The following is a 144,179-nucleotide window of genomic DNA, read 5'->3' as shown; positions in this document are numbered from 1 at the left end:
CTTTGTGTTTGAGTATAAGCTTGCAGTTCCTCAGATGGACAAGGAGGTTATGCATGTTTTTACTGAAGACTTGCAAAGCCAAGTGAAGATGACCTTATCCTCCTCCAAGAATTGGTAGATTCTACATAGATAATAAAGTTCCAGATGTGGGTTTACTGAGGAGCCAACATGGCTGTGATCTCCTTCATTGGTACAGACTGGTGCAGTGTGCATCCATCACCCTTCCGTGACTCTGTAATCTCACAGTGTCTTCATTTATACTGGGACAGCATTCCTCCCATGTGTCCTCTAACTTGGTTATTAACAATATGTAATAGGTATTTATGACTTATATTAAATTGAGAACCTTAATATAATGGCTATTATAATCATTAATGGTAGTACCATGAAAAAGCATTGTTATATGGCAATGTCTGCAACATGTGACATGAGGAAATGTGTACTCCTTGAACATCTGTGAAGTCAAATCAACCCTGCCTTCTCCACTCTCCACATGTTAAATATATGCCTAACTGCAGATGGATGATAGGAGAAAATCAAAATATATAGACTATTAAAATATTCTATCTGCTTTCTGCTGTCTTTCTTTCCTAATTATTGCGACTGAAATGTTCTGGGAAGAATCAAGTAATAGGAGAAAAAGAGAAGGTGATGGCCCTTGTGACATTTGGCATTATCAGAAAGCCATCAAATGACAGTGTTTCTCACAAGGAATAATACCCCCTGTACTTGCAAGCATTTTCAATACAGAGGTAAAAGACCAAGTCTTTTGCAGAGAAACAGCATCCTGGGGGTCAGAATTCAGGCAAGGTGCAAATGCTTTTACAGGCCAAATGTTTTAGCTATGCTAAACACTCCTGCAATCATGACTTGCAGCATTAGTTTTTTCCTTTAATTTGGCAAGATTGCTGCACAGGAATAACATTGCTTAGTCATGAGGTACACTTAAATGGGATCTAACTTTGTTATCTGCTCCGTTGAAAAGAGTCAGCTTTGGTTTTGTATGCAAAGAAATAATGCACTGAATTCCTGTGTACCCCCTTACATGCCCAGGAACAGTCAGTCAGACAAGTCACAGGGTTTCAAAAGAGGTTAAATGTCCTCTGCACAGTTATAATTCACCAAATATATCAGGCAATAAAATCCTGTGATAACTCACTTTTCATGACAAACCCTGTAATGAGAAGTGAAAATGGGAAAAATTCATCTATTCACTTGACATGGATTGTAACTAGAAAGAGAAAAACTATCCTGGAATTAACCCATTCTTGCAACAACCACACAGCTGCAAACAGATTTTTCTCCTTGGCTGTTTTCTTGAGTGGTGGTTCTTGATTTTATTTACCTTTTTTTCTCTTGAGTACCTCTCTAGCAGCATGAATAGAAAGCAGTAACTATAAATGAATAAAAAGAAACATTTGAAAGTGTCTCGCCCAGCTCATGCCTATTTCCATGGAACAGAAGAGCAATACAGACTTTCACTGAATCTAGATTAATAATTGAACCACTGCCTGACAGCTATTCCCCCTTTAAAGAAACCTGACTTCTTATTTTTGACTTTATAACTCACTAAATTCATATATGCTTAGCTGTCAAAAACAGATATCTTTTCCCCATTTTATGTAAACAGTAAAGGTACAGAACACATGATACATTTAATAGTGAACTGCACGGTAATAAGAAAATAGAGGAATGAATTACTCTCATTTTTCAAAAATATCGTGTCACAATCCAAGCATCTATAGCCGGATCCTATGATGGAAACCAGATGATGGAAATAAATAAGCTGGAAATCATAGACATGAATAATAAAAAATTCTCCATGTATTTGCAAAGAGTTATACAAGATATGGTTGAAACAAGGCTGATTCTGACACCTTTGCTGTATACAGCATTAAAAGACTTCTCATGAGGGCTCTCAAATGACTAGAAGGGTTTTTACACCTTGATCTTTATAAATGAGAAGGTCTAAATACCTTAGACATCTCATGAGAATGGAATGAAATAGTACACAGCATGTCATAAAAGTATGGGGATGAAGAGGTGGCTCAGCTACATAAAATTATATGACAACACAAAGCTTAAAATATACTACGGCATTGCTGGTGCATCCTAGAAAGCTACATCGTGTAGTATCAAAGTAACCTCTGCCCATCTTGTCACACCACATCAGCTTGTCTTTTGTTACTATGTCTACTGACAGCACATTCTGTGATGAGGCCTGACATAATGTGGAGGACAATAAGAAATGAAAAGCTAACCTTTTGTGACACATATTGCATTAAAACATCGATAATACAAGTAGCCGATAACGTTTCGATCTCCTTGGGGGGATTAGAATGAATGCCTTCCATTGTTATACGGGAACATGTGTTCACAGGTTTGAGTTAAAATGGCTTTTCAAGGAAATGGCCCAGTATCCTGTTATTCTGAATGAAAGTGAGATCCTCTTACGCTGAGGATTATTTTCTCTCACAATATATGTCATTCTGTTCTCTTGTATGGTGTCAGTACTGAGATCTACTCCCTGGCTGGTACCTTTTCAGGAGAGAATGGAATTGATTCGGTATCCACTGTGCTGTGTACAAGAAACTTCCAAAGAGAAGCCACAGGAAAAAGTCTTCCAATCTCTGCAGAGTTGGAGTTCTCAAAGGAGCAGAGCAATCCCCTCTGTGCCTTTCCTGTCCAGTTTCAATAGAATGTCCTTAGTTAGGAAGGTGTGTGGACATGATTAAAAAAAAAAAAAAAAAAGGCACAAGAAGGATGGGAATAAACAGCAATAAGGAGAATAAAAAGATATGAAAACTCATTAGTAAGAATGATGAAGAATGACAAAGGAGCATATGGTGGAGGTGGGAAACCAAGGGAAAATGTGCTTGGAAGCAGGCAGTTAAAAGAAAAAAATGATGTGAAAAATAAAGGTGGAAAAACAAGGGGAATCAGAAAGACTGGAATATTCAAAAGAGAAAAATGACTCTGGTTAAAGGAAAAGGACTCAAGCAGCCCAGAGGTTCATATTTCTACTGTTACTTGCACTTCATCACACCTCTGCAACAGCAAGTAATATATTATTTTTAATTTCTCTGTTTCTTGACTATGAAACAGAATACTGGGACAAAGTATTTGGTCATAAAATACTTCATTTATTACTAGATTTTTTTTGCTACATTTTCCTGATGCAATCCACCAGAAACCAGTAGTGTTTTTTTCTTTCTTTCCTCAGATACAGCTAGCTACCTTAAATTTCTGATCTTACACTACATACATTATTATTTATTATACCACCAACATTATATTTTTCTAATTCTGAGAATCTTGGAGTCTACATTTTTTCATGCATCTTAAATGACCTTAGAAACAGACATTTCTGAAGAGCGTGATCATTTGCTAAGGCAATGATACAGCTTCTACTATCTGATCTATGTTTGCATTTCTTGTTATAACAGTTAAGTTTATTAAATGTTGTTACAGACAGAAATTTATACAAACATGAGTGGTAGGAACAAGATGAATGAGAGAGATTGAAAGGATTCCTATGAGAAAATTTCACTGAGGACTAGTAAACACGCAAAATTCACTTCTAACTCAAGAAGCTGTTAGATCAGAGGCTGTCTGAAGCTTACAATATGTCCTGAAAAAACAAGGTCATTATCTGTTTTCCTGACCTCCTGGTTGGAGACTTAAGGCTGGCAGAGTGTGGTTTCCCTCACAAGGCCACATCATCTGGGTTCTATCACGAGCAGGAGCAACTGATGTTGCTTAATATTAAGGCATGTGTCTTGCAATGCAGAAACACCCATCACAGAGCCTTGGAGTTATCTCTTGAACTGGAAGCAGTATGGCTTCATCCACATGGTTCTGAGCACAGTGTAATTAAGCAAGATTAATTAGTGCTTTGAGCAGAAGAGACTAAACTGTTTTGGGTCTACAAACTATCTCTGTATTCCTCATCTGCACAATTTTTGTTTATCTTATGTGGGATCTGGGATCACTATATTATACCGTGGAGAGATACATACATACTCCTTCATAGTATCCTTCCTATGACATTTTTCTTATTTTTTTTCCACCAGCACTTAAAATAAATGAAGAAAGAATTCATTTAAAATTGTGTATCTATATATTTTACATTATATGTATCCTTAACATTATCTTGCGTATATTCTTCTTCAGGCAACTTTCCAAGCTGCATTAACTGAAACTGTCACCTTTTATATAAAACATTTTTCAGATGTTCTTTCATATTTGCAGTGTGAGTCAAACTATTCATCAAATCAAGAATGGATCCCTTTCATGTCAACAGAATTGGCATTCATTTCTTTTTAATGCACTGGCTGAGCAACCCATGTAATCATTTTTAGGAAATGGATTTTTTGTAAATTGTTTTCTACTAAGGTTCAGTTTCAGGTGATAGATTTATTCAAGTGATATTTTTTCTTTGCTGAAAGATTTTTTATTCATTAATTAATTATCATTTAGTTAATAATTAATATGACCAAGGCAGACATGCGCTAAAAATCATTGCTCCTCCAATTATGGAATTAGTATGATTTGAAAATATATTCACCTTTAATTTCTGGACTCCATAATTCTTCAAAAAGGAAACAAAGACATGCTGTTAAACTATAATAAACTCAGTCATGTCTTCTGCTAAGCTATAACTGTAGTTCTATAATTCTGTTTTTTGTTTTGTGAATCAATCTTCTCTATATGAATAAGTGATGGTGATAAAAGGACAAATATCAGTTCACTTAAAAAAATATACTACTGAGAAGCAGAGCACACTTTTGCTGTGACTTTCCCTTAAAGCAAAGATCCTTTATTTTGCATTTAAAAGCAAGATGATTTGGACTATTATAGCTTCTCACTTTGAAGAAAAAGGAAATAGTTCTGAATAGGAGGAGAAAAGAACATATTTATTCTATGTGAGTTCAACTCTCCTTACCACCATCATTTCTAAAGATATCCTGAGCTGTGTGGTAGATCTCCACTCTGTTTTTCCTTAAAAAGACAGACTTTCCTTGCAGCTCTCCTTTTCAAATTGAGGAATCATGACTTTAGTGGTGCTGGGTTCAACAGCTTTAATGTAATGGATTTATACTGACAGAGGGTAGGGTTAGATGAGATATTAGGAAGAAAATCTTTACTATGAGGGTGGTGAGGCCCTGCACATGTTACCCAGAGAAGGTGTGGCTGCCCCATCTCTGGAATTGTCCAAGACCAGGTTGGATGGGACTTGGAACAACCTGGAATAGTGGAAGGTGTCCCTGTCATGGCAGGGAGTTAGAATGAGAAGATCTTGAAGGTCTCTGCCAACATGAACCATTACAGGATTCTATGATAATTACCAGCTCTTTCTTAGCATGAACAAATTCACTCTGATGACTATTATGTTTTTACAAAATACACTGAGTTAAAAACATGCAGAAAGAAATAAATCCATGCTGAATGGAATAACTGGAGAACAGCCAATCTATCAAACTTTCAATAATGAAACAGCCCTGCAATAGCATTTTCTGGCCCCAGCCCAAGTCCAGATATTTTATTACACTAGACCCTTTAAGTACATGTAGTATGTTAAGCTCTGCACATTATTACAGTCCTTATTAAGTTGTCTAACACATGGTGAAATAAAGAACAATTATACATAAACCTAAATATGTCTGCTGCACAGGTGAGAAGGCAGAATTGAGACTATAACAACCCTCAACAGTTAATCAAAATATCTCAGTTTCACTGAACAGATTTTTGCATTAATACTTATCTCTGCTGCTTTTCCTCACCAAAGTCACTTTACAGCTTCTTCCTTTAAATATAGCAGGAATAGTTCCCTCTGCTTTTCTCTTCCTTCTTTCCTTCCCATTACAATAACAAAACAACATCATGGCTTGCCTCAAGCTGCAAAAGATGGGACTGATAGGGTAGGGATATACAGACCCTGTGGGCTCTGATTTTTGGAAACACAATTCAGTTCTGAGGCTCCCGTTTTGCATCGTTAAGAACTGGTGCTAGGATGGCATTATCTAATCAATGTCCCTGTCAACATTGTAATTTGTCTTATAACTGAACAAAGCAAACTCGAGTCATCATAAAAATCAATCATCCAAATCTCATTTTTGTGAAACTACAAAATAGGTGATTGTTTTTCTTCAATATGAAGAGTTTGGATAAACATTGGTAAGAGACTTTAGGTGCTTTCAGGAGCTCATTTAATTATTCTTTAAAAGAGACATTCCTCTTTTGTATATTTTAAAAATTAAGTGAAGATGAAAGCTGTCAGGTTGACAAGCCCAGAATCTGATTTTCCTCTTTCCATAATAATCTCCCATAAGCAGTCATTCCACCAAAGTCAGTGGAAGTGCTTCCATGAATTTCTGAGGGAAGAATCAAGGCCTTCACTTCTTGTGCCAGCATGGCATATCCAGTGAAATTTCCTCCTGTCACCTTAGGTCTTTGTGTTTCCGTGCTATAAGTTACTCAATGGGTTAGGCTGCTATAACTTTGCTGTCTATCCCTCTCTTTGTTTACAAATCTCTGGCCTTTTAGATTCTCGGAGGACAAGTGTACCTGAAAAGGTGATTTCTATACAGCAAAAGATGCTCTCTTACAACTTGGATGGTGCTATCATCCTGTTTCATGCTGGTTAGTGACACATAGTCAAATTTTTTTCTGTGGTATTACAGATTTCTGAAAACTTAAAGCATCCTATTCTATTTATTTATTTATTTGTTTATTTTTCTTCTGGTATGTAATTTCATTTTTTTAAACCCACTTTCCCTTTTGCTGCAGTTCCACACGGATACATGTATGCTGTTCATTACTTGTTTCTTTTTGATTTTGTTCCTCTCTCTCTCTCTCTCTGTCTCTCTCATTTTCATTACAGTGTTTCTTTTTATTATTGCTATTGTCATTATTTTTAATGTTAGTAGCAGTAGCATCCTCTAGTCTTATATTAATATTATTCATATTGTCATTTCAATTCTTGAATTGTTCTTATCTCAACCTGCAAGGTTTCACCTTTCCCTTACAATTCTCCTCTCTGTTGGGGTAGGAGGAGGGAGAGTGAATGAGTGGCTGTGGGATACTTAGCTGCTGGCTGGCATTAAACCAGGACAGTTACGTACAGTTATCAGCTCATCAAAATCGGTGAGATCTCATCTCACGTCCCCTGTATGTGGTGGAAATATTCCCAGTTACTGCAGCAGTTGATAAGCATAAATGTATTCATTAAAAAGAGCTACATAAATTAAAGATCTGTAAAAGGACACTACAGATTTCAGTCTAAACCTGAGATGGTGGAAAAAGCATCTAATCACAATAGGCTCTATAGATCATGGTATCATTAACTGATTGTTGTCACATCCTTGAGCTTGACTGTGAAGTTGTTTACTACCAGACACAGGGTATGATGAAAGTCAGTGGAATTCCTTTCATTTACTTTGATGAGCTCCCTGTCAAGTTCATAATATTTACAGCGTTTGAAATTGCATGATTCAGTGATAACTATAGCTGGCCAGAATATATTACTTTTGTTTCCAAACAAATTTCCAAAGCAATGTGGGTTTTTTTGATTAAAAGATATTAATGGAAAAATTTAGTTTCAAAAAGTGCTATAAATAGAATTATTTTCCCTTTCTTGATGGAAAATTTTGTAAGTGTCAATATTGTGAAAGGAAAAGAACAGTTTTTAAAAAGTTAGTTGAAACCTCAGTGGATGTAAAAAAAATCCAGCTCAATTAGAAATATTCTACACGTACCTGCCCATTGTAATAGGCAATAAACTAACAAATAAACATATTGGCAGAACATGGTCCCAGGTGAAATATTAATAGTCAGGGGAACATTATTTATGGGGTTAGATAGTATTTACAATGATCCCTGGGCTTTTTACTAATTCACTGGCCTACATCACATGAACTGGCAGTAGTTCTTCCCAACTGAACAGTGATTTTCTGCAAGTCATTCTCCATAAAAGTCCTTTTGTCTTAAAACACCTGCAGTTGCAAAGGGATCTATCCATGTGCCTGTGTAGATGCAAGGATAGCAGGAGTGGTTAATGGGATTTTCAATTTGCTATTCAATTTTTTGCTTTTTCTACCTTGGGAATTTAAATAATTGAAAAAGTTTTGTGAAGTACAAATCCCACCAAAGCCCCTGTATACAGTAATCATTTAATTATTCAAGTCTTTCTACTGTTATCATTGATGCAGTAATTGGAATTTCTTTTGCAATGTGTATGCTGATTACATTTCTGAAAGAAGAAAATCTCTTTATTTCCTATTTTTTGTGTTCTTTTCCATTATTCTTTTTTCTCAGAAGGAATAATAGTTGGAATCTGCCTGAAGATTTCACAACAGCTAGCCCATATCATTATCCATGAGGCAAAATGTCCAGCCTATTCATCCAAAGAACAGTTATTCAGATATATGGCAGGAGAAATGATGCTATTGCCTGCTTTCTGGGGATCAGGGAATGCAGTGTCCCAGAGTGGGGTTTTTGCACTAATATGCCTTTTTCAGTTGCTAAAAGTTGTCCAAATACGATAAAGAGTGAGAATGAAAGAGGTGGTATCCTCTGGGTCAGAGGACAAAGATTGTCAGTAAATGCTGGTGCTTCTCAGGAGGGTGTGCTTTCCCATCTTTCCAAAGATGTGTTGACCCTTAGACTTGACTCCACAGGAGGTCTGGAACAAGCAAACAACTACAAGTGAAAAAGGAACTCAAAAAGCACATTTGCAATGGATTATTCCATGAAACAATGAATGCATCCCACACTACTGAGCTCCCTGAATTGGCATCTTTATTAGCTACTCGTATTTATGCACAGTCATCTTCCATTATCATGGGAGTCCTGCAGCCACCAGTGAAGCAAAAGTTGGTTGTAAAATGAGCAAGACATAGGAAAGGCTATATATATATAACAGCACTTCTGCTATGGAGGTAGGCTGAGAGAGCTGGGGTTGTTTAGCCTGGAGAAGAAAAGTCTCTGAGAAGACTTTAGAACCCCTTCCAGTGCCCAAAGGAGCTCAAAGAGAGCTGGAGAGGGACTTTGGACCAGGGTATGTAGTGATAAGAAGGGGAGAATGGCTTCACAGTGACAGAGCACAGGTTTGAATGAGATTTTAGGAAGAAATTCTTTACTGTGAGGGGGGTGAGGCCCTGGCACAGGTTGCCCAGGGAAGCTGTGGCTGCCCCTTCCCAAAAGTGTTCAAGGTCAGATTGGACAGGGTTTGGAGCAACCTTGGTTAGTCCCTGTCCACGGCTGGAATGAGATGATCTTTGAAGTCTCTTCCAACCCAAAACCATTCTGTGATTCTATGATAAAAGAGAGGAGGTAAGGTGCTAATTTTATTACTGTTACACAGTGATATGAGCAACACTGTTCACGGAAAATTGTGGAAACATCTGCTGCATGCAGCAAACCCCTGAGTATAGTTACCTCCACGAAAAGGAGGAACAGTGGAGTTACATCCCCACGTTCTTTACCTGATTCAGTTGTCTCATTCTTTACCAACCAAGCAACAAACCTGCAAAACCCAGGTGGCTATCTGGGCCCAGTGCTGGACCAGGACTCTGGCTGTGCAAGCTTGAATTCCTGCACCAAGAGACTGTTGCCTGATGTTTCACCATTCGGTGAACATAGTTAGTGTGTTCAGGAAGAATTGTTCTATATTTAGAACAATAACATTCACAGTGGCCACACGAAGCATATAATCTTATTAAGACTGGCTAAATAAACATTAGTGGTTTTTAAAAAAAATGTTATTTTGCAAGAAATATTAACTTCATCAGCTGATAGAGGAAAGAGGGAAAGCTTTAAAATGAAACCCTATTTATAGGGTTGTCTGATAAAAAAATGAAACTATACTTGACATTTAAAAACAGTAAGTGCCCAACTGAGTGTTGAATATATTAGATTAAAACATCATGAGATTCTATTTATTTGTGAAAATTAAAACCCCATGAAAAAATAAGGAAATTACTTTGCCAGAAGTATATGACATGGTCTTGATCTCCCAGTTGGTTCTCCCTTCTTATGCAGATTATGGATACACAAACAAAAATCCCCTAGAGGTTTATATCATTAACTGTGATATGGAAGTAATAAGAATAATGAAATAACATGGCCCAGATACCAGCACAGAACCCTTATCCATGTAAGATTCTACCTGGTTTCTCTTTCTATAAGTTTTGATTCACGAACTTTTTATTTGTGAATTATTTTTATTTGTGAATCTATATGTCACCATTTTTTTTTTTATTTTTCAGTAAGATTTATCAGACTTTCCAAAAATTTGGCAACTCTCGGTAAAAACTTGTGAGACTATGACAAACCTTAAATATAGGTTATCGATTTCCCACATCTAGATGGGCCCAACAACGCCTTCAGCAGAGAAATTAATACCAACTCTTCAGATATAAAAAGTCAATTAAAAAAAACACTAAAGGACAACAATGACAACAAGAAATGCTAACTAAAAAGCAGTTACTCATTGTGGAATGAAAGCAGCTACAGAAGGTGCAAAATTCAGATTCTGAAATAATCAGAATGAGAAAAAAACAACTGTTTTCGTTTCTTAGGTGATTTGAGCAGAAAACTCAGCTGTGCTGGGGGCATGGGTCAGTTTTGGAGATTAGTTACTATTTGCTTTCCAAGATTGAAATGCGAAGAACATTAAAAGAAGAACATAAAATGAGGCCAGACACTGTACTGCAGCATTCTCCGTCTGGGAAAAACCTATAGTAACAAATTAAAAAAACAACATAACCACACTCTCATCACTGAATTATTGAGCCCAAAACTAAAACCTTTGAGAGTCTTAAACAATCTATCATGTTCTCAGCTTTCCTTAGAAGATTAGTTCATGATATATAATGATCTTCCCTATATATTTTAATTATTTTTAACTGTTTAAATAGAATTTGAGTAATGACTTCTTAATGTTCACTACAGAAGGTAACTACATATTTAATAGACTCCTGGTGCAACCAGTTTAATGCTGTAATTTAACTGAGGTTTATGCAAATAAAGGAAAAAGGAAACCAGAAAAGACACCATCATTTCTTAATATGTAAAATAGCTACTGTATTTTCACAGATTCACAGAATCTGGCAGCCTTGGTGCTGTGAACACTTCCTTGCAGAGCCTGTTCAGTGCCCAACCACCCTGGGAGGTAAGAATGCTTTCCTAATATCCAACCTAAACCTCCCCTGACACAGCTTCAGGCCATTCCCTTGGGTCTTGTCACCGGTCACACAGAGCAGAGATCAGTGCCTGTCCCTCCTGTTCCCCTCCCCAGGAAGTTGTAACTGCAATGAGGTCTCCTCTCAGTCTCCTCCAGTTGAACACACCAAGTGCCCTCAGCTGCTCCTCACATGCCTTCAAATCAAGGCTCTTCACCATCTTTGTTGCCCTCCTTTGGACACTGTCGAATGGCTCAATATCTTTCTTACATTGTGGTGTGGAAAACTGCCCCAATATTTGAGGTGAGTCCGCCCCAGGACAGAGCACAGCGGGACAATCCCCTCCCTCACCCAGCCAGCTTTTAGAGCCAGAACTCATGTTGCCACTTCATGCTTATGACGAAGTAAAACTCAGCACGAAGTCATCAATCATGTTCTGATATGTATGAGCTCTTCTTCGGCACAAATTGCGTTGGATCTGTTTTCTAGCAAATGGCATCACTTTGTCAGAGATCTCCACAATCTCTGATATTATACCCAAGGAGTCTAATGATCCAGATTTATAATTTCTGAAATAAGTCTGAATAAGGATTATGGTTGATAATTTCAAATCTCCAATGCAACAAGGATTTTTAAACCACCATTAAGCTTCTCTCCAAATACAACAAAGCTTATCCAAAGATTCCTCAGAGCCAACTCTAGGAATAACTTTTTTGAGGATCTAAAATTGAAATCTCTTGTTGCATTCCAAGACCAAGATTATTTTTCTTTAAACTACTTTTTCCAATATAAATATAAAGCAGAATGTATTTTAAAAATCAAATAAAACCAAACATTGACAAAACAAAACATTTAACTGATCATATATTGCTCCTCTTATGCTGAGAATGAGCCACATGTGACAGATGGTGAACATTTTGCTTATTGTACTGCAGGAAATCACTCAGACAATACATCGGTGAAAGTCATAAAAGTACATATTTGGAAAGGAATGAAATTAAATCACTTAATGGAATAAATAAGTAAATTATTATGGAAAAACCCCACATTTCCTATTATTATTGAAGAACATTCAATATTAATTCCTAAATAATTCCTTCAGATTCCTGAAATAGTTATTATGAGGCTTTTCCCAAGACTCGGAATATATCCTAGTGATAGACAAAATCCTGTAACCTTTTTGCTCCATAAAAACTGAGAGATTTTGAGGTCTTCTTCTGAATTAAGTATAAAAAGGAACCTGTATACAGATCATCCGTATTTCATACATTTACACTATGAGGACTACCAGCAACAAAGGACATAAGTGGAAGGTTGATACAACACTGATGACTCTGTACCTTGCACTTTTTGGAAGTGCTGTAAAACAGTTTTCACTTTGGTAGGAATGTCTATTTTGATATACACTTTTGATTGAATATAATCTTTAAAAAAAGTACTAGTTTGACATCATTCTAAATAATTGATTCACTTTCAATTTGGATGCTGAATAAAAAAACACCGTTGTTTCCTGCACAGCATCACAAACAGTTCAGAGAAGAGCAAACTGTTCCTCAGAATGGAGGTTTTACTGGTTAAAATCTTGTAATTAGAACTCCATGTAAACCCCAGACAGCTCAAGGGTCACTTTAAATATTAGCAGATGAACTTAATGTTTTTTCTGTTTGACCCACAAGATTTCCCAGTTCTATTACACAGCTTCCTCACTGTGGTTTTGAAGTTTTCACTGTATTTATGAAGTGCTTGTGATTCCCAAATGTAAGACTCAGTGAAAGTAAGCACTGTTATTATTGCCATTATTCACATTTGTGGAACTTTTCCTAAACACTAGTTATGTCTCCAGGTGATGATTGACTCTGCAAGGAAGTTACGCAGGAAGCAATTAATGAATAGCTTTTTCATCACTGTCCTTCTCAAACTGTAGGTGCACCTGAAATCAGCCACAAAGGATTTCCACTGTATTGTTTTATTATTTCTGATCCTGTTTAACAGATTGTTTCTCAGACTCGTTTAGAGCCTCTGTAATTTATCTCTGTCTATTAAAGGTGCACTTGAGTAAGCACCTATTGTGCTGTGCTCTTACAGTTTTTTCATTAAACACGCCACACATACCATATAAAAATACAAACACAAAACCTCATGAGGAATAATACAGCAGTTCCTACCTGTAGGCCCTGACAGATGGGCTGCTGTGAATTTCGTTTTCACTGGGATTTTGAATGGATATAGCCTAGCTTTTAAAAATAGATAAGATAGACAAGATTTTCAGTAGTTGAAGGGGGCCTGCGAGAAAGATGGGGACAAACTTATTAGCAGGACCTGTAGCAACAGGGAAAGAAGTAATGGTATAACAATGAGGGAGGATCCATTTTGATTATATATAAGGAAGAAGTTTTTTACAATGGGAATGGTAAAGCACCAGAATAGGCTGCCCGGAGAGGTGGTGGGTGCCCCAACCCTTGAAAGATTCAAGGTCGGGTTGGATGCAACTCTGAGCAACCTGATCTGTTTGAAGATGTGTCTGATCACTGTAGGGGAGTTGAACTAAATGGCTTTTGAAGGTTCCTTCTAACACAAAGTACTCTGTGATTCTATGATTTTCTACTGTGATAAAACATAATAATCTTACATCTGAGCTAGCCGTCTTTACTCCATTTTCTCTTTATCAGTGAAGAGAAATCAACATTTTCACATATAGCTCATTCAGAGTTCCCCTTTAGGGTGCCACTCTTCCTGCTAGAGAGCTCTACATTTTGGATTTCCAAAGAGAAGAGAGATTTGTCACAACCCTAATGATGCTAAGGGTTGTGAATTTAAGATCTGACCTTGTAGCACAGTATAAGGGATATGTCTGCTTAGGCAGACATCAGCTTCCTTCTGTGTGCTGCCAGAGACATATATTCAGGGAAGAATAAAGATTCACCTGAAATCCAAATACAGATGTTAACAGAGCAGGGCATGGTGTTTTATAAATGAAACCATACAATTTCCAGACAAGAGCTTTTACCTGGATATTTTGCAACTAGGCAAAGTCAGCTATGTTTGACTGAAACCATGCAGTTATCCATGGTGTCTAATTTGTTGATATTCAAAATAAAAGAGGGGAAATTCTTTTTAATAATAATTCAGGAAATAGTAGAAATTTCATTGCTTAATGCATGAATGAATAAATACGCTACTCTAGCTGATCACAACCTTACTTATTTTACTGCTATAGAAGATACGTAAAACAGAGGTTGGTGAGAGAAGGGTCAGACCCAGACCCCTCTTACTGAAAAAATGAATGTCTTTTGTGTCTGTGATAAAACCAAATGGTTCTTTGTTACAAATTTCCTGATGTAAGCACTAAAATATTAATTTCACTAACCTGAATTGAGTCTTATGTGGCAAACTGCTAGTTTTACTGAGATGAAAAGCTCTTCATCTGCAATATAGACTGCTGTATTTTCTTTATATTTTTCTTTCTTTGTTTTCATTCTTGAATGATATGCAAAGTGACTCTCCTTCTGGAGAAGAGCTATGTTCCTCTGAGCCTGTGTTAAATAGGATGCAGTTACAGGACTAATGGACTCTCTCTTCCGAGGTAATTGCAAAGCAATGAAACTATGTAGCCAGTGTTATTAGTTATTAATAACTAATTATTAAGTTATTAGTTATTTCACTGGATCACTTTCCAAATTCTATTTTTACTCTCCTAAAAAAGCCCTGTAGAATCTACACATTACTGAGCCAGAGACACATAGACGTCAATAGATGTCTTTAAAATATAAGTATTGATGTTGTCTGTATTGTATTAATCAGCAAGACAGAATTGTGTAGGAAAATTGGAAAGAGGAAAGAGGAAATTAAGAAATCCTTTCTGAATGTTTTTTCATCATTCTAGCAAAGTTATACTATCACTCTCACATGGTACAGAGTGAAAATAAAATTACTATATACAATATAAGCTACAGGTTCTTTGTAAAGATTTTGATTCAGACATATGTATGACTTGCCATTAAAAATGAAGCAATCAAAACCACTAAAAATGTGCAAAATATAGCCATGGACCTGCTTAGGATTCAATTCAGTACTCCAACACACACAGTCTAGATGGCTGATTATTATAGTTTATTATGGCAGCTTGGATCATTCCCATTCCAGTATACGAGTTTGAAAGCAGAGGAGAGAAAGAAGATTTGACATTAAAAGTCCAAGATCCTGTTTTCAGCTTCAATAGCCTTTTTGAAACACAGCTGTAATCCTGCTGGTTACATGGTGCTCTGTCCTGTTTCCTCACTGACACCACCTGCACATCAGAAACCTCCATGAATTGGGTCCAAACAGGCTGAGATGGTAAAAAGATCTACTACTAATTTTAGACTCTTTAAAGAGCTGGATAACTTGAAACATTGATCATAACATCGGATTTGGCATACGCCTCTTTAAAATACGATTTTATCTTGAAAATACCCTTAGCATCTTGACACAAGGTTTCCTCTTGGATAATTTCACATATAAAGGTGGCCTTACCTCTACAGACTTGCATGATCATCCCTGGACTGTGGCTGATGCTGGTTGCTGTCAAAGGACCCGATCCTGATCCTGGTTTTGGAGCTCTTACTCCTGGCTTCTTCTGAGATTTGCCTCAGCCCAGAGTCACCTAAGGATCTAGGCTCAGCAGCTCTGGTTCCCAGGGCAGGATGTGCTGTGCTCACCTCAGTCGGATGCAGCAGGACTACCTTGCATTGATATGCTGGTTTGGGACTGGGTACAGTCAATTTTCTTCACAGTGGCTGGTATGGGGCTGTGTTTTCAATTTGTGCTGAACAGTGTTGATAGCACAGAGATGTTTTTGTTGTTGCTGAGCAGGGTTTACACAGAACCAAGGCCTTTTTTAGTACTGCCATGCTGGGAAGGAGGCTGGGGGTGCATGGGAGGCTGGGAGGAGACACAGCTGGGACAGGTGACCCAAAGGGATATTCCACACCATATGACATCATGTTCAGTATATAAAGCTGGAAGGAAGAAGTATGAAGGGAGGATACTTGAAGTGATGGTGTTTGTCTTCCTGAGTAACCCTTACATGTGATGGGGCTCTGCTCTCCTGGGGATGGCTGAACACCTGCCTGCCCATGGGAAGCAGTGAATTAATTCCTTGTTTTGCTTTACCATGTGCTTTTACTTTCCATAATTAACTGTCTTTACTTCAGTTTATGAGTTTTCCAGCTTTTATTCTTAAGATTCCCTCTCCAGTCTTGCTGGTGGGGGAGTAAGTGCCTACGTAGGGCTTGGCTGCTAGCTGGGAAAGCCACTGCCTTAAGATAATGTACAGCTTCTGGCTCCTGATTCCTGTTTTCCCTGCCCTTACAGAGCATCCAGCCTTTCCTGCTCTCTCACAGTAACTAGCCCAGTGCTGGTTTTTACACTGAAGTCACTGATGTATGTAATGATCTTTCATTTACTGCAATAACAAGAATTCGTTCATGGGTGAATACTTTCCTTGCTTGTAGAAAACTTATTACCTGGATTCTCATCAGCTTAGAAAATGAGGGAAATTGGCTCTTAATCTCCACTGTGAGGCTTCTCAAAATGAGAGAGGAGCCTACCAGGACAGTATCTCCCTAGATCCCAGAAGTGAGGACATGCATGTCTGCTACTGCTGAGGCTTCTGCTTATGGGTCTCTAAATGGGGAAATAACAAGAAGCAGAACCAGAAACTTGTGAGTGATGCAATCCATTGAGAGGCATGAATTGCAAATAGGATGAGCCAGTATTCTTTGTAATAGTCTTGGAGCAAATTGATGAACAATCTCTAAAATAAACTGCATTCTTATCTTTGTGGAGATTTTGAATAATGAAGAGATTCATGCAAGGAAAAACGTGCTCGCCGATCAAGCACAATGAGAAAGAGGGATAAATTTGCTGAAATTTCTGTTGTTGATTAAAACTGTTTGGGAATGTTATTTGTTGTGAAAGTTCTATATAAAATAGTTTTACGTACAGAGATGAAGCAATAATTAAACTAGAAAGACAGGCTCTGTCAGTTGCTCTTGGGGGTGGGGCAGGGACCTCTGCAGAATTCTTCCTTTAGGAACCACCTTCTTTATGCAGATTTTCACCTAGCCAAACTGGGTTTTTTATTAAACATGTGTAATTTGCAGTACATACATTATTTTCAAATATCAGTCCCTCTGACATGTCCCAGGACAGACTTGTTTTGAATTCTATTTTATTTAGAAAAGCATTGCCAGTAGGTCACAAGAGGTGATCCACCCACTTTATTCAGCACTGAGGAGGCCTTTCCTGAAGTGCTGTGCCCTGTTCTGGGTTTCTCAGCACAAGAAGGACACAGAGCACCTGGAGGGGGTCCAGAGGAGGATAGTGAGGATAACTGGGGGACTGGATCACCTCTTATGAGGAAAGGCCGAGGGAGCTGGACCTGTTCAGCCTTGGGAAGAGACATTGAAAGGGGACTCCATCGGTGTGTCAGTGTCTGCAGGGACGTGTCAGAGGATGGACCAGGCTCCGCTCAGGGGTGCCGAGTAATAGGACAAGAGACAACAGGCAGGAACTGATACCCAGGAAGTTCCACTTGAACATGAGGAAGAACTTCTTTCCTGTGCAGGTGGCAGATTGCCCAGACATGGCTTGGAGTTTCCCTCACTGCTGATATTCCAGAACCACCTGGATGCAATCCTGTACCATGTGCTCTGGGATGACCCTGCTTGAGCTTGGAGGTTGGGCCAGATGATCCACTGTGGTCCCTTCCAACCTTACCCATTCTGGGCTTCTGCTATTTCATTTCCTCTGCACTGACTATGTTTGTCCTGTTCCCAAAACCATAAACCAGAACGAGAATTTGCTGAACCATTTCTCTATATCTGAATATCCAGTGTAGAGCAGCTACAGCTTGATGCAATCCAGATGTTCTTATCTGAAGAGCCTCATGAAGGAGACCTACTTCTAACTTATTTGAATCTTCTGTACTCAAGACTTTAGTATATATCAGTGCTGAAGCAGTTGGTTGACCTTTCTACCTCCTCAGACATTCAGTATTCCTTACAGACAGACATACTATGTGGTGTCTAAAAGCCCATAAGACTGAACCAGTCATAGACGTTTTATAATCACCAAAAGGAAACAGTCACTACATATAGGCATTTGCCACAGAGCAAGGAATGATTCTTAAAGAGGACAGATGACTTTGTGGTTGCACACAACATTTTTTGTTCTTGAACAGGAAGGGGATGGTGACAAGATCAAATTTAGACAACTAAATCGTAGCTTTCTTAGGTTAGGCAGATGAAGGGAGTCCTACCCAATGAGGATACTTTTTGTATTGGTGTTGATGTACTAACGTAACAAACTCCAACTCTCCTCCCACCAAATTTCAGTATGGTTGGAAATTTTCCTAGAGCCCACAGCTAAAAATAAGCTTGAATTCAAACCAGCTTGTGCATTAACTAAGTTTTCACTCAAGACTAGTGTCCAATTTGTGCTCAGAATATAATTATATCCATCCACTGCTTCTCTCTGGTAATTACTGGTTTGTAAAGATCATTTTTACAGTCATGTTCTTGCATTATGAGATACATGTAATACAAATTTGCTTAACATTACTTACACCATAAAATCCAGAATAAATGCAGGGAGTTAGTGTCGTTGTTTCTCACAATCTAGCAGCATTTTGCATTTCAATTTAGAATCAAATCCTAACTGCTTTTTCGAGGGACATGTTTTTTAACTGAAAAACAAATGACAATATTGTTTCAATGACAATGCAACAGCTAATATTCATCTATACTAAGGAAACTCCAGCCCAAATAATTTTGGTTTCAGCCAATCGTCTCTGTACTATTAGCCATAGGATAATTAGAATACAACCAATCTTAGTATTATAATTACCGGCAGCTTAATTCTCACATTGACCTGATATTGCACACCACTATGGCTCATTACACTTGTTTTATTAACGCAGTGTACCAAAAATTATGTTAACATTCTTGCTAGCTACAACATAATCTTCTAGTTCATCCACACACAAAATAGCCTCTATTAAAGGTGAAGTAATAAAAATAAAAATATCACAATAAAACTTAAATGCTTAGTTAGATTGTGATTTCCAGGAATCACAACAATTTACATAATTGTTCAGATATTTTTCACTGCATGTTCCTAACCAATCTATTTTGCTTAGAAAATTATATTTATAAATGCTTCTCCAACATTCAAAGATACTTTACTGTATGACAGTAGGAATTGAAATAAAATGGGTTCATAAAATCAGTGATGCCAATGTATTTGCAGTTTGTCCTCAATATTTTGCTATAATGGTTATCAAAACTGCATTAATCTTTCTTATTGAAAACCCTTTATACATCCCTAATCATCATTAAAATGTTATTTTGTCTTCAGCACAACAAATTAATCTTCTTTCCTATTAAAAAGAAGTAATCTGATTTTTTTTTTTTTACCAGCCTTTGCCTGTTAATGATGCTTCTGTGAAGCAAACACAAGGGAAAGCTCAAGAATTAAGAATTAATAGAAGAAATGAAAGGAAGAACTAGAAGGTGTTAATAGAAATTGCAGACAAGGTTTATAAGTTTCCACATTAATGGCCTATTGTTGCTGAAGGCTGTTTAAGCGTATCTTTTTCAGTGAAACACTCACAGATATTTGCTGATTCTTAATAAAATTGATTATCATGGAGACCACAAAAGAAAAACGTGTGGATCAGTCGTGGCAAAAGCCACACTACCCACATGTCTGAGTAAAACAGGACTCAGGCAACAGCTGTATTAAACTCAAAAGCCATTAAAATTCAAAGGTATTAGATTAGACTGATTTTTTAGGTCCAAGTCATTAATCTTGATCCAGATTTCCAGCCTTTTCTTCAAGAATGTAAAGCAAAGAATAATGAGATATAGTACATTCTAGTACATTATAATACATGATAGTACAACCTGTGAATACCTGAAATTATTTAGTATGACTAGCAACTTCAGTAATTTATACCGGATTTCAAAAACCAAATGAATGCTGTAATATATATATGGGGTTTTTCTGATAACAAATTTGCAGGATGGCAAATATTAGGAAAACAAAATGCATTAAAAAAGAAGGCAGTCAGAGTGGAAAAAGCATCTCAAATTTGCCTGAAATGTTACTATTTATTCAGTAAAAGTAGTTTGTTTTTAAAGATGCAGCTTTTTACATCAAGATGATGACTACAATCATACAAACTCCATCTGAACTATTGAATGCAGTGGTAGTTTTTGCAGTTTTGGAAAGTGAGAATGAAGTGGCGATTGCTAACCATCTCTAATATGTCTCTGCAGTTAAAAGGGCTCAAAGTCAATAAAACATTTGTGTCTTTTAATTGGGAAATTATGTACAGCCCACATCTACTGTGCATAATGAACATTCAGTTCTACTGATTTTATTCATTATACCTCCTGAATGAAGGAGCAAGAGTGTTGTAGCAAATCAGTTGAATAACTTCTGACTTAATGAAATCAGGGACCACAAAGCTCATCTCATTCCAAGCCCCTGCCATGGCCAGGAACACCTTCCACTAGATCAGGTTTCTCTGAGCTCCATCCAACCTGGGCTTGGACACTTCTAGGGATGGGGCAGCCACAGTTTCTCTGGACAACCTGTGCCAGGGCCTCACTGCCTCCATAGTCAAGAATTTCTTCCTAATACCTAATCTGAACCTCCCCTCCTTCAGTTTGAAGGCATTCTACGTTGTCCTGTCACTCCAGGCCCTTGTCCAAAGTCCCTCTCCAACACTCTTGGAGTCCCTTTAGGCACTGGAAGGTTCTGTAAATCCTCTCTGGATCCTTCTCCTCTCCAGATGAACAGCCACAGCTCTCCCAGCCTGTCTCCAGAGCAGAGGTTCTCCAGCTCTCAAGGCATCTCTGTGGCCTCCTCTGGACTGGCTCTAGCAGATTCTCATCCTTCTGATGTTGGAGAACCCAGAGCTGGATGCAACTCTTCAGATGGGGTCTGACCAGAGCAGAAGGGCAGAATCCCCTCCCTTGACCTGCTCCCCACACTGCTTTGGGTGCAGCCCAGGACATGGGGAATTTCTGGGCTACAAATTCACATTGGTGGGTCATGTGGAACTTCTCATCCACCAACACCCCCAAGTCCTTCTTTCCAGAGCTATTTTCAATCCACTGTCCACTCAACCTGTACCTGTGATTGGGGTTGCCCTGATCCAGCTGCAGGACCTGGCACTTGGCCTTGTTGAACTTCATGAGGTTCACACAGTGTCACCTCTCAAGCCTGTCCAGGTCCTTCTGGATGGCCCATCCCTTACCTCCAGATTGTCATCAGCAATCTTCCTGAGGGGTCACTCAGTCCCACTGTCCTTGTCACTGATAAAGATCCTCTTCCTGGGAGAAAGGTGAATGTAACTCAGAGAGCATAGGAAACATGCTTGACTTTTTATTCCTAGCATGTCAGACAACTGGGATAATAGCTCTGTCTATGCACCTATAATTTCTCCCACATTGCTATAAAGATCTCAGCTCTGTGTTACAGAAAACAAACACTTTTATGTTCCCCTATACTAGCCCTTAGATTCCAATTTGTCCCTTACTATCTTAGACAAATGGGGTCAGGCAAATCCTTTGCCTTCCATTTGACTAGTCTTAATTATTTATTTTCTGTCATTCGGCTTTATGACTATGCAATAAAAGACAGGTTTAATGGGCCAGTAGTCCAGGATGGGAAATCATCCAGCTAGTGAAGCATTGAGGACATCAAATTAGTGGCACTGCTGATCAGTTTTTCCCCAGCCTGACATCTGTTTGTAAGTACTCATAGCCAAAATTGTTTTGAAAGGCAATGTCAGCCTTAGGCTTTGGAGCTAGCATCAGTGAATCTGTCCACCCTTTACTACTTGCTATTTTCTGCTGTGAAATGATACAATGCATATAATCATGCGTGAGGGAGACAACATTATCTGGTGTTTGATCTGATGAGTAGAAGTCAGGGTTCCTGGGCTTTCTCCAACACCATTCCTGAGTCTCGTCTTAGATGCATATTTAACATGTACATTAAATTAGAGACCACCACCACACGTGTAGAAAAGGTTTCTGGAAACCACTAGTTTGAATGAAATTGGTGTCACTATCTAATGATTTCTATTATTTACTTTCCAGAAATTATTCTAGTAAATGTGACTACTGTTTAGAATCTCCCTGTAACCAAAGATAAAATAAAAGAGTATTAAAAGATTTACAGAGTTTAGAAAAGAAAGGACTCTTGGGACCATTGTTCTGGACTGCTTTACAGTGCAGACTGAACATCTGCTTCAATCTAACATTTGCTTGGAAAATAAAGTACCTGAGAAAAAGAAGTGAAGAAAACAAAGAGTCCCAGTGGAAACCAAATACCAACCATCATTAGCAGTAATTATCATATATCAATGATTATATAATAATCATATGATCATAACTACAGTGATTATACTAACATTATGTTAATACTGTTGTAAACATTAATGTATAATATATGAGTGCATGGGAATGTAAATATTTATGTAAATGAATGTTTTCAAGAGACTTCTATGTGTTTGCCCTATCAAAATTAGTTGCTGTGGTTCATTTTATAAACACATTGTCATGGTTTGAGAGCTTCAAAAATTTAATCCTCTATCTTCAAACCCTCTCCCACATTCAACCTAGTATAAGATTTGTTTTTCCAGACAACCACACGAGACTTAAAGTGGGGAAAGGGAATATATTACAATGACTGTACACATAAATATTATAAGACATTATACACACAATCTCAACTATCTCTACCATGACAAATCAGTATTTACAATGGACCAGATCTCTTCTCCCCTCCAAAAAAAAGTCCAGGAGGGAAGAAGGAAAGATCCTTTCCAGTCTCAGAGCAGCAGTTTCTCTAAGGCAGCAGTCATCTATCTTCTTCATGTGCAGCAGCTGATAGCTGGACTTCTGCCAGCACACACGAGGGGGGAATCCAAGCCCCTCGGTCACTCGTCTTTCAAACGAGGGTCTTCTTCCGTAGCCTGTGTTCACCAGGACAAGGGTCACTTCACTACATCATATCATGAAGCTCCGGGGTCTCCGTGGCAGTCCTTATCTTCAGGGGATTTAAGCCCCTTTGCAGAGCTCCTGTGCTCTGCCTCAAGCAGCAGGGGAGCCAAGGTCACCCCCCTCTGCATTCTCTTGGAGCTTTTCAGCTCCTCTCTCCCTGGTGCTGCATGTTGCATTTTAAGACTTCCATCCAGTAGGAGTCCACCACCTCAACTTAAGAGGGGTCTCAAAGGGGTTTTGGGGGGTCTGCTTCAGTTCTTACCCCCAAAACTCTGTGTAGAGTTTAGTCCTGCTCTCTCTCTCTCTCTTCATTAGACATCTCTGTGTCTCTCCTACTTGGCTGTAATGCCTCTGCCGCTTCTTATCTTTTCTGGCTCCCTGCCACCATTTCTGGATGCTGCTTCTGCCACTGCTCTGTCTCTACTCACTCACAGTGGAGAAGACTTTTTTAGCTTTGAGCCACAGGTACCTAGCCCAGCATTATGCTGTTCCAAGTCCCCACAGCCCCCACCCGGGGGGCTGGGGGGGCTCAGCCCTCCCAGTGGGGCTGCTGCTGTCTCTCCTCGTGGCTCCTACAACATGGCCACTTCTTCTACCACACTACAACTAGCCTTCTCTTCCGTTTGCTTGTGGTATGTTCATATTTTGCAGAAGCGCTCATTGGATAAAACTTCCAAACTTCCAGAGTCACCATCCCCTGGGGTTTTACCATTTTATAACTGCAGGGGGAAAACTGTTTTCCCACCACCACACACATGTTATAACAAACAGCAGTGACACTGAATAAATCAGCCCACAATTCTGTATCGTCCCCCCATGGTATCATCATCAGCAGCAACTTGATTAGGGACAGGACATGAAAGTGGTTGAAACAGAAAATGCTTCTGCTGTAACCTCACAGCTTTGGGGTATCTAAGGTTCCTTTCTTTCAAACTCTGTGCATACCTGGTTGAATTACTTTTTTAATCAAAAAAATAACAAACCCTTTACATTTGTAATTCCTACAGTAATTAGTCCCATAGTTTATTTATGCAGTGTGCAGCAGAGCATTTTCACTTTTTACCGTATAATCTGATCAGTTAATTCTCCCTCATTCTTGTATTTTTAGAAACAATGGATAATCTTTATTTATTCATGTTTTCCATTACTTTTTCTCACCATAAAAAAATTCTCCCAGTTCCCTAACTAAAACTTCAATATTTGGAAGCTGTTTAGTACCCTTGATTATCTTTGTCTACCTACTTTTACATTTTGAAATTCTTCTCTATCACATTTGAGAAGAATGGAGGATACCACCACTTGTCATGGGATTTAGGGAATGCTTAATGACATGCATCATTTGTCTTTTTCTGCTCTGTCTTTATTTCTCTCCTAGCATTCCAGTTTGCCGCCTTTGGCTCCTACAGAGCATTGAGCTGACAGAAATCAGCCAACAGTAATTCTCATGTGACTTTTTTTCAGTGGTGATAGCTTGTTTACATAACTTTGCCATGCATTTATTGTCATGTCTGTCCCTTTGATACTTTTCAATTTTCAGCATTGAATTTCATCTTAATATATTTAAAGCCTGTATGGCAACATCCAGGCTTGAAATATATTAAGAATTAATCTTAAACCTCATCAAGGTCATTTTTACTACCCAAAATAGTTGAATACCATTGAAAGTTTCTCGCTTTATTGTCCAGTTACTGATGGATCTATTTCAAAGAGGAATTTCTATATCTACCTGGAGTTACAAGGATAATTTCTCTTCATTTTTGATGATTTGCCTTTGTTTCTTCTCTCTTTTGATACTTATTAACATGTGATGTATCTTCCTTCAATTTTATTTTTGTTATTCGCATAAAACTCTTTGTAAATTTAAGAAGATTGTAATCAGAATGCTGTTCCTTGTATGTCTGTTGACTTAATCAAAGAAACTAAAAGATTTGCTAGGCATCACTAATGTCTCTGGAAACCTTGATGACGTTTTCCTGTAGAAACATCTTTATTTGTATTCTAGTTATTTCTGTTCTTATACTAGCTACGAATTTGCTCAGCAAAACTCAGATTTACTGGTCTGCAGCTCCCTGAACTGCTCTGAACTTGCCATCTTCCATTTCCCCAGTGCTGATTCCATTTTAAGCATAGTTAATAGTTCAGCAGTTTTATACTCGAACTCTTTTAGAACTCTTGGGTGAATACCATCTGTTCCTGGTGATTTGATACCACACATATTATAAGTTAGTTCTAAAACCTCTTATTTCTAGCATTTTTATAAGCAGCCCAAGTATTGAATTTAGACAGCCTACTAAAGAAGCTCTCAAACCTTAGGTCCTAATTCTAAATTTTGGGAAGCTTATGTTCTGACTGCAGATCTTTTGTACCAATCACTCCTATCCTGATGTAAATAATAACTAAACTTAATGTCAAAACCCCATTTTTCAGCTTTAGGTACCCACATGTCTATCATTCAAAATCACCTCAGCCTTCTCCATCTTTACCATGATTGTTCAGAATACAAATACCCCAAAATTCTATAATTTAGGTACATTAATCATCAAGATAAAGCCACAGATACGGAGGCAGGTAAAGGCAGAAGATGATTGACTTTTCTCAGACCTTAGAATTTCAATGGAAAACACAAACAGGAGGAAAAATTATTCAATATAAGCACTGCTGATACTTCCATCAATAGAGAAAAATTGAGATATCCTAAATTACCTGTCTGTTTTCAATCACTATCTAGACAAATAAACCAATACATTAGAGAAGCAGAAGGCTTAATACATTTTAATGGATAACAGCATTAAGGGGTTTCTAAGTAACAGTTCATTACTTAATTTCATGTAACATGAGAGGTCTTTTTCTTTACTGCAGTGTGTTAATTTTCTGTCTTAATATCACCTTTATTTTTCACAGAATTATTTTCTGCCAGAGATTTCAATACTATGAAACTTTTCTGCTGCTTTCTGTTTTCACTTTCTGAGGGGAAACAGACTATCCAATCCTATCTTGCTTTATTGACACACACTTCCAAAGAACAGCAGGCTTTTTAATCACACGGTTAAGGAATTTGCTGGTTATAAAAATGAAGAAGATTTCTCCACTACTGTGTAATTTTGGCATAACAATAAGCCTTTAAATTTAGTTCACAGGGAGAATGAAAAAAAAATCCCACTGGAACTATTCCATTGGTTTTTATGATTTTTTTTCATTAATTATCTCCTGTTTCCCTTATGGCCTTTTTACCTGTGCTCCATAAAAAGTAATTTTTCTTTTACGGACATTCCATATTGAAAATGTCAGGCAACTGGGACAAATATGAAACTATTTTCATGTGCCATGGTTCCAAAATTAGCAAAATCAGTATTTTGCATGTGTGCGTGTGTTAAATTTAAATGAAATAAAAGGGGCTAGGTTGAAAGCAGTAGAAAACGTAGCACTCTTTATGTTAACAGAACAATGGTACAAACAGCGGGAGATCTACTGAAAAATTAGTTCTGAAAAACTAATTGCACCTCAGATAGGCATATTTTGGCACAGAGAAAAATTCTTATTAACTCCTGTTAATAAGAATGCCAAGAAATATTTCCAGAAGAGCGTACAAGGGCACTTTCACCATTGCCCCATCCAGCCATGGCTTCATGGTCCAGGTTCCATGAAGATGGAAGAACAAAACAGCATCGAATACAACAAAATGCTTCCCCAGAAATTTACTGATTTTGACGGACAATTTTCATCTAGGAATTATCCTTACATACAATTGTCTGGGACTAGTTCCTTCCCAATAAAACACAAAGGACTGAGGCATATGCTTTAATCAAGGAAAAACAATAATTAATGAACTATGACCTATAAGTCCTCCCTATGTGTCACTTCTTTCTCCTCATAGTTGTTTATCAAATGAGTTACAGAACCCTAGCAGGAGTAAAGACATCAGATGTAGCAGTGAAGTACTGTTTGTTTCAAAACACAGAAGTATATTAATATTAAATTCTTTAAAATTCTTATATAACAATTAGTCGGGGATTCAAGAATGAAGTCTTTACAAACACCATCATGACTGAAGAGCTGTCTGATGTTTCCCAAAGGAGTTTCAGGCTTTGGTCTCACTGATCACAAAGTGTTGCCGACCCGTCTATGAACTCTTTAATTCTACCACTCTATTATTCCTCTTTTTTCTTTTTTTTTTTTTTCCCCTAACAGATGTCAGGGATTCTCCACATTGCAGATCTTCACAATCAAATCAAGCTATTCTCAAGTGCAACACTCCCATTTGGTTTTGAGAGCATTATAATCTTGAAAAGGTTAACTGGAATCACCAGTTATCTTGTAGTTACAGGCAATCATCAGAAAAATCACCTCATTCACTTCAGATAGGAAAGAAAATGGGATTAAAAGGGGATACAACTTCTCCATAAGGAGCACTTCTTCAGTGAGTCGCACTGGGAAGTGAGCTACACAGGTTCATATCCCAAATCAAGTCAGAGGCCACCAGGTCTCATGAGTGTTCAAGGCATATTTCACTCCAAGAAAAGCATAGATCATCTCTACTCTTTCTTCCAGCCTTCTCCTCTGAGTACACCAAACATGCAACCACCTGCAATCCCTTCCCAACCTACAACAAAGAACATATTAATAAAAACTATTAAGAAAAAAAAAACCTCTTTATATTTAAATAGAGAAAATCCCCACAACTTTCTTCATACAATATCTTAGAAAAGAAAGCAAAAGAAGTCAGGGGAATGACACACGAAGCCCACACTCCTGCATTTTTTCAGAATTAAGTGAAAGCGCCCAGATAATTCTGAGAATCTGAACATACTTGTCAGCCTGATCACCTGCACCCAGCATAATCCTTGTGTTTGACTTCAGCGGAAAACAGACTAGGACTCGGTGGCAGTAGCTGGTGTGTGGTTTCAATCAGTCATTAGGAAGGTTTGACACGATGATAGGAAGGTCACTAGGCTCCTTCTGCAGTTTAAGTGGGCTCAGACTAACCACATCTGGGGTAATATCTCTCAGATTTCAGAGCAGGGAAAAAAACCCAAACAAAACATATCTATATCATGCTTCCTCATATCTGAAAATCCAAGAAATTATGAGCTGCAGAAATGAATGGAGCCTAGGAAACAAGGGCAAGTTTCACTTTTTTAAAAATAAAAAGAGAAGATACAGAATTATCCCGTGGTTTGGCTAATGAAAACCATCATTAGATGTAAAGACTCTGCCTTCACCACCACCTCAGAGAAGATGTAAAGCAAATTCAAAATTTCGATGACTAACCATATATGACAGGAATACCCAAAGGGTGGCCTGTGGTGCTGATAAATATCCTACACTGAGCACAATGTTGGTGTTAGATTACGGTGTTAAGACATGGAGACAGACACAAGTACACACAAACCTCTGCATATTTGTGTCAGTCCTTCTACCGTATGACTTAAAAAATTTGACAAGACATATTATTTTTCTCCTTAATAACCTTTTTGAATTGCAGTAGGTGGTAAAAATGACATAGAGAGAAAGAACATTTCCTGAGTAACAGAGGAAATAAATGCGGCAATGGCAGAAGGGAAGACCACCCTTTTACTCTTTTAGAAACGACACCCATCAGGAGAAGGTGGATGAAGATACTAAACTGTATCAACTAAAATAAATATTAATTTCAAATGAACAACACACCGTACCCTAACTCCCAGACTGCTTGGGGGTTGATGAGTACAACTGTCTGATTAATAATGCAAATGACTAACACTGAAACTCTAATTTTGATATTTTGTAGACATTTAACATCTTGAATTTCAAGTGTCATAATGTGTTTTAATGTCATTTTATAACAGGTAATTTCCTGGATCTTCTTGAATTAACTATGTTATATCAAGTAATTTACTCAGAGATTTAGAAGCTGCCATTTTACACAGATTTTATACCATAAAATTTGGACACTATGGATGAGATATTGGAAGTTCCAGAATGGATACTATTAAATTACAGATATATTTTCCCATTTATTTACTTTTTTAGACTGTTTTTTTTTTTCTTCTTTGGTTGTCATGACTGTGCACCTTAAACAACACCACAGTGTGTGAAGATAACCTGCTGTATTCTTAGGCAAGTTGTTAGATCTGGTTAAAAACAAAACTCTCTAACTTCCTAATTCATTTGGAAAAAAAAAAGTGAGTCATTAAGACAAGAATATAAGCAAATCCTCAAAAAGCAAAGATGATTAAACTGATTAATCTTCTTTTCTTGAAATGCTAGGTCACACTCTTGTTATGAGTGACACCATAATGAGCTGTAATTAAATTCTGACAAAATTTCTACTTTCAAGTAATTTGAACCAGTAATGCAAAAACCCATAGGAAACTATCCTTGATATCAGGAATTCACATTTTTGTATAAACAACACACTCAGTAAATGTGGCTGCCTATATTAATCTGCTACTTTGCTAAGGTACTTTTATTTTTACAGAGTTACTCATTACTGTCTCACTTTCAGGACAGAATCTTCACTCAAGTGCAGATTAACATAAAGAGCATGCATTAGTTCCACTCTAATTAACCGTGTGCTTAAATAGTTTCCTGAACTGGAACTGTAGTAAATAATATATAAGAGTTAGGCTGAAATCTTGATCTTGCTGATGCAAAAATAGCAACATGTTTATAAAAAGATACCTTGCCATTGCATGCCATCCTCTTTCACATGTATGTGCACCTGTGAAGAAAATGCCAGAATAAATCTGGAGAGATGGAAGGTCATATTACTTCGGGCATGGATGGTGGAGAGGCAGGACTGTGCCCCAATTAGCACTGCCTGATGTGGTATGTTCATGACTCTTCCCTCTCTGCATTACAAGCAGGTTGATGTCTGGCTTGTACACAGTGTGCAAGAACAAGATTCACAGACAAGGTAAAGAGGATTTCAGCAAATAAACTCAAAATTAATAAAACGGAAGTTGCAATCAGTCTCTTGAAACTGGATCAGGGCAGCAACTGGAATGAGTCACACACAACTCCTTCTTTACACCTTTCCATGCCGGCGAAAAATGAGCTATGAAAGTCCTTCAGGGATAATTAGCTACCTTCAAGTTTTACTTTTGTCCTGGTTTAAGGTAGGATAATTTTCTTTTTAATAGCTGTTACAGTGCTGTGGTTTGGATCTAGTACGAAAAAGAATGTTGACAACACAGTGAAGTTTTGGTTGTCACTCAGCAGTGTTCACTCTAATCAAGGACTTTCCAGTGTACCATGCTCTGCCAGCGACCAGGTGCACAAGAAGTCAGGGGAAAGCATGGCCAGGAGAGCTGACTGGAACTGGTCAAAATGATACTCCACACCACAGAGTGGCATGCCCAGTATACAAACCGGGGGGAAGTTTCCTGGAACTGATTTCTGTTCGGGGACATGCTGGACATCTGTCAGTTGGTGTTGAACATCACTTGCTTCTCTTGGACTTTCTTCCTCCCTCTCTTCTATTTGTTTTTCAGCTTTCCTCTCCATTGTGGAGCAGAGGAGAGTGAGTGAGTGGCTGCATGGTATTTAGTTGTTGTCTGGGTTTAAACCACAACAGATATCCGCCTGTAGAAGCTACTAATGAAGCACTAGTCACCCAAAAAATTATACCACTGTGTTTTTCCCTGCAAGCTGTACCCCTTCGTGTGGTCATTCTGTAACCAAGGGGTTTCCCTATGAGCTACTCTAAGGAAAGCAGCAGCATCCTGAACTTGCTTGCAAACAAGCCCAGCACAAGGCTGTCCTGCAGCGGTTTTGTGTGGAAGTTTTACCACATTTCTCGCTTGCTTTAATTAAGAAGAAAGATCCTGCTGGCATGACTGTCAAATTAAAAGTCCTGGCCAGAGTTAATCTCTCAATTTACAGACCAAACAGAGAAATCTCAGTCCAAGTTCCCCTTGAGGAGCAATCTAGATCAAGAAGACAAGAGACAAGAGCACATCTCTGTCCCTTCACACCTCTCCCTGGAGGTGTTCTCCCACTGAAGTCACACATGGTCACACCAAGCCAGCATTCAGTACACAAAGAGGACAAAAATCTCTGAGGTGGATGGTGAAGATAAAGCAGGTAGAGATAAGAGCCTTTTACAACAATAAAAAGTATGCTGCTCTTTAATACCCCTAGTGCTGAAGTGACCTTGCAATACCATCCCCAGTGTATACCCCTGGCTACATGTCCTGTATTGTCTTCCTTTGGCTACAAGAAATTAGTTGTCTTTGGTTTTATCTCTGAATATACAGGTTTTGTGCTATAAAGATTTTATTATCTACAGTTCAGCTATTGTTTTGCTGTTGTTTCTTCTCTTTCAGAGCAGCCTGTTATCTGCATCTTAGTCCCCTTCAAATGTCTTCTGCTCCAAACTGAAGGGATTACAGGATTTACTGAATGTTCACTGGAGGTTAACACAATTAAAAATTAAATGAGCCAACAGTTTCCCTACAATTGTCTGTGTGTCTGATTCCATTTATTGCAGCTGTGGTTTGGGGAAGATTGTGGAAATACAAAAGCATTGTAATGACAAGGTGGTAAACTGTGTATAAATGAACATTTGCTAGAGAAGTTAAGTTGGTAATAATGGAATTTCCTTCTGAAAGACAACAACTCCCAAATTTGCTTCTACATTTGCATTGTCATAGGAAAACACACATTTTTTTGGTGGAGGGCAAACAATAAAAAGATTTTTTTAAAAACTATATGAGGAAGACTTCATAGGATAGTGAACTTTGTGAAATAAATGTTGAAAAATCAAAGCCAATTAAAATAAATAGAAAATAAAGGTACGGAGGAACATGACAGAATCCAGATATGCATTTTGATAATGTAAGAAAGTGATTATTCAAGGGTCTGATAGATTTCTAAGATAATAAAACATAATGACAACTTCAGTAGTTTTAGTTCCAAATATGCAGACAACTGTCATAGCTCCATCAAAACAGCAAAAGTGGCTTATATTGTTCAGAATTTGAAGAGCAAACAAAGACTACGATGTGATATCATGTGGGAAGACAATATGTAGGCAAGCGGATATAAATGATGGCAACTCCTTACAAATGTAATTTATTTTCATCAGATATTGATGCCAGCAAAATGGAACTGTCCATGGGAAATGAACAGCCAAGATGATATCAAAATGGTTGAATTAATTAATCTAAGAATTCATTAAAAATTGCGAATAAACAGAACCTTAGAATCATTAAGGTTGGAAAAATCCTCTAAGATCATCAAGTCCAACTGTTAAAGCAGCACTTCCAAGGCCACCACTAGCCTGTGTCCCCAAGTATCCCATCTACAAGGCTTTAAAATCCCTCGGGGGATAATGATTCCACCACTGCCCTGAGCAGCCTGTGACAGGGATGGATAACCCTTTACATAAAGGAATTTTTCCCTAATGTCCAACCTAAACCTCTCCTGGCGCAGCTTGAGGCCATTTCCTCTCATTCTGTCCCTTGTTCCCTGGGAGAAAAGCCCAAGCCCCTGCTGGCTCCACCCTCCTGTCAGGAAATTGTAAAAAGTGAGAAGGTCTCCACTGACCCTCCTTTTCTCCGGGATGATTCCCCCTAGCTCACTAAACTGTTCCTCATCAGACTTGTGACTCAGACTCTTCCCCAGCTCTCCTTCTCTGGATATGAAATAGTTTTGAAGAATTTGCTCTTCTGTGCCATATTCTCCTCTGGATTTTTTTTCAATAAATTTCCATTCCCACTGTGCTTTTTGTAGCTGTTATCTAGGGAAAGTCGGCCTGAATACATCTGAAATATTTTAAGATCACAGCTCATACTATTTTTAGAAGCGAGCACTACTTAAGAATGAAAATTTATTAGATTTTATTCATTCAAAAACTGAAGACGAGTGCACAGTTCAGAACTCTAGTCTGTAGTTAGCAGCAGCAATAACAGAATGAATCAGTAAGTTCAGATGCTAAGCTGAAAAGATGTCAGAAACAATTTTGTTAGTTTTCAGCTCACCCAAGCACCACTGTAAAAAGGCCAGAAAAGTAGTTGTCTGGGCTTCCCTCTGTTGTCAGCAGCAAGACAGACATCTTCACAGGCAGATATATCTCATTTTATGATATGTTTCTATCATATGTGATAAATCCTGGTTTTCTGCATGGATTTTATAGGCAATCTGGCCAAACCATTTAATTTAATCACTTTCCAATGTGTATAATTAACACAAATGTATACTGTTCTTTGTCAATAAACAGCAGAGAATGCAGTAAAAAAGTTCAGAAGAAAAAATGAAACCTTTCATTCCTTGTGTAGGCCACTGGCCTGAACAGTGGAAAACAAGTACAGACTCTTCCACCTAAATGTCTTTAAGAGAGAAAATGAAACTGCTGGTGTTACAGTACAGTTACAAATTTCAAAGCAGTTTTAATCCCAAAAGCAAAGAAATTCACCCTGATGGCAAGGTAAGAAATTCAGAATACTGCAATTTCATGATTCATAATATGAGTAAGAGAGCATCTAGTAAACAGTGCTTCATAGTCATGCACTGAAAAATACAAAAATAAAATATAGTATCACATTCAAGTATTTTCAGTGTCTCAACCAGTTACCAGAAGGTACAGACTGACAATGTTTGATACATACTGAGCAGTTATTCACACAAAAGAAACCAAACTAAACCAAGTTAAAAAAAAACCTAAACAAAAACAAAATAACAAACATTAGCTGTCTCAGACTCAACAGATACTTCAAGGTTTGAGGAGCATGAAAATAGAGCAACTGTCAAAATGAGAAATCTAATAGTTGGTAGTCACAGTGTCTGATAACCAGTCAGCTCATCTTGAGCAAATTCCAGAGTAAAACCTCATTGAAGTGAGAATATTCTGTGGCCAACTGGCTCTGATAATGAAAATTTACTGAACCACTCTAATCCTGGTTTGAAAATTATCTTATGGTATAATAAAACTTTAGGAAAAAATCTAATGAAGCCTCTGTAATATACTTGCACTTAAACTAATACATTTTCCATGTCAAATCATAGAATTACAGAACAATTTGGGTTGGAAGGGACCTTAAAGATTGCCTGGTTCCACCCCCTTGCCATGGGCAGGGACACCTTCCACTATCTCAGTTGCTTCAAGCTCCATCCAACCTGGCTGTGGACACTTCCAGGGACTGGGCAATCACAGCTTCTCTGAGCAACCTGTGCCAGGGCCTCCCCACCTTCATAGTAAAGATTTTCTTCCTAACATCTAATCTAAACCTACCCTCTTGCAGTTTGAAGACATTCCCTTTGTCCTGTCACTACAGCTCTGGATGGAAAAGACAGATTTCATGTTGATTTTTTATTTCCTACTGAAGGAGAAGCCTGTAAAGGGAAATGCTTTCAAAAGAGTTTCTGCTGCTCCTCTCAGATTTTTGCTTGAAGTGAATAATACAACTCCTGTGTGAAAGGGTAAACAACTACATAGTTCTTTTCAGGACCAAAACTGTACTGGAAAAACTAACAACTTCAATGACAGGCTTCCCAGAGAGGCCAGTCAGTAAGAAGCATGAGCTGCCCTCCTAACCTCGGACTGAATGGACATCAGCATGTTACCCATAGACATGGACATCAATTGAGCCCACAGCTTATTCCTCTGAGGTCAAACAAAACCGTAGAGGAAAAACTATGGCTATGAGGTTTTCTACACAGGTAGAATTTCCCAAAGGGGTTCTAACATTCACATTAAAATTTTGAAAAAAGCTGCTAGGAAGTATGTTTTACAGCTTAGACCCACAGTCCATTATTCAAAGGAGCTTGTGTAGTTAGTTCCCCTCTGAATTGCTCAATGCAATAAATATATCGCAATGATCCTTAGGAAAAGTCTTATGGATATTTTTTTAAATAATACTTCAATAATGCCACAGGTCCTACTTACAAAATATTTTAATATAAAGCTGCAATTTTAGGATTAGTATGAAATGAGGTCAAATAGGATCAGGTTTTTAAAGTATTTTTTAAAGATGAATGAGTCCTAATTAGATATTTATCTATCATACACGTTTTAAATTTCATTAAGAACCTAGTGTCCATCCGGAGTAAAGTGACAAGGCTTACCTGAAGAGAAAGTATCAGTGGTACTTTCAAACAGCTGGCCCTACATGCTTCTGAAAAACTGATGGTATTAAAAGACATACAAACATTATTAATGTAACAATTTGTTTTAAGAAGGACTACAGACAAACCCATTTCTTAAGATGTTAAAAATCACAGGCATATGTAAAGACTATCACTTCATTGAAACCATCATAAAATAAGAATATTATCTAAAAATAATAAGCTGTTGGTTTTGTTTTTCAGCAGTGTTTCTCCAAAGATATAATTTTAATTGTAGATTAGTTTTGTTCTTGTGGTCCTGTTGATGGATTTTAGGCAAGCAACATACATCATTAACTGTACTGTGTAGGGGATCACATTTCAAACAGAGCTTTGTCTGGCCAAGGTACTAAAGCCTGTCTGATTGTTGCAGAATTGTCATTAAATGGAAATGATGCCTGGGAATATTGAACTTAATGTTATGTTTTTAAATAACATGAATAACATTACAGTTGTTTTAATGAAATCCATAGGAGAAAAATGTCATTAAACAAAGCCACAATACTGGCCCTGGTGCCCTGGTCAAATTCCAGTCTGGCTGATTGTATTCTGACATTTACTATTTTTCAGTTTGAATTTGGTATGTTTGTGAACAATCCTTACTGTTTGTTCATTGATACATTAATGCCTAACATCATCAGCTTTTTGCTGTTTGTCACCCCAGAGTTAGTTAGCTGTCACTCTTGTCCATCCAAATGTCTTTAATGAAGCCATAACTACAGTGCATGACCTTGAAAAGATCCCTTTAAATCTACCTTCCCACAGTTCATTGAGTTACTTAGATATTTCTTAACCTAACAAGTGAGCATGCATGTAACTTATTTCAGTGTTTGTCAAACACACAGCACAGCCTCATGTCCCACTTCTGACAAAATGAGATGACACAGTCTAATACGTGCTTGAAGCTGGGCACAGAGGTGTCCTGCCACACACTGGTGCTTTAGTTGGGTTCAGGAAGGTACTCTGAGCAGTACCTATTCATCACATCCACTTAACCACGATTTGCTTTCAATTGTAATCTCTGAGAACATGACCTAAAACAGATGAACTTTAAGTCCAGGAGAACAACTTATTCACCTCAGCACCAGCTAATTATTGAGACAACAGACCTCGAGTAGAGAAAGTCCAAAGTTAAAAATAAATTCCCAAGGTGTGGACTTCAGAATAAACTGGTTTTTTCTACAGTTCTGCTCGTGTTGGTTCATATCACTAGCTTATGGATACATAGTCATATTCAAGTGCTTTATTCAAATGAGCAGATCTGCTTTGCATTATCTTACTGGTCTTTCACTTAAGAGTCAAAGTCTGAATTGAAGTATATTTGAGAAAGCCCTTCTAACATTGCTGAACTCTGTCGGTCTTAGAGGGCTTATGGGGGAAAATATTTTGAAGACCTAATTCCTGGCTCATTGAAAGGTTTAAAAAATGTAGGACAACAATTTTGAATTTCCTTGTTTAAACATTCAATCAGGAACTTCAGTGGTGATCTCATAAAGCAGCTTTTATTGTGCCTGTCACATCTCACAGTCATAATTTCTAATATCATTCCCAACTTCCCCCCTCCATACCCTTTAATCTTGAATGGTCAAATCCAATCCAGACATTCATGCACACAAATTTTATTGTTCATGAGATCAGACATGATCATCAAGGAGCATGTATAAGCATTTAAATCAGGCATATATACTTTTATATGCACTGACAATGATTAATATACAAAAGTTCAACAAAAAGTAAGGTCAGAAAGAAGTGCTGCCAAATATCAATGAAAGAGTATCTTTATATCACTCAGTGAATAAAGTATTCCAGAAAATCTCATCTATGAGTAGCTGTAGATAACCAGCCGTATCCTATTCCTGGTGGGGTCAGGTGCAGTGTCGTTTTCTCTCAACAGAACAACTGAATCTACATCCCTCCCAGTCTAGTGTATAAGCACAAGGCATTGCTGTTTGAAGCCTCAAGCTGAGCATTAAGCTGCAGCTGGATTGTCGCCATTAGGGTTTTGTCGTAGCCTAATTTAGGGAGGAAGTCAATGATCTGGAAAACAGATGTGAAGTTTTAAATGTACATAATCAGATCTTTAGGACTAATTTCAGGTTTGACGCTGCCTTGGATTTTCTGCCTTCAGGTAGAAGAAAGAAGACAAAGAAATGGGGAGAAGAGTGACAGGATAAGCGGAAAAAAGTAGACAGAATTGTGTGAACACAGACAGATATTAATGAACCTAAACCCACCATTTTATTTAACTGTTACTTATGTCTGCATAGGATTCAGGCATTTGAAAACAATCACAGTGTATATTAGGAGTGTCTTAAGATTTCCACATAGTGAAATATCTTTTTTTTTTTCTTCCTTTTCAAAGTTTCTGCTTAGGATTAAGGATATTTTCCTTTCAATACCAGGTCACAACCAAGCCATTCTAACATGGTCTCTCTCTAACTCACTCCCTTGCACATACACGCATCAATACAAACAGCAAGGCGAGAAGTAGAGAGGGAGAAAAAGGAAAAGGGTGAGCAAAGATTATTAAAGGCATTGAGAGACCCACAGTCATTGCCCTTGTAGTCAAAAAAATATGATGTTCTACGGGTATAGTAGCTGAAATCTTGTATACAAATCAAAGTGACTTCAAGTCCCAGTCTTACCTGAACATTTTAATAACATAGTCACTGCATCTTCAGGCAAAGATAATCTCATATATATTTCTTTATTTTAACTAATTGTGTGGGGTTTTTTTTCAGTTTGAGGTTGATAAGCCTTAATTAATCTAGTATGCTTAGGAAAAAAGAAAATCTTTAATGGCTGGTAACTTCCAAAGAAAATAGGGGATTTTTACCCTAAAGGTCCTGGCTGAAGCTTTTTCTGTGTTGAATACATATATATAACTTCCAACAAAAATTGAAAAACTTTTTCAAGTAAAAACAAAGAAGGTTTGCTTGTGATTTACCAAGGCTACTTTAAGTTCCACAACACATGGATGAAAAGCACAACAAAGACCTTAATTTATTATGAGTCCTAGTTTGCTGGTCTTTGATTAAACCTCACCTTGTATTAATAATTCTCAGTGATACTGTACAACATATGCTACAGAAACCCCTGAGGCAGGCAAGAAAAACCAAACCAAACACAGTGGAGAAGTCACTTACCTGTCTGAACTCTTCAAGATCTATTTTGTTTCCCACCAGCACCACAGGGATGTCATAGGTGTGCCGGACACGATAAATGAGCTCCTTAAACTCAGCAGCTTCTTGGAAGGATTGGCGGTCTGTGATGGAGTAGCAGATAATGAAACCTTCTCCACCTCGCATGTATTGGTCCCTCATGGCTGTGAATTCTGCCTGCAGAATAGGCAGAAAACATATACTAATTTGGCAAACAAAATTATCCATCTGTAAATAACAAACTTGCTGAAAACTTCCACGATTCCCCATGTAATTTCACACTGCTCGTTTTTTACTCTTTTGAATGCTGCTTACTGAAACTTGTGCATCCTTCTTGGTTCATCCACCCCAATAAAAAGGATTTCTCTGAGGACTTTTTTTTTTCCCTTTTCCTATCAAGGGAACTCTACCCTCTAAGAATATGAACTTACTATGCCAGTGCCTATATACAGAAAATACTGCCTCATGTATTACCAGAACCTTCTGCAGTACTGCCAGTACAAAGAGATGATGTGCATTTGAATGAGTATTAACAGGTGTAATAGAAAAGCTGTATTACTATCTAGGGATGAGAGACAGGTACAAATTCCTTATTATGCCCTCAATTCAAAAGCTCAGTATTATCAAAAAATATTCATTGTCTCTCACCGGCTTTGGAATAGTGCCTAGCAAAACAAGGGTACAATCTGCAAAAAGTTCTGCTCTTTTGAAGGCTCTTAGAAGAGCTAGGGGTTTCAGTTCAGTGTGGGATAATGCCATTAAATGACAATGAACAATTTTGAATAGTGAGAGAATTGGTCTAATTTTCTACTCCTGCATTTTTCTCTTTTTATGTGTGTATTTATTGTCACAGCAACACTTCTGGTTACTGGTATGCTTTTTTCAGAAGTACTTAACAACTGCCACATTGTACAAAAATTGAGATTTAGTTTTCAAAAACTAGTCTCAGGAACTGTGGCTTGAGAATATGTTTTAAAGCCAGTTTCTTTCTCAAGTTTGTTTGCTTTTCTTGATCACAGCTCAGAATAACCCAATACCATGGCAACAGTCGGTCAGGATCAGAATCCTCCTGACAGAATCAGTTCTCCAGAGATATTAAGATGCAGGGAGGTCTGATAAAAAAAGAGTACACATATCAACATTGAACCATTTCTATGAGAAGCAGGATGCAATATCAAATCCTGTATTTTTTAGTCTATTGAGAATTTATGCTAGGATTTTTTAAACAGTTTAGGTTACATATATATATCCTCAGTTGTTGCTGAAAATTAAAGGGAAATGGATTGCTTATGTTCCTTTAAAAGTCTCAGCCTTAAATCTCTCTCAATAGTCATTCATGTTGATTGACAATGCTTCCTGTGAATAGACTTTCATGTTGACCATTATCATTTATTTATGGTGTGTCTTTTACCCAAAGGCTTTATATATCATTCAAAATATTTCACCTGCTACAGGAAAAAGTTCATCGAACTAAGCTTTAAAATGGCAGACTAATAGGCAATTTAAGGGTAGGATTCTGCTTTGGGACTTACTCAGAATTTCAAAATCTCTACATTATCATCCCTGGCATCCCAGGAGAGTTTATTAACCACCAAGCTACAGCACAGAGTGGATCAAGTCATACTCTAGCCTACCCTTTTGAAACTGGATCTGCAAACAGTAGGGCAGTGGTGGGGAGAAACACTGCAGAGATCAAATAAAAAGTATTCCTACACTCTATGGTTTGGACGAGACACTGAACGGAGATGTGTCTCTGTTCCCAGGTCTTTCCTTGCCATCTACATTAGACAGCCACTAGAATAATAGACAATGCAATACCAAAGAGTTTCCAAGTTAAGAGCAGGGAGTGTTAATGACAAAACACAGTCATTGACTCCATTCCTTGCTCTCAAATTCCAGGCTTTTATGCCAGAACAAAGTCTCGTTGCAGCCCCCGTCCCTCGTGCCCCTGGTTTTCTCCTCTTTGCGTCAGTCACCCAGAACTGTTCTGCACCAGGAACTGAACTAGACTAGGATCTCTTCAAGCTTAGCAGACAATGGTAACCTTCTGTGAAGTTAACCTTGTGGATTAGGCTCCCGAATTTAGTTGTCTGTGTAGCTGCAGTCAGCTACCTGAGCCCTTGTTATAACAAATGGTGAGCTATTCAATGCAATTAGTGGACTACAGATTGCTTCTGCTGATGAAAAAATAGTTATCTCTTTAGTTGCCTAATTAATTATTTTTTTGTATCTATTATTTATTTTTAGAGCATTGGTAAAACAGAACAGAGACTCTAGTTAAAAGTACATGTTTTCATATGGAACATAAAGCCCAGCCCAGATGACCTGAATTCCTGAATAAGAAATTTCATAAGTCAACCATTGTAGCACTGTATAACTGCTCTGCACAGACTTTTACAGAGAATGAGCTCTGTTTAAGTGAGGTGATCCACCTTTAGGAAGTGCTCAGATCTTTGTACACTCCATTATAGCAGTTTATGGCAAACTGAGAAGGAATTAGGTCACAGGTCCCTGTTTAAGTTACTCACAGTAAGTGACGTTCTGCAGCACGAGCAGTCCCAGGATCACTCCTCAGGGATGCTTAATGGCTTTCCTTGACTGACAGGGGACCCTGGGTTCCTAATTTTACACGTTGAATCATTCCAAAGAGACAAAGTCCTCAGCTTTTAGAGACTGCCACTCTTGAGTCAGAATCATTTACCTACACGTTCTGGTTCATGTCGGGCATAGTTAAGGCTTCAAGGATATGAATGAATTACCTATGCAATTTTTTATTATAGCATATTATTGCTGTTGATATATTAGACTAAACAGACAAAATGCTTTAGTGCCATGTTTGCAGTGATCTATTTTCAGAGGCATTAAGTATTCTGTGCAAACTGGACTGGGGACATCCACTTGGCTTTCCGTTGTTAACTCACCTAGTCATTTCCATTCCAATTTTTTGATGTTGACTTTTACTTCTCAGTTTTTTCCCCTTGGCATGATTGCTCAGTACAGAGTCAAGGACTCCAAGGTCAAACCTAAACAAGCCTTTTATTTGATTTCAAAAGAAGTGGATTTTTTCTTTGTTCATGAGGAACCTCAACATAATAATACATAGCAAGAGAAAGACTTAATATAATATCAACAAACATAATATAACCCTTGCAACACTGTATGCATATTATATACAAGACAAAGGACTAACATGCAACTAAATATTTTTGTTCATTTTTTATTTCAAGTCCTACTCTATATTTCACATTTTTTCCTGTTTCTTTACAGCAAGAAAAAAACAAAACTTAAGTTCACCTGGATTTTGTGAATGTCCAGGGGTAGATAGAGAGAGATCCAAAGGTTTTGCAGATTTTTCAGTGGTTTTATTTTTATATTTTGCCTGGTTCTTTTATAAAATAAACAACAGTGTATCTGTGCAGCTGACACATTAATATCTTCTTTAATTGTTTCCTGATGTACAAGGGACCTTTTAAAAATTATTCAGAAATAATACTGGATATCAATTTCTACTCAATAAGGGAAAAATATGAAACATTCCCAAGTCAGTAAATACCAAAGGGAAGAGAGAGAAGGAAATCACACCCCCTCAAAAGGAAATCAATTCTGAGAATTAAAGTGAAGATTTGTCATGCTTACAGCACTTTGCAGCTTGACATCAGTCTCTAATACTCTCTTGTGTATAATGACTAAGACAACTGAAAAGTGTGGTAAAAACTCTTCTGAAACAAAATCATCATTCTTCTTAGGAGATATGATACTTGAGAACAAGCGTCAAGCCTGGATAGGAACAAAATAAAACTTTTCTAAAAGTTGAAAGAAGTCAACATAACTTTTTACTTTCCTTTTTCCATTGTAATTGGATGCAGCAAAAAACTGTTGCTAATCCTCATAGGACTGTATATGTCTACCTGTTGTTGAAGACTGTTGTCAAGTAAATCTCTCAATGGATAGGTTGCTCCTGAATAGATGTCACATTTGCCTTTCATCAGTTATCAGGCGTCTCCCATGATTTTTCAAAGGTATCAGAGTAGCCTCACAATAACACAGAGCAGCTCCCTCAACATGCTTGGATGTGTCTCATTGTGTTGTGCTGAACTGCACACACACACAGCTTGACTCACTTCACCCTTGTTTATCCCCCTCTACTCAGGGTGCTGTATGTCATTTAAACCTTCCTTGGAGGCACAAAGACCTGGGAGGCGTAAGAGCAGAGCTTGCCTCTCTGTCTGGGCCAGAGAGAGTCTGAAGTGTGTTAGTACTTCTCATGTTCCTCATTCCAGCAGCAGCCCCACATTTTTCCTGGTCTTCATGGAGTTGCCAGTGTACCTATAAGAAACCTATCTCATTGCCTTTTAACTTCTCAAAATGTTCAACTCCAGAAACAATTTGGCTTTCATAATCCGATTCATTCACAGCCAAGAAATACTTCCATACCTATCCTTGGGAAACTGTCCCTGTTTCCACATTTCATTTTTCTGAGTATGCTTTCTTTTTCTAGTAGCTTTTAATATAATAACTTAGAAAGGGAAAACGTCTAACGTCTCTTTTCTCTTCATCATCTTATCCTCTTTTATCCCACCTTTCATAATGAGCAAGAGAAATCTTTTCTCAAAGAGCAATATTGTTAATAAATTTTTAAATTCATACTGCTGTCATGGAAATATAAATAGAACTTGTATGTTGTTTGTTTTTTTTTTTTTCATTAGAGACTTCTTTCCAAATAAGATCAGTATCTTAATGCCTCCAGAAGAGGAAACAAAGACATAGAGCAGCAAAGTCAGACTACACTTAGATACGTAGATCTTTATGAAGACCTAGGTATGGTTTATGGGTTGCTATCAAACATAACAGCCTGGATTTCGTGTTCACCTCAGGACAATTCCACCTTGCTGACTGAAAGACTCTAGGAAAGTGTTTCACAAAGTTCCCCAAAGCCAAGCATTGTTTCTTTACTGTTTCCTAAATATTTCCTCCTGGACAGTGCTGGAGAAAGATTGCTGGACTGGAAAAGGTTTTATTCAACTAGGAATACAAGTTGTTTGGAAGCAATGTCATCCACATCACCATTTTACACCAGTAGAACTGTAAAGTGAAGCCAGTTCTCTCAGACCCCCATGTTATGCATTGCTAATAGAGAACCTTGTCAGCATCTAAAGGATAAAAGAGGGAGAAGAGAAGAACCAAAAAAGAAGAGACAAGACAATGAGCAGAGGGTCAGAATATCTATCCCTTCTTTTTCATTGAGTGGGGATGTGTTTGAGGAGTAAACATGATGCAATGCTCAGAAGTGCAGCGCCTCTCCACACTCCTCAGAAGTGTGGTGCCTAGAAATTTAGAGATGAGGCACCTCGGAAACAAAGGTGTCATGTTTTTCAAACTGCACACACATTCCACATATTTTGATGTCTGTTCTTTTTTTATGATCTTGGCTTGTATATCTGGAAGAGGTCAGAGTCTCCCCAGGGAGGCCAGCCTCACAGTCTGAAGAATGTCACTTTCTATATCTTCTTGTCTTATATTCTGCTTGACTTTAGAACCGGGAATCTGCTAACAGATGTTCTTAATCAAAACTGTCTCCCTGATTACCACAGGGGTCACTCTTATTATGAAGAGTGGGTTTTTTTTTTCAACATTTATAGCAAACGCTTGAGGGGTGGGATATGTTCCTGCAAACAGGCAAGATATTGTTCATCTACGACAATGAACAAACAAAGGTAAAATGAGCAGAAAGGACACAGGAAACTCAGTGGAGGGGGGAAAAAAAAAATCTTCAAACAGTGATAGAAGCAAAAGTAAAGGCAATAAAAGGAATACATGAAACTGCATTGTTCACTTGAAAAAAATCAGAATTTTTTATTTAAATAGGTTGAAAATTTCTTGACTCTCAGGAAAGTTTTTGGCAATGTGGTCAATGATTAATTTTTAGCAGCAAATATTTTTTAAAGCAAAAGTACAGCCCTCCCGTGTCTGTCTCAGTAAATTCTCTTACACAAACAAACATCACAGTTGACTTCACTGGGATTACATATCATCCACCTGGCACTGCTTGTCATATAGTGTGCTTTTCTTTTACCACTTGAAATAGATTTAGCAAAGAAAAGTACACTGGTGAGAAGTGCTGTGATCATTATATGGTTTTCACAAATTTTTTAGTCTTTTTTTGGGGAGGGGGAGGGATAAAAGCAAGTAGTTTTTGAGAGTTTATTTGTAATATCAAGCAGCAACAGATCTGCATCAATTATGTTTCAAATAAGAAAACATCCAAATAGGATGTTAGCTAGATAATATATTTTATAAACACTCTAATACCTGTACTAATCTTGATGCAGAAGATGGGCCTTGTTTCATCTGATTTCTGCCCCTGAAGAGGTAGTCATCTCTTCTACACTATAGAATTATAGATTTATTTAGTATTCAAGTCTCTCTCTCCCTCAATAGAGAGGGATGATTGGATCCAGAGAGTAATTAAGATATGAGGAGTGACTTACTTTCATACATCTCCCACTACCTCAACAGAGACTAAGCACCAATCCCAGCCTCTGAGATCCACAGTATCAGCCACAGCCTCTGCCCAGTCCTATCCTTCATGCATTTGGATGATAACTCTTGTCCTCCTCTTAATTTTAAACATTTCATTTGGCTTCTACAAGGCTGTTTTATTTCCAGTGGAGTTCAAAGGGTCAAGAGAATATAGCACCTAATGCCTACAGCCAACAGAGGATTTTTCCCTTCACAGCACTCAGCAGTGGGAAATGTTGTCCCCCAGCATGGGTTAAGTAACACTAGGCGATAATAAAGATACACTTTTTTCCATCACAGAAGCCAAAGCTCCAAGCCTGCTGCCTTTGCTCTCAGGATTCCAGCCTGCACCAGCTACAGGTACCCAGCAATGACACAACAGAAAACAAGAAAGCACAAAACAATATCAACATCAATTCACACTCTCTTCTTTTTTCTCTCCTATTTCCAGCCTCCCTTTGCAAACAGCCACAACAAAAGGAGTTACCTAGCAAAAGACAGTGAAAAATTTGCAGCAGGTGGTACTTCAGCCACCTGTGCCAGCCTAAACCATCTGCCACATCACTGTGAGGAAGGAAGAGAGCTGAGTAACAGCTCTGACACAGACCAGAGGAAATGCAGGGGCTCTGGCTTAAATATTGGAGGACAGGGATTGATTCTCTCTGTGTTGAGTCTCTACACTACTCTGGTTGTACATCAAATCTCTCTCTCACGACCCTTTTTGCCCGCTGTAGTAATGATCCAGGAGCAGTTCAAAATGGGACTAGTATAAATGAGAATTAGCCCATAAGCCTGAAGTGGAAGTGCATTATTATTACAATCAGTCTCTTGATTAATGATCAGTCAGTGTCTCATGCCTTATAATTACAGGAAAGAATCCTTGCTTCTGTTACAAAACAGCAATATCCCTTTCCTTCTGTGAATTTGTACCAGGGACAAACTACACGTCACTGATGATGGGAACAGTATGAAGATAACAAAAAAGATGTAGTCTATGTTCCGAGCAGACTAATGGCTTCTTGAACCTAATCTGACAGCCTTCCAAGGCAATATTATGAACTCCACACTGTACAAAATCAGTAGCTTTTTCTTAACTCTGTGAATGAACATGTAAAAAGGTAAGACAGGCCCGGAAATTAATCTGTAATTTAGAGGACAACCAGCAACCCTTTGTTTAAACTAATTTATTTACTTGGAAAGGGAAATTAAAGAAGAAAGAGAATATTCATAACAGGTGATCTTTGCTGGAAGACACAGGTATCCACTTCTGTGACAAATAGCAGCATTCCTTTTTAGCTGCCTATTTCCAAGGGTTTCCAGGTCAGCTCACCTAGGTAGGCTGATTAACAGGGAGCACATCAGGGTCTTGCCTATGGGCAAGAAGGTGGTCCAAGCTGAGTGAGTCAACTGAATGGATGGTTGGCAACTTAAAAAACACAATTAGAAACACACCAAATATGAAATTCAAGCATAGATTTACATCCCTAGTTTTCACAAAATTTTAGTTTCCACCTGACGCCCTTCCCCACACTTAGTTACTTCAGCATGAACCTGCTCACTCTAGAAACAGGTCTTCAGACTCAGAGAGGAGATGGTATTATACTAGTCCTCAGTTAAGGATTCTTTCTGAAGTGTAATATACTTGTGAGGAAAGAGATGGAGTCCTTCCCACTGGTTAATACATTTTCAAACTCCAACTACAGGAGAGGCTTCATGAAAACTAAAGTCCTGAATATAAAGAACAAATTAATTAAAAATAAATATGGTAATTTCTTAATATAAATTACTGTATCAGGTTAATTCATGATGACACAAGTCTCGTCTTCATCCAAATGAGTCTGAGACTTTGAACTGATACGTCTAAACTATCACCCTTTCTGCAAGTCACAAATTTGTGAGGTGTAGTTTAGTTGTTGACTTTAAATCTATATTAGAGACAATCTATTTTCATCATTACTGAAATCACGTTGTTTCCCACAAGTGGGTTTATAGATTCAGGTTCCCCTTCTCTTTTCAGCTATGATACTGCTTCCCATCATATCTGGTACTGCTCACAGTCACAGACCCTGCAGGATTAAGTCTCATGAAAATCAGGTGTAGATGTTCCTTCCCATCCTGAACACTGATGGATGACTATTTCACTGCCCCTTTACTAACTGCAGAGCATTTTATATGCGCTCACTATTCTGTATTCACATGTCTGCATCATGACTGGCTTATGCAGGAAGATTGAACTACACTAGCCTGATAGAAAAAAAAAAATAAGTAAAGATGAATTAATAAGGGAAACAAAAGACCGACAAGAGTAACTTCCAATAAAATAACTCAAGATTACAAAATATAGCATCATACAGTGACCCTTCTTTCTTACTGAGGAACTACTAAATAATCTGCACTGGCACTCAGACCCTCCCTTCTGATACAGCTTCTCTTCACTGAGATTCCCAGTGTTCCCACTCTAATTGCCCTCCTGCCTCCAGGTGATAATATATTTGCCAGTTTTCTGCAACTGTGCTTTTGTTAACTTTATTAATCCTACTCTTGCCAAGATGGTTTGTCATACATAATAATGAAATACACAGTCTGTCACCTGGGAGATGATATCTACTTTTCATTCACCCCAAAATATGGATGGAATCATCATATCAATTCTCCCCAATGCCAGTGAAAACGCCTTGGTGCTACACTCACTAACTCAGAGAACTGTCTTTTTCTTTCATATTAATGCTAATAGTCTCTCTCTTAGGGATAAACACCTAAGTAATTTTCTCCTAAATGCAGGCACTGAAGCAATCTTCATCGTTAACTGCTTCTAAAACCCCCAAATGCATTTGGTTTATCATGTGCCACATAATACTTTTTCCCCCTTCTCATTGATATGCAAGAAAGGATAAAGCCAGTTTTCACCTTTTATCACAAATGTATCATAAATGGTTAAAGGGAAAAAAATAACAGCTTGATAAGTACATTTTAGTAAACAGCAGAGATAGGGGAAAAAAAAAAAGAGAGAAACAACCCACTAGTAAAGAGGTAATGACTGCAGCTATGAACAAGGGCTTGCCAGGGATTCAAACGTGCTCTTGTCAGCTTACGTGGGCATCACAGGCTTCCACCTTTCCCAGCGAGGCCTGTGCAGCCTTGCAGAAGTAAACCAGGACACTCTGGAGTCAGACACCTCATTGCTCTGACAAATGACTGCAAATGATATTCTGGCTTGCATATATATTCTCTCATGATGACTTCCATAACAAGTGTGCTTACTTTAAAAATTCCACCACATTGTTATTTCCCTCCCTGCCCCTGCAGAGATATAATTTGAGCTAAGAATCTGAAAAGGGGGGGAAGGAAGAAGAAAACAACCTGCAGAGTGGCTATTTTTGACTTTTGTAGAATTTAATCAATAGTGAACACATTTCTGCAACTCAAATTTAGCTCAATGTTTAAATGAGGGATACGTTCCCTGAGGACTACATAAATCACCACCAAAAATGAATGTGAAATACCTGTGTTATAGCTGCATGGATTTTGTATTGCTTACAATACTAACATCCAGTGTGACTCCGTGACACGAAAGGACCAAGTTGTCATGTCCCCGTGACTTCCAGCACAAAGGAGATCCCAATGTTCTTTTTTTCTTTCCATTTGAGCAAATATTTCTGGAGCAACTGGGATGGTCAGGCAGCATTATATGGACAGTTATAGTCATTGGGCTGGCATCTATCTGTAGTCCTGGATCACTGCTCTCAGTGACATTCTAGGGACTTGTGGGAACAGAGACTATGCTGAGACATGGATGGTGTGTCACATCCACTGCGAGCAGCTCACAAAATGTCTAAGGTCCCTTCACCTGACATGCAGCTATCCAGCTTTAAGAGATTTCAATGGGACCAACTCTTCTCTGTCAAACTTTTTTAAGAATTTTAGCATCACTGCCTGAATTCAAAATACATTGAAGTTTAAATCCAGATCCATTATTATGAAATATTGGCCTTAAAGTAAATTAGGGATAGTTAAACTAAACCTAATTCACTTCTGGTGGGGGAGATGACACTTGTTTTCAGGTCCATAGCCTCTGTGCATGCCTATAAAACAGGGGTATATTTTCATTGCTTCAGGAAAAATGTTAAAAAGACAAAGGCAGAGCTCCAAAACTGTAAGTCATGAGGTACCTAAGTTAGATCAATAGATCCAGTTGAGAAAGAGAAGGCTCCAGGGAGACTTTAGAGCAGCTTCCAGCACCTAAAGGAGCTCCAAGAGAGCTGAAGAGGGACTTCAGACAAGGGCCTGGAGTGATAGCATAAGGAGGAATGGCTTTAAACTGACAGAAGGCAGGGTTAGATTGGATATTAAGAAGAAATTCTAGGCCCTGAGGGTGCAGAGGCTCTGGCACAGGTTGCCCAGATAAGCAGTGGCTGCCCCATCCCTGAAAGTGTCCAAGGCCAGGTTAGACAGGACTTGGAGAAACCCGGTCTAGTGGAAGGTGTCCCTGCCCATGGTAGAGGGTTCAGTCACTTCCAACCCAAAGCATTCTATGATTCTATGATCCTGAAAGATCACAGTCACTTCTGAGATACGCCAAAAGACAAGTCCAGAACTCATCTGCAAGTCCAAAAGAGCGCAGTCTGACTTCAGCTTACTTCCAGGTGTTACTCAGGTACCCCACTGATTTCTTACACGGGTGCAGTCAACGTAGTTACTGCTAAGCTTTTGAGGTTTTTTTTTTTTCTTTTTAAAAGAAAAGATTGTTCCCTGGCATGGTCCATATGACATCATCCTATGGTTCTGAAAACAACCTGGAACACCCATGGCAACAATTTACTCTCCTCATCCATTGGGCACAAAATAAAAGAAGGCACAAAAACCTTTCAAGCAATGCAAGCTATGCAAGCTTTCTCCTATGGAAGCGAGAAAATACGTATTCAAAATATAACATGTTGAGGGGAAAGAAAAATTAAAAAAAAAAAGAAAAAAACAGAAAATTTTTCATATTTTCACTATTTTATTCAATTCCCACTTTGCTCCTGAATTCCTTTCTGAAAAATTTATATCTTCTGAAAAGATTATAAAGGAGAGGTAACAAGAAATGGAGTTCAAGATGGTTCACTTTTTCTGTTTTGTTGGTGTTCTTGTTTTTGTTTTTGTGCTGGTTTTGGTTGTTAGTTTGCTTTTGTTTGGGTTTTTGTTTGTTTGTTTGTATTGGTTTGGTTTGGTTTGGTTTGGTTTGGTTTGGTTTGGTTTGGTTTGGTTTGGTTGGTTTGTTTGTTTTTTATAGTGGTGAATTTCACTTCCAGAGTTCTGGGGCAAAGATATTGAAACTTCAGCTGCAAAGACATCCTTTGTTTTTAGGTTTTTCCATTCCTCTCTTGGTACTGTGACATAAAAATGACATTTTTAGAAACTACTTGCAGCAGTTCTTCTCATGCAGTTTTGCAAGGTAAAGGTTTGATAACACCACACAACTTTTTGCTTCTATTCTCTTTGTCTGGAGACACCACCATTCAGTGTATTAGGTAAAGAATCCAGCAGGTACAGAATAGCATAAAAGGCACTTTTTGAAAATTCCAGTTCTTTGGGACAACCTACATTTCCTGAGAAGCTTTAACATCCTGTTCTGAAAAAGATCCTTCTCTTGGTCACTTGGTCAGGTGAAAAGGCACCATGTGGTGCTGTAATACGTGCTTGTATTCCCAGCATTCAAGCCAAATTTTTAGTCCTGGAAATACCTTTATGATGTCAGCTTCGTGAAAACTGATAGAGGGAAAAGACAGTCTTCTGCCCACTGGAGTCCCTGGTTAGTGTACATCTGCTTGATAACAAGCAGCTTTTGATAGCAAACCTCTGTAAAATGGAATTCCTAGTGAGACTATCTAGGATAGTCACATATACATAAAGAAATCAGGACACAGAGTATGTCCAGTGTCTGCTGGGTCATCAAAGTGCTTCAATGACATTCTACAGTGGAAAGAAAACATACAGAATAGTTTCTAATGCTGGAAGAAAAGGCAAATTTACATTATCACAATGTGATAATGTGGAGGACCTGGATAAAGTTTACTCATATGGGATGTGTTTATATAGGTGTTTTCCATACAATATACAGCAGAACAAAATAAACAAAAAAAACCCCCTCAAACCCCAAATAAATAAATAAAAAATAAAATTAAAGGTAATGATAATAATAAAGAACCAAAACACAAAGAAAAACCCCAAAACAACCAAAAAAACCAACAAGGAAATACTACAAGGAAAAATTTGGAAAGAAGAAAAAAAGATTTTGCTATTTTTATCAAAATTTATAATAACATATTTTCTGCTTTTAAATGTTTTCATTTTCTTAAAAAAATATAAATCAAGTAGCAACATCACTGTATATTTATCTGGTTTTTTTAAGTTGTTAGTTAGACAAAAAACAGTGAAAGAAAACATTTCAAGAAAAAACACAAAGAAGACTTTATTGAAAGAGAACAGAAAACACTGGAAAGTGTTCTTCCACCTGCAATACGGAACCTGCACCACTGACTTTTCTTAAGTGGAATGGTAGCAAGGGGCAGGAAATCAGTGCTGTCAGACTCAATCAGTGCTGATGTTCACCCTAAATCCTTGCCCCTCTCAACATGTTATTGCATCTGTTTCACAGAAAGATAAATGAAGACCTAGAAATACAAACGGATCAACCCTTTATTGCATCATGATTCACTCATTGCAGGGATAAAAAAGGAAACTGGGAATTTTGGCTGTTGCCAGTTGCCTGTTCCTTCTTCGCTAATATACTCTTTTTTCTTTTTGGCAGCATATGCCTAGATCTTTTCCTACTGAAGAATATTTTGCCCATAATTTGAAGGAAATTGGTGCCATGTCTGCAATTTCATCTGTGATTTATTGTAACAGTTTTGTTTTCTTTTTCACTCAGTATCTGTGCCTATTAAGTGTGTCTTCAAAATCTGTCCACTGCCGAATAAAATGACTGGGTCAAGGGAGAGATTTTAGTTCTTTCCAGAAAGTACAGAGCAATTTGTCTTGAGAATCCACATAATTTCCAGTGCTAGGGTTTGACTTTCTAAGTTTGTCATCAACAGCCTATGAAAAAAACAGCATACAAAGAAGATAAAACTAATGTTCTTCGCTTAATACAGTGTTAATGGTTGCTGCTTACTTCACTGCCCCTATGCTTTAAAAATAAAGTGGATTTCATTTACGCACTTCAGTACCTAGCAGAAAGCACACTCAAATTATTTTCCCCTCATAAGAACACGCTGTAAAGGCCCATTAAGACATAATTACTGCCAAAAAGGAATCTTACATTTCCTTGAGATAAGCTGCAGTAGTGTACTTTGATATTTGACTTCCATTGATTCGGGATTAGAGCAGCACGTTTAGATAATAAGCAGAAGGATCTTAGATAACAGCCTGAGTGAATCATCGGACCATAGTGTTTAGTCTGAGAAAGTGTGTTTATCTGAAGGGCTCTTGGGACTAATACAGATCCTCTTCAAAGCTTGAAGCAGGGGGTAAGAATCATAGTCCTGCAGGCTGGCAGGATAAACATGTCCTGTGATTTGCTAGCAATTTGAGAGATGGATTCCAGTATAGAGCGCACTGTTGCTGTCAGGTTGAAAAGTGTCTGCCTGGAAATGAATTCACGCGCACACAGCTCCAGACAAAGGAAAATCTCCCTGAAATGGCATGCCATCACATTTTAAGGCCAATTTTTCAAGTCTCTGACTCACACCTGGGAAATATACTGGTGCACTAAGTTTATCATAAAAAGCCCACATTTTAGCAGACAAAAATTGGTGCAATAATCTCGAAATGTACTGTCTCACTGACAGGTACGGAAATCCATATTCCTGTGGATTTGCCTGCTTTGTGTCTGAAAACAATTTTGCCTTTTTTAATAGAGTCACAGAGTCATCTCAGATTGGTTTTCAGTGAAGGGAACTCTGCTGCTTTTTTAGTGTTCGGCGTGAGGTTTGAACAGAGAGATTGGGTAATGTGTCATAGAGAGGAAAGCTGCGGCAGGAATAAAAGCTCCTGTGTCAGTCAACAGTTTATAAATACAGCAGGAGAGATAACTGCTGCGTGTGCTCCACGAGAAGCATACTTCTGGGCTCCAGAAGTAGCAACATATTTTTAAGTTAAAGGAGAGGCTGATAAAACACAAAGGAATGAACAGAAGGTTCCTACAACTCTGTGTGGAAGGTTTTTGTGCGCGGTTGGAGCAGCCGGGAGTTGTCGCTCTCTGAGAATAATTGTGAAGGGAACTGAATACAGAATAAAGAGCTTGAGGTCTGAATGCCCTTTCATTTGCACCCACAAGTTTCCCCGAAATCAAAGAGCTTATGTCAGTTTGAATCGAATGTATGTAAAAGTAGATTAGTTTTCCAACACTTTGGATAAGAAAGGAGAAATCCCAGAACCACCTCCCCAAACACCACTTCCAAACTCAACAGACAGAAGCACATGGGTGAATTTCAAGGGAGAGTTCCTCAACAAATGTCTCATGGATATGGGTGAACAAGGAAGTTCAAGCTATCTTTATAGATAATCATTTGTGCTTCCTGGTTTCCACTAAGATTTTCCAATATACATCACATGCCACATTGTACATAGCCTTGAGAGTTTTGAGAGTTAAAAGTTAGCAAAATAAACTTCCTCAGTTTTGTAAATGTGACCTCAATCTCACATTTACCCTCTGTTCAGTTTTATTTGCTTTTTTGGTTTGTTTTATTTGAAATGTAGATGCAAAAAGAAAACTTTTTGTTTAAGGAGATTACTTCTATTTAAAGAGCCAAAGGCATCACCGATAGCTAACTAAAGGAATTACTGATAGCTTCTTCTACATTCACTATGCCATTGAAAAAGAAAAAACAACATCATTTTTTTGTTCATTTTGTTGCTGCACAACAGGTTTTTGGTAGGAATTGCTCAAGAAAGGTCTGTTTATGGCAATACAGCTAAGAGGAGCTACATCAGCAATACCTGCTCTTGAAACTCTCTGAGGTAAACACAACCTTATTCTGTCTGAGGTTGATTGTGGTGAGCAAAGACAGGCTACCCAGCTGGCAGGTGTAGAGGGTGGTGAAAGCAGGTGCAGTGAGTTCGGTGAAGCTTAACTACTTACACTGGCCCTTACATTCATTAACAAAATGCCTCTTGTTTTACCTTCAGCGGAAAAAAAGTATTGGAATAGCACAAAAGGACAAATGAAGATGCATAAAACATGGATCCAGAGTTTATGGAACATCAGTTTGCTTCCTGAGAGAAGCAGTTGGTTGCATTTATTAGTGTCTATCTATATGCAAAAGAAGATAAAGATCAGTAACTAGATGAACCATACAAATAGTTTACTAATGTTCCTGTTTTTCACTTTGTTTGAATGTTTTTTAACTTCAGAAATTTGAGAACCATAAATGTATTCCTGAACCACCATCTGTCTTTTTAGTGCCTCAAACTGCATCTAACAGTTAAAATATCAAAGATTTTTATCTAGTGTCAGGTATGAATTCTCATGTGGATTTTTAGCTCTAGATTGTTAATAACAAAGTATATGAATTATTATTAATTAATTTGGTCAGCGTTGAAGTCTTCAATTACTGTATAGGTACAGTAAGGAAAGGAGAAGATATTTGTTGAAACATATCCTCAAGCACAACAACAAAGTACATTAACTTCAGTTGGTTTCTCTATTGACTTCCTGTGTTTCCCAAATAGGGATGAATTACAATTTTAGCTCCTTTATCTTCTGAAGTGATTAAAGTCATTATTCAAAGCTAATGATGAAGTATTTATAACTGCGAGGGCACCCAGAGAAATGAGATTTCCATTGCATGATTTAGAAGCTGTAACACCATCTCTAATTTAACACAAAACTTAGGTAAAAAAATTCAGCAAGGCAGCATCAGAGCACACACCATTGACAGCACAAGTGGGTGTCTTGGATTTTTACCCTGAGTCACCAAAGTCAGAGCAGAAATTCAGGATGAGCTTCAGTGAGAGCAACATTAAGTCCTCTGTGAAGAAAGAGGCTATTTCAGCTGTTGACTTCAATGGGAGTTGGATTAGGTCTTGATTTATTCTGGAACTGTGTAGTAGAGAGGCAACAAATCCAAAGACATCTGCAAAGACAAGCAGCTAAATCCAGGGCACTTAGAATGGACAGCCCCTGAAAAATAGCAGGGAAGGAAAGTGGGAAGAGCTTCCTAACACAGTGACACTGGGACGTGCTTCAGTGATGACAGTCGCCACTGGAACAACAGGGAAATTTAAAACAGAGATTTTCTCATATCAATTCAGCTCGGTGGAATCAATCCAACTGAAGTAGAATAGCTGTGGCCAGGCTGCACAGTGGCCTGGGATGATGTATCTGCAGAGTGTGGTGCTTCTGCCACAGCTCTCTGCTTGCTATGAAGAAGAGTGGCTGAGGGAACAGGGGAGGTTTAAATGGGATCTTAAGAAAAAATTTCTTCACTGAAAGGATTGTCGATCACTGGTGCAGGCCTCCCAGGGCAGTGGTGGAGTCACCATCCCTAGAGGGATTGAAAAGACATGTAGATGTGGCACTTGGGTACATGGTTTAGTGGTGGGTTTGGTAGGGCTGGGGAATAGTTGGACTCAATTATCTTAAAGATCTTTTCCAACCTTAAAAATTCTGATTCCAGGAAATACCTGTACTGCATTTTATTACTATCATTAGATGCCAAGGACCTCTAAAATTATGACTCCTTCTAGAAACAAATCTCAAAACTCTCTATCTTTACTATTGCTCTTAGCAGCTTTCACTGACTGCATTATTCTCATTTCATTTCTTACCTTACAATTGTCTGTTCTGTTAAAATTCTTAATCTGGGCAATCATATCCATACCCCATAAAGTAAGAATGAGGCTTAGTTCTAGTTTTTTTATATGATCAAAAATAAAACAAAAATGCAAAAATTATACAGTTTTATGGGGGATTTTTCCCAAAATTTGAACATGCCTGACAATAGATGAGTTTCCTTAAATTCCTGGCAGCAGACTGCATTCCCCACCATTTGCAGTGCCCAGATCAGGTACACCCAGACATCTGAGGAGTAGATATCAAGGCTTCCAGGCTTCTACTTCCTAAATCTTTGTTTGCTTATTTGTTTTAAGTACCTGTTCTCCTTGTTGGTTATCTTGTTCCTGTACAAGGTTCACACACATTATGGAAACTGGTAAAATTTTCGAAGCCTTCAGGCAGAACCTAAGACACACCTCAGGAAAAGATCAACAACTGGCAGCAAGTGTTTGCTTTGATTAAATAGTAAAAATATGTTAAGACTGAAAGAGAATGAACTGAGTCAGGTAGAAGAAATTCTTGTATTTAACTCTTTTGTCTTCATTATTGTACGTGAAAATTAGTTCCCTGAGTGATGTTCACATGAGCACATACATGTTGTCACAGAAATCACAGAAACAGAGAATGGCTTCTGTTGGAAGAGACCTTAAAGATTGTCTCGTTCCAACACCCTGCCATGGGCAGGGACACTTTCCACTAGATCAGGTTGCTCCAAGCCCCGTGAAATCCATCCTTGGACACTTCCAGGGATAGGGCAGCCACAGCTTCTCTAGGCAACCTGTATGTGTGCTACTTTTGGCATTAAGACCTTTTCCTTCTTGGTCAGCATTTGATATTTAAATATAGTGTGGGGAGGAGAAGAGGTGTAACAAGATACTTAATCTACAAGTAAGACCAGAAAATTCCTGAAGTATACACAGAAAAGCAGGAGTGAGAAAGACATAAGACAAACTAATAACAGCATTTATTCATTCCATTATTGTGATAGATATTCCTGTAAGAAAGAGAAAAAGAAACAAACAGCTTTTTGTCTTTTGCTTATTTAAACTTTGCTTATTTAAACCCTTCTCCTAAAATTTGGAAGTTAAACTATGCTATACTGCAGCACTGCTTTAATCTTCTCCTTTGTTAATTCCTCGGTGTTATTCTGCCACTGGTACTTTTATGTTTGAATAGGGAACCTCTTTTCTAGCTGTATGACCTGTAAATCTGAGGTTAAAATCTTTGAGTTTTTCTCTGATTGAATGATTCACATTGAAAAATTACTCACCTGCCCAGCAGTGTCTAGAATGTCCAAATAGGCTGGTTCATCATCGATTCGGACTTGAGTTTTATAGGCATCCTCTGAAAGACACGGTGCAGTTTGATTAAGCATATGAGTGGCTCAGAGAATGGAAAATGAAATAGTTTTGCCAGTTTGGAGTAGGCTTTTCAAAAGCTCTTCAGTCTGACCTAACTTTGCTTTACTTCAAGTCAAAAAGTCCCTTTTTGAAATCCTATCATCACTACAAACTATTAGTAAAAGAGAGTCCTTTCTATCACATACCTCAAAATATAAAAATTAAATTTATCTTTCTTTAAAAGGGTAGCACAGACCACAGGTGCTGTTTAAGTCACAAAGATTCAGTGATGTTGCGCTGGTACTATGCAGGAGAGAGGTTTTTGCTTACCACAATGATCCTTCCACAGAGCTTTTCTAGCACATAATTTCAATTTAAGAATTGTCTAAATTATTGGGATAGACTCCTTATGGCTGAAGGGGGCTCCTGCCTCAGGTATGTCAGAACAGTTATTTAAACTTCCGTATATCTCCAAGAGAGGCTGAGGATAGATTTTTTTTTTTGAATAAATTCTATAATCAGTGTCCTCACACTTTTCATTGCTGGGGGCGGAGAAGGAAAAACTCTCTTTCATGGGCTGTTCCCTTAGCTCATGATTTTGTCAACCTAAATTTAGAAGAAGAAAAACAAAGAAAAGGTGGATTCCTATTTATACAAGATGTTTTCCTCACATTTCAATTTCATTCCCCTCTCAACATTTGCATTTTCTTCATAAGATTAAAAGGAGCTTAGATACTGTTCCATGTTTATACTTGAAATAGTCTTGGAACTTATCTATGTTGTTTAATTAAACAATAATGTAGAGCAGTCTGAGTGGGTTTTGTGGCTGACATTATGCATTGGCTGTGCACTGAGGCATGAAGACAAGTGCTTTTGATGTGTCTGAGAGGTGTCATTAATCATCATCAGAATATAGCTAGGCCTATCCAAACAGTCAATCCTGCCAGAGACCCTCAGGACTGGGCTCTCAATAAATGTTGAGATAATATTGGGATTATAATATGGGATTATACTGTAGGTGGATGTAATTCTCAAGACATTACAGTTTGTGCCATAATATGTGTATTGCATCATATAGCACTTTATAAAAGCATGTGAAAACCTGCTTTCTACCTGCACAAGAGAAAAACTAAAGCATTTGGATGCAAATGGTTCTGGACAACCTTAACTCAGGACCCCTCATATGCAGCCAGAGAATTGCTATCTTTAATGACATTATCACATACAATATTTTCCACGACTCTCCTCTTTACTCTGGGCCTCAGCTCAGCAAATTAATAGGCATGTGCCTTGCTTTAAACAAATACCTAATCCACTTGATATTAGGATGGCTCAGAGACTTAATTAATTGCATGATACGTTGCCATGCTGAGAAAGCCAGACCAAGCCAACCAGCAGATGTTTTGGTTAATAGATCTTTTTGTAGGGATTGCTGAATAAGAAACTCTGTGCCAAAGGGAGGTCATATAGAAGGAACTGGCTACTTGCAGTTTAAGTAATCTGTTATCACAGTGGTATCTGCAGTAGATTTATTTTCTTCTTTCTTTTTTTATAATTTTCTTGTTAACTAAAAAGTGAAAACAAAATATGGAAATATGCAAAATCAATCATGGTATTTCCTTCATATGAAATCTATTAACACTATCAAGTATTATTGATATAATTCCATGCAGGTGGGTGCCCATTTGCATTACATTACTGTATATATAATTAACATATGACTTGCATAAACTTAACTTGCACTTTTGGCTCTGCAACTGGATTCTCTGAAGCCAATGGTCCTACTTCTCCCTTCAGTTAGACCAATGTGAATTTTAATACAGCAGCTTTAAAAAAGTTAATGCAGAGAGAAATTTGCCGACATAAATTCAGCTTGGATAAAAATGAATCTAAATAAATCCTGTCTTATTTGCCAAGGAAATGAATTGGGAATCCAGAGTTTGTTATAACTAGAAGACCCACTGGCCTCTGAATATAAGTTACAGCTTTCAGTAAGTAAATGTAAGAGATCTACCCTGCTGAGCTACTTCAGGTGTACCCTGATACCACGTCACTGTCGTCAGTGAACTGTCAACTGCTAAAATTGAAGCCGGACTGTATTTATAACCCTTTTCCCTTGCAGAGACAATGCTGAATGCACAAGCACATTTTGTCATTTTCATTTAGTTTGTTTTCCCAAACTACTGACCTTAAAGCATTTCCCAATGAAGTACCAGAATCACTGTCCCAGTTTGATCTTTGATATATGCTAATGTCTTCAGTTGGTGGTGGAGAAACATGTTGTGTTAAGCATTGACCAAGCACATGAATCTGAATGGTTTTCTAGGCAAATGAATTTGGAAAATGCTTTCCACTTACAGGATTTGCTTTTGCCCTGGGAAATGAAGAGATGAAACTGAGAGGAGTTATGAGTTTCCCTTGTAACATTCTCTCTCTGCATATGTGCAAAAAGCACGATAACACAGATAATATAGAAACGCTTAAGTATGTCCTTAGTTGGGGTGTGCTAAGCTGGGGGTATTCTCAAGCATTTGAATGGAAAACAGATGAGAGTTTTAACTCTTACTTAAAGCACATATAAGGGAAGTTCTAAAGCCCCCACTTACCAAAGAAATCACTATTTTGAGCCAACACCCTCATACCAGAGATCACATTGTAGCAGCCACTTATGAGCTGATACCTTCTTAATGCTCAAACCCAGTCACTCCTTTGAAGGACACTATCTTTACATTTATCCTGTGGATTCACTGATTTCTTGAGTTATTAGGATAATGTATACCTTCTAAGGCAGGAGGTAGAAGGAAGATGCATAAATTGAAAACTATGTTTCACATATCATGTGATATGGACCAAGACAAGCCAAGAGTGGAAGGGTACTATTTAGTCCTGTTCTACAATTAGTACTTTTAAACTGGGATTTAATCTCAGAAAGTAGTATAAATAGAGGTTCAGCTCTCTTTCCTGTCTGTTACACAGACAAACACCTTTATTTTATTTAGACTACGAGGCAGAGGCATCAACCCAGAAAGAAACCACCTTCCAGAGATCAAAAGTTGGGTGTGTTTGTATACTGGACCCAGTTAATATGTTTTTGGTTTATTCATAGCTATAATGTTAAGCACAAACCCTGGGTATCTTTGCATGTTTCCCACAGGATTTCAGAAGGGAATACTGTGTGCATAATCTTGTAATTTTAGACAGCACTGTACAAATTATGGTCACATTAAGGAAAGAGAAGCCCTGAGACCCTGCTGTAAAGAGCAGGAACATGCTGTTTGCCTGTGGACAGAGAAGTGAAGATGTTCCCCTGAAATAACATGTGAGTGTATATAAAAAAAAGAGCAGGAAAGTCTTCACCATGAATACTAACAAAATCACTCTCCAATATCCTCTCTTTAAAAATTATTCACATTATTACAAATGATGTCCTGTGTATTTACACTACTCACAATGTTTGAGTACTTTACATTTTCTTTCACCTAATTAATTTATAATATGAGTATAATGTTCCTTTTGAAGTTAATTTGGGGGCTACTAAGCCACTTTACATCCTACAGTTCTAAGGAGGGTTATTTATTAAAAGGCCAAAGTACAGCTGCTGCTTCAGTAAAGTATTAAGACAACATACAAAACAGACATCAGGCAATAAATCACACTATAACTATGTATTTCATATTAAGTTCAAGTCTTTTTCTGTGAGGCTAACTGTAAAGTCTCTATTTTTGGTTTAGGTAATATGTAGTAGAAAGATAGGACATTATAAGAAAAAGACTGTGAATGGAGTTTATTCATATTGCTGTAAAATCTAACAATGTTTCAAACACTGACTGAAACAATGGTCATTTTTTAGGATACTAAAGAAAAAAATGAAACAAAACTCCTCCATCCTTTCAATCTGAATAATATGTGAATATATGAACTGTATAGTTAAAGAGAATTTCTTTTTTATTTTTTTTCCACATGTAATATGGACTTTTTAAAAATCTTATTTCTTATGAAGAATAAAAATAAAAATGAAAATAGATAAAAAATTCATCACAAGGGACAATACCATTTGGATTCCATTATTACTGACCATTTACTGTTTTGCAGGGTGGGAGAAAACAAACAGAGCACCAATTGTTTTTGGAATGGCACTTGTTCCTTTTCCCCTATATCTCATTTAAACCATGAAAAAATGTTTTCTTCAAAGGTTTTTTTTCTAACTTCTGTTTCTTAATTGTTTGATTGCCTATTGTAGTACTACAGAAGAAAGGAAAAAAAATCTTTACAATTTTTAAGCTTTTTGATATCTGGCTTTGTGTGTGTGTGTGTGTGTGTGTGTGTGTGTGTAAAATTAATACATTCTCTTTTTTCAGCTTTCCTTTTCTTATAAGACATCATTCTGGAGACAGAGGTACAGTAATTAATTCAAAGCTGTGTTGCAATCAGTTATCTTAGCACTGGAGAAGCTGAATTCATAAAAAATATATCAAAGTATTTTTTCAGCTATGAGCAGGTAACTGCTTCATGACAAATAGATTTGGATGGTGTACAATTTAAAGGGGAGTTGGAACGGGCTTTTCATCTGCATTACAGACAAGTTCCAGTCCCTGAAATGTAGGTCAGCTGCTTCTTTCTTCCATTTGTTAATTCTGCCTACATGCCTTCTAAATAAATACTCTCTTCTGTCTTATACAATATTAATTGCAGTTAAAACCAATCAGATTCACATATGTAGATGAGCCAAAAGATTGTTTATTTGGCTGAGGAGGTATCAAACCAGCAGAAGGAATCCAAGCTCAGTCAGCCACACCTGGAATTCTGCCTTTTGTTGTTCTCACTGTGTGCCAAAGAAACAGCAGGAGATACAGCTCTTGTTGTGCTTAGATTATCTGCTACAAATGCATTTTAATTTAGCAATGCTCCTGAATTTAGGATGGTCATGAGTCTTTGGCTGGATGGGTGCTGTTTCTATTTACAGCAAGGAATTTTTGAATAGAAAGAGTGGATGAACAGAGATGTAAACCACTGTACCAAATACTACACATAAGCTCCTTCTATTTGAGATAAGAATATGCATGTCATAGGAATTACCCATCAAAATACATTGGTATTACAACCTCCCTTAGCACATAATTATTTTCCTGGAGTATTGGTGTTTTATAATTTGGGTGAACACTGCTATCAGCATTTTGCAGACAAGGACACCAAGTCACAGAAGGTGCCTTCCTATGAGCTATGCACACATGATAAGCAATGGATGGTTTAGAAGAGTAGAACTGACAGATTTGATTGCCTTGTATTCTGTAAATACTCTCATAGATAGCAGTATCCCTTAAAATAATGCAAGTAGGAATATTAGTACTTGACCAGAAACTGGGATATGTAAATATTCCAGTTCTGTTACATCATTCTACATTATATTTGCAATTAAGAACACTTCTTAAGAATATTCTTTCCAGGGATGCTGTTTTTCATTTCTCAGCATTGAACTGCATTTGCCTTTGTGCTGTCACTTCTGTAGCTTTGTCAGGTCTTTGCCAGATCCTTCAGGTTTTGCTCAGTTTTGTGTTAACAGCACAAATTGCCTTCTCCCACCTAAAAAAGCAATAGTGACAGACAACATCATCCCAGGCAGAAGAATCTTGGTGATGGTTTGCAGAAGATATTTGCCTTCCCAAACCCAAAGACAGAAACACTTCCTTCACTAAGCACTCACTTTGAACACCTCAGCTGTTTCTATGAAAGAGACACAGGTAAGTAATGCAGCATTTAATGCAGATATTACCTCTCTGCTAGACTATAAAAAAAGGCCTTGAGGAAATTAAAATAGTGTGAGAAAAAACAAAACATTATTCACGTTAAGTGCTTATCATAAAAGGAATTCATACATTTATTCATTACATATTCAGTTGCATGATGAAAAATACAGTACTTTCTATGTCTCAGTTTTCATTTTAGTATTCAAATTACCATAAACATATTTTCAGATAAGATACTAAACCAAGGTTTTGGCCACATATGTCTTCAGAAAATATTCTGTAATGATGTTTTCAAATGGCCTTGCTAAATTCAAATACATATCACTGTTGCACATTCCAGTTCTCCTTAATTCCAACAGAAGACACAATTCTTCGTTTCCTTTTTTTAGCCTTTGCTCATTTTCATGTCATGCTCTTAACTAAATACTGTGCTCTGTTTTAGAAATTCCTCTGTCTTCAATGGTGCATAAAAACTAATCCTTGAGTGCTCACTGGCAAAGTTGCCCAGAAAAGCTGTGGCTGCCCCATCCCTGAAGGTGTTCAATGTCTGGTTCGACAGGGCTTGGAGCAACCTGGGACAGTAGAAGGTGTCCCTGCCCATCTCAAGAGGATTGGAATGAGATGAGCTTTAAGGTCCCTTCCAATGAAAACCGTTCTATGATTCTGCAATTCATAAGATAATTGATGATTTCAAGGAGTAAAGATGTAAATAGAAGGAGAAAAAAAAACCTACTGTTCTCTAAGGTTGAAAACAAAAGTGCTGAAAAATGTTTGTTGATTTTGTCCTCCTAATATAAGCATTGCTGATATCTTCAGTGGAAAGCAGAAGCATAACTAGACTATGCCCCAATCCTCAAATAAACCTCTGGACTTAATCTTAATCAATGAAATGTGGTGTCTAGATACTTGGAAGGGCATGGGGCATAGAATCATAGAATCACAGAATGGTTTGAGTTTAAGAGACCTTAAAGAATCTTGTTCCAATCCCCCTACCACAGGCAAAGACACTTTCCACTTGACCAGGTTGCTCAAAGCCCCATCCAACCTGGCCCTGAACATCTTCACAGATAACCTGTTGAGCATCTAGAATTGTTGCAGAATAAAAATCTTAGTTTAGGCTCAGTAAGTCCCATGGAGCTCTGACTATTTGTTATCAGCAGTTTTTAACTGAGCCATCTTCACTGTACTCTTGTCTCACTCCTTTACCTTAGTATCTGGCTGCATCTGCTTCCAATAATTCAACTAAAAGCTTCCTCAGCCTAATGGGCATTTCTGTTCAGTTCTCACCTCACTGCAGTGCTCCTCTCCTAATGCCATTATGTATCTGTCTTAAAACAGCTGCTCTCAAATTATCTTCCTCCCTCTTGTTGGGCTGCCTAATGTTTCAGATCTGTGCTCTTCTACAGGGCAAGACTGATAACACCGAGCTGCTGAAGGAGCCTGATTGATTTTCAGCTTTGGATGTGTATGTGCCAGACTTTTTGGTGACTTGAAATGCACCCTGTGCCCTGAAAATTGGGAAATGAGTTATACATTGTACTTTCCGTCTTCTATTTTTTTTTTTTCAGTTGTACCTATGTGTACAAACAGCTCTTCTCTTCTTCGGCATCAGCTTACAGTTTCATTACTATGGTATGCTTTCCTTCTCTGCTGAAAAGCATGGGAAGCAAAAGCAGCTTAATCTCAATTAGTCTTCAGTAAGCACAAAAAAAAAAAATGGCATAAAAGCATTATCTGTGCTCTAAAATGTTTTATGTGTTCAGAATTTCAAGTGAATTGAACTTTGAGCCAGTCAAATCTGGTTTCTCTTCTACCTTTGAGTCCTTGTGGTCATGATGTTTATTAACAAAACAGTTGGAGAAGAAGAAAATGGCTGGCATGGCTTTCAAGAAGAACCAAAATTAAGACTGATTGTCCTGAACGATGTTGCATGGGAGAGGTTTTCTTCTACATGCACTAATCAAGAAGAATACAAAGCATAATGTACAACAGAAAATTCAAGGTAAGATACCCACTTTCAGGCAATGGAGTTAAAAAAACATAAGACCTCAGTAGCCAGCAAAGCAAAGTCATTGCTGCCTTGTCTGGTCATGCAGCACCTTACACACAGTCATATGCCTGTCACCAGGGCTCGAAGTTTTATGACAGTGTATGTTAGCACAACATCTTTAGCCTGTATTCATGGTAGCAAAACCCCTCTCTGCACTACTTGCCCTCCATACAGTCAACACTTGTGCACTTTTGATTTGGGTTCAATTCCAACTCAATATTCTGAAGCAACAGGGCAACAAATCCTTCTAAACTGAGTACTGACAGTTATCCATCCCCATGAGGTATTTCATTACAGAGAGATTAGATATATACACATATATAAGACATCTGTTTGTAGTTTTGTGTGTTCGTGCAGTGGTATGTATGCACCTGTGTATACAAACACAGAGAGACATTAAAGGCTGAGAGTATCATAAATTAATTCCTATGTCAATTAGCTATGATGTCTAAAACTGCTTATCTAGTCCTGCAAAATATATTAGGACCAGGAACAGATTGAAAATTAAACATGAAAAACCACCAACACAAATATCTTCTGCTATAGAAATAGGCTATTTTTATAACTCTACACTAAATATTTTTTTTTTTTATTGTTTGCAAAATTTTATTTTCTAGTTGCAGATAAGAATTTTCCCTCCTTAAAATACAATTTTTATTAGTTAAAGAAAAATAAATATTCACAAGGCCCCATGAAAAGCAGAGCGGTTACAAATTCTAATCAAGGTCAAATTACAGTTTGTAAAACCAAAATGAAGTCTAGAAAACAATGCACCCCTCTTCCTTCTTTTCTGTAAATATATGGATGGAGATGGTCATTCTCATAGCTTAATCTCATATCACATAAGATTCTTCTGGATGTAGTACAGGTCACATCCTTTAAATAATGGGCTACAACTTAGAGGCGGGGATACAGCAGGGATTTGGATGAACGACTGACAAATTTTATCTCAATAATTTGTCCCTGTGCAACAGGTATCGGTCCCAGTGCCAATGCTGTTACCAACAAAGCTCTCATTCATTATTTTAACCTGAAAATAAGCAGATGTATGACTAAATTTGTATAAATTACTATATAGGATATAACTTGTTTCCCAGAAAACTCATCAGCTCTTCATCAGACCTTGTAGTGCAATTCTTCACAAAGACTAAATTTTGTTTGTAAAGTGCCCCACCCATGTGAATAAGACTATTTTTCTCAGAATCAGCTATTGCAGAGAAATTATAATTTCTCTACAAAAGTTGGCAATTTTGCAAGTCAAGGCTAAATATAATTCAGGCAAACCTTTGCACTTGCTGTTGCAAACCACTTGCAATATAGATAATGCTACTAAATATTTAATAAAGGCATATCATTACTTTCTCTGCTTCCAGAAAAATGTCATTTTATCCAAAGCTGTACACGAACAAAGTGAACAAAGTACTCCTGTTTAATCAAAACATGATAATTAACAGGAGTCCAAGTACCCTTATCTTGGGGAACAAGAATAGCAGGTAGCAATTTCACCACTCTTTCAAGTCCGTGATTGTGCTACTGAGTGGGAGGATCGGAGGATCTGACAGCTACAAATTCACTTCTTGTCATTTCAGGGGAAGTAATTAGCGAGTTGACTACATCCACTTGGCTATTAGCTTGGATGGTGCCTTGGATTTAGTAAGGTGTAGATGGCTGCCGGCTTCCATGAAAGAAAGGTTAATGGAAACATTTGTCCTGTGATGAAGAATTTTGAATTGAGTGTGATAAATCATCCACCTCTAGAAAACCATGGCATGGATGTCTCTTTCAATTTCAAAACCCGTTTATCGAATATTTTTACTAATCATGATATACAAGGTATAGGTAAGCAGGTTTTTCCTATTTATGAGCTTCAACTCTCACTTCAGTTCCTTCATAGTTCATGTCTCTAATGATAATTATAATCACTGTATGTGGCTTTTGAAACTTATAGCAGAACCACTGGGCTAAGCCCACGGAGTGACTTTGCTGTTTACTCCACCTTCAGTCATCTAATTCCCAGGACCTTTGTATCTCCTCAGCTGCCACATAACATAACCACTTTAGCCCTAAGAACATTTGTGAGTGCTATTCATCTAACTAATGTGAGATGCAGATATTAGAGTTGAATAATCGTGCCCTAGAACTTTGTACACTTACGTCACGAATTAGAAACCACAACGTACATGTGACTTCACAGTGGTTTATAGTTCTTGCTAAACATATAAACTTCCCTTTCTTAACGTTGCCAGCCAGGTGAACACTTTGCTCATGCACAAAAGCAGTCAGGGTCTACAGACTGGGAGATGAGTTCCCCGGATTATATGAGGGGCTCAACCCAGTGAAAGTGTGTCAATGAAACTCTACTACAAGAGAGCAGAGAAGAACCTAAGAAGGAAATGTCTCAGTTTTCTGTGTTGGGTCAATGTTAGGGCATCCCTGGTGGTCTGAAAGGAGAATTGAAGAGCTCAGCCCCGAGAATAAACTCTTCTGCCAGAAGAAACACCTTTCAACCACTTTTGATGCTTTTGTCTATCAGATGGATCAGTGGATCAACACTGGGGGAAGTGAAGACTGTCGGATGGAGTCAAACCAAAACCAGCCATTGCTGAGCTAGAGGTATTCTGCCTGTATGAAGCTGATATGAAGAAAGAAATAGGCTATTTTGTGTAGAACAGACAAAAGTATTTTAACAATGGTTTCTATTCTGGGCTGACTCTATCTACATCCTACGTGTGGTAGATATAATTATGAAATAATTTTAATAAAACTGTTTCATTATTATCATTATTGTTACTATTACTATTATTAAAAAATATTACATCATATTGTCACATTAATAAGAAAAGTCTTTTTTCTTCCTTGTTCAGTTTTAATCTGATTAATCAGGGCTTAAGAAGAGCAACCAAAAGGTCACACTTCTATATACGTTTTGGTTATTTTTCTTATATTTATATTCTTATATTTAGCAGATACACAGGTAATTTCAGAGGTTTCTAGAAGAAATAGAATGGTAAAATATGACTGATGTTCCACTGACCCTTTACTCAGTAAAGAAGACAAGATGGCCAAGGCAATAATACATCTTACTTCTAACAAAAAGAAAGTTAATGGAGGACAGGAAATAACAAATATGAAGCATTTACAGTTGAGGGACATTGGTACTTCTTTTGCATGTGAACATGAAGCAAGCATAGATCTCTCATGACAACACATGGGAGAAACACTTTTCTCTCTTCCAGACATGGTAAGCAGCTGTTGGGCAGGGATGTCTGAGAAATAGATTCGGAGAATTGTAACACTACTCATAGCTGGACGCCAACTGGATTTAGGACCTTCACCACCACTCTTTGGGCCCGTCCATCTGCCAGTCTTTTATCCCTAATAAACAGAGTCATTCATCTGTTTTCTCACTTCCTAGAACAATGGAGAAAGGGAAGTCAGATCACTGGACAAATTATGATATAAGGTCATTCTGATTAGATAAATGCTCCAAAAGGGAATATGAAGAGGAGAGCCATAGAAAATAAAAAATCCATCAAATCTGTTTTCCTTTTTTGGGGATTGACCAATAACCCAAGGAATCACACACAATGGCACAGGTAATTATCACTATTAGTTTTGACAACAGAGATAGACTTGCAAAGGAATTTCAGCTAGTGGGCTGGTGTCTGAGAGTGACTCTGCATAAGATGGTCGACTTAGTTTTCATATGTCACCTGTCCAAGAAGTAAAATCATCTCTATCCTTCTCCTTCATTCCCTCTTATACCTCCATTTCCCCATACATGTTTCTACCATATACCCTTTGCCACTTTTTCAACCTGGAGGAATGTTTTTATCAAAGTTACTAAATTCCCTAACCTGGTAGACAATTATTATGCATTGGAGTGGCTTGGTTTTCTTCTGGAATACTGTTCAGTCATCCTGAAAATCTGTGTGATGAATACCAGAGAGCCAGTGAGGCTGGGAAAAGGGCAGAGATGAAGAGTGTCAGCACAGAATGAGTTGTTATATTTGGCTCATCTCATCTCACAAAACTACAGGCTATTTTAGAGCCCCAAGTGTCTGTTCCTAGCAGGTGATAGCTCATGTATCATTCCTTGTTCATGATTTAGGGTAAAGAATAGCTCTAGGTATTAATAGCTATGTAAGGATATTAATATCTATGTATATTAATATAACATTAATAGATATTTATAGCTCTAGACAGATAGCTCTACACTGGGTCTTTATACACTACTTCCTTCTCTGAGACCTCACAGCACAATGCAGACACTCATAGCTGTGCCTACTGTCTGGTATTTCTCAGCCTGAAGTGAATCTACTGCTGTGGTAAGTTTTCCAAGGGCATGTGAGATGGACATGGACAGGAAACAATATTGCCAAGACTAAACTGCCAGTCAAAATGCTCCTCAAGGAGGAGCTCAAAATGCTCTGATCAACCTCCAACCTTTGAGCAGGTGTTTGGTGACTTGATAGGGGAGATAGTGAGAACTAGAATAACATCACTCTGGGCTATCTACTCCCTCAAAAGACATTGACTGCATTTGCTTCTCTGTTATTGTTTATATCAGAGATACTAGTAAAGGAAAATTATTAGATTAAGCACTATTTCCTGAGTTTTTGAAAATGCTAAGTGACAAAGAGGCTTTCCCTGACATAAACAGCACTCAAATAATTGCATATGAGCAATTTTTGAGAAGACCTGAATGTGACAAATCAGTAATTGACGTTAAGTGTATGTCCAGGATTTTAAGGGTGATTCATCTTGAGCACAGACAGGAAAATGCAAGTGGTTGCTTTGGTAATTTCTTAAATGAAGCCTGCAAATTATTTAGGACTGAATAATTTTCTCACAAAAGCGAAGTCCAAAGAAAGAAAGTTTAACAATAGAGCAAAAGATTATGTATCTGATAACAAAGCATGTTTAGAATAGGACCAGTTTATTTCAAAAATAAGGAAAATAGTGAAAAATCAAAGCTCATAATGATCTGAGACTTCATCCAAGTTAGAAGAAATAGCTCAGACTGGAATACTGAAAGATTTTCCAGCTGTCATTAATGTGTTCATTAGAGGGAAAAATATCACCTCTTAAAAAATATTTCAAAGAAAAATGGGATTCTTTTTTCAGTCAAATTGTTTCCATCAGAGAGAGAAAGATCTTCTGTGTCATCTTCTCTGTCGCTTCAAACAATTTCTATTTCCTTTCATGGCAGGATAAAATAACAACACTAAGCAGAAGGTATTTTTTTTTCCTCATTGAAATCTAAACTAACTGAGCAGTTTCGGCACTCTTAATTTCTCAGGACTACTCCCTTCTTTTCTATTCATGGCTTATTTTACTGTGGGGAAACCCACACTATGAGACACATGACAGTGTTCTCCTTTCTTTAGCCACCAGTCTCACTCTGCATATTCCTCTCTTCACTGCAGAACTTCTCTCCAGATACTCTGAGTGGTATCCTGATGATCTGTGAAGGCTCTTGTTCTGACAAGCTGTTAGGGGAGGCACCACAATTCAGCTTCAGCCACCTACATTTGGAAAGCTACAAAATATGTGTCTACATGCAAGGTAGGTAGCTAAAATTTTCTTACACTTAAAGGAAGAGCAGATGCTATTCAGCTGCCCGTACGTAAGTCTTGATGTTTAATATGCTCTTGGGTACCTTGTCTGGCTTTCATTTACTGGACTAGAAGGGCTCTGGTGATCCACAGGTCCTATGTCACTCCCACAGGATGACAGATGTCAACAACACGTGACCTGTGGAAGATCTACAGCCTCCTGGATCATGATCCTAACAAAAGCAGGATACTGTAAGATGCAGAATCACTCACAGAATAATTTAGTTTGAAAAAAACCCTCAAGATCATCAAGTCCAACTGTTAACCCAGCGCTGTCAAACCAACCACTAACCATGGCCTTAAGTGCCACATATACGTAGGTTTTAAATCCCTCCAGGGATGAATACTCCACCATTTCCCTGGGCAACTCCGTCCTGTTCTTAACAACCCTTTCAGGAAAGAAATTTTCCTAACATCCAATCTAAACCTCCCCTGGAGCAAGTTGTGTCCATTTCCTTTTGTTCTGTTACTTGTTACTTGGAAGAAAATACCAACCCCCACCTGGCTACTGCCTCCTTTCAGGAGTTGTAGAGAGCAAGAAGGTGCCTCCTGAACCTCCTTTCATCCAAGCTGATCTCCCTCAGCTCCTTCAGCTGCTCCTCATCAGACTTGTGCTCCAGACCCTTGCCCAGTTCCGTTGCCCTTCTCTGGACACATTACAGAGCATCTGAAATGGCTCTTGCAACCCTTGATAAAGGAAGTGAGTAAAGACCTAAATCTCCACTCCTAAACCTGCCCGAGCCCCACAGAACTGGACCGTTCTGTAGTAATTCACATGCAGACATTTTAATTTATGTGTTTAAATGTTAGCCTTAGTCCTAAAAAGTAACCATAATCTCTGCTCTTCTTCACATATATAAGTCAAAATGCTTTATACCAAAAGTGACTATTAATCTCTTAATGTGATGTATAATGCAAATAATATCAACAGACAGGAAAACCAAAGCTAATAATAAAACACAGGTTGAAGAACACGGTTCAAATGCATACACCAGTATTTTTATATATTCTCTTTTTCTCATTTTAAATGATGATGAATATGAAGCACAAACACAGGCAATTTCACTATGTCTACACAATCAGTGTGAGAGAGATTTTGGAGACAAAATGATTATTTTATGTGAATTGTTTATCCCATCTCAGATAAGGCTAACAAATGTGTGGAGAATGATGAACGAAAGGTGGTTGTAACTATTTAGGTATTGGTTAGATGAATTAAATCAGAAAAAAATCCAAACAAACAAATAAAAAACCCAAACAATTTTAGGGCTCAAATCCAGTTGTGACTTGTTCAGTCCAACACAAAAATCTGATCTTCTATACAAAAAAGAGAATGAGAATTAATTTAAAGATGGAATATATGTATATGCATGTTTTAGGTAACAGTAGAAATGTTCTTGAAACTTTTTGTGCTCTAAATATAAATATGAATAGTACTTTTGTGTCAAGATGCCCCTTCTCTGATCTAGTAGATTTGTTCCACCTTTATCTTCTTTCATTTCTTATGTGTTTGTATTTCCCTCGTTTTATCCTTTTTCATTATTGTACCTTGAGAACAGACATAAAATTCCTTATAACACTGACATTTTTTGTTATGCCTTATATAACCGCAGAATATTTTAAGTCCCATTTTATTTTTTTTTTTCCTGAAATTCACCCACACATTTCCAGCATCTTATTAGAGATGAGTAAATGTATTTTATTTGATGCATTGGTGAATGCATTACTTTGTTAGGAAACCTCATGGAAATTCATGTGCTTAATGCTAGAGTGCCTCCCATCCCACACCCATTTCAATTAGAGTTTGACATTGACACAGCCTTAATGCCCTCAACTGCTCATTTGACACAATCTCATGCAGTGATATCTCACCAAAACAGGAAGCTGCTTTCGCATCTCGTTTGCATTATGTATTCATTTTAAGATTAGTCACATGGTTAATGAGCATCTTGGAGCCTGTCCAGTTTGCTGCACTATGTCATGCTTCTTTTCCTGACACTGTACTTGCATTAACTCTCTGTGATATTGCCAAAGACTGTGCAGAGTGCAAATTGCTCTTAGCCACTTGTTCCAGAAAATTATCATATCCACTGCCGCTTGGAATCTATTCCCATTGTTGACTAGAATTAAATATTAAATGTGTGCTGAAATAATTTCATTTTCACAAAGTGCTAACCTCTGAAATTTTCACACAGACAGTCTAATACTAATTTTGTCCTTCCTCTCCTCATTTACTTACAAAAATAATATGTTTCTATCTCAAAATTTTGAACTGCAATGTCTGTAGCAAGCCTAAAATATGGCCATTATTCCCACATTACCCTGAAGGAATGTTAAACTCAAAGTGACAGCATTAAAATGAGCACTTCAGGTAGTATTTAACTTTTTAGTCAGTGTTTAATCTGTATTTTAAATGAATACTGATACATTTATTTCTGTATTTTTGCGTATGCACATTTACTTCTGTCTATATATATTGTCTGCAGTCTGAGTTTCTCAAGATATTATCAACTTTTCCAAACTAAGACAAACAGCTAAAATAAAAAAAAGTTTCATACATCAGAAGGGAACATTTGTTACGATAATTTATCTGGATACCTTATGTCTGATCCACACTGTACAGATGATTTCTCTGAATAGGCACTTATTAGAACAAAAATACCCTATGTACTTACAAAACCAAACCAAAGCAAAAATAAAGGCACAAAAAAACCTTTATAGAACAAAAACCAACTACATCCCTCAAATAAATCCATAGCAATCTTTAAAAATCTTGCACTTTTGTGACATCACAACATCCAGTAAGTTCTTCAAAAGTGGAAGTACTTCTTTGATAAACTATAAATACAGAAAGAAAAATGTGTAAATAATTCTAAATCTATTTGTATATCTCTTTTAGAATCAAAATTAGCACATTTGAAGTGCACGTATGTATGAAATAAAAACCTGTAAGCATATGTATCCCATAATGCAGAAACTGAAATGTCCTTTTAGCAAAAAATTCTGCATCAGTTCACAGTAACAGCAGCTTCTTCTGATCAAGATGCTCTGTAATATTTCAGAAATATCGATGGATAACAGAAAAAAAAAAGTTACAAGTACAAAGAGCCATTATATTCCTTTTTGTGTATTTCTACTATATTGCTTAGAGATCCAAATCACCGTAGAAAAAGAAAACTCTAAAGCTTAAGTAACACAATGGTTGAAACACAATGGAGAAGGATGATAGGGAGAATCCATGTTCCTGAGGACTATCAAAAAAAGGTAAAAAATAATGCTCTGCATCTGTAAAGTCACATGATTATTACTGCAGAAGGTTTAGGTTAAATCCCTAGTGGTGTGTTTGGAGGGAAGTAGAATTTGGAAGGGGAAGCACATTTGGTAGCATGTTAAAGTGAAAGGACTCCTCTGCACTCTCTGGTCAGTAACATTAAGCGTTTTTTTACCATAGCCTCGTGGTACATTAGACAGTAAAAAAAAACCCTCAAACAACCAAACAAATTATTCTAATCCCTTTGTAAAGCTCACTGTCTTATCAGTTTATAGACGAAGCATAAAATGCAAATAAAATAAGGAGGAAGAACAAAGCCATCTAAAAACTTCAAGAAGCCAATTGTCTATGGGTATGCATCTGTAAAGCACGGTGTAGGTCAGGACACAAAATTTATTTATTATACAAAAAGAATCAAAATTCAGAACATTTTTTAGGATTGAGAGGATTTGAGCTTTTATGAAATGAAATCTGAAATCCAATTGGCATCCATCTGTTATTTAAATAAAAGAAAAAACTTTTGTAGATTCCTTGTTTCAGGCTTTTTATGTGTTCCTAACTGATTATACAAGACAGTTTCGTGGATCTTTTGTATGGACAGAATATTTTTTTTGGTTCTGCTTTTCAACTAGAATATCAAGCAGATTATATCAGTGTTAGGGTTATGTGCTTTGGAAATGGTTTATTGTCCCTTATATTTACATAGATACAAAACTATTTCACAGGAATCTACAGAAATGAGAAACAGTTGAAATTATTATTCTACTCCCATGTCTATGCTTAAAATGGGCAATGAAAAGTTAAAAAGATTATAAATATTTTGATAGCCCCTGGGTCATTGTCATCTTGTCCATAAAACTGAAAGTGATGGGCTTCTGGGATTACAAAGACAATGATGCTATTTGCAAAAACCCCTCCATTTCACAACCCCCACCCTATCCATTCGTATTAGGAGAGATTTTAGAAAAAGCTCCATCAAAGGCAAGGAGATACAGTATCAATTCTGTCAACACTACCTTCTTATAACTTGGGTAAATTGGCACAGTTAAGTAGCATAGTCACTGCCACCACAATGAGAATAGAATAGGTAGTGCAGGAATATCAGAAAAAAAATGGTAGGTATTTATTAGATTATTATGTCCACATGAAACAAAAGAAATAATAGACCTTGTCTTAAAGCTCAGCTGGAGAACTGTAAACTCGGTAGATTGGTTAACATTGGAAATCCGTGGATTATCATTTAAATACACCATGGAATTATTTTTTTGTTATTTCCAGGCAATATCACCCTCTCAGTGATTTCTACAGAAACCCTTGTTGATTTAAGATGCCCAAAGACAAATAAAGCTACAAGTAGGGAGAAGCAGTTATTTCCAAAGAAGAACAGAAAAACGTGGCACCAGTGTGCCCATTGATGTTCAGGACAGTCCATGAGTTCCATAAAGATACAAATTGCTGAGGAATGAAAGTGGCCCAAAATGTATGGCACAAAGGAAAGGCAATAAATTGATATCCAGAGGGATCGGTGACCTCAGACTGAGCTGAAAAGCTATGTTTAATTTTCTGCTTTACCACTCAACCAGTATGAATGCACATTTCATATGTAGACTGTTTTTATTTTTTTCATTCTTTCTGCACCATCTACTGCTGTGTTTACTGTGAGAAACAAAATTCTGACTAAATAGATCACTGTTCTGCTCTAAGATGATAACTTCCCCGTGACACAAAGCATCTGTTTGTGCCTAGCTCCTCATGACTTTTGAGGAACAACGTTTCCTCTGGTAACTCCTGCCATCAGCATAGTCTTCTCCCTAGCTGTGCTCATTTCAGACCACCTTATTTTTTTTAGCATGATGGTCTAAATAGTAAAAATATGCCTACCACTGGATATACAAAAACCCATGAGATTAATTCCGTTTGTTGAGACCAGGGACTCAAAAGTAGTAAAAAAAATCTCAACAGTATAAAGTTTTTTAGTATATTGACTTTTTAAAATCTATTAGTTTTTTATTACAGGTGTGATAACAAATGACACCTTCTGTTTTCATTTTTTTTGGTTTTACGTCCAATTTTGAGGAGTCATATCACAAATTTATCCAAGATGAAACACACATACCTGGCCCAAGGTTATGCTCTTCTGTTTACTACATTTTTTAGAGCACGAAAATTAATAAGCCTTTCTCAGGATGTCCTCAGCATGTTCTGAGAGACAAAAGTGCCAAACAGATAAAAACTTGCACTTCTGGTTCTGCCTCTAGCCAGCCGTGTGAGTTTGAATTCAGCATTTCATTTCTCTGTTCTCTATTTCCCTCTCTTCTCCTGTTTAGAGTGTTGGTTTTACCGAGTAGCAGCTCTCTCTTGCTCAAGGAGACCTTCATCCTGATTAGGTCCTCAAGGCATTCCCGCAGTAGGTACTTACAATGCATCACAAGCTTTCCTTCTCTTTATGATTATCTATTATTCATATTGTGGTGGTGTCTAGAGACCAATAAATTGAGATTATGACAAGATACAATATATGGATAAATACTGATGGCAGGTGGATAGGTCATATAATAAAGATGGGTGTAAGTACGTAGCTTAATGGTGCCAGTAACTAATAATGTTCTTCTTTTCCAATTAGATTTAATGATTATTATTTTTTTCCTGAGTGAAGCAAATGAATTTGCAGAAATTCTATAGTAGTTTTGCCTTCTTTAGAGTTGACACATCGTATTTTACAATTTTTTTGGACAGTTTTAAAATTACTGGTGGCATGAAGAGTTTATGCATTTTCGATCATTATAAAAATTAACATCCAGGAAAATGGATGTTAAAATAAAAAGAAATACTGCCATTAGATGATCTGTTTAGCAACACAGTAATATTGTAGGGGTTAAATCTGAGTTTGAAATATTTGAAAAGTTCAAAGAAAACAAAAATTTGTTTTGGATGACAGAGTTGGAATATTTTTATTTTTTTTCCTTATGCAATTTTTGTAAATGTTGATGTTTTTTGGTGACTTTCCCACATATTGAGCCCAGACTCTTGCCATCTTCTGCCTATTATAACTAAATATTACATGTAGATAGTACCCATAAATGCAAGGACTTTTTTATTATAAGTAAAGCTAAGTAATAAAGACATTTAAATGAATAAACATGCAGTTCTGACAACTGGTCAGCATTTAAAGTATATTTCAGTGTATTATAGATTAATGTGAATAATTTTTATTATCAAAGTTTATAAAATGGGTAGGTAGACTCAATGAAGTTTACCTGAGGATGGAATCCCAGAGCACAACTCTAGTGTGTTGAATTGAGTACTCACTTGACGTCTCTAGGGAAGTCCGACTAAGACTTTATTGTGGAAAATAGTACTAAAATAATAAAACTTAAAAACCCAAAACACTCCAGACCGGGGTTTTTACATTATTTTAGTATTTTGAAAGTTTGTTTTCTATTTTACTGTATTTTTTTCATATTCTGTGATTATAGTAGCACAAGTAACACAATAACAGTTACAGCACATGAATCCACAACTCTCTTGTTGAAAGATTTTGTGCAAAATACCTATGATAATACCATGACACGGTTTAATTGTCATCAAAAAATTAATCTGTAATCTAAAGTTTGCAAATCTTGTTTCTATCTAAGGGTTATTTAAGAGCAGCCTCTCACTGTCTGACAATCTCAAACAGGCAGAGAGATTGAAAGGGGTGAAGGAGAGAATAATCTCTACTCACCTATAGTTGGGTCATGATAGTCAGGGAACCGATGGCTTATGAACTGCATTGTCATCGCTGGAGAGAGAAAGACAGAGGGAAGAAAAAAGAATGATATATTTAGATAGATATGGGGGAATGAACAAGCAGATAATTCACTCATCCAAGTATCAGCTCAGAAAGTGAGTCCAAAGTTTGTTTTATGTCTACTTCTGCAACAATGCAGTGGTATTACAGTGATGACAGAGAACTAATAAATGGAGAAAAATATGAATCAAACTTTTTTATTTTTCTTAATTTCTTCCTTTTTAAGTTTCATTATATCAATTTCTGTATTAAAATGTTAAATCTTATCAGTACTTGGTAAATACTGATAATTGGATATTGCATATGTATGAAAATTGCCATTACAAAAACCTAAAATATTATTTACAAAGCTGATTTATAAACTTTTCATAGTGCTACAAAATGCTACTGACTACAGTGCCTGATTTGATTTCTACTCTATTTAGGAATTCATTACACTTGATGCAACAGATGAAGACTTTTAACACCTTTCTTCTGAAGAGATTTTTTATTCCTGAATATTACCTGCTCTCAGAAATTTTGGGAAAGTTACATGAGACTGCAGGAAAACTGCGTTCTATCATTTTGAAAAGGTGACATGGTGAAAGTGAAGTTCCAATCTATGTAGAAAAACACAAACTTTCATATCCTGTTCACCATATCCTTTCCACCATATCCTGTACAACGTGACATTAGAAGTTCATTGATTCTGAATAACCATGAAAGGAAATTTGGCTACTCAGTGACCACGGTAATATCATCAGTAATCAAAACAATCTGAGAGGTTATGTTATCTTTGTTTTTTTTCTCAGGAGTTTAAATTTCAGGCCATTGGAAAAAGAAATATATCTACCAAACACAGAAAACTGTGAAAAAAACATTTTCAAAATTGAAATCAGTGAATTCTAATTAAATGGGGGGGATGGGAAGGGCTAAACAGAATTTTAAAAATATTACTTGATTTTTAAGCCAATTTTTTTCTTTTTCCTTTTTTTTTATACCAGCATTAAAATTTCTCTATAGCTACTAAATGGATATTAGCTTAAAAAAGTATTCCACCTGAAAGATAATTATTAGTCAAAACACATCAAATCCAACATGAGATTTGGTCTTTTGCTTTGACCGTCTCAGCTACTTTCAAAATCAGAAGTTTTGAACAAGAGATGAGACATTTTAAAAAATCTGTGCATAAATACACCCATTTTTTGGAGAGTGTTGTTTTATTTTAATGTTTACCTTCCTCATATTTTTAAGAAACAGGGCTTAAGGAGATAGTTTTGTGAAATGATACAGACAAGGAGTATTAAACATTTATTACCATGTTAATAAATTATTGCATCTTTAGTGTAGACAAATATAAATGCTAAGAAGCAGCATTATAAATTCATAGTTACCCAGAGAGGGTAACTGTGTAAGAAAAAGCTCATTCAGTCTATACATATTATAGGGGAATAAATCTACGTGCAGTGACACTCATGTCTTCTATATTATCTGTTGTCAGATGCATTACTTTTAAGTACTGTGCATGTTTGGACACTTTTATTTCCAGGACACCTGGTTTTTTTTTCTAGTCATGACAGATTTTTAGGCACCTCCATCTGATTACTGCTAGTGGTTCATGAAGAATGAATTTATGTCTAATGTAATCTGCCTACTTTGGTCTTAGAAGCTGAGGCAGCTAGCAGAAATGCTCTTCGTATGGTTCATGCCTACACTTTTCCAGCTTTCTGAGGCCATGTACCACAGATGAATTCAATTTGTTTCACTACCAGCTGCTTTTTCTTGCCAAGCATTCTTTTTTTTTTTTTTTAAAAAAAAAAAAACAACAAACCAACACAAAACCCCAAACTACTCTATATCTAATCTCTTTCTCTTTCCTTTTGGAGCTGTGCCTGTGTCACAAAATCTGTTGTTACCACTCAAACAGAGGAAAGCCAGAACTCACAGTAAACATTTTTCCTCTCTCCTGAGGCAGCCCCAAATCAATACGTCATTTATATCCTCATCAAATCCACAGGAACTGAGAGGGCTGAAATAATTTGAAAGCATATTGTATTAAACACTAAATTTTCTACTGCAATGTGCAAAAGTGGAAGAGTTCAAAAGGCATGTGGATGTGACACCTGGGGACACGGTTTAGTGGAGGCCTTGGCAGTGCTGGGTTAATAGTTGGACTTGATCTTAGAGATCTTGCCAATCTAAATGGCTCTATGATTCTATGATTATATATAAATTTAATCTGAAGAGGCATAGAATTTGAGAAAGGTTTTCAGGAAAGTATTCTAAGTAATGAAATGAGAATTCCTCACAGTCATCTGGCCAGGACAATGGTGAATAAAACTTCCTTTTCCATACCTTTTGTCCCTCAACTTCTTCCACAACAGTCCTTTGCCAAAGGCTCCTCCTAATCAAAGGAAGTTCTTTGGCCTCTTCAGTCCTTATCACCTCTTGCACAGGGATTTACTGCCCTTTCCCAGAAAAAGGATTCAGAAGGAATTGAGGGACACTGATTTTTTTTTTTTTTAATCATTTAATTACAATGTAAAATAAGGAAACTGGGGTATAAGCAGTGGGAATTACAGCCCATCTTCCCTTGTGTGTTCTTTAAAATAAGACTTTGCATTTTCTGTTAAACCCTACTGCATAAGAGTGCAGCAAGTATTTTCAGAGCAGCTGTGACCGGACACCTCCTCTAAGGGAAAAGAACAACCAGTTTTTGGCTACAAAAAATCGTGCTGCAATAGATTTTCTCCTTCTAGTAAATGGCCATGGGTGTCAGGAGTTTGAAGGCCTCTGCTGCCTCAACTTCTCTGATCACTCCCAATCTATCCACTCCCAGATTAATCAGCTTAAATCCTTAGTTCATGAAATCAAGCAAGCTAATCCTCTGACTTTTGATGATTTTTTCAGCTGGCTACCCTTCAAAGGCCTCTCTTCCACTATTAAGAAAATTATTGTAGTTATCGTACTAGTACTCTCTGTAGTGTTTCTCTTTATGTGTGTCTTTCCGTGTTTCCTCAGTTGTGCCACAACCTCTCAATCATTAAAAGCATATCCAGCTTTAGAAGACAAAAAACGAGGAGATGTGGCAATGAATTTGCCATATACAGTATGGAAAAAGTCCTGCCAGAAATGGACTGGTGAGGAAAACAGCTCAAACCCTATGGAAACAGAAGCTTTTACTGTAGTTTAAACATGTCTCAACATGTTTGTGTATTTTCTGCAGTGTCACTGTATCCCTCTCCCAAACACCCCCTGTTAAGCTATTGTCTCCCATACAAGGTGTCCTGGGAAGATGTCCCGAGGCGTCCCATTGGTCCTTTGTTTAACCCTTTCCTATTGGCTGTTGACCCCTTACCTGATGGTTTCTTTTGTGTGACCCTGAACTTGTGATTGGTCCCCTTTGACCTTCCTAAAAGCCTTATAAACCCCAACCCCACAATAAACTTCCTCTTTCGTCCGTCCCTCCCAGGTGGTCTGTGTGTGCTCCTTGCGGGGTCACCAGGCCACGTGCAGGGGTGGGGGGAAGGGCATTCACCTCGCAGGCAATGGGGCTGGAAGCATAAGGCCTGGAGGTCTCCCCCTTATCCCTCAATTCGCCGTACTTTATTCCACGAGGATGGAGGACAAAGAAGTCTCAAAACATCAGGTCCGTTGTACAAAACCAGTTGAGTCCAGTTGTACCTAGTATTCCACAGACTTGGTTGCTGGATGGGTAGAAATTAGTCCCGGATGAGGGTCAGAAGTTCGTGGAATGCTTCCCAGAGGAAAAGAACATTCAATCACCACTGGCATGAAATCACACAGCTCAGCTGGAGCCTTGGGAATTAGACCTGCTTATAACCTGCCCTATCTGGGCTGTCCAGCAGGAGACCTGCCTCAGCTGGAATATGCTGGCTTCTTCATTGGTACTAACATCAGCTCCAAATTAATTTTCCAGAGTGAATTAATTTTGAAAACTAATACAAAAATGGTATCAGTATTTCATGGTGCTTGATGAAAACACTCTCCTTGGTTCCTTGGGTTTTCCTCATCATCTTCTTTTCCATGTAAATTAACAAATCCAAGCTGACATTTGGATACTTTTGCGACCATTTTCCTCTGAAAATCTAGATAATACTGCAACAAATTCATACAGAATTTGGGACTCTTAACTCTAATTTATGCCACACACAAAGCACTGTATCAAAATGTGTCTTTAAAGCAGGACATGAAAACAGCATAAATTGATAAGACTGATATTTGAATAAATGTATATAAATGTAAAAGTAATATAAGGTAAGAAATGGTTAAAAAAACCAAACCCTTTTAATCCATAGCAGATATTGTGACACATTTTGAATTGCAAGTTGCCTGAAAATTTTTAATGAATATTTTATGACAGTGTGAAAATCATTTCATTTAAATGGGACATGTACATCACACAGCAGCTATGATAAGTAAAAGGATCATTGTTTCAGATGAACAGTGTCTTCTTTATATCCATCTGTGGCTAAGCAAGTGCAGGTTGTCTCATCTGAATAAATATAAGCCTCATATGCATGAGTAACTATGCAACTTTAAAGTTCTCTTGTGTTTTTAAAACAAGAAATGGATTCAGGTCCTGCATTCAATTTTTATTGTTTCCATACTTGCTTATCTAGTGTTCATTAGCTATCTTGAAAGGTATACATGTTACCTATGTTGGCACTGAAATATATGTATTTTCTATGAATAATAAACTTAGTCTTGTCTTCTAGTTTCAATATAATTCCTAAATCCTTCCTAATAATATTTTATTTACCCCTGAGTAGGAAATGCCACGCTTAAAAAAAGGCTGATGTTGTATTATTTATTCTGAAGTATGCTTTTGATCAGTGCAAAAATACTAAATTTCGTGTAAAGAAGGTACTAACTTTGAAGAATACATATGTTTGAGTGGGCTCACAAGACAATAGCAAAAGTTCTTTGAAACTCCTGCCGCTGTGAGAGCAGAGAGAATAGAATCCCAACGTCCTTCTAATTTGTTCTAAGTTTGATTTATACCAACAACTTTAAAAGCAATCCTATACTTATTTTTCAAGGTTGGAGAGTATGTTGCAAGCTTACACAATATTCTTTATGGTAATTGTATCCCTCATGTGAATATCTCATCCTGACCTTCTTCTCCCTCTTTATTGACCCAAGAACTTCCACATATCCATGTTCTTATGGGTGCTGCTGCAATACTATAACAAACCCATTTCTGAAAGAATCTTTACCACCATCACAAAATCCTACACTTGAAATAGTCTAACAAAATTATCATTGTAACTGCAACTCATGGGTCAGTGATTCCATATGGTTGGTTCATACCATTTTAATTTAGATCCACTCTTCCAATGAATTTTTAACTTGTGTTTTTGTAAATATTGAAGTTTTAATGAGACTGGCAGAGAAGATGGATTTTAAAAAAAAATATAATATGGTAAGGTCAGTGGATTTGATCATGAAGTTCATGATCATATAGCTCATTAAGTTTTTGAGGTTTAGTTCCTGAAGTTCATGAGCATATACATATTATTAGCATAAAGAAGGTGGCAAAGAAAGTACAGAGTCTAAAACAGAAGAGTAGATCCTATTGACAAAGTATGAACCAGAGGCACTGGCATGGAAAAAGAAGGGATAAATATGCTTTATTTAAAAATTTAAGAAGTAACCTTGCCTTTATCTATCTATTTATAAAACTTTCTAAAAATGTGGTCAGGGCATGTTGAACATACCTGATTTTATTATTTTCATGAAGTGTTTGTATACCACTAAATACGTAAAAATGTTATGATATAATAATCTATTTCAGCAACCAGACAAGCATTACATTGCTACTATTTAATCTCTGAAATTCTGGACCATTTGAACAGTTCTTGTCTTTCTGATGGTTTCATACCCACAAGATCTTAGGTATCATCTTCTAAAACCTGATCTTTTCAAAAGCTCATGCCTGGAGACTGGAATGTTGACTTCTGCTTCATTAGCTTGGAAAAAAATTTCTGTTTCATTAGCTTGGAAAAAATTACAAAGACCCTTATAACTAACTCTGAATTTTTAGATTGACTCCTCAAATAAAAAGTTATTTGCAATCATTCTTCTGCCCACCGAATCTTTACCAATAGAATTCGTAATAGCAAAACATTTTCTGTAACACAATCTCCTACATAGTTTAGGACAGTTTTTACCCACTTTTTTTGCTAAAGTGGTGGGTGTTTTTTTCATTTATTGAAGCTGAAGACCACAACAAAGACCAGAACAAAAATCAACACACAAAACCCCAATACATATAAATTTTAACCAGAAAAAAACCCTCAAGTTACTAGGACAGCCAGAACAGAAACAGGAAACTCTTCCTTATCCACTGAACCACTACAAATGGATCCATCCACTAGCTTGGGTTGACTTGGTCATAGCTGTATCAAAAGCAATGTGACCAGCAGGGCAAAGGAGAGAATTCTCCCACTCTACTGTGGTCATCTGAGACACCACATGGAACACTGTGGTTGCATCCAACCCAAACCATTTTGTATTTCCATGATGATGTGAAAGCACTGCTCAGGCTTCCATGGTTCCACGAAAAATTATTTCCTTCACCTCCAAGGCCTACCCATCTTCTATTTGCTTTTGTCAGTTCTGGCATTCCCTGTCTTACATTCCGTTTCCTCACTGGGAATCCACACTTGTTTGCCAGGAAGGGCACAGTCTGTCTTTCCATCCAGAGTCCCAAACATCTCTCTCATTTTCTTGTTAAAAAGCATAGCACATAAAAATACAGGGAAAACATATTAATGTAAGTATAAAGAGAAAAACAAAGTTAAGATAAGCCAAATATTAGCATTTATAGTAACTGAAATAAGGGAGCTAGTTTTGTTCTTCATATTCTGGAACTAGAGAAAGGCTTGTTAACATAGTTTTGTGATGTTTATCACTGTAAAGTAAGAGCAGACTGTAACCAAAATGGGTTGGAGTTAGTGGTGACAGAGCAAAGCAGAAAACAGCTTTCTTTGGAGAATATTCACAGTTTTATAATTCCTCTTCTTGCATCAGAATGAAACAAAGGACTTGATGCAGAAATGTATATGTTGAGGCAATATGTGCCCCAAGAGTAAAAAAAAAAGCAGACAAGTAGAATAAAAGCCTCAGAAAGAAAAGATAGAAAAAACAATCTTTTGTTTTAATACTCATCTTGAATGAACAAATAAAAATCACTAATCTTAGAGAATCTTTCAACCTGCTCTTTCTTACAAGTGTTAGATGTAAAGATATGAGTTCTCACTATTTCCCTTCAAGGAATCATTAGTGGAACAAGGGTATTTAGTAGGTACTGGTTACATCTTTCCAGTATAGACTGAAGTTTGAACAGACAAACTGTGCAAAAATTCATCCTAGACTTGAGAAACTTTCAGGAAAAACTTAATTCAGCAAAAGTACTCCCACTGCAGAAAAGTTTCACTCATTCTGAATCAGCATGTTCTAGTGAAAAATGGCTGTACTAAAAACTTCTGTCTACCATTAATATCTACATCCAAACTCAGCTCCTCGTGCACTATTGGAAGGCAGAACAGAGTGTGTTGTAAAATTTATGCTAAAAAATCCGTTTGGTATTTAAGGAAATAGGGAAGTAGATGAGAGTTGCATTTATTTCCCATATAAGAGACATCATCATAATGTGATACAAATTAACAATAATGACAAGGTAGATTGCTACCACTTATGAATCATTTCTTCTGTAGTATATCCCTGATCCCTTCCCGAAAAATCTCCCACAAAAATACTGAACATTCCCTATCCTTCTTAGCTTATGTGCCATGACAAGATGCATTAATAAACAGAAATGACTGCTGGTAAATGCTGCCATTAGTGCATTTACCCACTGTGTTTCTTCCATCAAGTTAAAATCAGAGAGAAAACTTAATGTGTCTTCTATGGCTCTTCAGTTAGAAAATCCAGTGGCAACTTCAGCCTTCCATTAGTGAGCAATCCAAAATGTAATGACATAAAAAGGTTTTAAACCAGGCTCCAAGATAATGTGAATTTTAAACCAGAATGCATTAAATAAAGCAAGAAAGATTCAATTTTCACATATTACTGTGGAGAAGAATAGAGCCAATCTTGAAGCATTGCAAATAGGCACGTTTCAATTAAAGTCAATGGATAAATCTCCTCATTTTACAAAGGGAGTACAGCAAACAGGAGAGAAATATAGGGTAGTTCTTAATATGAGTGGGCCCTGGCTTGCAGCTACCAGCCTCAAGTATCATTAGCTCACTGAGAAAAAGACTTTCAAGAAAGGATAAAGTCGTTTCATTTGATGGGAAAAAAAAAAACTCTCAGAAACCACATTTATTTCTCTCCCTTTTTTTAACTGTTGACATGTTTCCATGTAATGATAACTTGAGAGGTTCAGATGTGGTTTACTGCTGTTTCAGGTAGTGGTAAATTGACATTGTTTGCGGGTTTCCTAACATAAACTAGTGGTTAGCTCCTGTGATACCTTCCATGTTAAATTACACCCCATACATCAAACAGTGATGAATTGGCAGTGACAGCAGCTGTATTTTCTTGTGAGTGGGAGAACAGCTGCTGTTCTGTAATGTGGTACCAACTTTTCTGTACATCAAACCTGTGGTCTGGAAAATTGATGACACATCAAAAGAGGAGGATACAACTCTTCCATTTAATCACCCACAGAAGTCTTATTCAGGGTTAAAATAGAGCCCAGTTTTCATTTATTCTTTCCTTATCAATGCTACATTTTCTCAATACGTCAGTTACACTGAAAAGAGAATAACATCCAGATTCACAGATGCTGTTGGCACCCAGTTCCCTTTCACTAAACAGGATTTAAGTGCTTATCTGTCCATGCTGATCTGAACAACAACCTTTTGTCTCTCTCTCAAAAAATCGTATGTCTTTTTAAAATTTTGTAGAATCATACAATCATTTAAGTTGGAAAAGCCATCTTACTTCATCGACTCCATCTGTTCCCCTTCACTACCAAGGTCACCGCTAACCCCTGTCTCCAAGTGCCACATCTACATGCCTTCAAATTCCTCCAGAGACGGTGACTCCACCACTGCCCTGGGCAGTCTGTGCCAGGGCTGGACAACCCTTTCAGTGAAGAATTTTTTCCTGATATCCAATCTAAGAACCAGCTGGAGTGCCGGGCCCAGAGAGTGGTGGTGAATGGTGCTGATCCCAGTTGGTTGCCAGTCACTAGTGGTGTTCCCCAGGAATCAGTGTTGGGCCCAGTTCTCTTTAATATCTTTATTGGTGGTTTAGATGAGGAGATCGAGTCCATCATCAGCAAATTTGCAGATGACACCAAGCTGGGGGGGAGCATCAATCAGCTGGAAGGCAGGAGGGCTCTGCAGAGGGACCTGGATAGGTTGGAGAGTTGGGCTGATTCCAACGGGATGAGGTTCAACAAGACCAAGTGCCAGGTCCTGCACTTTGGCCACAACAACCCCCTGCAGTGCTACAGGCTGGGCACAGAGTGGCTGGAAAGCAGCCAGGCAGGAAGGGACCTGGGAGTGTGGATTGACAGGAAGCTGAACATGAGCCAGCAGTGTGCTCAGGTGGCCAAGTAGGCAAATGGATCCTGGCCTGTATCAGGAACAGTGTGGCCAGCAGGACCAGGGAAGTGATTCTTCCCCTGTACTCAGCACTGGTGAGGCCACCCCTGGAGTGCTGTGTCCAGTTCTGGGCCCTCAGTTCAGGAAGGACATTGAGGGGCTGGAGCAGGTCCAGGGAAGAGCAACGAGGCTGGGGAAGGGACTTGAGCACAAGTCCTATGAGGAGAGGCTGAGGGAGCTGGGGTTGTTCAGCCTGGAGAAGAGGAGGCTCAGGGGAGACCTCCTCACTCTCTACAACTCCCTGAAAGGAGGTTGTAGCCAGGTGGGGGTTGGTCTCTTTTCCCAGGCAGCTCTCAGTAAGACAAGAGGGCATGATCTTAAGCTGTGCCAGGGGAGGTCTAGGTTGGATATCAGGAAGAAATTCTTTACAGAGAGGATAATCAGGCACTGGAATGGGCTGCCCAGGGAAGTGGTGGATTTTCTGTCCCTGGAGGTTTTTAAGATGAGACTGGATGTGGCATCAGTGTCATAGTCTAGTAGCCACGGTGGTAGTGGATCAAGGGTTGGACTTGATGATCTCAGAGGTCCCTTCCAACCTGGCTGATTCTATGATTCTATGACTGTAAATCTTCCCCAGCACAACATGAGGCTGTTTCTTCTCAGCCTGTAACTTGTTACCTGTAAGAAGAGACTGAAACACACCCAGCCACAACTTCCTTTCAGGTGGTTGTGGATAGTGATGGTTATTGTTGATGACTAAAGTAATGATCTCGTTTCCTGCTGCTGAATGAACTTTCATTGCAATGAAAATAATTCGAGAAAAAATTGGTATAGATGAAATTAAAGAGAGGATACTAACCCAAATAAGAGTGAATTTACTGGTTTAGATTGATGGTTTTAAAATTATTCTAAGTATGAAACTGATTTACTAATATTACTGTTAAATATTTTATAATAAATAACATATATTTATATTTCTACTATAGATTATACCATTTATAGGTAATTTTTCATCACTTTTTTTTTTTTTTTTAAAGTTTCTATTCATTAGAGTAGCTTAATACTCTGGTTTTCCGCTTCAATGTAAAATCTAAACATAATATAAAATATTGTATTTTGCTCTGAAATTCTCTCATCCATTTTTTTAATATCTGACATATTTTTTCCAGTAATAAAAATGGTGTTCAAATCATATTTAAAGGAAGCAGAGTAAGAAAGGATGTAACATTTCTGAAGATACACCTAAAGCCATAAAACTCACACCAGAATGTTGATAAAATCAAAAAAAATATTTGAATTAATCAAAGAATTTGAATTATTTGAATTAATCGTTCCCAGAATGCTTTCCTCAACAATTTATTTCCTACTCATATATTTAAATTTATATTTATCTTAGTGGATTTATTTATCCCAGTGGAGCTAAATACCACATCATTTGCATTATATGAGTTGAAAAGTGTTCTTCACCACTGATGTGACTTTGAACTAAACATATTTTCCTTGACATATCTCAGAGACGTTTTATCTCTCTGCTAATTAGGCAACACTTCACAATGAAGTCAAATCTGCCACATTATCTCTTACACCAACATGAGTTCTTAATGTCTTTGCTGCTATACTAAAAGCATTTCTGTAAGATTAGGAAAGGCTGAGACTTTTTGGTTGGTGGGGCTGTGTACTCTCTTTGCACACACACATGAACACACACAAATCAAAAAGCCTTGTTATTTATGAACTCTTACCCAAACAGCAAATCAAACCTTTGAGAAAGCCTGGAACTGGGGAATACAAGGTCTTCTGGATGAAGAAGTCGTTCTTCAGCATCATTTAAAACATGGTTATATTCATAGAATTAGAAAATGGTTTGGGTTTAAAGGGACCTTAAATACCATCTCTTTCCAATGCCTGCCATGGGCAAGGACGTCAGACCAGGTTGCTCAAAGTCCCATCCAACCTGGCCCTGAAATTTTAGACACCCTGGAATAGACATCCTACAGGTCTATATAACCTTAACACCTAAATACTTCAGAAGATGGAGTTAATTGAGAAGAAGAAAGCTTCTAGAACAAGAAAACAACATGTGATTTGGAGACAAAACAATGGGGAACAATGACCTATCTCAGGGGACAATATTGGCCCTATGCTTTTTGTCACTTTTACTTTATATAGACAGTAATCACTGTAAAACTACGAAGAAGACTTATGTGATTGTGTCATTCTAGGGAGAAATGTTTTTAGCTTTTGACTGCTACCGGGACTTTATCTTTTGATTTTTCCCTGACATCTTTTTTGCCTCAGTTTCCAAACCTGCAAGAAAAACCAAGGCAAATCAGCAACATGGACCTAGAGCTCTGAGATTCACAGGATTGCTGTGTAAGAACTGGCTGTGAATACATTCATTTACTGTTCGCCTAAAACCAAGTTAGTAAAAGCATGAAATTTTTTTTAAGACACTCAACAAATAGCTTCACCGTGAAGTTATCTGGATGAGAGGAGGCAGAAGACATGAGATCAAGCATCTTCACAAGACATACGAGTTACAGATAGAGGGGAGAAGAAAAGACTACAAAGTACAAGGAGGATAAAGTGAAATAGCTACATGTCCTCTCATCCCCTTCCTGCTCTCACAGTACAAACCTGACTGGAAGTTCACATCTGCCAAAAGCACATTCATATTGCTTGACACATGTACACACTACGTTATGGTGATATATTGACAGCGGGCACAGTTGCCAGACATGTTTGGGGGTGAAAGGTAGCACTTCAGGCACTAAAGGAAGTGATTTATTATAGCATTAGTGCACCACTGAAAAGGTCAGAAAGCTACAAAACACATACGAAAGTTCTAAAGGGCTGATTGTATTTTCACAGAGAAAACCTGCATTAGCCTATTCAGGCTTGCACCTTCAGTGTGAATATGAAATGTTAAAACCCTCAATGTTACCAACATGGAAAGAGTTGACAAGGTTGTTTTTCATTTTTCCTACAGCTGGAAGGAGATGACTCATGACCCAGGAACAGTTAGGCCCCCAGAACAGGGTGAGTTTCAGTCTTTCATTCTTCTGAGGGAAACTTACTTTCATGTATTTCATAATGCACTCTCTGCCCTTGATGTACTTGCCATTTATTCTGGTGTGAACTCAGCTGTCTCAGGGGTTTATGCTGCTGTGTATCACCTCAGCTTGATGGTTGACAGAAGCCATAGTTGGTGACCCTAGACCTTTTCTAGACCTTTCCACCAAAAACCAGCAGCAGGTAAAAACCCCAATCAACTAAACCAAAAAAAGCACAATCTTCCAAAACTATCCCTCATCCCCCAAAAAAGCAAGGAAATGCTACGCAAAGTACTCATGAGTCACAAAATCTTCCCCTAAATTTGCCTTGGGATTTCTGAAGTTTGATTAATAACACAATATATTGGAGTAAGACTGATGAATAAAAACTGTTCTGTGAAAAAAAATCCTTAGAATGAAAATGAACTTATTCATAAAATCCCATAAAAGACATGCATATGTATAGTCATTTCTGGTTTTTCCTAGGTACTATAGAAACTTGTTCTACAATCAGATCTCCTTACAATACAAAGTTTTGCCCCAAGGTCAGGAGATTTACTTCTACTGCTCCATCACAGGACTAGGATTTATATTTTCCCAATCTGTACAGTAATTATAACAATGAAATTTTGTCTTAGTGGTTAAATGCCATCATAACTGAGCTCCCTAAAGCTAAGGATTTGGGAACTGGAAACAGCAGATGAAATTTTTTAAGACTCTAATAAGCTTATGACTACCTAAAACACAAAGAAACACACACCTTTTGGTTACAACAACAGGAGATGTCTCCTCGTGTATATAAAAAAGGACTTAGGAGGACTTTTAGGGGTTCAGTGAGGAAGATGATATTGAAGTACTCCACATGCCAACACTGTGCTGACACTGTGCTGTGCTGATTCAGAAATGAGTCAGCTCAGTTACCAGAAAAGAGGAGAATCAGGTTTTTTTGAAGGTACTTGCAGTGATATAGATGTGACAGAATGACTCATCTGTCATCAGCATTTTAGTCAGCAAAGTCTTTGGCTCAATGGCAAGTATTTATAACTGGAAAATAAAAGCAGACAATCAAAATGAAGTAAGCAGAAAAAGTCTTTGGCTCAATGGCAAGTATTTATAACTGGAAAATAAAAGCAGACAATCAAAATGAAGTAAGCAGAAAAAGGTCTGGATGTTAACTCTGGTTTTTTAACATCCAGCTATGAGGTCATTACATCCATAACCCTGCACACCATTTTAATGCCATTATCTGTCCAAGTCCAACCCACTGTACAGTGTGGTTTTTGCATTTCCATCTATTCCTCATTTAGAGAATATAGGTTTTCTGCAGGATTCACCTGAGTGGACCATCCCTATCCATTTCCTTGTGAAAATATGTTTTTGTTCTGTAGTATTTTACCAGAGGTTTTACTTCAGTTTTACATGGCATGCATGATAGGGCTTGGAATCTGTTCCTTTGAGACATTCTTTCCTCAAACTTTTGAAGGACACAAACCAAGATACAAAGAAATCAATCAGAAGTTTTCCACGTTACTAGAGGTTTCATTAAGGTTTTACTTGAAAAATGCACTTGAGTGGGAGTATTTAAATACCACTCAAAAGAAATTATAATGGGTGAAACTATGACTCCTCTGAAATGAGTGACAAACCTTTCTTTCTATCTCAGTTGGAATTTCTCTTATATCAATGTATGACTGTGAATATTTACCCTTACTTTGTGTAAGTGAATACATTCATTATGTATAACTTTGCTTTGGTGCAAATATAATTTCATAACTCAAAATTCTGATTATTTTCTAAAGGGAAAAACAGTAGAAATACAAAGTTCAACTTCTTTTTGTATTTTTAATAAAAAACCAAATAACATATGAATATAATTTTTTATGGAAAAATATCTTTGCTTGAAAGGAAAGAACATTTTATGAACACTCAGGTCTAGAACTCAGCTGTCTCTGGGAAACTGCGTTATTGAAAGGATTCAAATTTTGTATGAATTGTGGAGAGATAGTGTAAAATCTAAATATAATCTAAATATAATAATGTCTTTTGTTATAGGATTTTAAATCCTTTTTGAATATTGCCACCCACCCACATCTCAATCTGTGGGTTCAGTCCAAAGGTCTGTCTGGTGCAGCACCTTATCTCTGGCAAAAGGTAAGCAGGAGAGTATAAGAAACTCAGCAGGCATGAAGTGATCATTCCCAGTACATACTTTTCTGCTGCTACTATTCAGTGATTTGTGCACTTCTTAACTAGCCCAAATCCCTCCTGGCCCAAAGCGTTGTACTCAAATTCCACACCCGAGCTATAGATTTGCATCTGGAAGTTTCTTTGTCCCAGCTGTCTATCCTGCATGAGGATAACAGTGAATTAGGTTATGAGAGATTCATTCAGCCAAGACATAAAAAAAAAAAGTGACAATTATAAAGGCTCTTCAAATCTGAGCATAAGTGTAACTCAAGCAAATATGTGGTATATAGCCCATGCTAAAAATACTTGCTGGAACTGCAAATTGACTGATTTCACTTAATGACTAAACAGAACAAGAGCTACCAGGAGGCCCTTGTGCTCGGCTAGGTTATTTTATTCAGTAGATTGTATTTTTTTTTTTTTTTTCAGAAGTTCTCTAACAGTAAGGGGTTATTTATATATATATATGTATGCCAATATTTTCTGGGGGAAAGAAATCTACAAAGTGGCTGAACTTTCCAGTTTCCATCAGTGATCTAATCTGTTAGATGCCTCACCATATAAGAGCCAAGGAGACTGCTGGTCTGATGAGTGACTCTAGGTTTATCACTTCCACTCTGTAGTCTGTATTTTTCTTGAGTATAAAATGAACACAGTGGCACTGGTCTTTTTTGCAATCTGACTTTTGTGCTTCATGGTAGAAATAACTTTACAAAAACTAAATTTTACAGAAAAAGAAATCCATTTTTTTTTTTTTTATTTCATACAGTTCGTCTGAATTTGTGTTTATAGAAATTGTGATGGATGGAGTCCTCTTGCTAAAGCCAGTGACCATGAATGTGAATGGATCTTATTTTTTATTTGATAAACTTACCTTGTCAGAAGCATTTGGTAACAGTTTTCTCCTTACTCTGATACAACAATAAGTTCATTTAAGACCTTTAAATGCTTCTAGAGTTGACAAATATAGAAGAAATATATAAATTTTTTTCAAATATGAAAAGATACGAACTTGAGAAAGCAGAAATAATGCAAAAAGAATAGTAGAAGTGAATTAAAATTTTAGTTATCATCTGTATATCAAAATGTATAATTTTATAATGCATGTTCATTGCTACCTCTAATCATATATGCTTTTGAAGTCAAAAGTGGAGCACTTGATTTACTTTAAAGGCAATGAGGCTCTTTGTATGTTTAAAGATAAAATTATGTTCACGTGAATTGCCAAAATTGAGTGTAATCTGCTAATTTGCAAAATTTAGCAATCCTCAGTGAGTTCTCCTACTGTTACTTTGAATTAGCAGAAATGCACGTGGTTGAAAATTAAATCAAACCAAGCCAGAAACCATTCTGGAGTGATTCCAATACTTAGATACTTAGAAAAAATTGTTCTAAAAAATTAGTATTTAGAAATTAAGTAGTAAAATCTATGCAATATACTTATGCATCTTAAAATATTTATATATGAAATATACAAATATTTAGAGAATCTAAACTTTTAAAGAAACTGAATATGCTACAAATCTTCTTTAGCACCTTGATAAGTGGCTAGTATTGTGGCACAACTGAAACTGCCAGGTTTTTTTAACTGTTTTTTCATGGTAATTGAAGCAACCTGGATAAAATATATCATGAAAAAAAACTGAATTTCGTAAAATCTCCTGTCGAGATGAGAACTTACAACTCAGGAAGATGCCTGTATTATGGTCTCTGAAGTGGTACATGGAGGCCAGTGGACCTTCAGGGCACTATTTGAAGAGCTAAATCCAGAATGATAGAAGGAAAAGACAAATCTATCTCCCACATATGGGGTTCCTTTTCACATATGTCAAAATCAAGCACTTGTGCAGCTTCACAGAGGATAGTTTTGCCTTCTTGGCAATTTCAACAGTCTTAAACTAAACAACTTCTTATTTTTTAACAGTAACAGAGGTCAGACAAACAGAAGGTCTGACTAACCAAAGAAATAAATAACCCAGGGAGTGGGATGAGGAGGAAAGCTTTATTATTAGTTTAAAGACTTCTGCAGCAGAGTTTATGGGGAAGCCAAGTAACAAGTAGCAAACAACATGAAATGTTTATGCATGTCTGTGGAACCCAGTTATTCCTCTCTGTCTTTCTGGCTTCCTCTAATTTACTGTTCTAATCAACAGACCTATTTTCTGCCCCCTTAGATACTACCATCCCCCTCATGGACAGGCGTAAATAACAAACAGCTCTAGCCCTTGGCTTCACCAGTATGAAACACAAGATACAAAATGAGTTACTGTAAATAAGGCAAGGACTGATGTCATAAAGCTGTCACCTTTACCTCCAGGATTTTCCTTCCTAATAGACCTACACACTTTCTGTTATCATCTGCAGTAATTTTTTTTCTAAAATGCTGAAGGTGCTATTAGTCAGATAGAAAATCATTTCGGGGCAGCAAGCTAAGGCATGTTTCCTTAATAAACAGCAGGGTAGACAATAATCATCAGGAATTTTGGAGTTATTTCTGTGAAAGGGAGATTCGGATTCTGCACTCTTTGGCATTAATGATAGAACTCCTGAATTTTGGAGGATAGGATCTGACTAAACACTAACCTAAATACTTTTAAGCCATTGGGATACTGAAGCAATTGTATTCCAAGCTCCAGCTGGGGATTTATGTAGGTGGGTGTATCTCTGCTGTCATCCTACCTGTTTTTTAAATTACAGCTTGAGTCGAATTTGCCAGCTGTAAATAACAGCAAAATTAACCAAACCATATATACAGTACAGCCAAATATGCACAGCACAGAAATTTGAAGCTGACATTTGGTTTTGTAAGGGGGAAATGTCAGATGATTTTTAAGGTCCGGTTGCATAAAACAATTCAAAGCCATCATAATGATGTGTGACAATATGAATCTATCAAATAAGAATGTAAACATTTCAGTGGGTAAGTTGGATCAGTTCTATGAGTTCTTTATGATCCTTTTTTTTTTTAGTATTTATGGCCCTGATGAAATTCATGTTTATACCAGGGAAAGACTCTGCAATTCTAGCCTTTGTCTTCACATAGATGTCTATGTTTAGTCCTAGAGCTGAATGACTTTTAACTTTGTTTTCTGTCTTCTGGTTTCTATCTGATGTTCACTAAAGTCAATAGATCAATTTAAGTGATAATTGGGTTATACCCACTGCCCTAAAGTGAACATTCATTCCAGCAGCTCGAGTGCACATGCTTAAGACGGTAGGTGTTTGTTCCTAAGTTGAGCAGAATGAACATCCCAAACACCTTCCAGCTGCCAGGTTTTGACTGGAGAATCTGCAACAGGTAATTTCACCTTTAGAACAGATGCAGCAGCTTACACCCAGTATTCAGAATTTGGTTGCATGAGACCTCTGAGTGCAACAAACATTACAGCAGCCCCCCTGAAGCTCAGAGCACTTCCAGTAACTGAGAATCACCATCTGGCCCAGAACCAATGGCTGGGCCATTTCTGTGAAGAAACAATTTACAGATTGAGCTCAACTAATAAACTTCATGTCTCTTATTATAATAGGCTTATGCTGAAGGTGCACTGACTCAGGGGTTGCAAAACCATTAAACCACTAATCCTACACTAATCCTCACCTTGAACCAAACTAATTGCTCAAAATTCTGTTCAAGCTTCTCCTATGGATAAAGTTTAATTCAGAATTTTATAGCTCATTTTATTCAACAATCTCAGCACAATTCTCTTTCAGTTTAACAACATTCCCTTGTGTGAACATTGCTTAATATTTCTTTAATGCCTTAAAGAAATTGTAAATGAACTTCGTCCTAGACACCAGCAAGGAGCTGGATTTCAAACACTTACCTAGGAATAAATACTATCTCACAATTCAGAAGAGGTATTTTTTTTCCAATTTTACCAATATAATTGTCAAGGCATATAAAATATCTAATTAGACACGTGAGGAAGATTACAAGCAGCAGAGAGCTCTGATTTCTTACCCCTTACCACAATTCCATACTTCCTAGAAGTTGTCATGGAACTTTATGCAATGAGGGCGTGACTTTCTCCTGGTATCAAATGAAAAAATGTCACTTATTTTAACCATTGTTAAACTAACTATTGCTAAAATAATTATGTGAGCGGAACATTATATATCAGTAACTCAAAGAGAAGAAGTACTGTTTCTCTTGTGTGTATTCTTTTTGTGTATTTGAGAAATGCAGATAAAACTAAGCTTTCCATCTGTTATCTGATGTTCTTCTTTAGCATTAATCTTGTGGTTGAATTTGCACTGGATGCTGCAAAAATCTAAAATGATGAATACTGAATAAGTAGCTAGTGGCATCAACTAACAATAAATCATACTTCTACCTGCCCAATTTTGCATTTCATAAAGAGTTTACCACAGGGTGAAAAATTATCCTTATGATAAATAACAATTTAATTCTATGCTCTGGTCACCTTGTAAAAGTAGCAGTGAAAAGACCATGTGGTCCAAAATGTAATTGAGAAAACAAATGCCTATATATATACATATATATATATATATATGTAGATCTACTTGCACATCCAGACACATGTACTTGCACATTTCTTTTTGCTCTGGAATTGACAACTGTGGCTTGTCAACCTTGACATACGAACTATATGGTGAATTTAACATACTTAGCGTGGGCTTGCGTTGTCTTTTGCTTCCTCGGATTTACAAACTTTCATATGTTTGAAATATATACATAATCATGCACGTAACACAGAGGTGCAGGTTATATATACACATACACTCACACACATGTATAAATTTACATTCTGAAGATACAGATAATTTATTTCTGTTGTACCATAATGCTCTATTTGAACCACCAACTACTTAAAACCTCCTGTAACTTGAGGCATTCAGGTTGAATCAAAGGGATAAAATGAGAATATTTTAGTGCACAATCAGAAAAAAGCCAACAAACTTGTCTTTCTTCAAGCTAGTACTACTACAAAACTCCATACTGTGTGCCTAAAATACAATTTATGAGACACTATAGGTAAAACAAACACATCTTCCTTTAGGATTCTGTAGAACTTGAACAGATTGTAAACTAAAAGCAACCAACCAGGAAGCCCATTGTAGTCCACACCATCACCTTATTCTCTTAAAGGGGCAACATGCATCTCACATGTAATTATTTTAATTTACTTATTACCATTCTTGATAGAAAAAGGCAGGGTTTGAGGAAAAAATATTAGGAAAAAATTCAGGAATAATGAAGTTACGTTTCATGATAAATTAAATAGGAATATGCTACTTTATCTGATCAACTGTGAAGATGCAAAATTTACATTTTTTACCTCTTTTACATTTTTTTACCTCTTTTTACTTATAAGGGAAACACTTTGACTAGTCGAAAGTCTAATATATAACCTGATAATGTGGTGAACTAGAGCTACTTCAAGCTTCTTGTGTTTGGAACATTATATGGATTAACACAAAAATTTCGTGCAATAGACAAGGTTGCAAATTTGTAGTTCAAATATCATCTACTGACATGAAATATCTTCTGCACAATCCACAGACTGCCATTTGTTCATGCAAGAGATGCTTTGAAGTCTTATTTCATGAGTCCTTCATGAAAATAATTGAAAAGACTTCAAGACAGCTACATTTTGTTTTTAAATTAGACATATTTTTAGTATTTTACTGACCTGGAAAAACTGGTGTATAAGCTATATTTCAGCCCCAGGCATAGTGCAGGTAAGTTATCTCTAATTCTGCTTTATTTTGATGGTCATTACAGTCACACCAACATAACCGGCAAACAAAGAATAAGGTACATTTTTTTGAGTCTGAAATTACAGGGCTTGCCAGAGTAGTTTGTTACTAGTTAATAATATGGAACTTTAAAGTCAACATGATTTATTTTCTTGGAGTGATATGTTAAGGTAGTAACTGCTATGAACAATGAAGCTTGTGAAGTGATTTCACAGTTTGTGCACCATTAGGTTACACAGGATAATAGTGTCACAGGATGGTTTGGATTGGAAAAGACCTTAAAGATCACCTTGTTCCACCCCCCTGCCATGGTCAGGGACACCTTCCACTATCCTGAGTTGCTCCAAGCTCCATCCAACCTGGCCTTGGACACTTCCAGGGATGGGGCAGCCACAGCTTCTCTGGGCAACCTGTGCCAGGGCCTCACCATCTTCATCATAAAGCAATTATTTGACAGAACTAATATGAATCAGTTATTTCAGTTTAAAATGCTTAGTCCTTGTCTTATTGTTACAGACTTGGTCAAAATTCTCTCTTCATCTTTCTTATAAATCCCTTTAAGTACTGAAGGGCCTCAAGACCTCCCCAGAGACTTCTCCTCCTCAGGCTGAAGAAGCCCAACTCTCAACCTGACTCCACAGCACGAGATGCTCCAGCCCCTTGGTTAATTCAGCAACAACTAGGAATCATTCTGGAAATCTCTGGTGAGTTTATAACACAAGACTGATGGGCAGAAGAGATTTTCTCAAACTTAGAGGAGACAAAACTTTCTGATTTACCATATACAGCAGCTTACCAAAATGTTACCTGGAAGAGAATAAACTAGATGAAAAAGGCTGTTGTATGTTTTTTGGACTATAATCTCCAGCTTGGTTCCTGCTCCATTTTCTGATACAGTTGTTTTGGCAGATATACATTAATGCTGGGGATGATAGCAAAAACTCTCTTGTTCCTAAATATATTTTATTTATTTTCTTTATTTATTTATTTTATTTATTTTCTACTTTTAATGACTCTAGCATGAGTGTGAATGTCTATGAATCACTGCTGCAGCAAAATACATTAAAATACATTAAAATAATTTCTTGTCAGTGGAAATTGGAAAAGGAGAAACAAATATATATATATGCAAGTATCAATATGAATTTATAAGAAGTATCTGGGTCATACATTACAATGGAGGCTTTAGACCTCATACAAGTGAAACAAGACAGCATTTTAACTCTATCAAATTGTTTTCTGCAAAACAGAGTTACAACTGTTGGCAGTATCAATGGAGTTGTTCAAGCTGGAAAGGAGAAAACCAGTTAAAACTGAAGAAAACCTTGGCGGAGAAAATGAGTTAAAAGCTGCCAACACAAAACCAAAACTTTGGGAAAAAAAATAGGTGATTTTCTGTCAAATTCTTGTTGAAAGATTTAAATGATTTGTTCTCTAGACATCAGGCCTTAGCAAAGCTGGCATGAACCTGTGGCACAAATTTAAAAGTTCCTGAATTTTGGAATAATTCTTCATCTTGGCAAGAACTAATCCTACTAAGAATCTTGTTATAGAAGTTATTCAGCAAAACTGCTAAATAATTTTTTTATTAAAATGTTCAAGCATGTATTTAAAAAATTGTTTTCAGTAGGATTCAAACATACACTTATAGTTGATGGTGCATTTACGTATTTTGGAGATTCATGGAGAATCCATCCCATAATAAAATTTACAAGACAGTTCTGAATCACTGAAAAGATTATAACACACTTTTCATTTTAAGGTCATTATTTTCAAGTACTAAACACAGGACTGGACAAAATTTGAAGATTATAATCCAGTCTTTTCAGGTGAATCTGGTATTCAAAATGTTTTTTTCTGGTAAACATTATTCTCTTTCATTGCTGCAGCATTTTCAGTCAACATCCACTTATTTTGTAGATAAATCTTTCCTTAACTCCCATTACTAAATGATGCCATTTTACTCAGCATGACATACGAATTAAATAACAAGATATAATTTCAGAAAGCATACTTGGCATCATCAGATATGATAGCGCTGTGCCTCTTGAAGCATTTACAGAAGATAGGTGCATGATCCTTGGAGTGATTGCTTTTCCTACTTCAGTTTATTTATGCTCTCTTCAACACTGAATCATATTTCAAAATAAAAAACTCACTGAACTAAGAAATTGTATTTCTACATGCTATTTTGTTTTTATTTCTAACATAATCATGGATGTTTATAAGACTAATATTTTACATGTATGTAATAATTTTCATAGTAAAATATTTTCAGAAATATTAGGCTTACAAATTCACAGGTAAAGAAAAATACAGACGTTGGTTTACTGGCCACTTGATCAAGCAGTAAACTTGGAGGGTTGGCTTAATATTAGTAGGACATAAACTCCAAAGCACACAGATCTCTGCAAATGTTATGATTTAACTATTCAATACGACCCAGCAGTTAAGCATTTCAATAGAATGGCTGGACTGGTGTTTGCTCACAATTCAAGAAACATATGAGCATCTTTAAAAGCTGGTCATATGCAGAACAGACATACATATGATTCTGTCAATACAGACACCAGTGATATCTTTTCAGGGGGCTCCTCACACAGTAGAGTGGGATATATATTTTTCATTGCCTGTTGATTTCATGGTTGTGCATATGTGAATATGTGCATATTATTTATATGATCCTCCTTTATTAAGAACATTTTCTGTCCATGAAAGGAGTAAGGTAACTCCAAATCTTTCCGATGACTACTTTTAACTAGAATTTTAAAAACAAAGAACAAAAATCCTACTTTCTTCTTCAAGGAGCCTATTACCCATAATAAAATAAAATAGAGACAACTGTAAGAAATAAGCTGAATTTCAGGTGAAAATAATAAAGAAATAACATAATTTTAAAGTCAACAATATTATATCATACATCAGGAACTGGCTATCCCTGATTTTTTTTGTATCAAAGTTCATGTAAGATCTTGTGGACATAAACCTCATTGTGAAAATTGCATTCTAATCTCAAATTTGTCTTTAAGAACATCTGTGATAAGTAAATGACAAAATGTATGACAACAGGGCATGACTTTTGATGAATATACCCAATATTTAAAACAGCACTACAAGATGACATATGCCAATGCCGATTCATTTTACCCTCTATCATTACTCTGTCATAATGTAGCACATCAGTCAATGGAGGAAAAAAAAGATATATAGAACCATTTCACATTGATCCCATTGATTGGCATTATATAGTAACAGTGACCACGCTGTGTTTGATGGGTCAGCATTTGTCTGACTGTCCAGTTTCATTGTGTGTGCTGTCTGTGATTGAATTCCGTGGCTATCTGAATTACAGTGAACACAGTGTGCTACACTTGGCAGAGAAGACAAAAACTGAAAAAATAAAGTAATTAAGGAAACGAACTAAGGAAATACTTTCCCTGTGTATCAGCAGCTGAACATATGCGAAGATGGATGGCATGTGTCTTGGATAAGTGCCGAAGCTGAAAATAAGCCACTCTGGAGTTCTCGCAGCATAAGCAGTGAAGTGCAAGAAGTAAATGAAGAAATAAGAGTTATGCAGTCCAAATGCACACCAGCATATATAATGGTTACTGTTCCTGATGATCAGCTATCTGCTTGGGAAAGGTTACAAGACAACGTTGTTGGCTATTAGGTGAGGAATCTGCATTGGGCTTGGGAACAACTGCACCGATCAGTGTGCTGAACATAGCTGGGGTTTCTTTCCTCCCTCTCCCTCAAGAATGGATTCATTTCCCCTTTGTGAATAAACAAAACATATATTTCTTCTGTGCTCAGAGAGTAACTCCACTCTCTGTTACCTGATTTACTTTACATTTTCTGTGTACTTATAATTTGCCCCTGTCTTAGTTCGTTATTAGTCTAGCTTAGTGATGTTCCTTCAGAATATCTCATAAAGAAGAAAATAGTGTCAGTGATTCATGAGCCCAGAGAACAACAATGTTACAAAATTATTCCTGCCTGATTCTTCTAGGTTTTGATCTTGTTATTGCAAAATGCAATGTTATTGGAAACTACATGACCATTTTTATTACAAGGCAAGCTATGTGACACAAAAGATGTAAAATCTTCAGGCCCACTGAGCTACACAAGATGAGGATAATTGCAGAGTTGTAGGTGGTCAAGACTTGAAAATGAGACTAGATACCTCTATACACCTCACAAGACAGCTAAAACCACCATAATAAGCCAAAGAAAGACCAATTTCTAGAATATAAATAAAGAAATTCCTGATTATGAGTGTGACAGGTTAAATGATTGAAAATAGAGATTTTGACTTATCTGCACCTTCAGAAAATTTTAACGATGTAGATGTCTTCCAAAAAATAAGTCCACTAAGAAAATTCACATAAGCTACATTTTATTTGAAATAAGTAAGTAAGCTGTTTAGTGCATGTGAGATTTAAAAGATCTTTTAAAGAGTATTGTAAAAGATTTTCCAGTTCTTTCCTAAAACTCTGCTGTGAAGATAAAGAACATCTTTCTCTTGAGAGCTGTAAAACCAACAGACAAGTTTTCGTACATCCATTTTACTTTCTCCCACACAAGGTAACATTTTTTTTGTTTTGGTTTGGTTTTGTTTTGTTTTTTGTTTCTTTATGAATATTAAGAAGTATGTACCTGTAAGAAGCATGTCTAAAGGGAGCATCCTGGTCTAGTAGATGTCCTTTACCACGTCAAGGGGGTTGGAACTAGATGATCTTTAAAGTCCCTTCCAACCAAAACCATTCTGTGATTTTATGATTTTAGGATCATCTAAACATAAACCTACTGGATAAGAAAAACTCAGTTCCAGAAGTTTCATTGGCAATTTTTGGACATGGTATATTAAATATGTTGTCTGTAGTTCATATCCAGGGAATATTAAGAATTATGAATTCACATAATCATTCTGTTTGGAAGATGTCTCAGAAAGAAGTAAAGTTCAATATACTGCTCAAAACACTGACATTGTACAATTATGCTCATTTTATAGACAATTGATTACAAATCATGCAGTCTAGTTCGCAAGCATTGTTCTTATAGATGAGTCCCTTTAACAACTATTGTGATAATTCCTGTTACAATTAATTTGCAGTTACACAGGGTATAGTTGAAAACAAAGTTGGATAAGCAATGACTTTGGAAAAGCAAAAGTAATATTTAAATGTTTCCAATTAAAGATAATCACTACTGTATATATCTACATCCCAGTACATAAAGTTAGGACATTTCAAAAGAAAAGTGTAATTAAAAAGATATATAAATAATTTAGGCGCCTGAAGACAACAGATGCTGCTCAGGCACTGTTTCAATAGATCTGTACACTGAAAACACATCAGTGAAACCTTCAGCAACAAAGAACACAGTCTGTAAAGCTGCTTTCAGGCACCAGGAGCTTCCAGCTGTCCACAGTTATGGTCTGGGCCAAAGGGTCCCAGATACCAATCACAGGGTTAATGAGCTCTGTGCCAGTTATTTGTGCCAGAAGATAATACATTCCTGTCAGCAAGCTAAATTATCGATGAGAAGATAAAATAACAAGTGAAAGTGCAATATCACCCTCTTTGCTCCTAAAAGAAAAAAAAAAAACCAAAAACAAAAAAACGAAATGTTTTCACTTCCATAATGAAAAATCTAAGTTTTACAGTGGGTCTGAGCTTCTGTCATACTATTAAAATGTTTGTCGAAAAGAAAATGCATTGTGGAAAGGCAATTAGCCAATCCCTGATTTTTACAAGAGTCATTTGCAACTCTGATAAACCTGAATCAAAGGAAGAGAATGTGACCATGGCATAACTGTCTAGGAAGAAAAGCTTGAGTAAGTCATAAGAAAAGAAATTACTGTTTTGTCTAAGTTTCAAAGGTTGGTCACTGTCAATTAATGTAGTTTGAGTTTAGCTGCAGTTTTTCTTGTTAATTAAAGCCTTTTCTCCTGCTAAGTCTCTATAGATTGTTGAAAGGTCTCTCTCTCTCTAACAAAGGCTTAAAATCAGCTGAAAACAGTGGTTGCTCCTGGCTCACAAGCAGCTGTCTCATTTATAAGAAAGATGAGCTGGTCTTGAGCATAGTAATAGCTATCACTGACCATTTAATTTATAGAAATATTATTCAATTTTTTTAGTAAATACCTGTTAAATGTATCAGTGATTACCTTGCAATGTAAAGACAAAACATTAATGTCAAAATTAGCTGCCAAATACTCCTTCATGGAATACTCTGAAAAAGAGGTTATCATCCAACAAAGCAAAAGTTTATTTTGTTTGATTTTACTTCCATTTATTGAGCTGAATGATTTACAGTAGGTACCTGTTTACTTTCTGACATATGTGCTTGGGCGATTATCACTATATTTAAACAGAGTTCCATTTTTTCTCAGTTTAGGTGTTGAGCTGATTTAACAGAGGAAATTTCACCAATCCCATCCTTTTAAATTATGTCTTCACTGTTTGAAGCCCTTCACTAATTTAGGATCTGCTCCGTATTCAGGTGCTCCACAAAGTCTGTGGAATCACCTCCATTCATTCTTCGAGCAGCAGATCAAAAGTGTTATAAATCATTTATTATTTTAGAGTACTTTTTTGAGTTCTTGGTCTGATTATTAGTTCACAGTGCATATACAGGCTGTGTAGGAACATGGAGGGAATGTTCCTAGAAGAGCACGAAGGTTTCTGTCTTTATTCCCATAAAGTACTCATTAGGCATAAACTTAAGCATCACCTTAATTTTCAGAAAATTTAGGCCTGAATGTCACTTCTGTTGTGCCCCAAATTACTACCCTCTCTGACTTCCCCAGAGAAACATCCATTCCCAATATCACATTCCCATCACATTAACCAAAATTAATTCTCAGGGGCTGAATTGTCACTTTACAGTCTTGTTGTATTCTCAGGCTGGACACATTTTGCTCATTGCTTCCAAGTATTTCTACCAATCTGAGATTCTTCTACATTTTTGCACAACTCATGAAGAAAGAAAATAGGAATAAGTCTTTTGAAGATCACTAAATTTCACATAAACATGAAAGTCATTTTCTATCTGGTGTCAGTGTAGAAAGGACAGTAACAAATTCCTGTAATATTTTGGCAGTGTATTTATCAGTGCATGGGAAAACTCTTGAGAGCTGAGGAAAATTGAGAGTAGTTGTGCATACAAATATACAGTAAAACCTCTGGTGCAGTTAAATAGAGAAAAGGTGAGCATTACATCTCTCTTCACGACATGGGGAAGTCAACATAAACCTTGTTACTCTCTTCAGCTGGCTTTGGAAGACCAACATGTTAACCACAAGTTTATGTAATAGAAAGGAAAGTCAACCAAACATTCAGTCAGACTGATCCAGGCACTCACAGAATATCCAGAAGACCAGAGTCACCTTTTTCAATTTATTTTTTAACAATGAGCATCACATTATTGATTCTTTAGACTATTATTGAATAAAATTACTCCCAGAATTTGGGGTTTTTTTACCTTCCTTTGAAAAAACTGTATTTCTCAAGTGGATAATGAGTAAGCAGGTGCACAGTGTGTTTTTATGCATTTTGCAGTTACTGAATTGATTTTTGTAAAAAGCTCATTTTGGAGCAATTGTGCATTAGTTTTGAAACATACAATATTTATCAGAAACTGGGCTTTAGCTTATTTTTATACATTTCAAGAGACTTGACAAGAGTAATCTCTGTCTCATAAAGGGACCTTTTTCATTGTAATCTTCTCTACAAGCTTTGTAGCTGTATCAATGGGATTTGTAGCTCTAAATGTGATTTGGAGGAAGCTTCATCTCCTTTGAATCTGACAAAGGCCCAGTGGTTTGCATTTCTCTTCTCTGGAGCCCATGAAATCAATCTGATGAACACACACACACACACACACACACACACCCCTGACCTCCTTCCAGCCATGTTTTTGCCAAGTAGCTTTACTTGGTGTCAAGGGTCAAGAAAAGCTGTTGATACTTTTCTCAATATTATTTTCATTTTATAGGGCCTCAGTTCTTCCTTGTTTATCCCTGAGGTCTGGCTATGAACTGGATGTTGAGGTCTGATGCAGTTGGTCAGGAATAGATATAGAAAACAACCCAAGGAAATCCCTGTGATTGGTCCAATGGCTGATGGAGAGCAGGATATTCAGCAAATTGCTACTCAAATCCATTTAGTTTTTATAATTTACTTTTAAGATGGGGACTAGAGGAGCAATAGAGACTGAATTATTCACACAATAAGAAGATCCCTCTTGGCTGAGTTTCTTAGGGGATGAGAGGCCTTGCAGAGGGATCTGGTGCACTGGGCAAACATCACTGCCATGGAATTTAACGAGAAAAAATGCCAGATTCTGCGTCTGGGACAGAGTAATGCTGGCCACAAGTATAAACTGGAGGAGGAGTGGCCAGGAAGTAGCCCCGTAGAAAGGGAACTTGGGGTGCTGGTTGACAACAGGTTCAACGTGAACCTGCAGTGTGACCCGGGAGCCAAGAGGACAAACTGTGTCCAGGGGTGCATCAGAGTCTGAATTTAATTGAAAGTACTGATGTATTAAATAGTGATTTAATAGAGATAGAACTCAAACAGACAAAGAGTATGTTCAGATACAGGCAGATTTTCCAATATAGGTCATTCAATAGAAACCTGAATCTATATGACCCATTTTGCTGTCATGGCTAAGGATATTCCTTTTATAGATGCTCCCATATATAAGAAAGTGACAGGCATGACATCATATTATCCTGCTTTTGAAAATGCCCTAAGTATCCAGTTACATCTAAACTTATCTCCCTGCACAAGTCTGTCAAAGTCTGTGAAATTTTGGTGGGATACTGCTTATTACAATCACCGCCCTGATTAGGGCGGACTTGAGTTGACCTCTATTGTCACTAATGGAACTGCTGAGTCCCTGAACACACACAAAGCAAATATAAAGATAATTTTCCAGTAAGTGACTCTCATAAGACTTATTGTAACTTTGGTGTTTTGTGAATCAAAAACACAGTCAGGTCTGCATGAACATGTACATGAAGAAAATAAGCAGACAGTGTTAGTTCTCAGAAAGTATTAGTGCTGTAGTAGGAGGTAAAAAGTATGAGGCAAAAGAACATAAGAAGGGATGTCCTATATTGCAGTGGCACAGACATCATAATATGACATAGCTTTTGAAATGTAAAGAGAAAATCCCTATTCTTCTTTACACAATAGGAAAAAAATATGACAAGAGGTATCTGTTTAACCTGAACATATTGAGGCAGGGAGAATCAGGAACAGGAACATGAAGGCCTAGGCATAAGCAAGGGCTTGATTTTTTGGGCTCCATCACCTCAGTTATGCACTTCATGTTCAGCTCTGTCACATTTGCACTACCTATTTACCCCTATTGCACCCAATGACTCCACCACTTGTTTCCAGAAAAGTAATTTGTTCAACTCAATTACTGTCGTCAGCCACTATACAGTTTACATTACATATCATCTGTCTCTTATGCAAGGTTCTCACCTAATTTGTCCCTTCGATTGTTTTAGATGCCACTTTGTCTTACAGGAGATAACATAAAAGGCATTAGACAGCATTTATCAAATATCATATTTTCTGTCTGATGATGTGCAAATTGGACTCCTATTCTGAAAGAGGAAAGGTAATCTCAGGGACAAGATTCTGCTTTGTGACTTGAGAGCTCTATATTCATCTCTTGAACCTAATAATGGCTGATTTTTTTAGTTTTCATTTCAGATTCTTCAAAGTATCTGTAGTCATACCACCATCCCAGTTCTTTTAGTTGGAAAGTGGTGAAAAAGCTGATGTCAACTGCAAGTTTAGAGAGAAGTACACATTGCAGGGCCATTATGCTTGTGGAAGATCAAATTTAACATAGACAAGTAGGTATAATAAACAAAGGTACAGCAACACCAAGACATGATGGAATTTATTTATCTGAGTAAGATAAGTAGCTTAAAATGGTAACTTTCCTGGAAAAGAAAATTGTTGTTGATATAGATCTATACATCTTTCTGGAAATCTCACACATAGTATTAAGTGGTACTTAGCATCAAGGCAGAAATAAATTCCTTTGCACAATCCACTCAGATGAATTAATTTTTGTGATTATTTAGACAATTCAGCTTTGTAACACATTATTCTTGTGTGAGAGAATGGAGACACACAATTGAACTTGCTCTCACCACAGAAATGCCAGAATTTCTATTATCTGTAAGTTTTCTGCTCTCTGGAGGAATTAATTGTCTTGAACCCAAAGGGAAAGAAATATCATAAGCTACAACGTATTTGTTGTCTTGGGATGAATTTTTCATACCTGTGGATCGCTGACCGTGATGAATCAAGTGGTGCAGAACAAGAGATCAATCAAGAACAAGTGCCAGTGAAAGTGAGAAGCACAGCAGACAAAGTGATATCGATGTCAGAAGACATGTCTGCTCCACAAAGCACTGACTCATTTTTCACCAAACTCTAAATATGGTGATACCATTTTGAAACTGTTGACTTAACTTGCTTCAGTGAAACTATGAATATCAAGTAACCATCCAGTAAGAACCGTCTGCCTGAATGACAGCAAAGCAAAGCCTTGCAACCTGTCAGCTACCTTCAATCCTGCATTCCTGGAAAACTTAGCTACTGTATTATTGAAAATATTCCTTATGAAGATGTGCTCTGTGATGATGCTTATTCCTTAAGAGATTTGTAATAACATACATTTCAAAAACTATCTACAAAAATCTAAGGTACATATTGCAGACAAAATTAACATTCTCTAAATAATAATTGGTTCACAACTTTGTCCTGTGTAGAAGCTAAGTTGTTTCAGATGAAAAATGGATGAAAAGAAGATTGTAGGACAGCAAGTGCTTGCTGTTTGCCTCACTGAAAATAAAAAAAAAAAAAAAGCATAAATCCAACTTGTTTAAATAAAAGTTAAATGCAACTGGAAGCTTCACCTTTGGGCACGTCAAAGGCTTAGGGAACTCCAAAGATAAATTCATCAGACTGCAGGAGCTAAAAGAAACAAGCTCTTCAGATTGAGGACTGAAAAAATCTCACATACTAAGTGGATTAAGGTCTGAGGAAGATACACACTACACTGAGCAGCACATTATACATTTTCAATTTAAACAGGGACATTATTACCACCAAAATTGGAGGTGGTTTTCATACAAGCAAAATATTTTCAAAACAAACTTGAGGGAAGCCATCATATGCATCTTATATAAGAGGAAACACCGATAAATTCTGCAATAGGAACTTGAATGTTGCAATTTGTTCTCCACACCAATTACATCACATTTACCAACATTTTAGTCATGGTTCTTCCCACCTACCTTTTGACAACTGTTCATCCCAGTTTCTTACTCATCCAGGTTTCTCTCAAACAATGGAAAGCACCAAGTATCTTATACTGTGCACCTCACTCCATGAACTACAGAGAATACCTACAAATCTAGATTCAGATAACATTTTCAGCATTAGTCATCTACATTAATTAACATTAGTACCTACATTTCTTCCCACAGAGTTTCCTGAATGCTTTTTTTCTGGCAAATCTCGGAGCCACCTGAATCTTGAACACCTAGTCAGGTGTGCCACGTTTAAGTCCATCAGGGGTTTATCTCCTGGATTTTCAGTTTGGGAGCAAATCTTAGGGAAGAGGAATAATACTGGGTCCTGCCTAAAACATACACAATAAGAAGCTGGTTGTGCCTCCACACTTGCTCAATAATCCAGTAGTTGTAGCAAGCAAATATTATAATAAAATGACAGAATAGTTTGAGTTAGAAATTCCCAACCCTCTGCCATGGGCTGGGACAACTTCCGCTAGACCACATTGCTCCAAGCCCCATCCAACATGGCCTTGAACAGTTCCAGGGATGGGGAGTCCACAACCTCTCTGGGAAATCTGTGCCAGAGCCTCACCACCCTCACAGAAAAGAATTTCTTCCTAATATCCAATCTAAACCTGTGTACAGTATTCACAGTTCTTGTTCCATTTGAAGAGATACATACTGATTACACTGATTAGTTAATTTACAAAAGTGCATTATAGATGCTTTTACCTTGAGCCATTATGTCTAGTTGTAACATCTTTACAGAATTTATCTTAGTATTTTTCACATCTATCTTTTCTCTAGTCCAGAAATATTAGTCCTGTTAGCTATTCTCTTCTATAATGTACTAAACACAAAACCACTCCTCAGGTTCATTGTCCTTCTAATTCTGTTATAAATTGTGCTTTAATATTAGCTGGTCACAATACTATTTCATACTTGTCCCCAAACCTGCAGAAATTACAGCATCAATTCCTGCATCTTCCCCTCTCTCTGCTCCACCCCACTTAACCATGCACTGCTTTAAGCATTTTAATACAGATATTTCAGTGGGTAGGAAAGAAAATTGGGATCAAGGCATTTTTTGGTAATTTCAAAGAGATAGTCAGGAACAAATATACATTTTTTTTCTTCAGCTGCACAACATTTCCCTGTTTCCCTCCCATCACCACCTACTCCGGAGTGAGTGACTTCCCCATTAAGATGCATTCATTTGGCTGGAACTCTCAGTATACAAAAAAAAAAAGAGTTGTATTCTTTCTGCTCTACTGCTAAGGTCAAACTGCCAGTTTTCTTTGTGATACGTGAGGCAGCACAGAACACAAATTGCGTTTCCACTCTCTTCAGTTCTTCTTTTAAATGCCACAACACTGACAGTAATCACTGAGCTGAACAGATATGACACAGAAGACACTGACAGAACAAATAAGGCCCATCCTATCTTGATTTTTCAGTAAGATAACAAATATGTGTTTGGTTGTCAGTTTAGCTAGAGATGGTTCTGAAGATTGGTAATTTTTTAACACTGTGCCGTTGTGGGAAATTCATCATATGTTAAGCATCCTGAGATTAATATAGATAAAGAAATAGATTAGAAATTAAAAAAAAATAAAATGGAAATAGAAAAACTATTTCACAGCAGATTACCAATGTAAGCCCTTCAACAATGTCATATTTCTGGTAAAATGTTTTATTAGCAGAAAATACACTTGCAGTAATTTTATGGGAAAGATAAAAAGAATTTTGAAAGATAGCATGGTCTCCACACACTTTACTAACATAAACAGGTGGTATTTCACATTTCCCACATCCCTCATAAATTCTGCCATATGCTTAAAGGGAAAGTCTGCAAGAAAAAAAGAGATAAAAGAGGATGGAAGGAATTAGAACTCAGAGGCAAGTAATTCTATCACCAACCTCCTAATGATTTTTTAGCAGCTTGTTATGCCCTAAACCTGGAAAGAATTATTCATGGTATTTGTCTATACCATTGAACTTTGACTGTGAGCCAGGGAAACATTTGATTCCTTCAGGAACTTTCATCATAGTACAAACTGGTATTCTGTCTACCTAGGTCATTTCCTGAGCAATCACGTCTACTGCAGCCTATCTCATCTGTTCCCAATCCACATCCTGCTTTTTACTGGGACTAAATTAACACCAGTGGTGCCAAAGATATTCCCAAGGGTTCCAACCTTGTAAAGTGTTCACTGCCTACAATTTTTATCAACTTCATTTGAGATACTCAGAGTCAGAAAGGCAACAGTTAGCAATTTCTTGGAATAAAAATTCTAATTTCTGCATTTTTTCTGCCAACCAGAAATACATCTTATTCACAAGCTTAAAAATGTATTTGAACTCCACCACCCAAAAGTATCCCAACACACAAAATTGGTTTGAATATTACTTGAAACTTAATATACTAATAGTCATCCAGTATGTGCAGCAATGCTTTAGAAACATGTGATGCAACTTAACAAAGCAGTTTGATCCATAGTTATTTTTAAGTAAATGATATTGAGGAATAAAGGCTTTCAGTCACCAAATAATCCTATTCTTCAGATATGCTATCACTGTCAATCAGCAGAAGTGGTTATCTTAGTAGGTTTTGCATAGCTTTCTATAAATTCTTTGAATAACACATTGGCACTAACAACTGTTTTCCTTAAAGAGTGAAAATGCTTTTGCACTTTACTTTGCACTGAAACAAATCTCACATGAGCATGTTTCAACGATACATGTATTTAAATCTGTTTATAGTCACTGGCATTTTGTTTTGATGTTTCCTCCTACCACCACTTGTTCAAAGGTTGTTATAGTGAGGTACTATTTTGTTTATATTATTATAAGCAGTAAAAGCTGGGGAATGAGAGAAAAAGTAACAGCTCGGTCACAAAGAATAAGAGAAAACATATAGAAATGCATATACGTTTGTTTTACATCTTGTCATTTTTTCCCAGATTGGAGGAAAACAAAACTTAATTTTATTTCCTGGTATTTATTTCACAGCAGCACTGTGACTCATTATTTTGTTTAAGATTTTTATGTGTGGATGAATGTAGTTCTCCAAAGAACACAGAGGAGTCTGACAAATGCTGAGCCTCCCACTGATTTCACTATGTGTTAGGTATTGCTAAGGCTGGGGCCCACAGACTCCTCTCTGTTCTGGGTGGTTGTCAGAACACCACACTGGAGAAGCATCACTTTGCCTAGCACCCCATAAATGTATTTTAATGTTAGATTTACCCAGCCTCGTCGATGGCTGAGGAAAGCAAAAAAGGGCTATGCCAAGAAGATTTAGAATCAAAGAAAAATTAAGTTTTGGAAAGACCTCTCAGACCATCAGGTTCAGATATTAACCCAGCACCAACAGGTTTACCACTAAACTAAGCTCCACATGCACAAAGTTTTTGAATACTTCCAGCGATGGTGAATCCATAATGGCCCTGGACAGCTTTTTCTAATGTCTGAGCATCCTTTCATTGTAGAAATGATTCCTAATATCAAATCTAAACCTTCCCTGGAGCAACTTGAGGCCTTTTTCTCTTGTCCTGTTGCTTGTTACCTGGGAGAAGAATTGACCCCCATCTGCCAACTTTGTGCTGCTCCCTATTCAGCTTTCTATTCTAGAAGGCCAGTGAGTGAGAAGCATGGGATAAGAAGTCACAGAGGCAGGAGAAAGATTCCCTAACGTGACCTCCACGTACTTTTTGGCCACCAGTACCTGTAGATATTGGGACACAGCCACAGACTACTAGCATCTATTGGGATAATGACAATGAAATCAACGCTCTTTGAAGTACAAACAACTGCCCTTTCCTTCTATCCCTTTATTCCCTTATCATTGCTTTACTAATCTGTGCCTACTTTTCTGTTTTCTCAATATTTTTCCTATGTCCCTATTTTTGTTCACCTCTATTACATTCCACCCCTCCCACTGCTTCGTTTGCTTCTTTTGTGTCTTCTGTTTTGCCTTTTTCCTAACCCCTTCCTTGCCTTCAAATATCACAGCCAATTGTCATTTTGAGAATGTTACCTGAAAAAAAAAAAAGTAGAAGGTTATGTGATTTACTCCTTGGTATGTCAGGCATTTAATAACTTTTAAGTATCTTGGGAAAGATTTGAAAAATAGATCTTTTGACTTTCAATTTTATAAGAACGGACCAGTAAAGAGAGCACCCACTGAGTGAGAGTCTCCGATGCAAATTCACATTTTTCATAGACATTGGGAAAACCTTTGAAACTATTGTAAATTAAAAAAAAAGGCACAGGAACCTGGTTTCTGGAGCTCCTGGGGGGCTATTCGATTACTGCAATAGATGGTTCTTTCTTCTCTTTTACTCCAAGGAGAGAAATAAAGAGTTTCTATAAACAAATGGGGACCTCAAGAGGCCCAAGAACACATTCTTTGGTTGTACCCAGTGGCAGATACTGCACGAAGCAGAGCTCTGGCACACTGTGTGTGATGAGTGATGAGATGACCATGTCACCAGGCAACCCAAGTAAAATTATTTTCTGTGGAGAAATGTCTAATGATTACTGAGAACGGAACATAATTTCCATTTAAGAAAGTCCAGACAAATTTTAGAGAAGGGGAAATATTATAGCCCGCCAGGCATTCTGCATGGTTTAAGAAGCTATTTATTTGAAATGATAGACAATTTGACAATGCTTTGGTTTGGTTTTGAACATTCTGAATAAAAATTTGAAACAACAGTACACAATTTGCAAGCTGCCAAAGAGACATTTCTGTAAAGGTACTGCAGAAGCTGTTCAGCAGTGAAAAGTTCAGTATAATACAACAAGCTGTCATGCAGGTAGTGGGCTAGTAAAATTACTAAAGGAATCACAAGATCTGACAGAAAATATGAATTTCAGCTAGGACTTCTTTATTTTGGGCATATAAAAATGCACAAGAATTACAAAATTACATTAGCACTTCAATGAGATTTTAAGGAAAGAAATTACACAGCAACTCTTCTTACAACTGTAGTCAGTGTAAGCTAAAGAAAAGCTATATGTATCAGTCTCTCAGCTGATTACAGTTTTTACTTTGCAAAAGCTTATGGAACTTATTTTTAAAACTTACAACCATTTCTGAGCCTGTCTTTGGGTCCCCTGAAATAACTAGTTGAGTTCTTGGGTTTTATCCAAATGAAAAGACAAAACACTGACTATAACAGGCAACTGAGTTAAAAATGTACCTCTTTTTGAGGCCAAATACATGATAGTCCAACTTGGCAACTCCTGAGATGGTCTTTTATTCTCACATGCACACGCTGTTCTTTTTGATATTCACCACCCAACCTGAAACAAAGTGATTTCAGCCAGTATCTCCACTGGTCTCTGGTTAGTGCTTGATCTTGCAGCAAAGTGGCTTCCCAAAACACTTCTCCCTCTGAAACTGGGACCCTGTCTGGTGACACACAATTCCTGTCAATGGAGTTGTGTGAGCGTGATGAGACTTCTAGCTCCCAAGAAAGAAAATTAGACAGGCTTGCAAGCATAAAGGGAGGCTAATTAAAGTCAATTAAGAAATTAAAAGTTGAAAAGGATTACCAGAGGAATGAAAGGAAACAAAATGGAAAGTATGGAAAGAAAAGAGATGAAAGCAGAAACAGAAGGAAAAAAAACCCCACCTTTCTTTATTGTGCTTTCAAGAGTGTCCCTAATGGAATTCATCTCATCCAAATTGTAGCAGACAGCATGTGCCAAAAATGCTGCAGATGGCACAGCTCAGCAGCAGGGATGGCTTGGAAGGCAAACAGTTCCTGTGGCTGCCTCAACAGATTGTTTACAGCAAAGATACCGACAGTGCCCAGTCATTGTCATGAAACAGTGTTTGTTCCCTTGTTTGAATCTTCAGTCTGGGCATTTCAAATGGCAGATTTGTGTGTGGTTGAAACTAGGAGAGTCCTTGATAGTTCAATTCCTGTTGTTGAGGAATAGCCCAGAATGTTTTCTGTCTCTTTGTAGCCAGCAGGATGAATGGGAAAAGCTGAGCAGAACACAACTGACTGAAATCTTCAGTAAGTGCAAATTACTCTTTTAACAAACCACATCATGAAAAGTAGGTTCATTAACATAATTTTCTGTGAGTTCTAATCGCTTAGAATCATAGAGTATCCTGAATTGGAAGAGGCTAACTCTTGAGACCTGCCTAAGGATCTCTATTTAGCAGACTGAACACAAAGAAAACTGTTGGCTATCTATATTAGTAACACCACATCAGCCAAAAGTCCTGATGACTTTTAACACATCATGAAATTTTAAGGATGAAAAGTGTTCCTTCTCTTCTATAAGAATGTTTGGAGACTGTAAACAGTTTTTCCATTCAGGTATATTTGTGCCTTAATGCTCAGTGTCTCTAATGTATTCTGTCTTAAATTACCACAAACCAATTAGACTAACACAACTTTCACCAATCTGTTCCTCTTAAAGCCTATTCCACAATCTACTCCATCTTACTTTTAAGCAAATCATTAAGGCTATGTGACACTCTTGTAGACCAAAGGAAGACAGGTCTGAAGATGTCATACATGACTACTTATATGTGATTTAATTCCAGTTTTATCACTTCACTTGTTACTCTGCATTAAGCAATTCTGGTCCCTTTCCTCTTCAAATTTTGGAAAACGTGTATTCTTTTCTTATTATTTTTGCTTTCAAATATTATGGATTCTCCATTCCCTGTTCCAAACTGGCATGGACAGTGACCAGCTCTCACTTGCTAGCCTTATCCAAGTGGGTATTCATCACCTGGATGTTTTAATGGGAGAACCTGGGTAGACCAACCCATTCGCAATTAAAGCTGCATCCAGTCCCACTCACATTAAATCCCTGTATACATATGCAGGTTGCATAATAAAGAATCATGGATTACTGTCTGACAGAAGTATTTGAGTATAGTCATAGTAATTTGTCATCATAAATCATATTGTGCCACCACTTTTATCATCTCTGTTGATCTTCTTTGAACTCTGTCCTATTTATCAGACAGCTCTTAGTATTGAAGAAACCAGAACTCCACACAGCTTTCTCAGTAGCAAATTGGTATCTCACATGCAGAAACCCCCCTGTCAAACATGGAAGGCATAATTGGATCCTCCACCCCTCCAGCCATTAAATTGTGTAAACTGGAAAAATAATGAAAACATCTTTAACTCATTTCCCTGAGGCAAATAATTCTGCCCAAAAGGGTCTGCCCATAGTCAAGAAAAGTGATGAATAGGGAATGAGCTTAATCCTTTTAAATGGACAATGTGTGCACTAAAGATAAATGAAGAATATTGGAAAGGGGTCCAGAATTATCTGAATCCTCAGCTTCAATGGTCCAAAATAAGATAACACATAAAGAAATGCAGGATTTAGGTCATCACTAGAGATGTGATAGCACAGGTAACTGACTATCCTGGGGAAAGAGCAAGCAGCTTGAGGGTTACTGAAGTTATTTCTCTGTATGTGACCTTTGTGAATTACAGCTGGACAAAAGAATTCATTATTCTCAGAGGAACAAAAAATGACTGTCCAGAGGAAACCAGCAGGTAATCTTGCTTCTAGTAAGGCCACTAATAAAATAGCATGTGAATTTGGAGACTTCAGAAAAAAAATGTAGAAATATTAGGGCACTTAAATTAAAGATACAAGATGTTCTGAACAAGATGTTCAGGAAAAAAGAGTTCTACAAGTTTCAGATACTCAATGTATTGAAGAGATAAAAGATCATGGTGTGAACTAATTGTCTGCAGGTATTAAGAGACAGGATAGTAAGAAAACAGGGATTTTTTAAAAGATGTTAAGAAAGAGATAAGATAAAACGTCTTAGAAGTTGGAATTATACAAAATCAATCTTGAAACTAATTCAATAACCTATCTGTGGAGGTAACTGAAATGTACGAGCAGTTTTGTTAACAAAGATCACAAATATACCAGAACTCTGCATTTATAAATTCTCCAGTGCTTAATCTGGTTAATGGCATAACTGACTGGAAGTTGCCCCGTAGCCAAGGTGCTCTGGCATCGGTGGGCCTTCCCTACAAGGTGTTTGTTTTCTTTTTCAAGGAGAAAACGCAACGTACACCACCATCAATTTGCAAGTAACATTTGTAATTCTTCATCAGAACTATTCCTGCAGTTCAGTTTGCAGAATCCCAGACACAACAAACATAACCGGTGGCTCACAGTGTTTGGTCAGAATTTTTTCTCCATGGATACATAATTTTCAAGAAGTATTACCCTTATGTTTTCAGAACTGTTACCAATAAAGGAAGACCAATAAAATAAATGGTCAGCAAATAGATATTCTTTCACCTTTCATCCTTCCTTTTTTTTTTTTTTTTTTTAATCTGAATGAGTATAATCATTTCCCTGAAATTACCAGGGAATTAAAAATCCGAATTACCTTTTTCTTTTTTTTTTCAGACAGAGAATGATGAAGGGACAAACAATTCTTTTCAGAGGCAAGCAGATGTGTGTCTTTCTTAATTAGTCATCTCAATTTCTTCTCCAGTTAAAAAAATATTGGCATTTATGGAGTCACAGGAGAAGCAGATCCAAATTAAGACACCAAAACCTATACTTACATTGACTTTCATGGGGAAAAAAAGCAACTTGATTTGCCTTAACTGCAGTCCATAGCATACCCAAGAACTTGAAAGGGAACTTTTTTTCACCTTGACTCATACTGAGCAGTAACTTAATCCTACACCTTCGCCCTGGTGACTGCCTTGCCTCGGGACATGACGGAAGGCCAGACTCTTTCCCTTGGTTGGTTTACCAGGCATTTAGGGAAGAACAGCTGTTTTTGAGAATACTCTTGGGGTAAATAAGAAACCAAATCAAAACCAAAACCCCTTCCAAAAAAAACCCACCTACTGAGAAGGTTGTTTGATCAATGCCTGAACTGTGGTGTGTGATATTGAGCCCTGTGATGGTGTAAGAACATCACCAGCAGATCCAAATGGTGCTTTTCAAGCTCAGGACTTCCTATACAGCTGGAATCTCTACCTGTGCCCTTCATCTTTTTCAGTGTAGACTTGATCATGTATTAGTTTATCTCCAGAGAGTTAATAAACAGCTGGAGTGGGACAGTTCTCCAGTACACACTCTATATGGCTACCTCTGCTTACTGGGGCTCTTGTTATGGGGACACAGTTGAAATTAATAGACACAGAATTTGCTTTATCTAGACAGAATAAGAGGTAAAACTGGTCAAAAAAATAAAAGGGCAGTTTATCACATAAATAAAAGAAGTTTGCAGATTTAATCTAATTCCTCGTGCTGAAATTCCCATATCACAAAAGAAAAATTATTGTTTTCACACATTTTGGAACTTATTCTATATACATGATCATGAAATTAATTGGATTAATCACCTGCATCTGTAGAAACACAGTCTTTATGCAACATAAAAAAAAAAAAAGCAAGGAAATTAGTGGGGTAAGCATACCACCTCTAACCAGATCAGGCTGAGAAATACCTTTCCTCACACTATTCCTGCAACAACCCTAAGATAATACCTTCTTGATTTCTTTACTTCCTCTTTTTTATTCTTTCTAAGGTTGAAGCCTGAAAATACATATCTAAATGTTTTCCCATGTGTAATAAAACTAAAAAATATATTAATTTTGCAAAATATCTTGGGACAACTACTTTAAATCCCTACAAATTTCTTACAGTGGCAACAAATCAACTGGTAGTCAGTCTGAGAAATAAATATTGAAAAATGTAAACTTTCTCCTAACTAAAAATCTAACTAATTAACAACAAATATTTATTAGGTTTTTGTTTGTTTTTTTTTTTTAAGAATTCCTCTACTCATCTGAAGTACAACTTTCATAAGACAGTTAGCATGAAACTTTTGTCTATGATGCACTTATTCTATGCATAAACATGCAATTCTATCTACCTGGAATAACTGTAGAATATCTTCAGCCTTAAATATATCAATGTTAACTAGCATTAGGGAAAAACGAACTGACAAACAAACCAGAACAACATTTTCATTCAGTCAGGAAGATACACAAAAAGTTAGGTCATGGCACAATCTGATCAGCACTTGAAGAATGCTTAGGTAGTAACAATTTTTCATTAGCAGAGGTTTTTTATATTGTTTGGTGGCACGGGGTACATCAATTTGTTGATTTTGTTAGTCACTGTTCAACCCCCAGGTTAATCATCGCTAATGTTTTGCAGAATGTGCTGCAGTCAATTATTGTTATTAGTGTAATTGGTTTGCTAAATATGAGCCAGCAATAGATGGTCGAAGGATGTAAAGGCTCTTTCATGTGTGTTTCTTGGAACACTGAAAAACAGAGATAAATGCAGAGGTCTGAGCTGCATCAGACAGGGACCATGAGAGTAACTTGTTCCTGATCTCTGAAGGTATTTCTCAGGAAAATGGGTTTCAAAAGCACCAAGATGCTTAGTGTTTAAACCCTATGTCAAGAAATTTGATGTATGTTTAAACGATACTGAGGTGTCTGAGAAGATCAAGTGTCAAATTCTCTTTTTTAATTGAAACTTACATATAATTGGAAATATGAAATTTTGGCATGGACTATACTTAAATGAGAGTCAGTAGAAAATTCACTTCTTTTCAGTTTAATTTCCGTCTAATTCCTGGTTCTAACCAAATTTTGGTCTGAAATTGCATCAGACTGTACTTGATGTTCTTAACGACAAACACAACCCATGCAAAGTAATAAATTAACATGTTGCTCTGAAAACAAAAACAGTTTTGTTTTCAGAAGTCTTAGAAATGGTAATTTATTCTAGGGCATCTGTAGTCCATAATTACAGTACAGAAATCAACTCCTGTGAAAATTTACATGGACTTCTGCACATTTTAATTAAACACAACTATTCCTCTGGGTTGGGGTGGATTTTTTTTTCCTCCTACAAAATAGTGGTACCGATTTTGAAATGTGAGGACAGTTAAGTAACAATTCTTAAATCATTTGCAGTTTGCACATCATTACTCTGGATGTGATGGGTATCAGACTTGGATGTGCTGAGCTTTATCTTCTTTTTACCAATTCCTTTGAAATTTCTACCAAACAGAATAGCTTAAATAACAGGACACTGACTGTCCTCCTGGGCTGTCCATCATCTTGGAGCAAACAACCGAAGAGACAAGCCTGACAACCCAAAGCAAATATTCTATAAACACCAATGCCAAAGGACATCCAGTGCTGGTCTCCTCTTCCTAATTCCTCCCTGTGAACAAACACAATCACAACCCTCAGCCCCTCACAAGGAGCAGGCAGTTTTCAATGCAAAGACCTCCACACACACAGGATGAAGTGGCACAGTAAGAGAGTGGGAAACAGCAGATCAAAATTCCCAGGGGGTCTCTAGAAGTGAACTACATCTAAAGTAAAAAGAAATCTAACATTTCTGCATCTTGATTCCAATGGAAAATTCATTCAAAACCTGAATTATTTAATACTGAACGTAGTGAGGAATGGAAAAGTCTTTCATCCAAAAGAGGTTTCCTCTTGTTTCCCACTCAGTAACTCAACCCCAGCTGTTACTGTTTTTATCATGACTTAAAAGCAAAGTAAGAGGGAGAAAAAAGAATGAAAAAAAAAAAAAAAAGCCAGGATATTATCAGTACATCTAATCATATATCACTTATTTGTCAAAATCAAAACTGGAAACTGAATTTTTTGGGTTTGTTTTGTTTTGTTTTGTTTTTTTCTTTTTTAGTCTTTCATCTTTATTCAACCCTGATCAATTTTTATGGTTAAATTCATAATGTCCTTAACCAAATGAATCTAGGTCACTAGGGTAAAGAGCTCATCTTGTAGAATTAAAGTAGTCATTTAGGCCTTTTTCTACTTGTAATCCAGTCTAAATTAATCCTGTTTATGTAACAGTCAGAATGAATTAATGACTTACGGAATACCAACAATTTTTCCTTATCTCTATGAGAATTCTATCACTTGGATTCTCTCTCAGGATTCCACTGAAATATTTTATGTCCATTTCAAAGCCAGTAATGTTGACTACCCATCTCCTATCTTAATAATCCTCAGTTGTTTTGTTTTGGCTTTTTTTTTCCACCTAAAAGTTTAACTTTTGTGAATACAATGGAAAGTTTTCATTTATCCCATTGAATAGTCATAACTATCCACTTCATCCTATCTTTATTTCTCTAGACCATGCAGACACACAATTCTAATTGTTAATTATGTGGTTCTCAGCTTTGGAGATGTATCATTGTTTTGTGCAATCCACAGATTTGAAGGCTTTATTCTCATGAAATTAACAGCTAATGTCTTCTAAATAAGGAAAATTGAATAAACAAAATTTGTGATTTAAACTCTTATCTAATATTGAGTGTGAACTCCAAAATTCCCTCAGTATATATATATACAAAGTTTGGCTGTTATGATTCAGTCATACTAGGAATTTGGTATGGTTTGTAATATCTTTTGTTAAATAAGTTTTCAAAATTACATTGCTCTTACAAAGATATGTTTGGGAAAAAAAAACCAAAACTTACTGCCATCTTTTGGATGCACTCAGAAAAAAAAAAAAAAAAAAAAAAAAAAAAAAAAAAAAAAAAAAAAGGAAAAAAAAGAAAAAAAAAATTTAAAAAAAAAAGAAAGAAGTGACATTTTACTAAAAGTTCCAGCTGGATACCTGTTTTACCATGGAAAAGATAATTTGAAATTACAAAAACTTACTCTGAGATAACCAATATTTTCTTCTTCGACATTTTATGTGGTGATTATAGAGTAACATCTGTGCAAGAATTGTTTGCTTGGTTAAGCAATACTGATGGGGAAATAGCTTTCACTGAAAGATGTGCCACTGAAGCTGAAGCCAAACATAACAAGAATACAAAATTATGGATAGAGAGACAAAATTACATCTACTCCCAATCTTCAATTTTTTTGCACCCATGCCTCATCTTATTGTTTGAGTATAAATAAAACTTGTTTGATCTACGCAATTATTACAGTTTAGTGTTACAGTTTATTTATCCTGAAATTTCCTTGGAATCTAGCCTGGATATATTCTATTATCCTGCTTTTTTGTTGTTTTTTTTTTCTTTTCTCTTTCTGTTTTTCTTTTGAATTTCCATAAGATTTAATCAAATGCTTGTTGTGTGGCCAGCTCAATACACTGACTTCTTAGACAAACTCTATATGTTCAACAAAGTCTTTGTAATAACAGAGAATGCTAGTTTCAGTGAGAATAAATCAAAAGTGATAATATCTGGGAAAAAGAAAACAATGTCAGGGGAAAATAATGACTCCTCTGAAGAGATACCATTGTCAGACACCAGCATATCTTACCAGCTCTGGACAGTGATATTAAAATATGCTGCAAATCTGCCTTATCACCTGGAGTGAGACTCAGGCAGGCATTCTGTACCTGTCCGGACAGGAGAGGAGACTCGAAGCAGCTGAACCACAGTGACAATCAACACAAAAAGGAAAAAAAAAAAAAAAAAATTGTGGGGAGGAAAATTGAGTCACTGTAGGCATCCTCCTACAGCTGACTTTGCAGTTAGTTTCATTTCTGTCTGAGCACAGGGACTGTCAGGCCAACAAGTTACATCCACATTGTCCAGCAGACCATCATCCCTCGCCAAGTGCCACTTGGTGTTAAACCAACAGCAGCAATCTGACTGCTCTCCCCTCAGACACAGCAGAACCAAGGTCAGCTTTACACAAACACCGAACTAAAACGCCTGTAACACTTCAGCCTGCAACAAATCCAGCTGACTCATCACCCCAGACACAAACTACAGTCTTTTATCCAAGCCATGTGCAAGAAACCTGTCGTTAAACAGCGTCCTTGTCCCAGGAACTTTACCCTCCCAATGCACCCCTTCTCCCCAGAAATGTTGTTGCTGAAACTTACCGCTTTTGCCAACTCCCCCTGCTCCCAGCATCACCACCTTGTACTCTCTGGAGCCTGCTGAAGAATTGCTGGAGGAGCTGATCATTTCGTTTTCTAGCTCCATCTTGCACGAGGCAGAAGAAGGGAGCAAAACGAAGAAAAAAGCAACTGGCAGGTGCTTTCCCTGATCTTGAACAACTATAAAAGCTGTGCTAGGAAAAAAAAAAAAAAAGGCAGAAAGGAAAGGTATAATGCAAGAGGTGTGATTTATCAGCCTCACACTCACTGCTGTGCCTGTGTTAGCTGGAGAAGGTCTCATAGCAACCACTTTAACAGCTTCCAATAAAAATCTCTCTCTGCCCCCTCCCAGCTCTGTATCGTTCTCTGTGTGTCTCTTCCTGGACAGCAGCAGTTTTGTGAGGCTCCAGAGCCCTGGTACCTCTGGGGTTGCTGTGTCATTGAAATCAAATAGATAAGAGCTTCCAGAAAAAGAAAATGGATCAAATTTCTTAATCATGATGTTTGTTATACTATGTAGCGCTTGCTCGAATCCTAATCATAAAACAGACCAGACAACTTTCTTATCACCTTGGAATTAAATATTCATCCTATGATCATCAAGTTTGCTAGATTTACACATAATGCTATTAGAAGTGAAATAATAACTTTCAGGAGTCTTTATTCTTCATGAAGCTTACTGCAAACATAGAAGATTTCTAAGGCTAAGTTCATCCCCAGATCAATTCTCAGTTCAGTTTGCATCAATTATTTGTAAAAATAAACCAGATATTTTGGGGGGAAAAAGTAAAAAAGCTCTGCTTTTTGTTTTCTCTTTTTTCCCCACACATAATTTCAGGAGACAGGGACTGAAGGGGCAGGGAGAGAATAAACAGTTTGTTGCAATTATTTAATATCAAGTGATTTATCTTACGAAGAAGATCAGCCCCAATAAATAAGAAAAACATAAAGCAAAAAGCTGGTGAATGACATTCAGTGTGCAAAATCTCTCATTAGAATTATTCATTGAAAACTTACAGCAAAACACTACAGCTCTTCATTGATTTCTCATTTTGTTCTAAACATACCTAGTCCATTTAAAGAATGTAATCAGTAGTAAGATGCTTGCCCAGTTTCAACTGTTATAAGAGTGGTTTTGAGGACCAAAAAAACGTCTACTGTAAAAGGGCTGGAAACAAAAAACTTTGAAAAGTGCTGGACTTTCACGACAGATGGAACTGTTAAGGAGACAGGGAAATAGAAGCAGCAGAAGCAACTACTAAAGAATCTTGGAAGCCAGACATCTTCGTCTGTCAACTCTTCTGATTATTTCACAGAGAGTAAGCACATGGTATTACACAGGAATAGAGAATTAAAAGTTGAAGGAAAAAGAAAAAAAATTATAGACTGGTGAAGGACATGATTTAAAGAAAATTAAGGACAGGAAAGGGTATCAAAGGGCACATATATGAAAGATAGTTTAATAGTCTAGGAAAATATAGGATTAAAGAGATACATAGATATGATAATAATTATTAGAAGAGAGAAGGTGAGCAGAACATGAATACTCATTTTCTCTCCTAATAAAAAATTAGGAAACAGCAGAAGAAACAGAAAGTAACCCAGTTTAAAAGCAAAGTACTTAGAAACATTTCGATTAACTTAGGACAATTTTTAACACTTGAATTTTTGGGCAACAGAAACAAACTTGCAATGAACGAGAACTGAAATACAAAGTAATGCAAAATCCATCGTGGACTATTAAAATCTCCTGCTTAAGGACTTACGTTTCACACCAAGAGATCTTGGGAAAGCACTGAAAAATCCAAGTTTGATGGTCCATTTTCAGCTACACAGAAAAAGAGAGCAGAGGTAGAGCCACTGTGTTCTGAGAAACTCCTCCAAAGTCAAGATCTGCTACAGCTGTCCTAAGGGATTTCTGTGCTAACCACACTGTGAGAAGCTCTGTAGTGTCAGGGCTGGGTGGCTCTATTGATGCCTGGATGGAAGTCTCAGAAGGCTTTGGTCGTCAGAGCATAAAGCAGGACTTAAACAGGAAATTCTGAATGTAGCAATGTGGTGTCTAAATATTGAACTTCAACAGGAAGGGGCAGGTAGGTCGGTTAATCCCTGTTGTAATTAGAATTCCATTCACGTTAAAATCATTCCCATGCGCTCGTTATTGACACATTATATGCAACTAATAAAGATATCAAAACCAGTGCTTAGAACAGCTGGGTTTTTCTGGTAATCTCCCATCAAAACAGCAACCTTCTCCTGAGGAGTTTTTATCCCCATACCTAGCAGCAGCATTTGGCTGACATTAAAATGTCAGGAAAGCGAATGGTTGGGAGCAAAGACAACCTTAGCAAAATATATTTACATATAAAAATATTAGTGAATATTATGCATGCATAATAGATAAGAATGAGTCAGATTTTTTTTTTTTCCAGCTGTTAGTGTTTGTCAGAGAAAAGTGGCAAGTCAGTTTTTTCTTTTCTTTAGAGCTGGAACATAAGGAAGGAATTTATGAAATGGAAGGGGCTACAAAAGGGAATTATGCTAGAACAGGAAGACGAGTAAGAAACAAATAGAAAGGCCCTTCCTCATTTATTAACAAAAACTAGAAAAAACAAAACAGCATTTTTTTGCAGAAAGAGTAGAATTAAATGTTTGTTGTTTGAGGATTAATCACTTAAAATACCTGCTTTAAAGACAGATTTATGTTTATTTAACCTCAGCAGTTTAGTAAGTTTTATTACATTACATAAACTAACATCTTCGACAAACATATTCCCCTAAATTTCACAGAGATTTGTCCACAGCTTGAAAAGACAATACTGCATTCCCATTCAACCTAGGACTTGTTTTAATTGGTTTTCATCATAACTTCCTGTCGACAAGCAGCCTACTCTACCTTAAATTCATTCAATTCAGTAGTGGGGGAGAACATTTAGATTTATTCCCGTTTATGATAACATCAACTAGACTTCTTTCTCCCACCTGAGCAGTAAAATACAAAGGTTTACTTTCAGTCTGCTGCCAATAAAATGAACAATGAGATGATTTGAAATTATTCAGCTTAAAACATGTTAATAGGGGGAAAAAAGTCACCAATGTAAACGTTTTATGGATAACAGAAAGCAACAGTGCAAAACACAACGAACCTGAAATACTAGAATTTTTACAGTGTGTGACATTCCATAACGAATTTCAACCCTCTGTTTTATCTCTGCTTCTCTGCTTAAAGGACACATTTATCATGATGTAAATTCATAGAAAACTGTCCTTAGGCAAAAAAAAAAAAAAAGAGTAACTCCAAAGGTGGGGAAAAAGGCTTGGAGTACTGGATTGTAATGAATCATTTATTTAAGAAATTTGGCTTTATTTCTGTTTACATCTTGCTTATGAATTTATGGCAGTTCTCTCGATTTTTTTCTGCTATTTTTAAAATTTTTTTATTCAAACACAGTAGAATGCAGCAATCAATTCAGAACTATTCATTATTCAAAATCTAGCAACTGTTTTTCTTGAATTCTTTTTTTTTGGTTAAGACTGAAATAGCTTTATGCTCAGATCCTTAAGGATGTTTAGGTCTTAAGCAAAAGACAACATACAGATATGTTAGAAGAGAAGTAGATGAGCTTTTCTAGAAAAAATGTAATAGAAAACACATTTCATTCATCCTACATCCCCACTTCCTCTGGGGTTGTTGAATAAAATAATTAGATGTTAATATAACATGTAAGTGTTCTGAAATTGTTTCCTAGAGCACTTTATGTTGAGGAGATTTTATCAATTAACCTGGATAAATATTATTCTCATTAGGCAGGGAGCTCATGAGTTTGAAAACTTGAATAGCAAGCAAAATGCAAATCTTGACTCATTTGGTGATGGGTTAAAGGCATATGAACTATTTAATAATAAGTGAATATGCATGAGTCCTCTGGGGTCCATGCCATTATGGAAACACTGACCAATCTTTCGTGCCTCATGTTTACATATTAGGCACAGCAGAGAGGGGAAATGTGAAAAAGTATCTTCATAAAAAGGCATATAGGGTCAGCTTGCTGAATTGCTGCTGTGACAAGAGTGCTAATGCAGAAATCATTGCACAGCACCAGAGAATGTGCTCCTGAGAAAAAATACATTTGGCACACCAACTTAACTTGATCAATTCTGAGTAAAGACAGCATAATAAAGTAATTGCTAGGGGACTTCAAAAAAATTCCAGACTTCAATTTTACATTAGCGGATTTAAAATATTCAGTCAAAATATGCTGAACACCTCTGAATCACATTGCTAAGGGACCTCCAACACACTACAGAAGCATCTCTGTGTTTTTGGAATTCAGATTCCAGCTAGAAATACCCAGGGGTTCAATCACCCACCTGCCACAGGCACCTTGACTCCTTTCTATAATCCTCATCTTTTTTCTACTCTCCAAATTAGTTGTCTGTAGGATGACTTGATGTGTCACACATACTGTAGGTGACTGGGCACTTGACAACCTCACACCTTGAAGCTGGCTCCTCTGCTGTTAAATATATGCTTTTTGTTCTGAAGCTCTTGTTGCTGTTCCTGGTGTCAGACAACACAATGTCCCCTGCCTCTGCTGAAATGCATTTTAAACTAAGACTTATCAGCATGTCAAGTGGCAAAAGCTAATGGAAGGAGAAAAGATGCAAGCCTGACTATTTAGAAAAAAATGTGAAACAACTTGAGATTCCATAGAGTAAAGCAGCATTGTGGTTTCTTGTCAAAGAAAGATTTGTCATGAGCCACAACTTCCCTGTGATTATCCCTGAGGTCAAATAGCACAATTAACACTGTACCTACTGTACAAAGGTTTGAGAAACAGGGACAGTTTGTCACTTTCTTGAGAACACTCAAATAATATTAACTTTAAAATTCTTACAAGTGACTACTCTAACTTCTTATAGACAGAAACACTGAAGGTCATGTCCTAGCCTGTGTTAAAGAGAAAAGCCATTTTCTCTGGTTTCCAGTAAAGTTTCACAAATGATTTATGATCTTACTGTCAAGAAATACTAATGATTCTGGGCCATTTATGGATTTCTGTTGAATTTTAATTACATCCACAGATAAGATTTCTACACTTTCAAATGCAACACTGATATTCAGAAAATTAAAATCTTAGAGATCTTAAAGCCTTACACCACATGAACATGTTCTCTGTGAGAATGAATGTACATTTATTCTAAATTAATTCACCTTCCAGTGCTTTTGCTAGCAAGGAAAATTATAAGCATGAATATAATATGAAATACCATATAAATAGCACTAGAAGAGCTCTGAAGAGGTCATCCTTTTCATCCCTACCCCGTGCCACAAATACATGTAAGTAAATTGAACAATATTTGCTTAACCTTGCATTAATGTCTTCCAGAGTGAGAAATTACTCAGTTTCTGAAATAAATTGCCTCACTATCCCATTAGAAATGTCTTTGAAACCCAAATGTCTTTTATTACACACTAATATTATCACTTTTCATTCTATCTGCTGCAGCAGTTATGAAAAGGTATAGTGAACGTACCAAATACATATTAAAATAGTGGGCTAGTAAATCAAATGCACATTGTAAATGTGGAGAATGTTGTTCTTGTCAGCATTCCTGCCTCTTTCTTTCACACTTCCTGTTTTTCACCAGAAAGGTTACTCTGTCAATCCTGCTTCATAGGTCATTTATTAACCTGCTTCTTTTCTTGCCAAAGACCCTCCACTCCTTGTCCTGAAGTGTTGTTCCCAAATCTGACCACATCATCGTTTCAAGACTTCATAAAATATATATTTACACCTACTACCACTGTGTGTCAAACTTAATATAGCTACAATAAACACAGTCAATCATCAATAGCAGACACATTTCTGTCTTTTATTTTCTAATTCATATTTGAATGCCCTCAAGGAGAACCTACTGGGATGGTGAGAGTTTCTGACTTTTAAGGTTCTGCCATTCTGTTCTTTTTCAAGTCATTCCTGTCATACTGGATGACAAGACATCCTTGTCATTTCTGGAAAAACATGATTATTTCAATTTCAGTTTTGACTGAAAAAAAAAACAAACCGCAAGAAAATTTTCTCATTTTGGCTGTTAACTTGAAAGAGTTTATAGAAGATGGTAATGCCTACATCCCCAAATTCCTTGCACTTGAAAACAGTTTCCCAAACTTCACTTCAGGAATGTGAATTTTCAGTCTGAACTATGTCAAATAGCGTATCAGTAAAAAACAAACAAACAAACAGACAAACAAACAAAAAAACCCCAAACAAAACAAAACAAAACCAACCACTAACAACTGTAGACAGACTCTTGAATTCCATCTGTCATCAGTCATTTATATGCTTTCCACTTCACTGTCTATATTGAGTAAAGCTGAGGAGATAACTCCATCTTCATCAGCTTCATCATGTACACCAAACAGAGTAAATCTGAATTTCTCTGACGTAGACTTTCTTACTGTCATGGATTATTTTCTGTGATAAAATCATTTTTTCTACAAATCAAATTGCTTATTGGTACACTGTTGGTTTAACAGAAGTGAATACTTTTGCAGTTCTTAAATCCATTGCAATCAACAGTAATCAGAACTCAGTGCATAATTGAGCTCAACAACTGTATCAATGGTAAGAAAAATAAAGTCAGTTCCTTTAAAATTGTCAGTAAAATGGTTCTTCAAGAAAATTTAGGCTTTGGGCTAGCTAAATCTCCCACTGAACATGTTGTTTCCCATGTTGAATAGAGGAACGTTTAGCAAGGTTGGAGTAGCAGAGGCTTGGACTCAGCTACCTAATGGGCTGAATAATGGTTTACAAGAACCAAGCAAAAATTAATATATATACTGCTGTTTTCAGAGCAGTAGTGCAACCCCTACTTCTTCTGCTGTCATTCTGTGGATATCTGTGCTTGATTTCTGATCAACCTACCTATTTTGACAGCTTCCAATATGTTTAAAGTAACCAGTTTCACATGTAAAAACAGCACTGGAAACACTGGGAAACCTGCATAAAAGATATCACCAAATCTTACAAATCTGAAATAAGCTCTCTCATTTAAACCCTACCAAGTGGATCATGAGTTAGGTAAGTATGTACGTGCATTTATTTGGAAAGTTTTTACAGAGCTGTATTGCAAAAGATTACAAATATCCCACTTGTGACTCCTACTGCAATCGATTTGAGATCTGCTTCTACCAAAGACACTAGACACTCCAGTCTGTCACTTGTTAGTCTGTTAATCAGTTTAAAGATGCTATTCTTACAAAATATTGTAAGATCAATAGTCTTATGTGTTAGGAAAAGTGTTAATCTAACCTATGTATAACATGAAAAGCAAAGCGGTGCAGTCATTTTATAATGTTGATAGTTAAGCATGTCTGAAAAAATCCATTGCTGTGGATTGTTTTGTACCACTAACTCTTTGATTATAACAAACTCAGCTTTAGAAAAAAAAAAAAAAAAAAAAAAAAAAAAAAAAAAAAAAAAAAAAAAAAAAAAAAAAAAAAAGGAAAAAAAGAAAGTATAAACCAAAAACATTCAGGAAAATTGTGTAAAATCAGAATCCTGGTTCCCTGTATTGGAAATGCTTAATATCCCTTACTGGAGTCAAATTTGTTAAATAATCATTCAAGACAATATTTTATAACAGAGTAATCTTGTATTTCCTTGCTTCAATATTGGTTTTCATATCAGGTATGATATTCATTGTTCTAGAAAGAAATGAAGCTCCAAAATTCTTTTAAGCTCAGAGTTTTGAGATTAAAATCATATATCTGTGTCCAAAATAAATGTAACTTCTGTACTAATTCTGATGACAAGTGCAATTAAAATGCTAACAAATACATCCACCTCTCAAATTTCACTCTATTATGTCCACAAATCTCTGCTAAGACATTTTACTTCTGATGTTCTTTAAATTTGAAACCAAATGTATACATACATACGTATGTAAGCTCATAAATTATAACACATATATCAAAATAAATAGCACATTTTAAAACAAGACTTTTTTTTCATTTTTTACAGGCTGTGTTATTCCAGGGCTTCTGGAGGTGAGAATGGTATCATTAAGCATAAATTTGCTGCCTGCAAGAAAAAAAAGAAAAAAAAAAAAAAAAGAAGTGAAAACAAACTTTCTTATGATAATCTTATGATTTCCTTCTTAAAAGGGGGAAAAAAAACAAAACAAACAAAAAAACAAAACAAAAACAAAAAAAAAAAAGAAAAAAAAAAAAAACCAAACCAAACCAAATAAAAAAACCAAACAAAACCAAAACAAAAAAAACCACGCAAACAGAAAAACCCTAAAACCACAAACTTGAGCGGTAGGCATGTCTAGTAGGATCTCAGGTCCCAGACAGTTTTTCCTTCCTTAAGATCAGGTTCAGAGTTCTGACACAAAAAGCCCTGAGGATCAGAACACCTGTGTTAGACTGAAGTTTGGAGAGAAACATAATTTTGTATGTGGCTATAATACAGTTTTTGATACTTTTGCTGTCTGTGGATACCAATGTACCTGCAAGACATAAGCACATGAAGACGGCTAGACTGCAGGATTTATTCTCCTTAGTTTTGCTGTAGCTGCTTGCTATAGATGGACCTTGACAACATAACAAAAGGAAAAGGCTGAGACAATAATGGATCTTTAATGGGAAGGAGTACACAAGTACCATGTTAGACAGAGGCCAACAAAGAGATCAAATGAATTATGTTCTTCCTATTAACTACAAACTGTAAAGAAGTCGTGAATACTGGCAACCAGCCAAGCCCCTGATACACATCTAATAAAAGATGCAGGTCTTCCAGGACCTTGAGTGGATTTCAGGGGCCCTTTATTAGCTGAGAACCATCTCAGGACAGACCTCGTAATATCCTCATTGTGTTTCTGTGTTTTATACTTATCCTCCAATCTTTGCGACAAAAAGTGTACAAAATTTGATTTGAAAATCAAACCCTAATTCTCACTTTCACTGTTTTTCAAGGCATCCTTTTACTTCCATGTGGTTTTAATTAGAGTTTTGGGTCTATTTCAAATCAAACTTTTTTTTTTTTCCCCTATGGAAAGATCTTTCAGGTCCTCAAGTTTTAATTTCATTCACATTTAAATGATTTTTAAATTCTTACATTTTAATGGTATTAGAATTAACTGCCTGTTTCCACTACCATGTGTGGAAAGGGCCTTCTCTTCCTGCATTGCAACATGCCTTCCTTTCTTCCGAAAGTTTCTCAAAAGCATACTGAGACTTTCATTTTCCTTGAAAACTTGCTTTTTCTTTTATATACTTATATTGCCTAAGGTTTTAGGTTGCCCCTGACTGGATGGCAGGCACCCACCAAAGCTGTTGTATCACTCCTCTTCAAAACAGGACAGAGAAGAGAAAAGGTTAAAGGTTTTAGATAAGAAGTGGAAGAGATCACTCACCATCACGGGCAAAACACACTCAATTTGGGGATATTAATTGAATTTATTATTGAAAAAAGCAGAACAGAATAATGAGAAGTAAAATAAATCTTAAAAACACCTTCCTCCCACCCCTCCCTCCTTCCCAGCTCTTCCTTCTCCCCCCAGCAGGGTAGGGAGACAGAGAATGGGGGTTGTGGTCAGTTCATCACACGTTGTTTCTGCCGCTGCACAGGAAAAGGAGTCAGAGTCCTTCCCCTTCTCCAGTGTGAGGCCCCTCCCACAGGATACAGTACTCTAAGAACTTCTCCAATCTGAGTCCATTCCTTGGGCAATAGTTCTTCACAAACTGCTGCAGCGTGAGTCACTCTTCCACAGGGATCAGTTCTTCAGGCACAGGCTGCTCCATTGTGGGACCCCATAGGGTCACAATTCCTGCAACAAACCTGCTCCAGTGTAAGCTCCTCTCTCCACAGGGGCACAGATACCTGCCAGAACCCTGCTCAAGCATGGACCTCTCATGGGGTCACAACCTCTTTCATGCATCCTGCATCCTTTCCTGTAAACTCTTTCATGTATTCAGCTCCTGTGTGGGCTCCTCCATGGGTGCAGGTGGATCTCTGCTCCCCCATGGTCCTCCATGGGCTGCAGGGGCACAGCTGCCCCACCATGGGCTGCACCTTGGGCTGCAGGGGAATCTCTGCTCCAGCACCTGGAGCTCCTCCTGCCCCTCCTTCTGCACTGACCTGGGTGTCTGCAGAGTTGTTCATATGTTCTCACTCCACTCTCCTTTGGCTTCAAATACCTTTACACAATAACATTTTTTTTTTTCTTCTTAAATATGTTATCACAGAGGCATTATTATCATTCCTGATTGTCTCAGGCTTGGCCAGCACTGGGTCCATCCTGGAGCTGGCTGGAATTGGCTCTTCAGGACACAGGGGAACTTTGCAGCAGCTTCTCACAGAAGCCACCCCTGTAGCCCCCCTGCTGCCAAAATCTGGCCATGCAAACACAAGACAAGCATATACACTCTTTCTCTCATCTAAAGACCCATTATTGAATCAATGTTGCCAAAAAATCTCTCTAGGTACCTTAACTACCAGATGAGCAGCAGACTACAGCTTTCATGCATCTGGTCCCTGACAGCTGTCAATATCCTTCATGGCACTTCAGCCCCTCATGCTCCAGAAAGATTGTGAGATATATTGGCTTTAATAGGAGACTCTGCACAATTATGTAAATTTAAAATGAGAGGTTTGCTTCTCTTCCCATTTTTGTGCCCTTTTTTTTTTTTTTACAGAGCAGTAAAAAAGGCAACTTCTTTCATGACACACCACTCTGATTGTCCTGAAAACAGATTATACTCTGCCCTGAAGAGCCTAGTCTCACATTCTTTATTAAATCAGCTCCTTTTTTGAGATAAAGACCGCAGTTATGTCTTACTTTTTTTACATAAAGAAATAGATCTTCTGTTCCTTCAGAAGGCAGCCTAGTTCCAAGTTTGCCTGAAGTAAATGGTGTCTAGATTTATCATGCACCTCATTAAATACAGTTAAATTCTTCCATGTATTAAGTGATATTTCTTTGTGAAATACTGACTTGGAAAAATGCTACAAGTTAGCAAAAACTAAATAGAAAAGGAAAGCAAAAGACCATAATAAGGATTCATTGACTGTAAAATGGATTTCAGATACTGTAAACACACTTTCAGGTAAGTAAGAAAGACGTTATTTCTCTACAGTTATGGTTATTGCTACATCACTAGTGGCATAGCTTAACAATTTCTTAATTATCTTTGAACATCTTTTTCATTTGGCTATTAGAAACACAAATCTATTTAGTCATGTAGAACGTGTCACTGACAATAGCTGTATTATCAAATACAATAATGAGTCAAAGTATGTTTGATGATTATTTTTATATTTTGTTAATCTCAACGCACAGTAATGAAGAAGCATCACTAAAACTTTCTCAACACAAATTTCATTTAGCAAGAAAAGTGTCACCACAAATTTGGTCCTAATTTTTTAACCATCTTTGCTCTCCCAACTTTTTCATGAGGAAGAAAACTTCTCTGACCCATTTCTTAGAATCTGCAGCTACCTCCAGTGGAACTTTCTCCAGCACTACTATTGCAGAATGTCACAGCTACTGAGTGCTGAATGTTCACCAGCTTTTTTTTATTATTATTATTTTTACTCAATGTCAGCATTCATTTCTCTGAAAAAAATTGACAGGATTATCTCATTTAAATCTCCCTAAAAATCCTGTCCATAAAAAACGGTGTTACACAACTTTTTCCTAAGAAAAGGAAGTTTTAATGGCCAAGTTTGCATACAGAATTCAGAAAGGCCTCCGGAGAAAGTTCTTGCCCTGAGCCTGCAGAATCCTGAAGAAAACATTCCCAAAGCAAATCTGGAATACTGAATTTACCAGCCTGAATTTCTTTTTCTTCTCATGTATATGTAATAGTGATTCATCTGGCAGGTATGGGCCATGAACCATGCAAAAGAATTTTCCAATTGCAGCAGAAATGCACTATAATGAGTCCCATAAAAATCACTAAGTCTGACATTGGAAGGACATTGGGAATATTAAAATTGAGATTCAGGTGTCTGGAGAGCATGGGTGTACATTACCATACATTTCCCTAAGCCTGTAAACTATTCTTGTCCTGCTGCAATTTGCACACTGCAGCAATTAATTGTGGATCATTTTTATGGGATAATGGTGAGTATAATCAGTCAAATTTAATTGACAGCCCACTGGAACTTAAGGGGATTTGATTTTTTAGAGTTTTGAATCTTTGGAAACCTCAAATTAAAGGCAGTCAATTAAGACTGATACCATCAAGAACTGTCCAATTAATCACAATTTGTTTACCGATGCACTATACAAGACAGTGATTTCCCCACATCCTGCTGTACCAAATACTATAATGTCAAGTAGATATTTTCTTGCTGCATTTTATTTTTAAGGTGGGCTTTCATTTTCTTTCCTATCCCACTGGCAGTATGAGTAGTTCATTATGACTTATTCTTTTCATTCATGTGCAATGCTTCAACTATTAATATTTTCTTTTTCTAATATACTTTATGTAGATAACATATGTAACATTTCATGACTGAAATTACAACTTCATTTATCCTACTACCCTGTTATTTGTTTACACATGATTCGCTGAAACTTGTAGTAGAAGAATACCTGATAATTTTCCTGTTGTTTGTTACTTTCTCAAATCCTTGGCAGGATTTGTCGGTCAATTAGATTTCAACTATAAAAGTCAATAATTTCTTACTTTTTCTTGGACTTTGGATTTGGTTTATGTGAGGTAAAACCAGAAGTGAAGTCCGAGTTGTGCAGTTCTTCAAGCCATGCAGGCTTTTCCCATCTACCTACATTTGCTTAAATTGATGAATAATGAAAGAGAGATGTCTGATGAATTAATAGGCTTCAGAACAATCACATTGCCTCCTCAAAATCATTCAGACTCACAGGAGACTTTTCCATTGATGTTATTCCAATATACCCTTCAATAACAACATTACAATGTGACACGTGTACTTGTGCCAGTGTGTTCATGCATGTATCCCTAGTGTGGGAAACGATGAGAGGGGGTCCTCAAGGTATTTACTTAAGTTAAATAGAGGTTTTCTGAAAAGGCGCTGTACTTTTGAGAATCATAATTTCTCTGAATGTTTATTTTTATTTAAACTGAAGTACTTCTGTGCCTATAATGGTCTGGTTTGAATGAGACCTTATAACGAGCATCCTACTGCTCTGAATGTCTGTTATTTTTCCCTTTGCAACTCTTGCTGGAATGAAGAGAAGAAGGAGGGCAACAAAGCTGGTGAAAGGTCTGGAAGGAATGTCCTGCGAGGGGAGCGGCTGAGGACTCTGGGCTTGTCTGATTTGGAGGAAAGGAGGATGAGGGGTGACCTGCTTGCTCCCTACAACCTTTCTGAGAAGGGGAAACTGAGGGGGAGGTGCTGAGCTCCTCTTCCTGGTATCCAGTGACACAGTGCATGGCAAGAGCTTAAAGCTGCACCAGGGATGATTCAAACTGGGAATAAGGAAAAACATTTCTTCACCGAAATGGTGGTCAAACCCTGGAACAGGCTGCTCAGAGAGGTGCTCAATGTGCCAATAATGTCAGTGTTTAAGGGGTGTTTGAACAATGCCTTTAACAACGTGTTTTAACTTTTGATAAGCCCTGAATTGGTCAGACTGTTGGACTAGGTGATCTCTGTAAGTTCCTTTCAACTGAAATAGTCTATTCTATTCTAAAGTCTTTAAAGGTCGGTCAAGATTAGCATTTTAGGCTGGACTAGGAGTATGTTTTTTAATAAAATTGTTTGACTGGCTGCAAGGGTGTATTTACTGAGGATATTTGGTCCAGAGCACTGATCACTCTACAGATCCACTGTTCAGGGACACACACTGACTAGCAATGTCAGTACCTAGTGTCACTTCTAACTGCTGAGAAACAAAGAGTAGGGAAGGTCAGAGAAGTGTAATGACTTTTCTGAAAGTAATTAATAATTGGAAGTTTGTGCTTTGTTGTTGTTGTTGGTTTGGGTTTTGTTTTTTTTTCCTCACCGCAAATTTCAGATTATCTGCCTCCATAAATTTCAAAGAACTACCAAATATTGAACAAAACTGGAAAAAGTGATAAGATAAAACTGACTCTGTGTGTATAGATGTCAGTTTTGGGTACAACAGCTTTGTCAGTGCTTTATAAAGTGTTGATAAGGGTACAGTTCCATGTCCAGAAAAAGAAGGCTTTAATAATCTTTGAAAAAAACAAGGAAAACTACAGGAATTGGAAAAATACTTTCTGTAATATTAGTTTAAAATATGGAGTTTTAAGAAGAAAATTCTTCCTGAAAGAAGAAGGACAGAGAGCTGCGAGGTATCTGATGCTATCAAATGCAAAATAAAAAAAAAAAATAAAAATTCCCTTACTTCTTGCACCCAGTTAAAGCTTTAACACCAGATTTTCCATGTTCCTTGTTGAGTGCAAAATGAAAGACCCTTTCCACTTCACAAAAGTGACCTATTTCAGTAACAGCATTTGTTATACGCTTAAAGGCTAAACCTGTAACACAGCTTTTATATCTGGATAGCTCATTCAAAGCTGCTCAAATGCCAAAAATCAACCCAGGGGAAAATGTTTTACCAATGAAATTTTACCAAGAAATTGGTAGTAAGTCCTGTAGTAATACCTGTGGTCATTTTGCTTCTAGGAGAGGAAAAATCATGCAGGTTTTTCTTAACTCTCTCTTTGATTCATGGCTCTACAACCTTGTGTCAGAAGTCTTTGGGAAGTATTTGTATTTTAGTAAAATTCTCACACGGTAGAAACCTACTTCAGGAAACCAGCCAGAAAAGCTCTGAGAATTCTAACTCTTGAGTTAGCATAAAAACTCTTTTACCCTTTCATCTTGTTCTGGAATAAGACCAGACAAGCCAATACAAGCCATTGACCATTACAAGCAAAAAGTATAAACATTTCACAGCCAGATTCATCTTACAAAAAAACGCCTCAGTGTCCACACACAGTTCCGAATTTACAACATGTTTACATCAGGTAATTAACAACTTCTAATAAAGACAAGAGTCAGACAAGCCCGTAGATCATATGCTTATGTGGTCCCTTCAAAGTCTGAAAGAGTTTTTAAGGGTTTCTGGCAAACAGGTGTCTCTGGAATTACCTGAAGTGCTCAGGGACCCAAAAATCTGAGAACATGACAGGTATAAATTTCAAACTGGAGTTCCACTTTACCTCTGACACTGGAGGCTATACACCAGTGCTGAGCAGTATCCCCAGAGCAGTCAGAGAATATGGCCTAACATAATGTATGACAAGCCCTGATTTAAAATAACATCTCTTGAGGGCTGAAAAGAGGGTCTTATAGCTACACTCCTATAATGTTTCACTGGTGCTCTGGTTGGGCATAAAAGTCTATTTTTATGTCTCTTAATCAACACAACCGTAATGCTAATAAACAGAATTTGCAATGGAATTTGGGAGCTACTTGTTGTAGAAACACCATGGTAAAGTTATATTAGAGTTAGTACCGTATTTCCAAACTTGCTGCAGTATGAATGGTAAAAATCTCTCTAAATAGTGCAGCAGAAACAACACAGTTCCTGCTCTACCTGACAGAATAGGTGGTTTGGTTTACTAAGGAAAAGACATAGGTGAAGACAGAAGAAAGTAAGAGAGAGAAAAGGAGCAAAGAAGAAAGGAAGAAGAAGTAAAGAAGGATGGAAAGACAGAAAAATACAGGGAGTAGGATGAAGATAGGATTGATTCAGATCCTTCCTAGCTAAAAATCCAGATTATCTAAATGCCACAGTTGCATATATGACTGAACGTTGGTACCCAACACTACCTTTCCCAGGGCAACTGGAAAGTAATTGTTGCCATGGCCTGCCCAGAAGTTTCCTGTGTTGCTTTTCAAGCCCAGAAACGCTGTGGTATGAACAACCAGGCACTCTGAAACCTCCACATATTTGTTTCTCTCCAGGAATTTCACTTCAGTTTCTCCATATAATCTGCATACTTAAAACAGGCCTGTAACACAAGAAAGAGTGAAAAATGTCACCACAGCTACAGCTCATTTTATCTAAAACCCCTTTTTTTTTTGCCCATTACAATTCTGAACCTCCTGAAATCACATTTACTGTGCCATAGAAGAAGTCCTTTACTTTCAGTCCAAATACAATTCATGTTAACAGAGAGACACTTCCACTTACGGTGCCAACATTCAATACAATCAAAAAGGCAGGAGGAAAAAAAAAATCCAGGAGTGTTATTCCAGCTCCACAGCTCTCTTTAAAGAATTCATGAATGTAATCATGTAACTCACATCTTGCTGTAGAATATTTTAAAACCTTGAGTAGTGGCTGCCAGGATGGGCTCCATTTGCCCTGCTGTGACTTTGCCACTATGTAAACAAACAGGATTAATAGAACAGTATTGTTAAGCAATACAGCTTCAACTTGTTGCATCTTTCAGCTAAGGATGAGTCCTGGATTCCAGCTGATGGTTTCTCAAAAATTCATGTTAGTAATATTAGACATTAAAGTATTTTACCATGAACTGGCAAAAACAGAGAGAGAATGTTTCTTAAATTGAATAATACTTCACCCATCTGCCATCTAACCTTGGCAGCATGTATATTCATTCTCATTCAAGCAAACCTCCAAAATTTCACCCAGTAATCATGTCCCACTCACATGGGATATTTCCGTTACTTCTGTAGAAATAATCACCACTCCTGACACACTATTCCCTGGGTTTACATAGCTCTAGCTACAGATTTGTGCCTTTCCACCTGCATTGCATCAAAAAGCACATTTACGCTCACTGTAGCCATTTCAGATAAGCATAATGATACTGCACTTCTTAAATCCTCTGTGTACTGTTATCCTGCTCCTCATTGCCTATTTTCCTGAGATAGCATACAATTGTCAGGAAGTTTAGATTTTTATTATCACTGGTAGCATGGATATGAATGATACTGATGTGATAAGCTGGACATCATGTTCGGCATCATTTCCTTGTGTAGATAACGTACATTATATCATCACATAACGTGATGATAGAAGGCACAAAAATCGACACAAAAATTGTTCAGTGATTGGCATTCAAGCAGAATAAATGGATTGCACTTAACCAGCTGAGGGAGAGCATTTCCCCCCTCATGAAGGAAACAGGTTTTTCAAGGATTATTGAATCTCTGCAGTTACTTAAGAAAATTAGTTCCCAAAAAAATTTCATTCCTTCTTTTCTGAATAAATCATGTTTTTGGCCAGCTTGTATGGGGCTTTGGAGCAACTTGGTCTAGTGGAAGGTGTCCCTTCCCATGGCATGGGAGTTGGAAATGCATGAGCTTTAATGTCCCTTTCAACCCATTCTATGATTCTGTGAAATAAAAAGTGAATACTCCATGGTTTACTGTCCCTCATCTGAGAGTCTGTGGTTTTGGTACAGAAAGATTTTCAGAAACTCATTTTTCAGTTCAGGCTAAAAACATAAAAAATCATAACATCCCAAATTGTTGGTATCTACTGATGTCTGGGTGAGTATTCGCTCTTGTGACTTACAGTTCTCTATGTGTCATTTTTAGTAGTGTGAATCTAAAACAATAAGACAACAAGACAATATGCAGTTCAGCAGATACTTAGGCAGTAAATTCTTACTACAGCTCTGGACAAATAACAGAGTCAATAACATAATAGGCTTTTCTCCCATCTCCTACTCATACCTAAATTTACTCTGCCGTGAATTAGTATATCAGTATAGCAGATTCTTGCCTGGATATCCACACAACACAATTACCACAACCTAAACTATCTGCAGGAAGACTTACAGGACGAGTAGCTCCTGTCTTTGTCTTCCCAGATCCACCTGCATGCTCTTGTCATGCCTTTTTCTTCTTATTCCGTGCATGTTCATTCCACGCATGTTCATTCCACTCTGCCTTAAAATGAGATAAAAATAGCCTATAAAACTCTAAGAAGGATGCACAGGTATATATGTTTCCCTTCCTCAATCCTTCAAAACATAGATCTCTTTTTAGCTTTAACATTATGTTTAGAGAATTGTAAATACTAAAGAATGAATGTAGGGAAATTATCATTGCAAAATTACCAGTTTAGTACCACACAGGTATTTTAAAACCTTTAGATTATCCACCCAAAAATCTGAACAGCAGAAATGGAAGGCAAAATACTTTGTAGGACCTATAGGAGGATGCTTACTATTGTTACATTTGACTCACACTTGACTAATTTCCTTGGAGAAGTGCATCTAGAGGAAATGTGTGGAATGTATAAAGAATATAACCTTTTGCAAGACAAGAATAAAACATTGTTCCTTGCATAGGTGGAAAGTTGACAGTTTACCATGGGAATTGTGGAGAGAATTAGCTTCAAAGCGTACAGATGAAGAAAAATGTTACATGGCAACGCACAACAATATGTGCATAAAGCTAGTAATGACTGTTATTGCCCAAGAGGCATGACTGGCACTAAATGTTAGTGGAAATGGATCTTTACTTTCTCCCGTAAATCTTTATCCCTAATTAACACAAACTAAAAGCCCAGCAGAATCTTGAGTTCGGACTTGTAAACTATCATAGCAGCATCTTTCAGCCCCTGACAAACACACTGATTTTCTTTACAGCAGCTTCCATTATAAACAATAACAGCACAGATTTAGAGGCCTAATTTCATTTAGAGGTGAGACAGTTTCATGGCCTTTCTTTCCAGAAGATACAAAGCAGACAAAACAAGGGTGAGAAGTAATAGAGGACATGCAGCTACTTGGCACTTCTGTACTATTTGCTACAACAGAATCCAGAGTTGGTTGTCAAATGGGTAGTAGTGCCCTGAAACACGATTTTAAGAACAGAAGGCATGAATCCTCTTACCTAATTCTGGATTATAAAAGGAGATCAGGAAACTAACTGCTATATATATTAACACTTAATAAAAAGAAAATGCATCCTTATGCCTTATTTTAAGATTCTCAGTCATTTTTTGTTTTCCCAGAGACTGCAAATGCAACTTTTCCAGACGGAGCCCAACATATCTGTAGTGGTTAATTCTTAATCTGATTTGAGAATTTAATCGGACAGGCACTCACTAACTTTCAAATTGCTTTTTGCTATTTTAGTGGAGTCTGTAGCCATCTTCGTCAGAAAGAATAAATCTACAAGGGAGAAAACTGTAAAGTATATAGTGATGATGTTGTATTCAATTTGTCAAACAACCCCGGCGACATTTAGCAGGGAAATAATTGATCAATGAAAAATACATCAGCCAGATTTGTTAAATTATGTGTTCAGGTGTTTAGTGATGAGGCAGTTGATTTTTATTTTTGTTTTTGAACATCACAAATTTACAGAACTGGGGTTGGATGCAATCATGATGCACATAGGACAAGCACATAAATCTGGCAAATCTACTGTTTTGTGAGCTTCTCTGAATAGTATTTACAGAGACATCCTTCACACTACCTTCCTACTAACTCTCCCAAGAAATCATCCCTTGAAACAACTGCAGTAGTGTAAATGGAATCAAAAGTCATTAAACTCTGCAAGAGCAGAGTGTTTCCATGTAAGTTTTGGGGGGAGTTGTGGTTTTTGGTTTTTTCTTTCTTTCTTTCTTTCTTTTTGTTTGGTTGGTTTGGTTTGGTTTTTTGGGGGTGGCTGGTTTTGGTTTTTGTTGTTAATGTTTGTTTGTTTTAGGTCAGCTTTCTGTGTGTTTTGTTTTGTTGTTTGTTTGGGGTTCTTTTTTGTGTTTTGTTGTGGGTTTTTTTAAGGAACTTATGGGTGTTTGTTTTCCTAGAATAACAATAGAAATAAAAAAAAACAAACCATAGTATTCCATTTTGCCAAAGCAGAGATCCCCTTTCATAAAGGAATTCCGCGTTGTCATAAATGGAAATCATTAGTTCCCTTTCTTGATGTACAATAAAATAAGAAGTTTCTTATGACCTAGTAATTAATCTGTTATGATTAATTTGCCTTATGAACTGTATTTGTCACTCATTATGACTTTAGTATTGGCCTAGGAACACACTTTCACTTACAAAACCCTTCCCTGTATGTCATGGGAAAGCACCTGTCTCAATACTTTTAAACTCTCTAATCTTCCCTTCCTTACTAAAATATCTGAGTGGTTGTCCTATGACGTATTTTTTAGGGATGTTGACTAGAAAGAATGCACTCTTAACAAGTGGTCTATTCACTGTAAAGTGAAATCAAGAGGAATTTTCTTCTTCCCCTTCAGTTTCAGACAGCTCTGGATAAGAAGTGTATTTTCAAAGCATGGTTTGGACATATTTGGAAATCTTATTGACTGTTAGGATTCATATGACTAATACCCATATACACTGATTTGAACACTTAGGGCTAAGACACTGATTTTTTTGCAGCAGGCTTGGTTTATAAACTGCTGTAGGATTTCAGCACCCCATGTCCAGGCTTATGCCTTAGCATTAGCATATTTTTCTGTTTTTATTAAATCAAATAGATTTTTTTCAGGTTACCTAGTTGCTTCAAATTAAAGCTATGATTCCCTCATAGACTTCAGCTTGCTATAGATTTTCTTAAAAATGTCAACAACCTCCTTTGCTCCAAAGAGATGAACTCAGGCAAGATAACCTTTGCACAGACAAAGCACCTGTATTTGCTGAACCTCAGTCCAGAGTCATCTGTAAACTGCACTTAGGAAATCCCAAGTGTTTTTATGTTGTTCTGGACAGCAGAGAGAAAACATTCTATTTCTTTTGAACTGTGTAGGAATTATTATAGTTTGAAATAATAAATCATTTCAGTATTATTTTTTTTAACTGTTTCTCTAGATAAGCTACAGTATAACAAAAA

General features: G+C 37.1%; 1 protein-coding gene across 1 annotated transcript; it reads right to left on the bottom strand.

Moving 5' to 3' along the window:
* Positions 1-37,231: 37,231 nt before the first annotated feature.
* LOC113983508 (GTP-binding protein Rit2) lies at positions 37,232-123,715 on the bottom strand. Its single transcript, XM_039383437.1, has 5 exons — positions 123,376-123,715; positions 77,570-77,626; positions 57,093-57,166; positions 38,473-38,664; positions 37,232-37,363 (listed from the first exon to the last, which is right to left on the bottom strand). Exons 1-5 carry the CDS (start codon positions 123,671-123,673, stop codon positions 37,232-37,234), a joined length of 753 nt encoding a protein of 250 aa, XP_039239371.1. The 5' UTR covers positions 123,674-123,715.
* Between the last annotated feature and the right edge of the window lie 20,464 nt (positions 123,716-144,179).

Source organism: Pipra filicauda, unplaced genomic scaffold (assembly GCF_003945595.2).
Source record: "Pipra filicauda isolate LSUMZ 115617 unplaced genomic scaffold, ASM394559v2 scaffold30_size5312502_pilon, whole genome shotgun sequence".
NCBI lineage: Eukaryota > Metazoa > Chordata > Aves > Passeriformes > Pipridae > Pipra > Pipra filicauda.
This window is presented reverse-complemented; position numbering and strand designations above follow the sequence as displayed.

Coding starts and splice junctions, on each gene's coding strand:
- LOC113983508 (XM_039383437.1), bottom strand. CDS start 123,673: ATGAGACCTTCTCCAGCTAACACAGGCACAGCAGTGAGTGTGAGGCTG. Junction 77,627..123,375: donor AGGGGGAGTTGGCAAAAGCG/GTAAGTTTCAGC, acceptor TTCTCTCTCCAG/CGATGACAATGCAGTTCATA. Junction 38,665..57,092: donor TTCTAGACACTGCTGGGCAG/GTGAGTAATTTT, acceptor CCTATTCTGCAG/GCAGAATTCACAGCCATGAG.